General features: G+C 42.0%; 16 protein-coding genes and 1 non-coding gene across 36 annotated transcripts; 4 read left to right on the top strand and 13 right to left on the bottom strand.

The window, feature by feature from the left end:
* Positions 1-22,467: 22,467 nt before the first annotated feature.
* On the bottom strand, positions 22,468-25,129 carry LOC125968144 (uncharacterized). The gene is made up of 4 exons (XM_049719270.2): positions 24,656-25,129; positions 23,981-24,259; positions 23,351-23,626; positions 22,468-22,899 (listed from the first exon to the last, which is right to left on the bottom strand). Exons 1-4 carry the CDS (start codon positions 24,996-24,998, stop codon positions 22,694-22,696), a joined length of 1,104 nt encoding a protein of 367 aa, XP_049575227.1. The 5' UTR covers positions 24,999-25,129; the 3' UTR covers positions 22,468-22,693.
* A 7,851-nt stretch (positions 25,130-32,980) lies between these two features.
* LOC125968091 (serine/threonine-protein kinase NIM1) lies at positions 32,981-44,563 on the bottom strand. Of its 7 annotated transcripts, none has more exons than XM_049719250.2 (6): positions 44,530-44,563; positions 41,206-41,256; positions 35,799-35,941; positions 34,584-34,916; positions 34,145-34,416; positions 32,981-33,754 (listed from the first exon to the last, which is right to left on the bottom strand). In XM_049719250.2, the coding sequence occupies exons 3-6, from the start codon at positions 35,818-35,820 to the stop codon at positions 33,002-33,004; spliced, it is 1,380 nt and encodes a 459-aa protein (XP_049575207.1). In that variant the 5' UTR covers positions 35,821-35,941; positions 41,206-41,256; positions 44,530-44,563; the 3' UTR covers positions 32,981-33,001. The 7 variants fall into 7 exon arrangements, with proteins under 7 accessions (XP_049575207.1, XP_049575216.1, XP_049575217.1 ...); XM_049719259.1 differs by lacking the exon at positions 44,530-44,563 and adding an exon at positions 42,620-42,748; XM_049719260.2 differs by lacking the exon at positions 44,530-44,563 and adding an exon at positions 41,498-41,514.
* On the top strand, positions 36,329-38,082 carry pole4 (polymerase (DNA-directed), epsilon 4, accessory subunit). The gene is made up of 4 exons (XM_049719271.2): positions 36,329-36,721; positions 37,417-37,501; positions 37,689-37,730; positions 37,815-38,082. The coding sequence occupies exons 1-4, from the start codon at positions 36,470-36,472 to the stop codon at positions 37,826-37,828; spliced, it is 393 nt and encodes a 130-aa protein (XP_049575228.1). The 5' UTR covers positions 36,329-36,469; the 3' UTR covers positions 37,829-38,082.
* On the bottom strand, positions 40,009-40,080 carry trnap-cgg (transfer RNA proline (anticodon CGG)). The gene has a single exon. It is a non-coding gene; the product is annotated as a tRNA-Pro (tRNA).
* Positions 42,615-45,484, top strand: ccl44 (chemokine (C-C motif) ligand 44). Its single transcript, XM_049719274.2, has 5 exons — positions 42,615-42,752; positions 43,602-43,731; positions 44,164-44,311; positions 44,408-44,482; positions 44,560-45,484. The coding sequence occupies exons 1-4, from the start codon at positions 42,689-42,691 to the stop codon at positions 44,444-44,446; spliced, it is 381 nt and encodes a 126-aa protein (XP_049575231.1). The 5' UTR covers positions 42,615-42,688; the 3' UTR covers positions 44,447-44,482; positions 44,560-45,484.
* Positions 45,485-46,176: 692 nt separating this feature from the next.
* On the bottom strand, positions 46,177-52,938 carry slc1a6 (solute carrier family 1 member 6). Of its 7 annotated transcripts, none has more exons than XM_049719241.2 (13): positions 52,796-52,938; positions 52,396-52,555; positions 52,276-52,320; positions 49,789-50,058; positions 49,537-49,674; positions 49,260-49,467; positions 49,068-49,110; positions 48,755-48,880; positions 48,498-48,682; positions 48,087-48,320; positions 47,803-47,997; positions 47,524-47,658; positions 46,177-47,381 (listed from the first exon to the last, which is right to left on the bottom strand). In XM_049719241.2, the coding sequence occupies exons 4-13, from the start codon at positions 50,012-50,014 to the stop codon at positions 47,183-47,185; spliced, it is 1,689 nt and encodes a 562-aa protein (XP_049575198.1). In that variant the 5' UTR covers positions 50,015-50,058; positions 52,276-52,320; positions 52,396-52,555; positions 52,796-52,938; the 3' UTR covers positions 46,177-47,182. The 7 variants fall into 7 exon arrangements, with proteins under 7 accessions (XP_049575198.1, XP_049575199.1, XP_049575204.1 ...); XM_049719242.2 differs by lacking the exon at positions 52,796-52,938 and adding an exon at positions 52,628-52,764; XM_049719247.2 differs by lacking the exon at positions 52,276-52,320.
* A 2,484-nt stretch (positions 52,939-55,422) lies between these two features.
* tax1bp3 (Tax1 (human T-cell leukemia virus type I) binding protein 3) lies at positions 55,423-58,839 on the bottom strand. Its single transcript, XM_049728451.2, has 4 exons — positions 58,632-58,839; positions 57,329-57,448; positions 56,052-56,129; positions 55,423-55,947 (listed from the first exon to the last, which is right to left on the bottom strand). Exons 1-4 carry the CDS (start codon positions 58,668-58,670, stop codon positions 55,795-55,797), a joined length of 390 nt encoding a protein of 129 aa, XP_049584408.1. The 5' UTR covers positions 58,671-58,839; the 3' UTR covers positions 55,423-55,794.
* Positions 58,840-59,192: 353 nt separating this feature from the next.
* On the bottom strand, positions 59,193-61,701 carry hsh2d (hematopoietic SH2 domain containing). The gene is made up of 6 exons (XM_049728420.1): positions 61,551-61,701; positions 61,147-61,292; positions 60,432-60,521; positions 60,155-60,320; positions 59,919-60,047; positions 59,193-59,836 (listed from the first exon to the last, which is right to left on the bottom strand). The coding sequence occupies exons 2-6, from the start codon at positions 61,263-61,265 to the stop codon at positions 59,540-59,542; spliced, it is 801 nt and encodes a 266-aa protein (XP_049584377.1). The 5' UTR covers positions 61,266-61,292; positions 61,551-61,701; the 3' UTR covers positions 59,193-59,539.
* Positions 61,702-63,116: 1,415 nt separating this feature from the next.
* LOC125973858 (ras-related protein Rab-8A) lies at positions 63,117-66,821 on the bottom strand. Its single transcript, XM_049728436.1, has 8 exons — positions 66,641-66,821; positions 66,188-66,248; positions 65,872-65,932; positions 65,601-65,678; positions 65,361-65,450; positions 65,123-65,188; positions 64,996-65,046; positions 63,117-64,911 (listed from the first exon to the last, which is right to left on the bottom strand). Exons 1-8 carry the CDS (start codon positions 66,762-66,764, stop codon positions 64,822-64,824), a joined length of 621 nt encoding a protein of 206 aa, XP_049584393.1. The 5' UTR covers positions 66,765-66,821; the 3' UTR covers positions 63,117-64,821.
* A 726-nt stretch (positions 66,822-67,547) lies between these two features.
* Positions 67,548-68,983, top strand: LOC125973866 (small ribosomal subunit protein eS27-like). Its single transcript, XM_049728460.2, has 4 exons — positions 67,548-67,706; positions 68,256-68,370; positions 68,483-68,593; positions 68,680-68,983. Exons 1-4 carry the CDS (start codon positions 67,701-67,703, stop codon positions 68,706-68,708), a joined length of 261 nt encoding a protein of 86 aa, XP_049584417.1. The 5' UTR covers positions 67,548-67,700; the 3' UTR covers positions 68,709-68,983.
* tpm4a (tropomyosin 4a) lies at positions 68,842-82,170 on the bottom strand. Of its 5 annotated transcripts, XM_049728384.2 has the most exons (12): positions 82,049-82,170; positions 81,899-81,954; positions 80,850-80,945; positions 80,480-80,648; positions 79,360-79,485; positions 72,371-72,504; positions 71,843-71,960; positions 71,695-71,765; positions 71,481-71,556; positions 71,301-71,363; positions 71,045-71,114; positions 68,842-69,765 (listed from the first exon to the last, which is right to left on the bottom strand). In XM_049728384.2, the coding sequence occupies exons 4-12, from the start codon at positions 80,591-80,593 to the stop codon at positions 69,683-69,685; spliced, it is 855 nt and encodes a 284-aa protein (XP_049584341.1). In that variant the 5' UTR covers positions 80,594-80,648; positions 80,850-80,945; positions 81,899-81,954; positions 82,049-82,170; the 3' UTR covers positions 68,842-69,682. The 5 variants fall into 5 exon arrangements, with proteins under 5 accessions (XP_049584341.1, XP_049584351.1, XP_049584358.1 ...); XM_049728394.1 differs by lacking the exons at positions 81,899-81,954; positions 82,049-82,170 and having other exon boundaries at positions 80,727-80,864; XM_049728374.2 differs by lacking the exons at positions 68,842-69,765; positions 80,850-80,945; positions 81,899-81,954; positions 82,049-82,170 and adding an exon at positions 70,191-70,373 and having other exon boundaries at positions 80,480-80,828.
* Positions 82,171-86,932: 4,762 nt separating this feature from the next.
* Positions 86,933-99,893, top strand: si:ch1073-396h14.1 (disintegrin and metalloproteinase domain-containing protein 10). Of its 3 annotated transcripts, none has more exons than XM_049728305.2 (15): positions 86,933-87,190; positions 87,782-87,929; positions 87,996-88,114; positions 88,214-88,363; positions 90,824-90,915; positions 91,419-91,541; positions 92,230-92,322; positions 92,427-92,595; positions 96,464-96,627; positions 97,865-98,036; positions 98,130-98,274; positions 98,402-98,585; positions 98,674-98,728; positions 98,954-99,174; positions 99,359-99,556. In XM_049728305.2, the coding sequence occupies exons 1-15, from the start codon at positions 87,103-87,105 to the stop codon at positions 99,509-99,511; spliced, it is 2,076 nt and encodes a 691-aa protein (XP_049584262.1). In that variant the 5' UTR covers positions 86,933-87,102; the 3' UTR covers positions 99,512-99,556. The 3 variants fall into 3 exon arrangements, with proteins under 3 accessions (XP_049584262.1, XP_049584253.1, XP_049584270.1); XM_049728296.2 differs by having other exon boundaries at positions 86,934-87,190; positions 98,674-98,773; positions 99,359-99,554; XM_049728313.2 differs by lacking the exon at positions 99,359-99,556 and adding an exon at positions 99,621-99,893 and having other exon boundaries at positions 86,936-87,190; positions 98,674-98,773.
* Positions 99,894-100,786: 893 nt separating this feature from the next.
* Positions 100,787-105,020, bottom strand: LOC125973822 (lipoprotein lipase). Its single transcript, XM_049728352.2, has 10 exons — positions 104,735-105,020; positions 104,084-104,280; positions 103,736-103,915; positions 103,489-103,600; positions 103,179-103,412; positions 102,580-102,822; positions 102,192-102,312; positions 101,894-102,112; positions 101,714-101,821; positions 100,787-101,627 (listed from the first exon to the last, which is right to left on the bottom strand). The coding sequence occupies exons 1-10, from the start codon at positions 104,832-104,834 to the stop codon at positions 101,606-101,608; spliced, it is 1,536 nt and encodes a 511-aa protein (XP_049584309.1). The 5' UTR covers positions 104,835-105,020; the 3' UTR covers positions 100,787-101,605.
* Positions 105,021-106,917: 1,897 nt separating this feature from the next.
* Positions 106,918-112,473, bottom strand: lpla (lipoprotein lipase a). The gene is made up of 10 exons (XM_049728337.2): positions 112,237-112,473; positions 111,287-111,495; positions 110,842-111,021; positions 110,578-110,689; positions 109,845-110,087; positions 108,851-109,093; positions 108,614-108,734; positions 108,356-108,538; positions 108,149-108,256; positions 106,918-107,913 (listed from the first exon to the last, which is right to left on the bottom strand). The coding sequence occupies exons 1-10, from the start codon at positions 112,337-112,339 to the stop codon at positions 107,862-107,864; spliced, it is 1,554 nt and encodes a 517-aa protein (XP_049584294.1). The 5' UTR covers positions 112,340-112,473; the 3' UTR covers positions 106,918-107,861.
* A 4,682-nt stretch (positions 112,474-117,155) lies between these two features.
* safb (scaffold attachment factor B) lies at positions 117,156-123,421 on the bottom strand. The gene is made up of 21 exons (XM_049728259.1): positions 123,132-123,421; positions 122,773-122,863; positions 122,370-122,434; positions 122,087-122,269; positions 121,950-122,006; positions 121,791-121,824; positions 120,705-121,113; positions 120,376-120,419; positions 120,203-120,303; positions 119,957-120,106; positions 119,794-119,882; positions 119,677-119,714; positions 119,507-119,583; positions 119,297-119,439; positions 119,114-119,216; positions 118,789-118,985; positions 118,549-118,711; positions 118,370-118,434; positions 117,958-118,016; positions 117,774-117,822; positions 117,156-117,694 (listed from the first exon to the last, which is right to left on the bottom strand). Exons 1-21 carry the CDS (start codon positions 123,282-123,284, stop codon positions 117,583-117,585), a joined length of 2,382 nt encoding a protein of 793 aa, XP_049584216.1. The 5' UTR covers positions 123,285-123,421; the 3' UTR covers positions 117,156-117,582.
* A 66-nt stretch (positions 123,422-123,487) lies between these two features.
* malt2 (MALT paracaspase 2) lies at positions 123,488-129,185 on the bottom strand. 2 transcript variants are annotated; one of them, XM_049728280.2, is made up of 18 exons: positions 128,994-129,185; positions 128,619-128,761; positions 127,788-127,954; positions 127,550-127,680; positions 127,318-127,477; positions 127,040-127,227; positions 126,858-126,954; positions 126,724-126,774; positions 126,143-126,229; positions 125,758-125,961; positions 125,491-125,668; positions 125,355-125,429; positions 125,161-125,288; positions 124,806-124,958; positions 124,677-124,731; positions 124,509-124,611; positions 124,147-124,284; positions 123,488-124,075 (listed from the first exon to the last, which is right to left on the bottom strand). In XM_049728280.2, the coding sequence occupies exons 2-18, from the start codon at positions 128,750-128,752 to the stop codon at positions 123,788-123,790; spliced, it is 2,337 nt and encodes a 778-aa protein (XP_049584237.1). In that variant the 5' UTR covers positions 128,753-128,761; positions 128,994-129,185; the 3' UTR covers positions 123,488-123,787. The 2 variants fall into 2 exon arrangements, with proteins under 2 accessions (XP_049584237.1, XP_049584228.1); XM_049728271.2 differs by having other exon boundaries at positions 128,619-128,789; positions 128,994-129,184.
* Positions 129,186-129,312: 127 nt separating this feature from the next.
* On the bottom strand, positions 129,313-133,432 carry tmem161a (transmembrane protein 161A). Its single transcript, XM_049728365.2, has 11 exons — positions 133,299-133,432; positions 132,700-132,803; positions 132,548-132,631; positions 132,258-132,349; positions 132,022-132,178; positions 131,722-131,937; positions 131,514-131,657; positions 131,341-131,454; positions 131,104-131,278; positions 130,834-130,930; positions 129,313-130,711 (listed from the first exon to the last, which is right to left on the bottom strand). Exons 1-11 carry the CDS (start codon positions 133,299-133,301, stop codon positions 130,410-130,412), a joined length of 1,488 nt encoding a protein of 495 aa, XP_049584322.1. The 5' UTR covers positions 133,302-133,432; the 3' UTR covers positions 129,313-130,409.
* Positions 133,433-136,164: the final 2,732 nt, after the last annotated feature.

Below are 136,164 nucleotides of genomic sequence, written 5' to 3'. Positions count from 1 at the left end.
AGCTAGGGTTAGGGTTTGAGTTAGGGTTAGGGTTAGAGCTAGGGTTAGGGTTAGAGCTAGGGTTAGGGTTAGAGTTAGGGTTAGAGCTAGGGTTAGAGCTAGGGTTAGGGGTTAGGGTTAGAGCTAGGGTTAGGGTTAGAGCTAGGGTTAGGCTTAGAGCTAGGGTTAGAGCTAGGGTTAGAGATAGGGTTAGGGTTAGAGCCTGGGTTAGGGTTAGAGCTAGGGTTAGGGTTTGAGTTAGGGTTAGGGTTAGAGCTAGGGTTAGGGTTAGAGCTAGGGTTAGGGTTAGAGTTAGGGTTAGAGCTAGGGTTAGAGCTAGGGTTAGGGGTTAGGGTTAGAGCTAGGGTTAGGGTTAGAGCTAGGGTTAGGCTTAGAGCTAGGGTTGGGGTTAGGGTTAGAGTTAGGGTTAGGGTAGGGTAAGGGTTAGAGCTAGGGTTAGAGCTAGGGTTAGGTTTAGAGCTAGGGTTAGGGTTAGAGCTAGGGTTGGGGTTAGAGCTAGGGTTAGGGTTAGAGATAGGGATAGAGTTAGGGTTAGGGTTAGAGCTTGGGTTAGGGTTAGAGCTAGGGTTAGGGCTAGGGTTAGGGTAGGGTTAGGGTTAGAGCTAGGGTTAGGGTTAGGGTAAAAACTAGGGTTGGGGTTAGGGTTACAGCTAGGGTTAGGATTAGGGTTAGAGCAAGGGTTAGGGTTAGGGCTAGGGTTAGGGTTAGAGCTAGGGTTAGGGTTAGAGCTAGGGTTAGAGCTAGGGTTAGGGTTAGAGCTAGGGTTAGAGCTAGGGTTATGGTTAGAGCTAGGTTTAGGGCTAGGGTTACGGTTAGAGTTAGGGTTAGGGTTAGTGCTAGGGTTAGTGCTAGGGTTAGTGTTAGAGCTAGGGTTAGGGTTAGAGCTAGAGTTAGGGTTAGAGCTAGGGTTAGAGCTAGGGTTGGGGCTAGGGTTAGAGCTAGGGCTAGGGTTAGGGTTAGGGTTAGAGCTAGGGTTATGGTTAGAGCTAGACTTAGGGCTAGGGTTAGGGTTAGAGTTAGGGTTAGTGCTAGGGTTAGAGCTAGGGTTAGGGTTAGAGCTAGGGTTAGGGTTAGAGCTACAGTTAGGGTTAGAGCTAGGGTTGGGGCTAGGGTTAGGGTTAGAGCTAGGGTTAGGGTTAGTGCTAGGGTTAGGGTTAGAGCTAGGGTTAGGGTTAGAGCTGAGGATAGGGTTAGAGCTAGGGTCAGAGCTAGGGTTAGGGTTAGAGCTAGGGTTAGGGTTAGAGCTAGTGTTAGGGTTAGAGCTAGGGTTAGAGCTAGGGTTAGGGTTAGAGCTAGGGTTAGGGTTAGAGCTAGAGTTAGGGTTAGGGTTAGAGCTAGGGTTAGGGTTAGAGCTAGGGTTAGGGTTAGAGCTAGGGTTAGGGTTAGAGCTGGGGTTAGGGTTAGAGCTAGGGTCAGAGCTAGGGTTAGGGTTACAGCTAGGGTTAGGATTAGAGCTAGTGTTAGGGTTAGAGCTATGGTTAGAGCTAGGGTTAGGGTTAGAGCTAGGGTTATGGTTAGAGCTAGGCTTAGGGCTAGGGTTAGGGTTAGAGTTAGGGTTAGGGTTAGTGCTAGGGTTAGAGCTAGGGTTAGGGTTAGAGCTAGGGTTAGGGTTAGAGCTAGAGTTAGGGTTAGAGCTAGGGTTAGAGCTAGGGTTGGGGCTAGGGTTAGAGCTAGGGCTAGGGTTAGGGTTAGAGCTAGGGTTATGGTTAGAGCTAGGCTTAGGGCTAGGGTTAGGGTTAGAGTTAGGGTTAGGGTTAGTGCTAGGGTTAGAGCTAGGGTTAGGGTTAGAGCTAGAGTTAGGGTTAGAGCTAGGGTTGGGGCTAGGGTTAGAGCTAGGGTTAGGGTTAGTGCTAGGGTTAGGGTTAGAGCTAGGGTTAGGGTTAGAGCTGAGGATAGGGTTAGAGCTAGGGTCAGAGCTAGGGTTAGGGTTAGAGCTAGGGTTAGGGTTAGAGCTAGTGTTAGGGTTAGAGCTAGGGTTAGAGCTAGGGTTAGGGTTAGAGCTAGGGTTAGGGTTAGAGCTAGAGTTAGGGTTAGGGTTAGAGCTAGGGTTAGGGTTAGAGCCTGGGTTAGGGTTAGAGCTAGGGTTATGGTTAGAGCTGGGGTTAGGGTTAGAGCTAGGGTCAGAGCTAGGGTTAGGGTTAGAGCTAGGGTTAGGGTTAGAGCTAGTGTTAGGGTTAGAGCTATGGTTAGAGCTAGGGTTAGGGTTAGAGCTAGGGTTAGAGCTAGAGTTAGGGTTAGGGTTAGAGCTAGGGTTAGGGTTAGAGCTAGGGTTAGGGTTAGAGCTAGAGTTAGGGTTAGGGTTAGAGCTAGGGTTAGAGTTAGAGCTAGGGTTGGGGCTAGGGTTAGGGTTAGAGCTAGGGTTAGCGCTAGGGTTAGGGTTAGGGTTAGAGGTAGGATTAGGGTTAGAGCTAGGGTTAGAGCTAGGGTTAGGGTTCGTTTTTTTCAAAAAAAAAAACTAGCAAGTATGGTAGTTTTTTTTAAACTACCATGTATGGTAGTTTATTTTTATTATTTTTTTCCGTAGTTTTTTTTTTTAAACTACCATTTAACTACCATAATTGGTAGTTTAAAAAAAAAAAACTACGGGAAAAAAAATAATAAAAATAAACTACCATACATGGTAGTTTAAAAAAAACTACCATAAATGGTAGTTTAAAAAAAAACTACCATACATGGTAGTTTTTTTGGGGGAAAAAAATAATAAAAATAAACTACCATACATGGTAGTTTAAATAAAACTACCATACATGGTAGTTTAAAAAAAAAAACTACCATACTTGCTAGTGTTTTTTTTTTTAAAAAAAAAAACGAACCCTAACCCTAGCTCTAACCCTAATCCTACCTCTAACCCTAAGCCCAACCCTAGCTCTAACCCTAACCCTAACACTAGTTCTAACCCTAGCGCTAACCCTAGCTCTAACCCTAACCCTAGCCCTAACCCTAGCTCTAACTCTAACCCTAGCTCTAACCCTAACCCTAACTCTAGCTCTAACCCTAACCCTAGCTCTAACCCTAGCTCTAACCCTAACCCTAGCTCTAACCCTAGCTCTAACCCTAACCCTAGCTCTAACCCTAGCACTAACCCTAACCCTAACCCTAACCCTAACCCTAGCACTAACCCTAACCCTAGCTCTAACCCTAACCCTAGCTCTAACCCTAGCACTAACCCTAACCCTAACCCTAACCCTAGCACTAACCCTAACCCTAGCTCTAACCCTAACCCTAACACTAGCTCTAACCCTAACCCTAGCACTAACCCTAACCCTAGCACTAACCCTAACCCTAGCTCTAACCCTAAGCCCAACCCTAGCTCTAACCTTAACCCTAACACTAGTTCTAACCCTAGCGCTAACCCTAGCTCTAACCCTAACCCTAGCCCTAACCCTAGCTCTAACTCTAACCCTAGCTCTAACCCTAACCCTAACTCTAGCTCTAACCCTAACCCTAGCTCTAACCCTAGCTCTAACCCTAACCCTAGCTCTAACCCTAACCCTAGCTCTAACCCTAGCACTAACCCTAACCCTAACCCTAGCACTAACCCTAACCCTAGCTCTAACCCTAACCCTAACACTAGCTCTAACCCTAACCCTAGCACTAACCCTAACCCTAACCCTAGCACTAACCCTAACCCTAGCTCTAACCCTAACCCTAACACTAGCTCTAACCCTAACCCTAACCCTAACACTAGCTCTAACCCTACCCCTAACTCTAACCCTAACCCTAGCCCTAACCCTAGCTCTAACCCTAACCCCAGCTCTAACCCTAACCCTAGCACTAACCCTAGCACTAACCCTAACCCTAGCACTAACCCTAACCCTAGCTCTAACCCTAACCCTAGCACTAACCCTAGCACTAAGCCTAACCCTAGCTCTAAACCTAACCCCAACCCTAGCTCTAACCCTAACCCTAACCCCAACCCTAGCTCTAACCCTAACCCCAACCCTAACCCTAACCCTAGCCCTAACCCTAGCTCTAACCCTAGCACTAACCCTAACCCTAACCCTAGCACTAACCCTAACCCTAGCTCTAACCCTAACCCTAACACTAGCTCTAACCCTAACCCTAACCCTAGCCCTAACCCTAACCCTAACCCTAGCACTAACCCTAACCCTAGCTCTAACCCTAACCCTAACACTAGCTCTAACCCTAACCCTAACCCTAACACTAGCTCTAACCCTACCCCTAACTCTAACCCTAACCCTAGCCCTAACCCTAGCTCTAACCCTAACCCCAGCTCTAACCCTAACCCTAGCACTAACCCTAGCACTAACCCTAACCCTAGCACTAACCCTAACCCTAGCTCTAACCCTAACCCTAGCACTAACCCTAGCACTAAGCCTAACCCTAGCTCTAAACCTAACCCCAACCCTAGCTCTAACCCTAACCCTAACCCCAACCCTAGCTCTAACCCTAACCCCAACCCTAACCCTAACCCTAACCCTAGCCCTAACCCTAGCTCTAACCCTAACCCCAACCCTAGCTCTAACCCTAACCCCAACCCTAGCTCTAACCCTAACTCTAGCCCCAACCCTAGCTCTAACTCTAACCCTAGCTCTAACCCTAACCCTAGCTCTAACCCTAGCCCTAACCCTAACCCTAGCTCTAACCCTAGCACTAACCCTAACCCTAGCACTAACCCTAACCCTAGCTCTAACTCTAACCCTAGCACTAGTTCTAACCCTAACCCTAACTCTAGCTCTAACCCTAACCCTAGCTCTAACCCTAACCCCAGCCCTAACCCTAACTCTAACCCTAACCCCAACCCTAGCTCTAACCCTAACCCCAACCCTAGCTCTAACCCTAACCCCAACCCTAACCCTAGCTCTAACCCTAGCTCTAACCCTAACCCTAGCTCTAACCCTAGCACTAACCCTAACCCTAACCCTAGCACTAACCCTAACCCTAGCTCTAACCCTAACACTAACACTAGCTCTAACCCTAACCCTAACACTAGCTCTAACCCTAACCCTAGCTCTAACCCTAGCCCTAACCCTAGCTCTAACCCTAAACCCAGCTCTAACCCTAACCCTAAAACTAACCCTAGCACTAACCCTAACCCTAGCACTAACCCTAACCCTAGCTCTAACCCTAACCCTAGCACTAACCCTAGCTCTAACCCTAACCCTAGCCCTAACCCTAGCTCTAACCCTAACCCCAGCTCTAACCCTAACCCTAGCACTAACCCTAGCACTAACCCTAACCCTAGCACTAACCCTAACCCTAGCTCTAACCCTAACCCTAGCACTAACCCTAGCACTAAGCCTAACCCTAGCTCTAAACCTAACCCCAACCCTAGCTCTAACCCTAACCCTAACCCCAACCCTAGCTCTAACCCTAACCCCAACCCTAACCCTAACCCTAGCCCTAACCCTAGCTCTAACCCTAACCCCAACCCTAGCTCTAACCCTAACCCCAACCCTAGCTCTAACCCTAACCCTAGCCCCAACCCTAGCTCTAACTCTAACCCTAGCTCTAACCCTAACCCTAGCTCTAACCCTAGCTCTAACCCTAACCCTAGCTCTAACCCTAGCACTAACCCTAACCCTAGCACTAACCCTAACCCTAGCTCTAACTCTAACCCTAGCATTAGCTCTAACCCTAACCCTAACTCTAGCTCTAACCCTAACCCTAGCTCTAACCCTAACCCTAGCTCTAACCCTAACCCCAGCTCTAACCCTAACCCTAGCACTAACCCTAGCACTAACCCTAACCCTAGCACTAACCCTAACCCTAGCTCTAACCCTTACCCTAGCACTAAGCCTAACCCTAGCTCTAACCCTAACCCCAACCCTAGCTCTAACCCTAAACCTAACCCCAACCCTAGTTCTAACCCTAACCCCAACCCTAACCCTAGCTCTAACCCTAGCTCTAACCCTAACCCTAGCTCTAACCCTAGCACTAACCCTAACCCTAACCCTAGCACTAACCCTAACCCTAGCTCTAACCCAAACCCTAACACTAGCTCTAACCCTAACCCTAACACTAGCTCTAACCCTAACCCTAGCTCTAACCCTAACCCTAGCCCTAACCCTAGCTCTAACCCTAAACCCAGCTCTAACCCTAACCCTAGCACTAACCCTAGCACTAACCCTAGCACTAACCCTAACCCTAGCTCTAACCCTAACCCTAGCACTAACCCTAGCTCTAACCCTAACCCTAGCCCTAACCCTAGCTCTAACCCTAACCCCAGCTCTAACCCTAACCCTAGCACTAACCCTAGCACTAACCCTAACCCTAGCACTAACCCTAACCCTAGCTCTAACCCTAACCCTAGCACTAACCCTAGCACTAAGCCTAACCCTAGCTCTAACCCTAACCCCAACCCTAGCTCTAACCCTAACCCTAACCCCAACCCTAGCTCTAACCCCAACCCTAACCCTAGCTCTAACCCTAGCTCTAACCCTAGCTCTAACCCTAGCACTAACCCTAACCCTAGCACTAACCCTAACCCTAGCTCTAACCCTAACCCTAACACTAGCTCTAACCCTAACACTAGCTCTAACCCTAGCTCTAACCCTAGCCCTAGCTCTAACCCTAACCCCAGCTCTAACCCTAACCCTAGCACTAACCCTAACCCTAGCACTAACCCTAGCTCTAACCCTAACCCTAGCTCTAACCCTAGCACTGACCCTAACCCCAACCCTAGCTCTAACCCTAACCCCAACCCTAGCTCTAACCCTAACCCCAACCCTAACCCTAGCTCTAACCCTAACCCCAACCCCAACCCTAGCTCTAACCCTAACCCCAACTGTAACTCTAGGTATAATCCTAACCCTAGCTCTAACCGTAGCTCTAACCCTAACCCTAGCTCTAACCCTAGCCCTAACCCTAGCCCCAACCCTAGCCCCAACCCTAGCTCTAGCTCTTACCGTAACTCCAACCCTAGCTCTAACCCTAACCCTAACCCTACCTCTAAACCTAACCCTAGCTCTTATTTTTTTATATTTTTTTGGTCACACTGAGATTCAGACCTGGGTCGCTGGGGTGAAAGCCTAGAGCACTAACCACTACCCTATGGGAGCCTTGCTCTCAGTGCATGGAACATGTATGGTTTTATGGTTACACGAGCAACTGTGTTGCAAATTTTCTATGACAAAAGGTTTTGGTCTCACTGAGATTCGAACCTGGGTCGCTGGGGTGAAAGCCCAGAGCACTAACCACTACCCTATGGGAGCCTTGCTCTCAGCGCATAGAACATGTATGGTTTTATGGTTACACGAGCAACTGTGTTGCAAATTTTCTATGACAAAAGTTTTGGTCTCACTGAGGTTCGAACCTGGGTCGCTGGGGTGAAAGCCCAGAGCACTAACCACTACCCTATGGGAGCCTTGCTCTCAGCGCATAGAACATGTATGGTTTTATGGTTACACGAGCAACTGTGTTACAAAAGTTTTTGGTCCCACTGAGATTCGAACCTGGGTCGCTGGGGTGAAAGCCCAGAGCACTAACCACTACCCTATGGGAGCCTTGCTGTCAGTGCATAGAACATGTATAGTTTTATGGTTACACGAGCAACTGTGTTGCAACTTTTCTATGATAAAATTTTTTGGTCCCACTGAGATTCGAACCTGGGTCGCTGGGGTGAAAGCCTAGAGCACTAACCACTACCCTATGGGAGCCTTGCTCTCAGGGCATAGAACATGTATGGTTTTATGGTTACACGAGCAACTGTGTTGCAAATTTTCTATGACAAAAGTTTTTGGTCTCACTGAGATTCGAACCTGGGTCGCAAGCCCAGAGCACTAACCACTACCCTATGGGAGCCTTGCTCTCAGCGCATAGAACATGTATAGTTTTATGGTTACACGAGCAACTGTGTTGCAAATTTTCTATGATAAAATTTTTGGGTCCCACTGAGATTCGAAGGTGGGTCGCTGGGGTGAAAGCACAGAGCACTATCCACTACCCTATGGAAGCCTTGTTCTCAGGGCACGGAACCTGTATGGTTTTATGGAGCAGCTCACAAGCGACTAGTGGCTCCCCAGCAGATGTCATCACAACACGTTGTGTACACGAACACCTAGCAAAGTACAATTTAAAATGACACTTTCGAAGTACCCAAAGTTAAACTTACAAAAGAAAACCCATAACAAATAAAACTTACACAAGAAGAGCCCTAACGTGGCACTTGACAGCTGTCAGTGTCAAATGCAAAATGTAAACGAGGACCATGTGAAAATTAGGTCAATGCAATCTCCGGTTAGAATATGTTATTTTGTAGGTATTAACACGTAGAATAGTTTTAAATTAGTCACAATTATTTAGGCAGATAATTATGGGATATTTTGGTACACTACACGAGGTAAAAAAAATAATAAAATAAATAAATAAAGTGTAGCGAACGATTTGGTGAACGATTCTTTTGAACAAATATTTTGAGTGAACCGATTCTAAAGATTCAGTTCACTTGAGAACTGGAATGCACATCACTAGTACAAAACAGTGCAAGCAATTACAGACTGCCGGCCGACATAGCCGACTGGTTAGTGACTCGAGCTCTTGTTCGGTAAGAACTTGGTTCGATTTTTTTTTTAAACCTTGGTGTACCTACACATATTGTCATATAAAGCATGAGTAAGCTGATTTTTATGTTCTAATTGGCGAATAAAGAAACAAGGGAAGAAAACACCAGACAAGTTTTAACATAAATGTTTATTAAAAATAATAATATTAAAAGCAAATTTCAAACCAGCAATCTAATGTGAAATTGCAGTAGATATATTGGATAACAATATTTAGGCGTGTATATACACGTTTAAAAACGACTATAAGTGTTATACTACGATATAAGTGGTTACCAGCTCAGTGGCCTAAGAGGAGAGTGTCCGCCCTGAGATTGGGAGGTGGTGGGTTCAAACCCCTGCCGAGTCATACCAGTGACTATAACAATGGTACCCATTTCTTCCCTGCTTGGCACTCAGTGTAAGGGGTTGAAATGGGGCCCCCCCTGCTGCTCACAATCATTGGGACTTTTGGCACTCAGTGTAAGGCAGGGGTGTCCAAGTCCAGTCCTCGAGGGCCGCATTCCTCCATGTTTTCCAAGTTTCCCTCGTTAAACACCCCCGATTCAAATGATCAGTTCATCCTCACGTTCTGCAGGATCCTGATCATTGAATCAGGTGTGTTTAACGAGGGAAACTTGGAAAACATGGAGGAATGCGGCCCTCGAGGACTGGACTTGGACACCCCTGCTTTAGAGGCAATTTGCGAGAAAACGTCTGTTCCCAATGTCGTTGAGTAGTTACCAGCAGTACTTGAAAACAAAGTCTGACGAATCTATACTGAGAAAATCCAAGACAGGATTGAAGCAGGGTATGAATTCGGTGAACAGATGTTAGTGATGGTGCTTGAGGATTTTTTGGAGGAGTTCTGAATAGCTGGCGGCAAAGAAGATTAGAAAGCTCGGGTCCAATCAACAGTTTGGCCAAAGACTGGGCCGGCACCCACCGGGATCATCTTATCGTTATGCGCGTTTCAAACGCATCTTTTCAGCGTTCTCTCGAGTCGGTGAAGTCGCTCGACTCGCTTTGCCGTACAACCGTGTCTCGACAGATGTCCTGGAAAGTAGCACACAGCGAAACTTTTGGACAAAAACCGCCAAACCAGAAACAAAGCGGAACACAATGTGTATTTTAGGAACTGACAGCAGCAGAATGTCACCATTTAATCCCTCCCCAGCTTCCATTTCCCCCTTTTCTTTCTTTCTCTCCCACTTTTCAGTTTGATCAATCCTCCAATACAAGCTTTCCGTTCCCTTTCAAGAGATGAATCCGTCTGGCTTCCCAACAGACACTAAATCTGTGTTTGTTGCTTCAGCTTCTGCTTCTCCGCATCTCCCTCCAATTTGCCATCAAGAACTGGGCAAACACATCAAAGTGTAGCGGGGACCAAAAATATTAGTGACGAGGAAAGCATGAGTGGTGGCGGAAAAGGCCGTTTGTGGAAAAACGCATAACAAATTACCTCGACTGCTAAGTGGTTGTTTTGTACGCGGACACAAAGAGTCCCGCTGTGTCGCTGATCCCGCCACATCTCGAGTCGTGCCAGAGTGTCACCGTAGTGTGCGAGCGCCACACTCTGTCACCCTGGCTCCTTGGAAAGCCGCCTATCGAAAAGCAGCAGCCCACGCATCTTGGTGTGATGTAATCCTGCCTAGTTTCCCTTTTTGTTGCGCTTTATTTTCATATTACGTAGTCAAGATAATTTTCTGAAAGGACATGCTAACACTCCAGAACATATATTGGCTCAATTGGATTAAGAGTCATTAGAACATGTGGGCTATTGTGCGTTGAGCTAATTTCTGGCTCGCAAATTATCTATATTTTTTACCTGTGAAATATTGATTAGCACAAGACAAGTAAATAAAATTTACTATCATGGAATCTAGAATAGTCTTACATATGAGGACAAAGTCTTTAAATTGTATTGATGAACTTTATCTGAACCAATAATCTAATGCACCATTCGTAGTGTTAAAGCTTAAAAGTAAATTGACTTGAAGTCAGCCATTGCCCAAAGTCTCCTTGAACATGGCCTTTATTCGGCCACTCCAGATAATAGCATCAGCTGCGATGCCTAAAATATAAAAGACAATTTGTCTCTGATGATTCCATTAATTTCTAAGTGCATGGGATTAAATTGAATCACGTTCCTGGACTTCAAGACAGGTGCTGGTTTTACTGTAAATGGACCCTGAAGGCAATAATGCCATTACTGGCTGATTCTGCTGGGACAAAATAGTGTTTGGCTCTCTCTGGCTCAGCCCATAGGACCTCAAAAAAAGGACACGCTCACGTTGCTGTCCTTGACCCATCATATGTTTTATTCCTGGGTGCTCCATCAAAGACAATAAACAGGCACATTGAGGACACCCAGGGATCCATTTCCTGTCAGTGCACCAGTGACGCTTACTGGAAGACAATCTCTCTTTATAGTCGATCTATAACTTTATTTTTATCTCAGTGGTATTTTCAGTTTGTATGGATCTGTATACTGCTGAATGAAATTTTAAAATATGACTATACATGTAATAAAAATGAAGGGCTGTCCAACGAAGATTTAAAAAAGAAAATAATGATTAATGAGCACGTGATTGCCTTAGATCACAGGCGTCAAACTCAAGGCCCGGGGGCCAGATACGGCCCGCCACATCGTTTTATGTGGCCCGCGAAGACAAATTGTGCATCAAATTTGTGTGTCATTACTAGAATTGCAAATTGTCTTCACTTTTATTATTATTATTTTTTTAAATATTTGACCAGTTTTTACTCATCTGATTTGAAAACGAGTTATTTGTCAGTTTGTTTTGTAGCTTTTACTGTATTTAACATGAGGTGCTCATACATTTATTTGGGTTGACAGTCATAATGGCCATCCGAAAGAAGCTCTGACTACAATGCGGCCCGCGAAAAAAATGAATTTAACACCCCCGCCTTAGATGGTCATTATGCTTTGCATTTTCACAAGCTTTTGTTTATGCTGAAGTGTATTCCAGGAAAACTCCACCATCCTCTTCCATAGCAACGCTCACCTGAAGGGAGCCCCAGGCAATGCTTGCATAATTAGCTGTTGCCTCAAGGACAGAACCATCTTACAACTGGTAACATTTGGCTTGCTTCTGAAGTATTCTGTGCTACATGCTGTTTTCAGTTTATATTTGGGAGATAAATTCAAATAGTATATAAAACCAGGGGAGTCTTACTTTTTCTCTGTTTACACATGATGTTGATAGGCCGAATTTGATTATTTGCCCACCACTAAAATAAAAAAACACGATATTCATGTGTGTCTAAAATACTGACCAATGATGTGATGTGGTTCTTGATGTGATGATGATTTTTTCCAACCCAATCTGCACAGAAAAAACTCAGGGCTGACAATTGTATATGTTAAACCTGTTCAGTAGTTACGATCCAAAATCCTTAAAGAGGAAGTCAACCCCATTTTTTTTATCTCAGTCTTAATAATAATAATGTTGCATGTGCCCCCACTAGTCTAAAAACGTCATTCTGATTCATATCGGTGATGTGGAATATGAGTTAAGCAGCAAAATTCCCTTATCTTTATCCAATCTCAGGGGGCGGCCATTTTGCCTTTTGCTGTCGACCGAAAATGACATCACAGTTGCCAGGGCGGGTCACAACCAATCACGGCTCAGCTTTAGAAAACTTGTGAGTTGTGATTGGTTGTTCCACATGCATGCTGCGAGTGTTCACACTGAAGCCACTTTTGATTGAAGATCTTGAACCGATTTCTTCGTGAACACTCATGAGGTCCTATTTGACTTGTAAGGCCTGTTTTTGCCCTCAGTTAGTCTTTGTCCCATTCCGCCGGTGGCTTTGACACTTACTAATCTTCTGTCCTGATGCCCGCTATGTATGTATTGATTGCTGTTGATGAATGGTGTCTTCCTAGTTTGTCTTCCTCGACTATTCTCTGAAGGTATGCAGCTTTAACAGATCTCCTTATGGCTGCCTGAGGAATTGTTAAGCAGTTAAATGACCCGCCTGTTATCCTACCATCTGGCAAACCGACTATATAGTACATTCTGTAGGTACGAATTTATTTACACACTCACACTAGTAGACATTCCAACACCAACTGAGCCACCAAAATGCCCATAGTGCATCACACACATCCACATGCTCTCACATCTCACAGTCACGCATTTCTGTAGGAATCTCCTCCGGGTTCTGCGTCCAAGGTGAGCACGCTGGCTGGCAGCTCCTGAGTTGCTAGGAACAGATAGCTGAGCGAAGCTATTAAAATACGGGCAGGAATTTCCCTTATCTCGCCCACGGAGGCAGCTTGCGCCGCTTTGTGCTATTATGGAGATAAAATGCGCAGGGCTCGGAATAAGGGGGAGGCAGTGGGGCGGGAGAGGTTGGGTAGGCAAGGCGTTCCAACGTCAGATTTATGGAGCTAGAGAAGCTTAAGGTTATTAAAATTGGAAGATTACTGGACTGCGAAATTGTTGAAGTTTTTACGAGAAGTTGGAGGATTTAACCCGTATTAAACAGCATAGCATTAGGAAATCCCTTATATACATTATTCCTAATTCAGTTTTACCCCTTCGAGTCTCTTGGAAAGCTCTTGATTGCTTTTCTCTTTGACAAAATCAAGCATCTCATTTAGCGCCGTCACCTTCCATTCAACCCCTCTTAGCCGCGTCCCAAGCTAACAGGCATGTTAGCATTTTTTGTCGCACCTACTAATTTAATCCACCTCACTCAGGATTTATTTCGGCATGCTCTGAATCTAAACTGAAAATCTGAATCCAAAAGAAATAGTAATAAAAATAATCATATTTAATAATAATAATACCTACTTTTTCTGAGGTCTAACAGAATTATGAACGATACAAATTTACATAGTTCATAAGAAAACAAAGTTGCGACATAATCCTGTTTTGCTCTGACAAATGGATGCACACATAAGATGAAAATGATCTGAATTTGTATTCCTGAGAATTCCTTCCCATTTCCTACCATCGTGCACGTCAAAAAGTGAAAACTTGTGCCTGTACACACAAACACATTCCAACACAGCAGCCTTACAGCGTAGTATTTTCAAACGCCTGCAAAGGACTTAAAGGAGACGTATCAGCAACAGCCGTTGTATGTAAAATTTGATCTCCTGGAATACTTTCTATAGATATTTACCCCCCTCCACCCTATTTTCTGCAGCACCAGACAGCACTTGACACATGGTATCTCCCTTTTTTTTTTTTTTAAATGTGTTGCATAAGTCAAGGTTCTTTATAAGATGCTTGTAATATTCCCTGACACTGGAGGCTACAACAACCCTCCACTGCACTCCATTTTCCACATTACAAACTAACAGCACGTATACACAGCATGGTGCCTGTGGATTCTTCCAAAGTTTTCCATTGGGATTTCTTAATCCACCAATTTGAAAGTACGGCAGATCTTAAAAATAAAGATCTTTTTGTCATCTTAGTGACATAAATTGTTTGGTAATTAGAGTTTTGTGTTTTACCCTCAGGGAAAGTGAAATGAGCGGAAAGACATTTTTTGGGTTCAATTGAATAAATTAATATATTTATGCTAAGCTACCAAGTCAAAACTAGTTGGAAAAATAACCAAAAAATATATATATTTTTTTTTAAAGATAATGTTGATTTTGGTCAATAGAATAGAATAGAATAGAATAGAATAGAATAGAATAGAATAGAATAGAATAGAATAGAAGTTTGACTGAGTGTCCAGTCCAAAGCATAGTCTGCCTTTTTCCAAAAGTCGACCAGAAACAGGAATCAGCAGTAAAGAAAATGGATAGCTGGCTTGAGCCCACATCACCCACTCGTAACGGATGATAAATTTGATGGATGTGGCTTTAAAAAGATCTTTTAAAAAGTCTTCAATCTGGCTTCCTTGAAGGTGCAGATACCTCGCAGAATGTTGTGGAAATTTATGAATGCTAACTTCCTTTGCTAACGGAAGACACTGTTCGTGTGTCCTTTCACGGTGACCTATGATTAAAAACATCCGCAAACTGGTTTGTGCTCGGACTCGAAAATTCGAAAAAATGCTGACTGTGGCTCACACAGGCCTTTTCGAGCAAATAACCAAACAAAGTCAGAATGACTTGTCTCTGCGATAAAATGTCTTCACTGCAATTGTTTAGGGCTTGGCGTCCCATGATAATAGGATGACACACGAAAATTTCCAGTTGACTTATAAAATCTGCTAAATAATGGTAGCACAAAACATTGAACCTGCAATGGAGATGACTTTACTGTATTCCTGAATTACTTTGATTCAAATGAGCCCACCGTTTATTTAAAAAGAAAAAGTCTGCAGCAATTTTCAAAGTGTGCACGTGTGTGTAAGCTAAGTCAACGCCCAGCTGGCCGCCCTCTTTGAAAGATCAGGAGACCTTGAGCATGTTTCACGCTTACTTTGTACTTCTATTCTGCTCATCCTCTTCTTCTCTTGAGCTAATTTGCACAATTTCCCTCCATCCATCATGGAGTGCGGTGAGAAGCAACACACACCCCCAGCTGTGATCAGAGGCTTGTGGAACTTTTTCTCTGTCGGCCAGCAAACTTATTTGTCTGCATATATTTGTATGTTTATGCATCTTCATTGATGTGCCTGCTCTGGTGAAAATACTTCACAAATGTTAATGTGTGGTTGCATTTTTCTAGGTGGCAATGATAAATTGGTCATGTGTAGGATGTCATGCTGCTCATGGAAGCATGTCTTGTTAATTGTTTTAAGGGCTGGAATTGCAAGGAGTCAAAAGCTAGTTGAGCTGGTTGTATGGGGCATGTGCATTGAATAATTATAGTGGGGAAGAGCAAATTTTAATCACACATGGTTTCGTGTTCCTAAAAATATTTTTGACACGCATTTAAAAGAGGTCCCTATTTTTTTTCCTAGCACATCATTTTTTATATATTTTTTTTATAATTTTTTGAAAGTTTGACCAATAAAAGAAAACGCAATATGAATTTTAACATGCTAACATTCCTTGCACAAAAAAAAAGCAACAAAAAAAAAGGCGACCCTAGAAAATCATTTAAACATAAAATACCTCTGAATGACCTGATTTTTTTTTTCCACTTAAAATAATAATCACTAGTTTTGTATCGTTCAGTCTTTTTATCCGGCTTTAGGTTGGTACTAACTTGTGCAACAGCAAACTTTACAGATTTTCCGTCCTCCCACTCTTTGAGATCCACTGAGGATGCCCTCCCCCCCTCCCCTTTGGGACACTACCCCCCACTCTGCCTAGGGGGGTTGAGGTGTGTCAATTATACTGTATATCTGGCAACATACGGAAGCATCCCGAGAGGGGAGTCGAAATGAACTCACGGCGTCTTCATAACAAATTGTTGATGATAATTAACTGAAAAGCAGAATACAATCATTATGGCTAACTAATGACTTTGGTAGGACACACAGGCAGGGATGGCGCCCAGCGTACGCTCTGTGCTGGGAAGCCGCCTGCATGTCATTTATTTCCTGCAGTATCTGCTTCCAGCACACTCATGCATAGCAGCCAACGGGCTCCTTCTGTTCCTTTATCATGCGCGCTGATATTCACGCATTGGAGTGCAAAGGGAGTAAACACGCACACAAAGAAGATGAGCAGTAAAAGCAACAAACAAACTAGAGTGGGCTCTAAAATAAAATTTAAAAAAAAAGGGTGGAGATTGCAGTTTAACCTCTTGGCTGCAGAAAAGCAGTGATTCTCCAGGGCCTAGCTGATATTGCTGAACGGTAGATAGCCATCTTCCCTGGCATCTTTATTCAACACAAAACACAGCAAACGTCTACCTCACAAATACCTCACCGTTGATAAGCAGACAACGATAAAAGGACTTTTTAAACAGTGACACCTACTTCAACTGTTTACGGTCCGAATGAAATATTCATTGATCATATTTATTATATCAAATATTTGCGTAAAATGTGTTTTTACCTCAAGTCTGAAATGCCAAACGACTTAGCTCTAATTGTAGCGCTTAGGTCAATAGCTCCCTCTTGAGGTGACAGTTTAGCGGCGCCCACCTCCTGTCGCCACAGTGTCATCATTCAAGCCCACTTTTACAACATCAATTCCTTAAAATCCTCTCACTTCTGCTCCTCTGCCTCCACCCACAGCCCTCTTCAGCCCTCAATCCATCACTGTCCCGCTGATCAATAATCAATCTGCAGGGGCCGAGGCCAGTGGCCCCGTGCCATCCGTCTCCATCGGCGAACACGGGGGCGAGAGACGGCCGGTGCGGGAGAAAGAGATGGGAGAGGAGGAGACAGAGTTCAATCCATCCCCAATCCCCGGTCAAGCCTACTCTGCTGGTATGGATCATCATTTGGAGAGGTGTAATTGCTGGTCAAAAGGGTGAGGAGGGGGGGATTCTTCGGGGGTTGCATCAATAATATTTCTACAGACCATGGCATCCCTTCATCCTAACCCCCACTGAAGCTCCTGCCTGACCCACTTTACCTCCTTTTCTTCCTCACCAGCATATTGGCAAAATTGATCACTCCTACTGTTTAGATGGATTTGTGCTTCAATTATGCACCGGAAAAAATGATCATCACCAAGGTACAATGCCCCTGAAGTCCATCCAATCATCAATTTTCCATTACTACTTGCAAGACTCAAATTTTGTTTTCAGTAACCCTTTAGCATAATGAGACTCTATTTTTTGGGAATTGCAGCAAATCCAATTTTGCTACAATACACGCTTATCGAAGCTAAATGCTAATTGTCATCTGCCAAGACGGTCTCCAATTGGCTACCTTTAAACATTTAGTTCTGGAAACTTACTCCTTGCATTGCTACTACGCGTCACTACAGAAACTAATTACTAGCTAGTTTCAGCTAGCGCCTTCTGTCCGCTCAACCAGCTGCTAGCATCTCCTGATACATAGCATAGCACAACACCAACCGGCCAATCACTTCAAAACTTTTTTTCGGTCTTCTGGACTTCTTTGCACTGACGATGCTTAGTATGCTAGAAAATGATTTTTTTTTTCTTCAGTTTAATGGCAAAGCAACAAAGATGGTGAAACAAACATTCGAATCAAACCATAACGTTTGACTGCAACGATATTTGTAATTTTTATTTGATTTTTTTTTTACTTCAAGTTGAGAACACACACCGACCGGGTGGGTGTTGCAGTAATGCCGACTCTTAAATGTCGGTCTCCTCGGAGCTGAGCAACGTTCATCGTTTGACCTGCTGCCGAATGAATGTTCTCTCCCTCTTTGTGCTCCATCAAGCTGTGCTAACTATGCTGTTAACCTATCCCATGCAACATCTTCAATTAAATCAGTCCTTGGAAAGGAGATGCTAATTTTAGACTCTGACTCATTGTGCGTCATGTAAGAGTGTGTGGATGCAACCAAGACACACTAACTGTTTCTTTCCAGCACATTAATAGTAAGCCCGACAATAAATACAAACCAAAAGATAAGGAATCGTAATTTTTTTCATCATCCCTCACTTGCACGACATTCAACGTTGTGCAAGTATTTGAAGGAAACCAAGTGTCAGGAGTGGAGTTATTACATACATACATTTCTGGGCATAGTGGGAGCATCTATGAATCTCCTCGGGGCGAGACTTTCATCACACGCGAGACGTTTGCCGAGCCGCTTATTGGAGTTTTCGTGTTTTATGGCGAGTCATCAAACGTCGCCGCCATGATGAAAGCTCACATTTTTCGTATTTCATGTTGCCCATCAGGCTTGTATAAATGGTTGCTAACAATCAGACAAAATCTCTAGCAGGATGGCTGGAAATAGCCAAACAGAACCAGTCGTTTATCATGGAGGATACGTTCCAGATCCACACACAATCGGTGATATAGAGACCAGATTAAAAAAAAAAAAAAAAAACTCCCACTCATAATATTTAACATACTAGTTTATAGACTTTGGCTCACTACCAGGAGCCAAAATAAAAGTTGTGGGCCATATTTTAGGGCTTAAAACCAAAATTGTCAAATACTGCTAAATGACCACTTGAAACCAAATTAGCAACATTCTTTCCTGTTTTGGGGGGAATTTTTTTCTCCAGTTTTTTGTGGGTCTGTTTAGGATAGACATGCCAAAAAAAAAACATGTTGATGAGAGAACTAATATTGAGGGTGGAATTATTAATACAAATGTCCCAGGATTTTTTTTTTCATCACGCATAAAACCAACAAAATTTGCAGAGTTAAGGGGGAAAAAATAAAAATGGCAATAAGAATAATCAAATAGTGTATTTCAGAGATTCACTCAAAACGTAGATGCTAGTGTGCCAAGCATGACCTAAAACTGTATTTTTATTCATAGTGTCAAATGTACTGTATATTCCGTCGGGGCTTGTAATAAGCGCATAAATGCCAGGTGAAAACAACACATCTCGCTTTTGCATTTAACGCAAGTAAATAGTGTCGATTGTTAAAATGATAGATGAGGGTGTCAATCAAAAGTTAACTCTATTATGTTAGTACAACTATGCTGGATGTATATTCAGTGTGTAATGCCAAATTACCCAAGCTTGACATTGTATGATTTGACTAGCAAACTAGTGTTGCCGCTAACTGCATAAATTATGCGTGCGTGTGTCTATCATTATTTATTTTTTTACCGCAATGCCGAGAGCAAATAAAATAGTTAGGGAATATTCGACCTGTCGGTCACTGTGTGGTTCATATGCACCTCAACCCCACCACCCCCATCCCAACTCCAATTGCCAGTACACTGAAAATACATTCAATGTATATGTGAAATGCAAATGAAGTGGTAGCACGCCTGAGAATCATTCTGGCCTCCCCAGAAGCTCGCCGCTGCCAGTGTTCCTCATCAATGCTTTCTGCTGAAACATACAATTTGCAATATGCGCTTAATGAGTTGTTGAAGGCTGAGAATGAATCCCATTCTAGACATAATTGTGTGGAGCTTTCCTGAGGGAGCGTGTGTGTGTGTGTGCGTCTCAGTGTGTGTATATGTGGCTGAGAGAGTGAGTGAAGGCTCTTTAATCTTCATTTGATGGTTCTGGAAGAGGAGGAAGGAGACTCGAAGCGCTGAGAGATGAGGAAAAATGGCAGCTGGAAAAGATGAAGGAAGAGATGGTGCTGGTGTGAAGAGTGAGAAAACAGCGTGGGTGGACATACCAAGGATAGAGAAGAGAGTGCGAGAAGGAATCGTGAGCAAGAATAGTCGTGTTGACATCGTGTCACCGTTTAAGAGCACTTTTTGTTTGCAGTAAACAGTTTCTCTACAAATGAACCAAAACAAAAATTATTATGGGCAACACACTGCAAGAGTGGTTAGCATGTCCTCAGGGCTCCAATAGTTTTAAGACGACATGTAGAACTGCGACAGCAAGGAATAAACCAGAACGCTCTTGGTATTCCCCATATGAAAATTAATTTGGAAAGCATTGTAACGTAGTGTTGGATCGTGAGTGAACGATTCATTCAAAAGAACGACTCTTTTCAGTGAACGAGAGTGAACGAATCACTTCCTAAAGTGATTCGGGTTTTTTTTCCGTTCATTGTGCATACAGTAGAGAGCCAGAATATAGCGCAAAAAGTACAGGACGCTACGCAGAAGGGGGAAGAGAGTTCAGGATCCTAACAGCCTGGAGAACGAAGCTGTTGGTGAGTCTGGTGGTGCGGGAGCGCAGGCTCCTGTACCTCTTCCCGGAGGGCAGAAGATCAAACAAAGAGTGAGCGGGGTGACTCACATCACAAGGCAGTTGAGCCATTGACTCGTTCGCGAACTGGAAAGTCAGGATTCGTTCCCTCACTGGTCCGTTGTCGCGATGAACTGGAAATGCAAATCACTCGGTCACTTGTAGATCCGTTCAGTTTGGGAACAGGAAATGCAATTCACGACTCGTTTGTGAACGGGAAGTTATGTCATTTTCTTCTTCGTTTTGTTTAACGGCGAGGTGGCACCAGCTTCAATGGGCATTACCGGCACCTACTGGTTGAAGTCATATGAACTGCCTTATATGACAATATGTGTATGTATATCTACTGCAATTTCACATTAGACCGCTGGTTTGAAATTTACTCTTATTATTATTATTATTTTAATAAACATTAAAAACCTGTTAAAACTTGTCTGGTGTTTTATTCCTTGTTTTTATTTTTTTGGGCATGAAAACAAAAAAATGACATATGGTCAACTGCTTTATATGACAATGTGTTTTACGTTATGTAATATGTGTTGGTGTCCCCCAAAATAAAGAGCAAGTAGTCAAATACATATTCTTGACACGTACAAAAAAAATGCATAAAGTCATTAGGTACCCCAGAAAATGTCAGAGAGAAGGGAAAAAAATGTTGTTTAATATAGATGCGTGTTCAATGCAAATGCCTTTTTGTTGACCTTGGCCAATTTTGCCGGAACCAAACCGAACTTGACAATCACTGTGGCGAGGATTCACACGGATCGCATATGATGGTGGAGGGGCTGACAGCGAGGTGGGAGTGATAGGTGGCGCTTAAAGAGGGAGCCATTGGGGGGCAGCGGGAGGAAGCGCTTGGGTGAAGGGCGCTCCTGGACCAGAATGATGAAGGGAGCCTTCGAAGGACAGATGGGAATGAGATTGGCCAATCAATACCTTCCAAGGGTGTTTTGTTATTAACGCATACAGCGAGGAGGCCCCATTTAACACACCTCACCTGACACACACATACACACACGCACGCACACACGGAGTATTAATCAAAGGCACACTAAAGTAACTCGCCCCCCCCCCCCCCAGCCAGATGTCTGTTGTAGTACCAAGAGTGACCTGTGAGAGGCAGTAGTGTACCAATAAGGATTCACAGCCCTACATTCTGTTAAAACGACTCCGAACAATGGTTTGAAATTGTACGAATGCAACTGAGTGAGTAAATAAACATCCTCCATAACTCTATGAGTTTACCATTTATTTCTCAATGATTGATGAAATTTAAGCGGTGGAGAGTGGAATTTATGGAAGTAAATGAATTTATCTCCAGTCAATTAGTCGGTGCGATCTGTCACGTGACAACGACGCCCTGCTCATTCCGATTCATGGCCTGCCTGCCTGCTGCTTCACTGTGGTTTTAAGTTAGACGCCCGAGCCAAGACTCTCAATTCAGTCATTGTTTTCTTTTGACCTGCTATCTATTTGTTATTCCAACTGCGGCTGTGAAAAATGAAAATGGGTTTTATGTATGGAGTCATAATCCAAATGGATTTTTTTGTCGCTCTGCCGGCGCTGCTCTGACAGCCTGTGGCTATTTATCTGTCCCCGCTCTAATTCTTCATCAGTGGACGTGTGCTTGTGCATTCACTGCCGCTAAGTGTACCAGCTTTCTGTCTTTTCACGCTCTTACTTTCTACTAAAATTGCACAGCAGAGGTCAGGGAGTCTCATGATGGTTGATTCCGAATACTTTACCTATGGAGCTAAATTGGCCAGCAGTGGGCGCTTGTGAGCATGTTATTTTTCATTTAAACGAACCAAATTAAACCGGCAGGTAAACAAGCTTGATTACTTTGGTTGAGGAGAACCACTTCTGCCTAAAGCCAAACTGTGGCAGGGATTTTTATAAATTTGTGGGTCTGAGTTTATATGCTGCCTACACAATCTATAGTGTAGATAAACCTCATCTTCTGATGTCATTTGCCATTTAAACCACCCAGATATAAATCCCCCTAGAGTTAATTGCAGCCATATTTTTTGCAGGCAAATGTAATAAAAACACGAGTTGATATTTCCCGCAGCTATTTACACAAGCCGTTTATTTGTTAGACAAGACTTCCCTCTACTGGCTCTCACAAGTAACTTCCTCAATATGTTTCATGTACTTGTAGAATGCAATTCAAGATGCAAAAACTGACTTGAGTGGAGAAAAAAAATGATATGGTAGGCTTTATTAGCCCCAGCTCGCCTGCAGTGCCGCGCGTGAGGGAAAAGCGCTCCGGAAGGGAAGAAAAAGGACAAAGACTATGCGCGTGCGTGGTGGGTTTTATTATTTTATTAGACTTAAGAGCAAAAAGAAGCACACACAATGACAGCCAGCCAATCAAATTCAATCAAAAAAAAATCCATATGCTTACTGCGGACTTTAACTTCACTTTAACTTATTAACTTAGTGGTGGTACATGTGTACTTGCATGTGGCACGAGGTCGGCGATGCTTTTTGCGGGCTCATCCGCTCGCCGCGCCTACTCGCTGTCTTCTAATTGGCCAGCTGAAGCAGCAGTTGGACCAAAGTGACAATCACCAGCAGAGCAGGGGAGTAGGACAGGCCGTTGCCGCCGTTGCCGCCGCTGCCGCCGCTGCCGCCGCTGCCGCCGCTGCCGCCGCTGCCGCCGACAACGTTACTGTCATTGGTGGCCGACACGTCGCTTTTGCCTTTGCCGGCATTGGCACTATTGGCCGGCACTTGACAGATGAAACAAAATTGGAAAACGTCAGCTGTCAAAATTTGAACTTGCCGCACACTTTTGCGCCTGGCGAAGTGCTCTGATTTTCGCCAAATTTCTGGAGAATCAGAGACGGTCAAAGAAGTTCCTAACACACTTAAAGCGCTTATAAAAGCTGTGCTAAATGGGTTAATTCCCACAATGAAAAGACCAAATTTGGTCGCATGTGTCGCTCGATGACTAACTTTTGTGTGTCAAATGTGTCACATGAGTGGAGAGGTTTCAAATGTTTTGGAAGCCAACTGGAATTTTGGAGCTCTTATCTTGCAACCAACTTTTCTCTTGAAAATTGCATGCATTTGTTGACATTTGTTTGGCGTGCCACCTTCTGTCTGCATGTGTGCCCTGTGGGAAAGAAATGGTGCAGAAAAGGTTTCATGTGGCCGGCGGCTTTTCGCGCAACATCAAACCTTGGACCTTGAACTTTTGTGATGTTGGAGTGATGCCGCCCTCCGTGGCCTCGTACGTTCCCTTGGTGTCCTCGTCCAGTTTTAAGATCTTCAGGGTGGAGTCGTGTGCTCCGGTTTTCTGGTACTTGTCAGCGATGTTTTCAATAACTGTAGGTGGGGTTCCTTCCTTCTTCCAGGTGACAGTCCCGGTGTTAGCGCCAATGGCTTTCAACCAGAGCTCACCATTCGGCTTGCCGTCGCACGTCACGTCTGTCGCCGCGCCAAAGCAGTCTGCCACTGCCAGCACAAGAAAAGGAGAATTGGCCAAAGTATCACACACACACACTCTCCGTGCAAAGTACAAGGACACAAGACTCTGGTCAAAGTAGCAAGTCAAAGATGCTGAGGTCAAAGATGCTGAGATGTTACTATTTTGGACCAAACCGAGTTAATGTTTGCTTAATTGTTTTGGAAGCCAAGTGAATTGGAGTTTGGGAGCGCTTTTGGGGCATATTTTGCCAACTTTTCACCGGAAAATGGAATGCATTTCTTGACGTGCATGATTGTGCCTTTGTCTGCATGTGCCCTGTGGGAAAGAAATGGTGCAGAAAAGGCTTCATGTGGCCGGCGGCTTTTCGCGCAACATCAAACCTTCGACGATGAAGTTTTGCGCTGGTGAGATGCCGCCCTCGCTGGCCATGTACTTTCCCTTGGAGGTGCCTTTCAGGTTTAGGATCTTCAGGGTGGAGTCGTGTGCTCCGGTTTTCTCGTACTCGCCATCTTTGTTTTCAATATCTGTAGATGGGGTTCCTTCCTTCTTCCATTTGACAGTCCCGGTGGAAGTGCCATGGGCTTTCAAGGCGACCGTTCCTCCCCGCTTGCCTTGGCACTTCTTGTCAGTAGTTGTTCCATCGTGGTCGCATGGCGTCACTGGCAGCACAAAAAAAAAAGCAATAGTGGCCAAAGTATCACTCACTCACTCACTCACTCACTCACTCACTCACTCACAGAAAGACAATCATTCATCTCCACTTGTTCCGATTTGATTTTTTTCTCGTTTTGTTTGTTTGAGCTGATAACATCCATCCATGTCTTGTCGCTTGTTTCGAACCAGAAAAGTGCACGTACATTGCCATGCTTAGCAAAGATCTCTGACGTGACGCTCGATCAAATGGATTAAGTTCTGTGTTACTTTTCCAAAGTCGTGCTTTGTAGTATAGATCGGTTCGTTCTGAAAATGGGAAACTTGAATATTTGTGTGCTGTGCGATTGTTCAATCAAATGTACAATAAAACGGAAGAAGAAGAATCGAGAAAGCGGCCGTACCTTGCGCGTTTTCCCCAAGGCAGAGGACGAGGCCCAAGGCCATGCACAGTAGCTTGAGGTCCAGCTTCATTGTGGCTCTCGAAGACGAGTCGGAAGTCTGCCTGACTGCTGTCTGTCGGAGCTGGAAGTGTGAAGAGATGCGAGCCGAGCCGAGCCGAGCCGGAGCTGGAAGTGTGAAGAGGTGCGAGCGAGCGAGCCAACCAACGCAAATGAAGACACTCCGCCAGTCGGCCCGAGAAAAGCTCAAACGTCTTGAGCAAAGCAAACAAAGGACCGTCATCGGCCTCGTCACAGCCATCAAAGTCAGGCTTTGAAAGTCTGCACATATTCGTTGCTTGTTCATTGGCTGGATTCGCAGGCTTTGTTTCGATCGCGTAAGAAGCTTCGAAAGCGGCCTTCAAACTTCTCATGAGCGGACGCCATAAAGCTGCGTGCGTGCGTGCGTACGCTTGTACGTGCGCGCGTGCTCGTCTTTCTGAGTCCAAGTAGCAATGGAAAAACAAGACCATCAAAGTACATTCATCCGGTTACGGAAATAAATGCCTGCTGGTCCAACAAAAACGACACACACACAAAAGTGGTGAAAAATAGCAAAATGGAAATTCGAATCGATAGCAACAAATATTGGAAAGCTAAACAATACCATCGTGCTCACACACCAACCAACCAACCAACCAACCAGGCGCAAGCTTTTTTTCTTTTTGACTGTTTTTGCATCGTGGATTGGATTTTTTATTTCCCTCTCAATCATTTTAGTGGCGCGCAATTGGTGGCAGTGCTTGTTTCCGTTTCCACGCGTTCTGGACGTCTTAATCTCAGAATCACTTTGACATGATTGGGTCAGCAATGCAGAGCAGGCCACCATGTGAAAGGAAGCAAGTGCTGCCAAAACAATTGTATTGTAAAAAACAACAACAAAGATTGTACTGAAACAATCACAGGACGGGGGAGCCAATCAGATGTTCTGCTTCTTACTGCTTGCCACTCGAGTGAGTAGTGAGTGCCTGCCTGGCTATTGATGAAAAACGTTAGAAAGCAGTGCACCGAGTGACCAGCAGATGTCCCCCGTCTACGCGCAATGATGCATTTTCTAAATGATACGGTATCGTTGTCACTCTCTTTTATCCATCCATCCATCCATCCATCCATCCATCCATCCATCCATCCATCCGTTGCACCAAAGAAACTTTCAAGCCACGGATAGCGTTTCAAAGTAGGGTTGGAAGATAAAGTCGGGGAGTACGTAAATGGGGTTTTCAGGGCTCGTATTATCGATGAAACTCAAAACTTGCTTTCGGGTTTATTTGAGTCAAGTTAACTGACGGTTGTTGTTGTTTTCATTCCATAGAGTTGAAATTCAACATGTGCAGATGGACTCAATCCAACCAAAGAACTTCTTTGCACACAATGAGTTAGTTAAGCCTCCTGACATCCAAGAAGACAACCAGTCAGGAAACCCGGGGCTCACTCGAGGGCCTGCTCAGGACGGGCGCTATTTTTTGGGAGACACCAAAAAATTGGGATGGATGTTGAGCAATCAAAGCCAGGAGGGCTTTTTTTTTTTTTTCTTTTTTTTTTTTTTTTGCTAAACACTATCTTAAAACCAATTTAAATTCTTAGACTTGTATTAGTTTATTCTCAACAGTCTCTTTGTCATGGCTGCACAGTGTTTACGGGTGTCTATGATGTTTGGAAACGATCCAATTTGAGCTTCTCTGTGCGAGCACCGTGTGACTGACCGTATCTACCTCCAGGCATTCAGGATCACAAGTGTTTGCTCATGACTTCATCTACATTCGCAATGAGAACGTTTCATTCACCAATCAGGTTGCAAATTGGCGCTCGCAGCCTCAGGTAACTAACTAGCCCACAATGAATTTGGCATTTTTTCCCTTCCTTTGATTGGTTGCATAACAATGGCGAGATATCAACCAAAATGTCATTGTTTCGAACAAACTTTCCCAACGGACAATTGAATACATAAGTCCAACCACGTCAGCAGTTCTTGTGAACATCTGGATTCCATCAGTTCTTTCCAGGGAATGAAGTGACCACCAAGTCAGGATTCTTTACCTTTTCCACATAATGCATGTCAAAACGCATTACATACTAATATACAACAACTAAAGCTCTACTGGAAGCCAATGAGAGTAGTTATACTTTGACACTGTTGGCTGACCTTGTATTACAAACCAATTACTATTGCACAACATGTTCAACTACGCATTTGCAAAAGTGGGTGCGTGCTGCGTCGAGGAGGAGTGGCAAAGGCATGTTTGTGTGTCCGAGGGGGGGGGGGGGGGGGGGGGCGGTTACAATACATGTGCACAATAAGAGTGCAAAGCCCCACCTCGGCACTGCAGAGAGTTGTGAGGCAGGCCACCTTGAGTGAAGCGGCGAAAAAAAATTCACCAGGTACGTTCCTCCGTTTGGGACTCAGTGCGCTGCATCCATCCAAAATTCAAAAACAAATGCATTGCATGCAGCAGCAGCTGGGAAAAAAAAAAAAATCATAAGGACTTTCATGATTCTGGTTTGTAGTGGAGATACAGCATTTTGTCTATTCTCCTTAATCCAACGTTGTCTTTTATTCCTGCACAGCCAAGCAGAACAGCGAGAGTCGACATGAAATTCCAAGCACTTTTGTTCCTGGTGCTGCTCTTCTGCACCACAGTGTGTCTGGCACAAGGTTAGTAAGAGCGACGCTGAAACACATGCTTGGCCTTCAAAGACCAAAGGCTTTATCGGCTGGGAGATGATGATTAGGACAGTGAAATGCTTGGTTTTGGACCACTTGTTGATTGCAGAATTTACTAACTCGTAGTTTTGGTGCAATTGAGGCTCTCTTGACACGCGCATCTGTTTTTGATTATTCACATTCTTCTGTTAAACTTGGTTGGGAAATGGCTCTGGTGTGGAATTACTGTGCTCGTTAGGCGTTAAATGTGTTGAAATATTGAAGTCGAGGAGACGGAAAAAATAGATGGATAAAGAAAGATGGAAATTGATAGATAAATAGATAGACTGGGGCTTGACATTTACGATGGGTCACAGCCGTCCGTTTCAAACTTTGTCATTTGGTCGCACGAGGAGGCGTGTCCAAATGTTTGATTGGCACCGTGTGCGTGTAATTTTACCTCAAATTAAGGTCATGTCAGTTTAAATATGAGCACTTGATATTTATTTATTTTAAATTTTATTAAAAAAATTATTTGTAATTTATTGGTTTTTTCTGACATGATTCACACCGTTTTTGAATTTTATTATATTTTTTTATTTGTAATTTATTGTATTTCCTTTTACATGATTCACACCACTTGAACAAAGCATGCATATATTTTTGGGAGTCATATTACGTGGTATATCATTTTCTTTGTTGTATTTTAAGGCTACTTTTCAGTCAATCAGGCTCGTGTTTAGCATGTTTGCGTCTTAACTAAGAGGTTCTGTTTCTCACCTGAGGCCTTCCTGTGTGAAGTTTTCATGTCTTCCTCGCACGCATGTTAGGTTCATCGAAGGTTCTCAATTGTCCCGGGGGGGGGGGGGGGGGGGGGTTAATTGCCACATTGTCTGATATAAATTGTTCTCACAACATCAACAAATATGCTTAATGGGTTTTCTTTTGTTGCTGATTATCTTACCGTGTGACCTTGACCTTCCTTGTGCAGGTTCTTACGGTGACTGCTGCTTGGGCCATGTGCTTCGGATGAGGACGAAGACAAAGGAAAAGGTTCAGAGCTACAGGATTCAGGAAACAGATGGCGATTGCAACATCAGAGCTGTTGTGTGAGTTCGTAAGCTCATTGTTTTCATTTCAGCCGCACAATTGCGACCCATAATCATCTGGCATCAAGAAATGGAAAACTAAATGACCTTCTGGATTTGGAATGAGTCAAATGTTGGATGATGTCGGTGTGTGCGTGTGTGCAGGTTTACCATGAAGAAGAGGTCCGGACGTAAGCGCACTGTCTGTGCCAATCCTGAGGATATTTGGGTCCAGGAGTTGATGGAGGTTGTGAGATTGAGAATGATGCTTCAGAATTAGGTACAAGGAATTAAGCAGCGATGCACATGATGTCTCATGCAAAGGCAACTCATTGCGCAACTTTTTGTCTAGAAGCAAAAGGAGACTCAAGAGGCTTTGGAAGATCTTCATCATGAAGCACACGGAGCACATTAGGCGCATGTAAATTTGCCAGTTTCTGTCACTGACAAAGAATGTATTTCATGCTTATAACATTTCAGACACCTATAGCACAATTTTAAATGTTTTCTTTTTATGTTAGTGATGTTTGAATGCCTGCAAGCAATGAGCCACTATTGGGCAGCTTTGGATTGTCAATGCACACTTGGAGCCAAAATGATTCATAGACTGGACACACTTGGAGCGCAAGTGAATTTCTATCTGCTGAATGAGAGTTTTGCTGGAAATGACGAAAAAAATTGGCAAAAGACGAACAGACATTGTGGGAAGAAATGCAATTTTTATTATTTGTGGCCAAATTGATTTGTAGTTTCCTTTTCAAATATACTTATGTACATCCAGTGGTTTGAATATAGATTTTTTTAAATTAAAATAAAAAAGACTATTTTCAGCGTGGCGCTAATTATCATTGGCAGAAATGAACCTGTCATTAAAATAAATATATATTATTTTTTTTAATCACTAACTCACAATTTCGTCAGGTTATGAATCATTTTGAGCTTAACTTTGTGAACAAGATGCATTTCGTATTGTATGTGAGACATATGGGAAGGAACCACTTTGTAAATAGGTGCACATTTGTTTTTGAAAATCCATCAAATGTTTGTATTTTTGTAATCATGCTCCAATTATACTTGGTAATAAAATGAGAATAGATTATTGTTTTCCATTTAAGCACACAAGCATCTGTTCTCCATTTTCTTTGAGTTAATTTGGGTGAAACTCGGCACCATCTCCTTTTATGGTCATTTCCCCCCGCTCCACCAAAAAGAAACCAAATTTGTCAACAATACTTAAATTCGCTATCAAGTAGACCACTGAGACGCCCGCCGAGTCACGCTGAGCTTAGATTATTGGCAGGACTTGCGTAAACAGCACAAATTCCCCAAAAGACACAACCTAGAACATTCATCCAAACGACCTCCGGTGTGGTCTCGCCAAGCTGTTTTTTATTACAAGCGAAGGCGGCACCGGATTGACCTGAAGGTTAAAGACGCCACCGTGGAGGTGTAATATTTCATAACCACGTCGCAAATGGGATGTGACAGCATGTCCTTACAAGAAACCCACTTTGCCGTCAGCTCTTTTCTCATTATTTGGCCGTGGATGAATTGCGAAACAAAAAAACAAAGTAGCATGCCAGTGATGTCAAGACCTATGAGGGCTAAGTAAAGCACAGGGACTATTAACCCCTTCTCGCTCCTCTGCGTGCCAAAAAAGACAAAACATGTTTTTAAAAAGTGTCACGTGACTGGACTGGAGCAGAAATGGGCTTTCCGAGCAGGATGCAAAGAAGTCCACTATAATGGATAAACAAGACTAGACATTTACTGGCCACCCCATTAGGCACACCTAAACGGTCTAATCCGGATCTCGATCAGTAACACAAGAGCAGATAATGTTGCTCAACTTACTGGAGTGCCAAGTTAAAAAGTCGTTCTAAAAAAAAACATCTTTGCTAAAACCATGGCGGAATATCCATCGGTGGAAAAGAAAAACAGCGCTCTTCCATTTGCAAACAAATGGACATTAAAATGATCAAATTTCTTCGACACCTACGTTAAAAAAAAAAAAAAGTTTCTAATATTTTGGTTCCCAAATGATGCACTACCAAACCACATTTATCAACAATAAACACAAATGAACACATCTCTGCTTCATTTCACCCGACAAAGCAGCAGTAAAGATATAATCAAAAAGACAGCCTCTTATGATTCACATCAGCGATTATGTAAGAATGAGAAACCGAAAGCGGCCTCAGATGCCCTCCAGCTGCGGTTTGACAAGTGAAAGTTTCCACAACAAGACTCCGTTGAAATGTGTGCACTCGGATGGGCACAAGTGGAGCTCTGACAATTGTGCAGTATTCATAGATGATTATCACAGTCGGTCAAACCTGTTAAATCTTGCCGTAATCGTGTTTTATTCATTGACACTCATCTCCCCAGAAAGATACTTGGCTCATGTCGCACACACAAAAGTAGCTTCGAGCATCTTGAGGACATGCCAAACCAAACACGCAACATCTAATATGCACACATGGGATGGAGGAAGAAGTGGTTGTGTGTTCTCGCTTAGCTTGAGAGAGGATCTTGTCCATAAATGGCAGCGGTACTAACTGATGCTAACAGATCGTTTTTTGGGAAGTGAAAGGATTTCTTGGTCGCCCACAGATGACATGAAGACTTAGTGCCAGTGAAAATGTTGGACTCATTTTCTCATTCAACAGCTGGGAAAGTGATGGCATGTGAGAAAATTGGCTATTTTGGATTTCCAGGAAATAATAATTCACCAAAGTCCTCATTGAACCTTTGAACATCTCAGTGTAAATAATTAACCATAGAAAAGCGGATCATTGCTTATATTTGTGTCTCGTGAACATGACTTTGTCGCCGACAAATTGTAAAAGCGCAAGAGGAAACGATAACAAGGACTTTCACTAATTGAGTATTGAGCAAGATTCATATGTAAACAACAAGCCGGGACAGGCTCACACACACATTCCTCTGGGAGCAGGGCAGACTCGGGGGATTTACCCAAAAAAAAAAAAAAAAGAAGAGTGCAAAAAGCTTATCGTGATTATTGCTGATCAGATATTGCGAGGTAACGGGAAAAGGCTGCCAAGGAGAGCAGGCGTTGAAAGATTAACATGAAATAAATTGGACACACTAAGAGGCTGAAGAATTTAAATCTGCAGGTTTTGTAATTTGAATTTGAGAGTTTGAACTTCCCACAGGAAAGGGTGCTTGAAGTGGGGTCTTGAAAGCTTCATTGTACGCTGCAATGAAGAGAATGATAGTTGCCTTAAAAAAAGATGAGCATGCTGCATTAAGAAACAATGGACACTTCAGAGTAAAACACCAAATTGTCATTTCGCAGTTCGTATCGTCAAGGACACACACAGCGAAAAGCAGGATACGTTGACATTTCCGCATCTACAAAAACGGAGCCCTAAGTGTTAATTATGCTCAAGCATGTTTCAAATGGCCTATATGTGAGTACAGCCTAAAACAATATATGCACATCAAAATGTTTTGCAGTCAGGTGAAGGCATGCCAGGGTTCATATTTGACCAATCACGAAACACTGTATACAAAATTAGGTAGTAAAAAAAAAAAAAATAATAGTAATAAGAAGAAGAAGAAGAGGGGAAAAAAAAATACAATATATTTTATTTCCTTAAATAGTGGCTCCTCTTTCATAAATTTCTGAACGCCATTAATTGCAAGGTATGCCCTTTGTTTTCCTCAAGAAAAAAGAGGCATACATATTTCGAGTAATCAATATATAATATCAACAAAAGCTATCAGTACGATATACTACAAATGCTGCAATAAATATAAAAAATATATAATACACTGGGTGTATAAATAGAAGTTAAAAACCTTTCTCAAAACTGATTATCATTATTTTTAAGTGCCAAGTGGTCTTTTTTACTCACTGTCAGTTTTTATTCTTGTTGGAGCGAGCATGTTCCCAGTAGCCTAAACCCAGACCCCCTAGCTGGGATTAACTATGGCCTTGGATTAACCACGGATTCATCACGAGCCTAAGAAGGATTGCGAGATACGGATAGCAGCGCTGTGATTGATGAATGCTTCGCATCAGAACGCTAAATAGCGAGTAATGCTGGCGCAGCGAGTCACAGCTCATTACTTAGGAGAAATGTCTGAGATAAAGAATTCCCTGAACCTCCTACACATCTGCCGTCACCAGTTCAGTGTTGCACAACTTGAAGTTGTGAACAAGTAGATGGTACCTTGACTCAAATCAAAATTCTACATTGAAATGAATAGAATGAATAGAGTTTGACACCACTGGTATAGTACACACTACATTTTGTGCTTTGCCAAGTCAGCTACAAACCTTGCTTGTATTTTTCAATAATTTTAAGACTTTATTCAACGGACATCATCCGTTTAGCTCTTAACATGTGTCATGGTTAGAAAAAATAAATATGGCAAATGATGGCCGCATTACGAGAACTGATGATGGCCTGAGGTTGTGACGCTCACTGTTTGTTATCTAGTGGTGGAGTGTCTAACTGGTAATTCGGATTTTGGCTCCAAGTTAAAAAAATTATCAAAGTTTCTTTGTTCCTTAAAAAAATGTGGCTCCTGTATAGTCAAGGTACCACTTTATTAGAGTATAATACAGACTTCTGATGGGTTACGTTTGTCCATTGACGCGACGCACCACCGTGCCTGACTATTATACTCGTCGGGGCGAAGTGCTTCATAGCCGACGGCCTCCACGGACCTTCTCTTCTGGACCCGGTGTAGGAGGATGCGGTAGGTTCCGGTAAGCGGGCTCTTTGAGTCCAAGCAGGGATTGTTTTGCAAGTGAACAGCTACGATGCCAAAGTCTGACAGCAGAGTCTTCACTTCCTTTTCTTCCACGCACAGAGCATCGGTGGCCTGAGCCAAATGCGCCGGGACTAAGGGCAGGGGCACATACGGGTCTGGGTAATGGATTCCCTTCAACCAAGCGCCGTCCGAAACTTGGGCGAGTGATGAGCGGTCCACAGGTACGGGCCGTAATAAGCCCTTGATGACGAGCTGGCAATCGTCGGGCACATACGTGGGGATGCTGTAGGCCCCTTGGAGAATGCAACGCTTCAGCCTGCTCAAATTGTCCCCGTAGAAAGGCAACGTGGCGGTCACCATGAAGTACAGAACAACACCTAAAGCCCAGATGTCCGAATAGCAGCCCATGTATCCTTTTTCGCGAAAGAGTTCAGGTGCGGCGTACGGCGGCGAGCCGCAGAAATTGGTGAGCAGCTCGTTGGGTGCGCTCTCTTTGCTGAAACCAAAGTCACCCACCTTGATGCAGTAGCTGGTGGTGTAGAAGATGTTCTCAGCTTTCAGGTCCCTGTGGATGATGTTCTTCTCATGCTGGAACGTCACACAGGAACACGTCAGTGTTTTCGCTCGATCGCACTCACTTTCACTTTCGCACTTTTCTTGGCTGTGTTTTGTACATTGACACTCAGGCTTTGTTCTATTTTGCTATCCTTGCAAAGTATCTTCTACTCAATCATCATGTACAGTGAAGCTTCTAAATGAGCTGCTTTTGTCTCTTATGAACACATTTCTGACTACTGATTAAGTATATGTGTATGACAAATAAATATCCCACAGATCCTTATTGTCTGGTTTTAGACTTTAGTTTTAAGACTTGACTTTTAAGCCAGTTCACAGAGCACACAAATGGTTTGTGGTTTGCTTTGCTGATTGCGTGCGAGTGTACGGTGCCTCAAGTGTGAGATTGGGACTAATGCTCACCATGTGTTTCACAGCAGAAACCACTTGGGCAAAAATCAGCTTAGCCTCCAGGTCGCTAAGCTTCCCCCTGGTGGTGACGCGAGAGAACAGGTCGCCGCCATTGCCGTACTCCATCACCAGATACATCTTTCTGCTCGTTTCCATCACCTCGTACAGACGCACCACGTTGGGGTGGCACAGCTTTTCCATGCAGTGGATCTCCGAGGAGATGAAAGGATGGGGACCTTTATCCACCTTGTTTTGCTTTTCCATGATCTTGACGGCCACCCTCTCTGAAAAAAGCACGGGAGAGTATAAATGTAGGTCTTTTCCGTCACAATTTAAAATAGTTTCCTCTGTACAAGCAATTCAAAAATACATTTTCAATCTGACGGTTTAACGCAACATAGAGGCACAAAACTGTTTGGGAGAATAAACAAAGCAGATAAAAGTAACAGACCTTTGGTCAAAGCATGGATGCCAAGTCTGACTGATGAAAAGTTGCCCTGGCCAATCTCCCCCCGCAGCTCGTAGAATCCAACCCTGCGGCCGAGGATGAGGTCGTTGACCATCCTTTCATTGTGGACCATGTCGTAGACCACCCTCTCGAAGGGCGTCAGGCGTATCCTCTCGGCCTCGCTCAGCTGCGGGGGGGAACCTTTTGCGGCGGCGGTAGAAGCAACAGCGGAGGCTGTCGAGGTTGACGCCGTGCCCGTCTTCTCCATCTTCGAGGGGGACTCATCTTTGGGTTTTTTAGTTGCTTTCGGCTTGGGCCACAGTTTAGTTTTGATGGCTTTTGGAAGAGAGGACACAGCAGGGACACGTTTGAAAACATATACTGCAATTTTTGTACAAAATTCAACCAAAGGTTTGTTAGAACACGCTCTATAATGACGTCAAGCTTATGCAGCAATCAGTGCGTCCAGTATGACTGTGGGTTAAAATTAGTCTGTAGTACAGTCAGTCCTCAAAATGGCAAGGATTTACTATTTTAGATGCCGCATTAGTGTGTCTCGTCTACTTACGGAAGCCTGTAGGGAGTGGAAATCAGGTCACAATAGAAGAGAGTTAGTCTTTTTTTTTTTCCATTTGTTGCATTTTGTAAAGTATGTAATTGTATGTTACTCAAGGTTGTGTTGTTTAAAAAGAGCAATGACCTCTGGTCGACCAATACAAGCCAATGTCGGAAAATCCAAAGTGAACGCTAATTACATTTCCTACAGACAGTAGTCCTGACATTGTTAATGCAATTTCATTTTTGCACATCTTTTTCGACAATATAGAACTAAAATGTGTTACAACTGCCAACAAATTGTCTTTTCTCACGATATTGTCATATTTTGCCAAACATAATGACGATAGCAGATTTGTGGCAACTGATACATTGCAAGAAATCTATTTATAATACATAAATAACAAAAATAGATGATTGCAACGAATTTAAGTCAAGTATTTTTTTCATATTTCTATATTTTCTAACAGAACGTCAGTAAGGACATACTAAATGTGCATTTATTTTTAACAGTTTTTTTCCCCCTGCACAATTTTATTTCAAAGGCGCCCCTTTGTGGATCTTTTAGGTATTGAACCAAAAGCAAAATCAACCAAGGAAATACTTCAAGAGTAAATATTGGCATGAAACTACAAACTATAAATTAGCCAGAAATGAATGTACCTGCATGCTGCGAATTCTTCATGCTGTCCCTCAGGCTGCTAACACCTGACTGTGACTGGACATGGTGAATGCAGCTTCATTAGATGAGCCTCAATCCTATTAACGCAGTGTATTAAGGAACTGCTCATTGGCTCTGGCAGCAGCTGCAAGTATGAAAATGCTGCATAATCAATTTTGGAGCATTATTTATTAAATTTGAACTAGAAAGCTGATGGTTCATAACAGAAATTTTCATGATTCAACAGTTATAAATCAAAGAAAGGTATAATATCATTAAGTTCTGTGACAATATTAAACAAATGCCTGAAAATATGTACACTTTGCGACATTATGTAAATTAAATACATTACTATTCAGCATGTATGAACTTAGCTTTCAAACTTTCTTGTAGTACGCCAAACAAACAAATCCATATTTGATGTCCGATTCTAACCAATCGTAAAATTTTGGTTTCCAATTTAGCCAATCGTTGAAAACTATTGTGTTGGCGGGAGAGGAAAAGGCGGGACATACGCGAAGCATCCTGACCAATCAGCGCGCTTGGAGCTCAGCGAAAGCGGAAGCACATGCTGGTGCGCTTCTTCTGTTGTCATCAGTGACATGTCGCGGCAAAAGCACAGTTTTGCCTTTGTTTACAGTCAAATTTAACAACAATCGAAGAAAAAGAGAAAATGGCAGCCACGGTGGCGGTACCCGTCATCCATGCAGACCACGAGGCTGACCACTGCGCCAGCGAGGAAGAGAGCCGTGCGGCCGAGGCGCCAGACGAGGGCGTTCAGCAGCAGGCGACGGGCCCCGCGGCCACCGTGGGCCACAACCGGCTGTCTAAGCTACCCCTGACCCGCATCAAGGCCTTGATGAAGACCGACCCAGACGTGTCCCTCGCCAGCCAGGAGTCTGTCTTTATCATCGCTAAAGCCACGGTATTAAACCCCAAACAAACAAAAAAAGATCAATTAAGCATTGCTATTCCTTGTGGTTGTCGTGGAGATTCAGTCTCGCGATATTAAGATGTTGCGGCGTGAATTAACGTGATTTCCCACGACGATCTCGTTTTACACAATTCGTCCATTAGTTGGTACAAGGGAGCAAATGCATGTTATATATGTGCTACCCGAAAGAGGAGTACTTAATTCCAATGGAGCAAACAACGGGAAAAAAAAATGCAAATTCGTAGACATCATTTCTGTTGTCCATGTTGGATACTATTTCATTAAGCGAAAGCGCCCTCTGCTGGCAGATGAATGTCTGTACTATTAGCAATACAACAACATAGGCGCTGACAGAATTTATAAAGACAAAATAATTTAAGTTATTTTACAACTTCTGAAGTATGCAAACAAACTTGAGTTTGATTTGTTATAAAAACTGAAATGAATGGACAATGATACCTTTTGGTGTTTCATTTCACTACTCTAATCCTGTTATGTATTTACTCATTTACCAAAAGAATTTCATATTTTCCTATCACACATGAATATGTATGATCTCTCACAGCAAATCATCTGAGTAGTTCTAATTAAGGAATAGACTAACTACAAATTTTATATACAGCCACTGTACTGAAAATGCAAGTGTTTTTTTTCACTAGCTTTTGACCCAATTGTTTCTCCCACAGGAATTGTTTGTTGAAATGATCGCAAAGGATGCAATGGTATATGCACAGCAGGGCAAGAGAAAGACATTGCAAAGAAAAGACCTGGGTAAGTGCACAAAAAGAATAACCGATCAGTCAAAAATATTAGGTACACTTGCAAGATCAAACAAGATACAATTTAAGAATTCTCCCTGTTGTTCAATGAAAACTGAGTTTTATTAGTTCTTAAAAGCCCAAACATTTGATAAAACTTGCATATTTTGTGTTAAATTGTGCATATGTCTCTTCTGCAGACAACGCAATTGAGGCCATTGACGAATTTGCATTTCTGGAAGGTGAGCTTTTTACCCCCATAACAATTCAAGACAATGTTATTTAATTCTGTTCTATAATTAATGACTTTTCTGTTTTTTTTACAGGCGCACTAGATTGAATGGTACTTCAGGAGATGAAAACACCATATCAAAACCATCCAATAAACTTTTTTCATTTTTATGGACGTGATAAAATGTAAAAATCTCTGCTATGTTTTTTCAGAATTTCGATATTTATGTCTGGTTTTCTACAAAGTGTTTGTGATGCAGAGATGTCATTCTTTACATTTGTGTGGCCATTACAGGTGTACATTAGTTTGTATATATTGATGAAATGTTGCTATCCTGTGAAATAAATGAAAGTTCCTGACTACTTTTTTTTTCTATTAGAGTGAGTTAATGCATTCTTAGTATGATAATTGCACCGCAAGTTTTCCTTCTGATGTAAGTTTGGATAGCTCGTAATTTTTTAACAATACTAATTAGAACATACTATCACCGATGTGGCACTATATTCGTAACGTACTTAAAAAATGTGAATTGGTGATTATTTGAAATGGATTTACCTAAGGTAAACACTACTGGTGCTCACATTATGAATTCAATAGTTGAGATGTTTACCATCAAACCAGGTGAACATTCTTTCTTCACTAAACCGTTCGCTGTCCAAGGTGCTGATCGTACGTTTTTGCATCACTTTGAGATTCATGCTTGTATTTAAAATGGAAACACAAAAGAGCATAATTTGTTTCAGTTTTCAATCATATTTAGATTTTAGGATCGGGTCAAAAATACAAAGAGTGACACCACTGGACTGTATCTACAAGTGCCCCTTTTTATGAACAATTTGGGTCACTGTCATTTTTGGATTTTTTGGTTGCCAATGGAAAAATAAATGATACAGATTAAAAATTGGTATAATTTGGCTTTAGAACCACACAGCAACTGTTGTGTGACACTGAGGAAAAACCTCACAAGTTTCAAGTTTGTGTTCGGAATGTTCTAGGATCTCCCTGTGTGTTGTTCTTGCTGACCGCATTCGTTAAACACATCCAAAGTGCTCTCGTTCACACTCGAGGCACAGTCAAGTTGTTCCACTACGAATTTTCCAAATAAATGTCTGAGTGTATTTAAGCTGATTTTCTGGGTTTAGTGTTTCGGCCGTCGATGAAACAGAACCGTGAGGATCACAGATGTTTGGTTCCAAGGGTGCACCAGTCAACTCCCTACAGAGGAATGTCTTACTGACACACAAAAAAACAATCTCATGTTGAAGGACTGGACATTGTTTTAGTTCCACAATCAATATAGAAATTCCATTAAGGGTGAAATGAAAAGCCTCTCACGAAAGGAAGATTTGAGGACTAATTGGGTTATCACTTTTGTTTTCATGAACCAGAACTTCCCAAAGTATTCCAGTCCATGATAGAAAATCATCAAATGCCTTTTTGGAACCATTTTAAACGCTTTGCAACAATGACAACAACCTTCTTCTGGGCGCCCTACCAAACACTTTTTTTTAACAAAATTTCCCCTTGTTGTGGCTCCATCAGAAAGGTCTCCTGTTAGCCTAGCATAAAATGAATGGAGTTTGGTGAACACGGCCAAAGCTGGCCTGTTCGACTGTTTCTCACGAAGACTGCCGGCAGCAGCAGACGGCACACAGCTAGCATTGTCGTTACATCAACAATGGATGTTAGCTGCAAAGCTAAAGACTCAAATAAGGCTACAATATATCACACACTGAAGGAAATAAATCTAAAAATAGACTTACTAGAGAGAGTTGGTATCAATCTCAGAGAAAGTGAAAGACGGCCTGCTCATCCACAATTGTCTTGTCCTAAATTCTGGGAGTCGTTTGGGCAAACTATTATATACATGAAGGAAGTCAAACCTCAAGCCCTTCTGTGACTCAGATCTTGGGAGGAGAAAGATCTCCTGCCACACCTGCGGGATGTTTTAAGAATAATGAGGAGTTGGGCGGCGTCACAAACCGAAAAAGGCGGGGCTAGTGACATCACAAATCAATCTGCTAAAATACGCCAAAACCAATGAGCCACATAAGATGTCAACAAAAGGAAACTCAATTAACTTAAAGTGCATTTAAACACTATTCAAAATAGGTTAGCTATTTTAACTGTGCAGATCAATTGATTGATCCATTGATGCCTCATCCAGAATTTGAAAGACAACGTGGGATTCTAATAAACCACTACAAACATTACGGTAACTTCATACCTCCTGCCCACAGGTTCAAATTGCAAGTATGGATGAGTAAACACAAAGTTAAGTTAAGCTAGGGCTTGTCCGGGATTTGAACCCGGGACCTCTCACACCCGAAGCGAGAATCATACCACTAGACCAACAAGCCACTTGCAACGAAAAGATGCTAATACCAGTACTAGTATGAACCTACTAACAATTAAACGTACATTTAGGCTCATTTGGAGGCTCATTTTAAATCCTGACCATCGGTCTCAAACCATCATGTTGCATTGTTTCAACAGCACAAGTCATTTGAGGTTAAACACTAATGTGCAACTATGGCACCTCTCGCTGAACATGAACCGCAGAGACCAATCCGAGGCACGAAAACACACCCATTAGGAACAAGAATGCTGCTTCTTGTCTGATCCAAATAATTCCCAGAATGTGGAATTTATTTGTGTTCAATTTCACATAACTTGTTCTCTGAATCACGCACCTCTTTGTTTGCTTCATAGCAAAGATTAGATCAGCTATTTGCCCTTGTGCATTTTATCCCTCGGAAATCCCTTCCAGGTACAGCGAGATCTCTTTAGGCACCACGAGAGCTGTGATTTGAGCCCTACAACCACTCCAGGAGGCAGTCCCCCCTTTCTCCCTCACCGCAACCCCCCTCTAAGAGGAACACATTAGCGTCTCGCTGTAACTTTTATTTTTGATTGCCCGCATTTTTGCGAGTCTGCACACCTTGACAGGAGATATTTTAATCGCCGCAGAGCTATGTAGAAAATGTCTCTGGCTCACAAGCAGACCTGTGTTCATGTGGAAGGTATGTTTTCGCAGCTGAGATTCCAACCTGATTTCTTGGGTCAAATTCTTGAACCCCCGTCCCCAACGCGTGCCCACATACACACGCATGCATGGACACACATGCACGGACATACTTGTACTCCATCCTCGCCTCTTCGGTGCTCCGACTGCATAGTTTCACTTCCACGGCTCAAATAAGAATGCCCCCCCCCCCCCCTGAGGGGGACGTACGTTGCCTTGTTCTCTGAATAGGTCCTCGGTTTGCCCGGGGAGCAAACATGTTTAATTTGTGAATGGTGATTCCTTGCGTCCGCCAATAACCATCTGCACTTCCACAATGCTCTCATTAAACATGCCATATGGGTGCTTACAAATAATGCAATGGAATATTCGAAGTTGAAGCCCACTCTTAACGGTCTTACCAGTGCAAAAGAGAAAACTATGAAACACTTTACCTTAACTCCGATGGCACTTGACATACCTTGATATATTTCGTTTTCTTTGTTGATGCTACTTCATTTGGAATAAGTGCCTGCAAAAAAAACAAAGAAAAAAATGAATTAATATCATGTCTCACACGACCGACCTCTGCCGTTTAGTGACACTATAGAAACATATTTCCTCAAAAAAAAATCGGAATTTTACGGCCTTGCAGGGTGACTTTAAGTTTCATTGCATTTATCGTGCCAATTTGGATCAACAAACACCATTAAAACAAAAGAAATTAGTTTGGTTTGTTTCCAAATATGCTGATATTGTTTTGAAGCACAGACCGGTTGTTGATTCCAGCGTATTCTTGCGGTGCGTCGCTAGACCGAGGGTGAGGTCGAAAAGACATTTTCCAAACATGTGAATCATTCAACTGGCTAAATGTAAGATAATTACACGGTGACACTAGCGTATGAGTCAAACCTTTCAAAAGAGACATAAAACAAAAGCTGGGAATACCCGTACGCTTGCTGCCAAGACTCTTTTGTTTGTTTTCATTTCCTCTTGCCAGAAAAATCTCAGTGCAGAATTGAATCCTGGATGCTCTTAAATAACATCCACAGTGGGTGATAAAATGCATCTTTTCCTTACATTGATAGGTTCACAATAAGATGAGACAAACTTAAAAAAAAAAAAGGCAAGGATATCCAAAAGATGACCTTTTACGTCAAAAACACTCATATTTTGAATTTAAACACAAATTCATAAATAAAGGAATTATTTGTCGATCGGCTCATGACAAAACGAACAAGATTGAGAAACAACTGGCCGAAACGAGTTTCTTCTACAGGGTGTACCGATTCTGTCCAGATTTAGCTGTGCCCATAAAAGGAAAAAGCATTTTTCTAAACACTGCAAAAAAGCTTAAAGGGCAGAAGCTGCAAGTGTCCCTGAAATTCAAGCCAAACTAGCACTCAGCTGTGATACGGTTCCACATTTCTGGTTTGAATGGCATGTTGTGCACATTTCTCATCCAACACATCAGAAATTCTTGGAGCGAGCGTGGTTCTAAGTATAGTTTGAGCGATGCCACAGTAAACACAGCTTTCCAGAAATCCTGTTCCTGACAGAATTGAGTTGGATACACCTGCTGTAGTGATATTTTACAGCCAAGATAAATAGTCTTATCTTCTAAATGTTTTTAAAATCCAAAGAACTGTCACATAAAAAAAAAAAGCCCATGAGGCACTTTAGGCAAGAATGTGGAGTGATTTTTAATCTTCTGATAAGACACACACGAGGAGGCGGGTGAGGAGTGTTGAGTGGAGTGTGACAATATGGCAAGATGAAACTGGACAATCAGATGGAGGGAGGGAAAGATAGTGAGATAAAAAAAAAAAAGAGGTGGTGGAAGTGAGTGAGTGAGAGATGGGCAGGGAGGTATAAAAAGAGGGAGGGAGTCATACAAGAGAGGCAGCAGCCATAGAGGGAGAGAGGTGAGCGACGAGATCATCCTCCTTTCTGCCGGCCTCATCATGTTCATGCTGCAGATGTTGACTGTTATCTCCCTGACTGTTCTCCTCCTGGCATCTGTGCAAGGTAAGACACGGCGAGTGTGAGGATACCGCATGAATCGCACGCACCCCTCAGGTGGACAGTGTGGACGAAAGAGCGATGGCGAATCTGGAAAAAGGGAGGGGGGGGGGGGGCGGGGGAGTGAGAGCAGCGATGGATGTAAACAAGAGGGGCTCGCGCGAAGGGCTCGCAAGAGGGAAAAACGGCCCGACGATCAGCACGAGCGATGGTGTCGTCTCGTAACCCCGTCGCTTGAGAGCTGGAAGCGAAGTGACGAGCGGTTGAGCTCTGGATTCCAAGTGTGGCGTAACCAGGCGGCGCTGTCCTATTTTGCGCCCAAAGCTTCCATCATAACACATGCACGCAGAAACAGTCACACAGAGGACAGCACAGCGGGATACCATTGTGCTTCAAGCGTGTGCATATGTGTAGGCGACAAACGTGCGGTTCACACTCTGCTTGCACAAAATACATCATTCGTCACCTAGCAGAAGTAGCCGCAAATACTTCACAGTTCTTCCACCTGGATTAGAGTCAATCCCACAATCAGGTTTGAGACTTGACAATTTCACAAGCAAAAAGTTCATGGAACTTCATATGAATTGTATTAAGTAGATGTTGGAATGTTAGAAAAGTGTATCGGTCAAGCTCCCATGCTAACTGCAAGCTGGAAAATGTACAGGAAAAAAAAAAAAAAAGCATGCTGACAGGATGAACGCTTCTAGCTAAAGTCAGTATTTAATAAGTAGATAGCGGACCTTCACTTAGCAACACAATTTTGAGCACCAAATTGACATGATATCCATTGAAATGTCATTATGACACACAAAATATGACCAATTAATTCTGCATCTATTTATTTTTTTTTGCCAGGTAAAGGTGTGCAAATGCAACGGGATGTCCAATGCTGCATGTTGTATTCTCACGGCAAGGTACGCACCAAGGACGTGTTGCGGTTTGAGGTGCAGACCGAGGGACCGGACTGCAGTATACAAGCCATCATGCAAGTATTCCAACTATCCACTCCTGGAGCTATTGAGCACAGGCGTGGAAAATATGCTACCGAGAGTCCGGGCTGAGAGCCGCGGTCATCGTTCCAGGTCGTGATGTTGTGGCGAGCCCCGTGATTGCCAGAAAAGTCAGAGAGGAAATATGTGGCAATGACAAGACGTCTGTAAATAGAACAGAGTCTGGCCACAGTCAAACTTTTGGTCAGGGTCAGCAACGCTGAGAAAAATATTGTGTGAAATCAGGGAGGGGGATGTAACCTTACATGGAATTCTTCAAGTTCTACAAATTCCTTTTGGTTTCATTAACTGTATCGGATTCAGGCTTTCATGAAATGAACCTTGAAACAGAGCTTGTATGTAATTTCTACGATGCTGTCGACAAACAGTTATAATAAGTATGATTTTTTTTTTTTTTTTTTGGGCAGCCTTTACACCAAAAAAGCGGTGAAATGTGCCGATCCCAGGGATCGTAAAGTGAAAAGGTTGCTGCGGAAGCTCCTGCAGAGACAGCGGACCAAAGCCCATCGAACAATGTGGCTTCTTCCTCACGACAACCTGCCTGTCATGACGGAGGTCAGACATGACACAGACGGCTGGAGCAGCAACATGTCTATAAAGCTTGCTCAAAGTAAATTCTCAATTACAATTTTTTTTTTTTTTAACCATCAGGAGAAGAAAGAAAACTGGGCCATCTTCAATACAGAGTGAGAAGCATCAAATATGACGGGAAATGAATAGTCGTAGGTATGTTTCTTTTAAATTTTTAGATGGTGAAAGTGTTTGTGTCTTACCTTCAAGATTTTTTTTTCTCCTCCCTGCAGGCCAAGTAAACTGTCAGCAACTCGTCATCCTACAGTAAAACAGCAGTTAGCTGACTCTCCAGTCGTCTTGTGTCTCTTGCTCTATATCACAACTATCTGTCTGCAGTGGACCAGACCTGGGCAGCAATATCTATTTAAATGGCTTTACATATTTAAAATATGAACTGTGTTTGACAGATTGCAAAAGTGAAGAGAAAGAGGAGGTGGAGGAGGATTGACTTGTAAGATATGCGTGATGGATTTAACTAAAATGGCTCTTACTGTTATTTGCCAGAGTCTGCCTCAAAAGAGTCTCCCCCTCTCCATCCATAACGTCTTTTGTGGCTGATCTGTAGAAAAAAAAAAAACATTGTGATTTGAAAAAAATGTATATGAGCAGTGGTTTTAATATCGTCCTGATGCAAGATACTTATATGCTTGTTTGTGCTTTGTAAATGTTCACATTCACGTGTAACTGCTCTGAGTAAGTAGTTCAGGTTTGATGGATGCAGAACTTATAGGGGAGTATTTTTTTTTTCTTTTACTAAATTGACTTGCACCTTGTTTTTGTACAATCCAGGTTTCACGGTCCCTTTCAGACTTTGACCTCCCGTTTGTGACTGTTATACAACTGAAGTCGAGATGTGAAACTTACATACAGTGAAAAGCAATCTGCTCTTTATACTGATTGTTAATACTAGCGTAATATTACGTACGGTCTGTGTTTCAATCTTGTATTCGCGTCACACACACACTACTACATAGTCCGTCATTAAACTATGCCAAAGTACTTTCTTCATGATTCCATTCACCACATGACAAGGCTGTTCCAACTTTGAGGGCTCGATAGTGTGTGAAGCACACAATCATCGTATTGTAGAAGAATACACTGTATGTTGAAACACTATGTAAAGTGAATTATTTTATAAAAGAATCTGAAACAATCTGTCTTTTAGTGTTGTCTTATTGCAAACAAATTAGGGAAATAATTATTTTAACACACTTAAATTATGTTTAATTTAAACCTAAACCAGAAAGTAGTCTGTTTATTTATTGTATATTTATGTAAGAGTGTTCTTTTCAGAGTTAGCATAGCATTGTTAGCAAGCAATGAGCGTTAGAAACATTTAGCACTGAGGCAGTATCATAAATATCTTCATAAAATATTGTTTGTATTAAGCAATGTTCAAATGAATCTTTAAGGGAAATCTTTTATACATAGCTTAATGTATCATAGCATTTTAGCACGCGATTAGCCTTAGCACATAGCAATTAGTGGAACTGTTTAAATAAAGTGCACAAATACCTGTTAGGTGTGTCATCTTCAAGATGATGTTACCCGCCATTTTCAGAAAACTGTATAGTCTGCCTTCTTTTTAAAAGGTGTGCAACTAGTTTGAAATTAAATGGTATGTTTAACAGTGATGTTCTGTTCGACATAGCAAAGTTAGCAATTAAGATACTAGCACTTAGCCATAAGACGAAAGAAGAAATGTCCCTAATCCTCTTCCGTACCTCCAAGAGTTCGAATAATTTATTGATTTTTATGAATCCATTTTATATATTTTTTAAAAATGACCCAAGATAGGAGAATTTCCTCCACCAGGGGTAGCCACAAACACAATTATGAGCGTCAAGTTTGAATTCCTGAGCCATTTATTTAATCACATTGTGCCATCAATTTGGGGGAAAAACCCCTTTTCACTAAAACTACATGAATCATTTTAAAACTAAAGCCAGCATTGACACTTTTCTGAATTATTACATTGACGTGAAGCGTTCAGCACAAAAAGGATTAAATTACTGCACATACAGTTCTCTACACTCTTCACAATAACAAAATATTTTCCCATCAAACTAATCCACGAACAGAATATGATGAACATTAAAATAGTGTGCTTCTTCAAAAACTTTACAGACAATCTTACCTGTGTATTTAAATTAGTTCACAGCAGTACAGTCTTAAAAAGTAATAGTAGAGCAAAAAATATTAAGACTCACAAGAAGCCACATCCTGGCAAGTCACTAGAATTCAAAACAATGAGTACCAAAGTCCAGTGTTTAACAGTCAAGTGCTTTCACATTTCACGGCATGTAAGCAAACTTAACAGAATAAAATCATATTTATTCAATACGCACGATTACTGTTACATTCCGCATCCAGTTTCTATTAGAGGTAGTCTTGATGATTAATGACAAACAATTGACCCTCCAACGTGGAAGGTACAATTTGGAGCCAAACCTCCATTTTATGGAAAATTTTACATAATTTATCGCAACATCACAATTGTTTGCCTCATAGTGATACCATTTTTTCTGTATTTTTTTTTTCATAATATGGTGACGTCATTTTAATGACCTAATTTGACTATCTCTCTTTTCAGTGCGTGTGACTTTGACCCAGCCGCCTTTCCCCGTCCTGCTTTGTTGGGCAGCGCGGCATTCTGCCCCCAAGATGCCAAAACAAAAAAGTGTATTTTTGTCTAGCAAAGAGCGGATTCACTAATATGAAGAATCCTTGGGTTCGAGTTTGGCGTCACATAATGTAGTTTTTGTTTCGCACTGCTAATTGGAAAGCTATGCAGCCTAAAAATATTTCATGGAAAATTACATCTGCCCGGTATTACTGGGCGAACCGCAACTTTCACATTGTGGTCTCGCTGTTGTGATTACGCACAATGTCGTTGTCCTGGCAAATAAGCTGGTAAGTCTTCTCGTTTTCTTCGATGACGGAGTTGCGCACCTCTTCGTCCTGATTCTGCAATTCGCCGCGAGAGAGGTGCTCTAAGATGCCCGCCCCGAGAGAGTCGCCCAGCACGTTGGTGGTGGTACGCAAACGGTCTCTGAGGGGTGACCACACACAGCACACAAATGTGTTACTTCAAATAAATATTTGATGGGGGCACCTCGTGGGTTGCCCTCGACATTTCAAGCAGAAAAACCCGACCAATCACCCATCACGCTGACATTTAGCGGGCAACTCACAGGAACCAATCCACGGCGATGATGAGGGTTATATCCTCTGTGGGCAGTCCCACCGATGTCAATACAATCACCATGGTAACCAGGCCAGCCTGAGGGATGCCTGCTGCTCCGATGCTGGCAGCGGTTGCCGTGATACTGAGTAGGCGACGGGAGGGGATGCGGGAGGAGAGACATATTTGCTAAACGGTTAGTGCCATCTTGTTGGGGTTAGTAAGAGAAAATGACCTTTGAGCTTTGGCACCTGCACTGATTAAAAAAAAAAATAATCTTTTGTGTTACCTGATTGTTAGAATCTGTCCAAAGTTTAGATCCATGTCATTGACTTGAGCGATAAAAATGGCCGCCACGGCTTCGTACAGAGCGGTGCCGTCCATGTTGATGGTGGCGCCCACGGGGAGAACAAAGCGGGTCACCCGTTTATCCACATGGTTATTCTCCTCCAGGCAGCGAAAAGTGATGGGTAGAGTTGCAGAACTGTCAAATGGAAGGGATAAAGATGGCACCAAATTTTTAAACTTTATTTTATTTAATATATGATTTATTATGAAATCTGGATAAATCACCTGGAGGAGGTTCCCAGAGCTGTGATGAGCGCCTGCAGCAGGCCGCCGATGAAGCTGTAGGGGTTCTTCCTGGTCACCAGGAAGTAGAGCAGCGGCAATACGAAGAGACCGTGGATGAGGAGGCCCACGATGACCGACACGGTGTACATCGCTAGCTGGCCGCCCATCTCTGCCAGATCCTTCATCTCCACAATCTTGCCCGCTATCAGGAAGAGGATACCCACCGGGGCGTACCTGCTCGATACACACACAGTTCAATCTTTGAGGAAAATGGAACCGCAACTTGCCTATCAACGCTGCTTTAATTCTATTTCTTCTCCATTGAGTTGCTTTAAAGAGGCAAATAAAGTTGACTTTTGTGAATACCAAACAGTTAGACATCTTTAGCATATTTGTTTGTCATCTGCTGACCAGATAATGATGGCCACCAGTTTCATAATGGCTTCATTGAGGCAGTCAAAGAAGTCCCTGAGAGCTTGACCCTTCAGCTTCATGTTGCCGATGACCAGACCGAAGCACATAGAGAAGAAGACCAGACCAAGAGCGTTGACGCCATCAGAGGAGTCCGGCATGGGCACCGTCTCCTCCAACGTCTCCTGAGAAGGGAGTCACTGCTATGATTACCCACTAGGCACGTGAGACGAGAGGGTAGGGTCACAAGGACTCACCTTTATGGTGTGAAGCACACTGCTGAGGTTCACGTTGGCGTCCGTCACGTTGAGCGCAGTGTCAGTGAGGTTCAGTTTCACCGTCATGTTCCTTGTGTGTACAATCCTCTTGTATGTGGTTTTGTACTGCAACATGACAACCGAGCAATTTATTATTTAACAATTTTTATTTTTATTAAGTAGTTTTATTTTTTTTATATTCAGTAGTTGTTTTTTTATATAGATATATATTTAGTAGTTTTTTTTTTGTTTTTTTTTAAAGTTCATAAAGAGAACTCATCATTTCAAATGAATTTAAAAGTACTTTTTTTACCTGCTTGAAACAAGCTTCCACGAGATTAGGTGGAAACATGTTCCTGTGAGGAAATGATAAGAAAACAATGTTGGGTGGGGTGATGCGTTTTGTCTGTAATGTAACACCACAAACAAATTCTTCAGAAAAACACAAAAGTTCTTAAAATATATTTTGATTGACCATCTTGCTTCATCAAAGATACTAGATTACCTGATGAGGTCCAGGAAAGCATCAGTAGCCTGGACCAGTTCCACATTACTGCTCTTGGCTACGAGGCTGTCCCTGCTGCCTTTCCCGGGTTTGATGATGATCACGATGACGATGCCGATGAAGACGGCGATCAGGGTGGTCACCATGTAGTAGACCACGGCGCGGGCGCCCATTTTACCAGACGCTTTGCTGTCCAAGGAGGACATTCCTACAACAGAGTATGTTATTGCTGTCCGTCAAAACAAACTGTTTAAACTTGAGTGTGTTCAAAATGCACCTGTGACCAGGCTGGACACGATGAGAGGCAGCACCAGCATCTTCAGCATCCTCATAAGCAGCTCCCCAGGAAAGGAGAAGTACTTGATCTCTCTCAGGGACAAGTCATGGGAGCGCAGAGAGAAGCCCAGGACGATGCCTGAAGAGAGCGGCGCGGCATATAAAAGAATAATCATCTTGAAGGTTGTAAAAAGTTTCCAAACGTAGGAAATAAAAATTCGTCAGGGAGAAGAAAACTAAATAAGTCACTCACCCACAGCCACGGCAGCAATGGTGAATAAAACGAAAAGGTTCCTTTTGAGGAAAGCTTTGACGCCCTCCTTGCTGATGGAGCTTATTTTCTCCTTCATGATACTCGCTTTCCTCTCCATGGCCACGCAAACTCGTCTCTTCAAGTCCGTCGGCTCGGGCACGGTGGCTTTTTCCACGTCCTCGTTTAGGAAAAGACTAGCGCTGGTGGCTGGCGGCTTCTCGCTCATAATCAGTTCCAGAACTTGGTCCAGGAGGGAGGTCTCGTGTGAAACTGGACAAAGACGACATGATCAAGAAAATGTAAACTAAATGACTTCATGATTTCAAAAGTCGACACACCCTCCTGCTAGGTTTTCGTAATATACAAAAAAAAAACCTTATGTTTACTCTGAACTGTGATAACGTCATTGCACAACTGTGCACACCCTTTTATTACCAGGACATGGCTGTGTTTAAAATTAACCAGTCACCTTCAAACTATCAAAAAAATGTCAGCAAAAGCCTTCAAGAACAATTGAAAATTACTAGGAGTTAATCCAAAGCACTTCAAATGGCGGCGGGTGTGAGCTAACTGTCATTTAACATTCTGAACATATTGGCATCCCGGTGAGCAGAGGGTGTGTACACTTATGCAACTACATTTTTTTCAATTAGTTGTATTTACTTCCTCTCCCATAAAGATTTTTTTAATTCAATTGAGTTAGGGGATTTTTAGATTTTTTTTTAAGACACAACTTTGAATTATTAAATGCCAGCCGTCCCAAAATATGCATTTTGACCAGTACGTGAAAATGCTTTGAAACAAAAAGTTATCATAGGTATAAAATGCAAACCTTAATAAAAATTTGTACCGTAACTAATACTGTATCATCCTAAGAAAATATGATGCAATTAAAGCTTATTTCTCTGACTTCATCACAGCAAACACTTCAATCAATGAAAAGTACTTTCAATAACATAAAAAAGGCTGTCAAATATAATATGAAAGATTTCCAAAGCCTTACCGTTTTGAGGTGCGTGGAGTAACACAACAGTGTGGTAAAGAGGCGCACATGGCGGTTGCTCTTATCTAAGTAGGTTACAACGTTTCCTGTCAATCGGCCTCAACAAACAAACATATGCGCACAAGAAAAGGCGGAGTCCTTATCGTTTTTCCATGTACTTTTTGTTCCAGCCTCCTTTTATTTATTTATTATCTTTATTACCCACAAAAATATTTGATGAGATATTATTATCTCAGTATTAGGTTTGGACCCTTCCGTATTTCCTGTTCCATATTAATTAATGGCTTCTAATTTGTTTTTATAATAAGAGGGTAAATATTTCTAGCTAAATGACAGCACAATCACCAAAACATGATACTAATCTTTGAAATTCTGTACGGCTGGAGGAAGCGCGTGCAGCATTTCACACGTCGAGAGTAAATAATTTTGGACCACCTTGTGAAAATGTACTCGGACAACAAGCCCCCGTTGAACAATTTGGCCTACAACAAATCGCCCATCTTCCAATTAGCTGTCTTACGTTCAAGGCATTTTACCAATAAATAAAAAATAGTATAAAAACTCACTGCTCATGATTCAGCGTGTTGAAGCAGTCCCATCAAGACACCGATTAAGTGTGTGTGCGTGTGTGTGTACCATCCAGAGGTGAAGCATCCAATGACGGTGTGTGCTCTGCTGTTCTGCCCTCACGAGCAGACAGACATAAAACATGCCTCTCACCTGTTCTGACCTTTTTATACCTCCACACACACAGACAGACACACACACACACACACACACGCACACTGACCACACACACACTAATTAGAGTCCAAGTTCAAGTCTACAAAAGGCCAATCACCCCTTGTACCTCTTATGTTCTGCTCTCTATTGGTCCTTGACATGGCCGCAAGTTCAATTAAGAGTAGAATTACAAAATTAATCTCCAACTTTGACATCCAAAATTGAAAAGATAAAAAAATGAAAGCAGACATCAAGTGGACTAGCATAAAGACTCTTTAAAGGAATAGCATGGAAAGATGGATGGACGGATATGCTCGGTTATTGTCAATGTGTCAGAAGGGTGAAGATGGATGGATGGATGGATGGATGGATGGATGGATGGATGGATGGATGGATGGATGGATGGATGGATGGATGGATGGATGGATGGATGGATGGATGGATGGATGGATGGATGGATGGATGGATGGATGGATGGATGGATGGATGGATGGATGGATGGATGGATGGATGGATGGATGGATGGATGGATGGATGGATGGATGGATGGATGGATGGATGGATGGATGGATGGATGGATAAGACAAAGATACACTTGACTATACTCAAGCAGTCATGAAGGACAAAGGGACAAAAAAGATACATCTGACGAAAAACATACGACAGAAAAGGACGTGAGGTATGGATGGAAGAACAGACAGAGATAGATGGATGGATGATGGAAAGATTTAGACAGTAAAGATAGATGGATCGATAGATACCCTCTTGGTTGAAATCAAGCACTCATGCGTCCTTCCTTGAACAAGCTGCAAAGCAAAATTGCAAAACTTTCATTCCCGAAAGAAGCCATCGTGTCACTTCTTGAGAAAAGTTGCACACACCTGCAAAGAAAGAAGCTCCTCTCTCTCGTCGGTGTGGGGATGCCTTCTCTCTTCATGGAGGAGCTGATAATGAACTGCCGTCGCCCACGCATTCTACGTTAGCCCATCGCGTTCTGCGCCGGTCGGTGAAGCCTCCGGCAGGGAGCGGCGCCCGGGAGCTCTGCGTGGGAGGTGGAGAGGTTAAGGATCCTTCAGCGGGGAAGAAGAAAAATAAATAATGAAGATAAACCACCTGCTGCCCACCCACGACACTCACATGGGGTGAAAGGCACGACACCTAGATGTGATCGTGACTTAAAACGTGCATGATGGCCACTTTTTGTCACGTATGAGATGGAATTCGCCCCCCGAGTAGAAATGCCAGCAGCTTTTTTTATGTTTGTTAATTGGAAACACTCACATAGTTGTGGTGGTGCAGGAAAAGACTGCCTGTAGTCATCGCTATGACAACATGCATCTGCTCATGGATGTGTAACCCTTTGGCACCCGGCCCGACGCCCTCGCGCCCACTCGGCAATCCATGTGCAACGTCGGCTTCTAAATCAACTGGAGGAAACGACTTGGTTTTACTAGAATTGTCCCGATCTGGTCACATGAATGGAAATTGGGGGCCGATCACATTTTCAGATGATCGTATTGGATGAAATGATGCAGTTTTTGAATTTTCATAATTAAATTGATTTGAACCAATGCTGAATCATAAAAAGTGATGATGGTATACCTCAATATTTTTTTTTAAATTTAGATTTAATGTAATATTTTTATGTAATTTAATTTAAATTCAATTTAAATTAAATTTAATTTAATTTCAATTTAATTTAATTTAATTATTTTTTTTATTTAATTTTAATTAATTTTATTTCAATTTAGATCTTTCTGAACAAGACACTCTATTTTGGCAGATAATTACAATTAAAGTATTTGAACTCATACAGTTGCACAAAAATACGATCGAGACATCACTAGTACATTGCAAACTAAGCCTAAAAAAATTTAAAATGTAAGAGAAGCAAATATGACGTATGTGGCACATACTGTATATACACACAAAAATGTAGGTTCACCAAAATAACCTTAAAACATTCTCAATAACAAATAATAATAAATGCACTAAAAATGTAGGAACCCACATTATAAAAAGGCATGAACGTGCTATTTTGCTGCACAACATTTATTGAGGCGATTTTTGAGGCAATCTCTAGTGTGAAACCAAAGTGATAAGAACAGATTGCATCGCCATGGTAACACAATTATCTCACCACATAACGTGGGAGGAACGCATCATGTATGATCCCCATTTAGATACATGTAATTATTCACACTCCTGCAGGAGGCGACACTTCTCTTTTTGTACTTTGCCCAAACACTTTTGGGTGCAACAATCCCATCAAGCTGTTTCCAAAAGCTTTCCACAAATAACAGAATCATCCAATGTCACCTTTGAGGCCATGGTAACAAAATAACGCCAAATTCCAATTGACTTTGAGCACACATCATGTCATGAAGTCACTGTGGCCACTTAAGGCGAGTCCATTAGTTACCTAGCAACAGCAAGAGCGCTCATGTTGTGTTATTAGTGACAACAAAGTCGGACATCGGGAGTCCGAGCCATGTTTGTGCAGCCTCTTTATTGCTTCATCACATTGTGTAAGAGTATTAGGATGCCCGGGCGAGTGGAATGGAGCGTGATTCCTTTCGACCCAAGACACACACACATGCACACACATTTTGCTCATTAATTATTTCTCAAAAGGAATGATTAATGCCCTAGCTCGACCCAGTGCCATGAAATGACAGCGAGTGAATGGTAAATACAGAACATGAGGCAGCATATTCGGGCTCAAGAAAAAGAAAAAAGTTCTGAATTTATTCTTGCAAATTTGGATATATTCTAGGTATTTTTAAGTTACACAGCCTCACATCATTATGTAAAAAAAACACACAAAGCTAGTTTAAGTCCACTCAAGAAAAAAGCCGACCAACTAAAATAAAGCATTGAGCCATGTTCCATTCCTTGTGTCTTTTTTTTTTTTTTTTTTTTAAATCCAAAACATCTGGATTAGTACAATGAATTGCCAAACATTTGTGCTGTGAGATTTATATAAAACTGAAAGCAGACAATGAAAATGGACATTCCAAAGCAATCCGTCCCAAGTGGAGAGAAGTCAGTCGTCATTCCAGACCAAAAAAGGGATTTCATTATTCTGGGTATCAACAGGATTGACACCAAAATTATGGCAAGCACGTCAATTATGTGAAAAAGTACACAGACTAGAGCTCAAAACGTGGAAAAAATGAGATAAATGGTTTTAAAACAAAATATTGTGGAATATTGAATAGAAGAGGGTTACAAAATATTCCAGAATAATCCATCCATCCATCCATCCATATTTGTGCTTGAGCATTTTGGTCGTGTATATATAAATCCCTGCCAGTGTTTACCATTTCAAATGATCACTCATAGAACATTCCTAGAAAATCACAATGCCCCATCACTGTTGAGCTATTTTTAGAAAACTCCCTGGTGCGTGCAAGCACAACATCGGTGACTCCTGGTCTTCAAAGAAAGCGAACATACAAGTTTTCAAAAACTCCACACAGGGTTTGAACCCAGAACCTCAGAAGTGTGAGCCAAAAATGCTCTCCGCTACTCCAAGGTTATTCAAAGTTGTGAAATATTCTTGGGAATGCAGGGTACTTGGCAGGAAACAAATTACAATTTAATAACTCCAAAGGGTCATATATGTATTACTAACAGTCCAAACTCTAATAGTTCTAAATTCCTTGCCTCAACTTCCCATGAGAAGTTTCTGGAAATTTACCAGGGCATCGACTTAATGAAAAGAATCAAACTATTACATGGGACTGTTTGTACCATGAAAAGTGTGTTTCATCGCCATGGTAACAAAAGCATTGCGCTCAAACGCACTTTTCAAAGCAGTTTTTTTTTTTTTTTTTTTTGTTATTTTAGGTGTTGCTTTCTAACCACACCCAGATTTTCAGCGGCCATAATTATCAATTACTAAGCGCAGTCTAAATTGAGTTTATTATGATGGTTGTCATCTGCAGTGAAAAATGAGTGAGCACCCACATTACAAATGCCCACAACCAAAATAATAAAATGTATTAATTACAGTAAATGTCAGGTAAAAAATATTGATAATAACCTACTGGTTTCATTCAGAATCAAAATGGTGTCTTGTTTGTACCGAAAACACATCTCTCCTCTTCAATGCTACAAAGACACGCATTTTTTTTTATGAGTGTGTGTGGAATAAAAAATGTCTTCCTCTTGTCCAGTGACTTAATGGAATGAAGGGACTCAAAACAGTTAGCATGGAGAACAAGTCATTCGTGTGGTCATTTTTGGTCTTGGGTGGTCGCGGGAAAACCTCAGTGCTACTTTCGGACGTGTGGGCCAGTCATTGAATTTTTCACAGCGTCTTCCAGGGACTTCCTGGTGACCAGGAGCCGCACTACATCCTCTTTTTTCTTCGTTAGTCTTTTGCGGGCCTGGTCGTGAGTTACCATGGTCATGTCCCAGCCGTTTACCTGCAAACACAAAGAAAGTTGAGTTGCTTCAAGTCATGTTTGTGTCTGTACAACGGTGGAGGGGGAGCGTTCACATAGCGCCCTCTAGCGGAAGTTTCAAGCACCTGCATAATTTTGTCTCCCATCATTAGGCCGGCGGTGTCTGCTGGTCCGTTTGGTGTTATTCTGGTCACATAAATGCCCTGATAGAAAGAAAAAAAAAACCTGATTGATTAATAAAGTGAGATTCTAAAGTAGAGCAAAAATCTTTTATCCATTTATTCAGCCACTATAAAAGCTTTTCAAGAGTACAGGACATTTTTAAAGTAATATTCTACCATATTACAGGTTAAACACTTAATATGGAACCATACAATAAATAATAATGTAATAAGAACAATACAGCTCATGCTTCTCACTTTTTACGGTCACACAAGTGTACAAAGAAGTTAACCACACTAACTGTGACTTTGAAAGCATGTGACTTACTGCTTGGAATGAAAATCTCTTTACTTCACACAACTTCTGGTGTGTGATGTTCTTCCCATGTTCTGAGACTGCTCACTTCTTATGGACAAGCCAAATAAAATGGCAAAATGCTCAGCCGACGTTTGCACGGAGGCCTTCGTTGTGCGCCGAAAAAGATCTTGCGTGGTGCGATGTCTCAGATCGTGGAAACTTTTCGCATATTGACTAACATGAGGCTAATAGGAAAGTAGTAGCGGTTGTCTCGACTGAGAGGTGAAGTCTTATGTCAGGCTTGAGCTACGTTTAGCCCGGGTTGTTAGCGGAAGTTATGGAGAGGTTTTGCACATATAGTAAAGACAAAAAAAAAAAACATTTGATATTCACGCTCACATGGACAATTTAATTTAAAGTCTTGTAGCGATTAAGCTAACATGTATACCTGTAGTCAAACCACAAGGAAGCGAACTACACTCAGATCCAAACCCAGAACTTCACTGAGACGTAGACATGATAACCACTAGTCCAACAAGATGCCTCGACAAATATTTCAAGGTAATAATAAAAGTTGTGTGCAATATGAAGCAACAAAACCTCGACTGCGTTGTGACCGTTTTATATGCAAACTATGCAAGATAACAAACCTTGTGTCAACTTGGCGGCCATCTTATGACATAATCTTTGTAAGTCACCTGAGGCCTTCGGTATGTGCTCAGGCATGTTGGTGATCACGTCTCACCACGTATGTTTGTTTCAACGGGTGGGACAACTTAATGATAACAACTTTAAGGAGAACTTTTTCTTCCATCTGATGAGATGATAATCCTCCATCATGGTTCTTTGGCACCAAGGTGCCACTGCACATGATTGTGAATTGCAGTTCCAGGCAGTTAATAATTAAATTTCCTTCACTTTCGGAACACTAAAGCGCACTTACTTTGTCGCTTTTGTCCTCTGAGAAGGGGTTCTGGCCCGGATCCTGGTCGATCCCCCCTCCAATGCTGAAACCCAGGATGAGATTTTCTCCCTGTCGCAACTTCTGGATCTCAATCCTTTGCTGTTTTGCAGAAGAACAGAACCGAAATTATGAGGTGGTTTCAAACGACAGGTGCTCAAGTATGCCACAGCACAAATGATTGATCGGGGAGGCGGGATCCCTTTTTTTGGAATAGAACCAGCGTGTGTGTGTGTCAGTGGTAGTGATGGTGAAAAACAGCTGCCAGATAGATGACTGGCGTCTCTCATCAACACAAAGACTTCTTGTGTGTGGGCGCAGGGTAAGCCGACATTCCGTCAGCAGCGCAGCTGATACAATGAAAGAAGCCTGGAGTGCTGCCTGGAAGTCATTGAGTCAGTCAATGAGGTGTCGCGAGTCACTTTCAAGACCCTCAAATAAAAAGTCAGCCAAAAAGAGAAACCATTGACCATTTTAGATCAGTTGTTTTTATTAAATATATACTTCATAGCTTTTAGTTTGCTTATTTAATAAAGCATATTTTGTGTATCATTATTTTGCTCTGCATATGTTGTAAAATTTTTATGTTTGTTAACTTGGTTCACACTTAGCCATAAAATAACTTTGCATCACCATTGAGCATAATGACGTCACTGACGGGTCAATTTAAAAAAATGTAATTTAGAGGATCAATAAATTCGGAGAATGGAAGGAATAGATAAAGCAATGGAATTGGGAGTGCATAAAAGGCTATTTATCTAGCCAGACATAAATTTGTCAGTTGTACAACGATTTCATTGGCATGGACAAGGTTCAAACGGTGTACTTGGCAAGGTAAGTGATTTTACGATAAGACGTAAACGAGATAATTCCAACAGCAAGTGAAGGCATCGCACTTCAACGGAAGCTTTAAAACACGTCATCGACGGTGACGCCCATCGGTCTATCAACAACCATTTGACAAATATAAAGCTACATTTCCACATTTTAAATGCTTCATTGAATAATTCAATTGTTATTGCATTAAATTAAATCACTATACCAACGTTTTGCGTGAGCTGCTGCGTTGATGCTTTCAAGTGCCCAACAGACATGTCACCTTCCGCTAGCTAGAGGATAACTCTGCTAAAAATGTGTGACGAAATACGAAGTTGTTGATTCTTATATGCGTCAACTACCAGCAATGGACAATTAAATATTTACTCGTATTGAGCTTCAAGAAAGAATGTGAACAATGGAGTTACGTTGAGCGTCCCACTAGTCCCACTCCCAAACTTCAACTCACCACAACAGCAGTCAGCGGCTGTCCGGGGATAAAAGACATTTTGTCGCTAGTAGGACCTTGAAAAATAGTAACTTGAACAACAACTCAAACGTAAAGTTGTATAGGGAGAAAAATAAATCCAAAGTGGGTCAACTTCCTTGATTGCTACTACATGAGTTACAGCAGGGATGATCCCTTGCTGGAAAAAAAAATGGGCGCGGCCTTAAAAAAAAAATCTAACTAGCCCGGTGCATTATGGGTAATGTAGTTGTGATAGCCTATCCAATATGATCTTGAACATTACTTCAACCATTTCCATCCTTGAATGGTCTGTTTTACTTAAATTTTATTGAAGGTACGATTTATTTATCTAAATAAATTTATTCATTAGGACTCTAGCTTCCACTTATATGGCAACCAATCCAGGATGTCATCTACCTTTTGTCCAAAGTCATCTTGGAGCTCCAGAAAAGTAGTTCTCAAATTTTGTACACCAAATAACACTTAAAAATATACTCAAGTCATCAAGTATCCTAATTGTGATCAATATTAATCTTCAGTTAATCATCAAAAACAACACAATTTTAATGAAAAACGTACATTTAATATCATTGTGGGTCAGTGTAACGTGCACAATTTACACTTATATTGAAGGTGGGAAAAAATCAAAATCATGTTTATTCACATCATGTACACTTTAAATAAAAGTGTTCAAATGCTTAACAATGGAAAGTTCTTAAAGATTACATGCAAATACGTATAACTGTACAAAAGCAGTGATTCTTTGCCACACCACTAGAGGGAGCACACATATGATATTCATAATACACTGAGAATTGCTGGTATGGAAAATGGATGCATAGATGGATTGTGCATTCACATTAGTAGGGTTCTTGCTGAGAAACAATCCCATTGGTGCGTTTTTTCCTTCACGCTTCTTTTGCTTGGTAACCAGGAGCAAAAGGAGGAGGTGGCGAATACTCCTGGGGTAGGCTTTCGCCTTCATCGTTGTAAGCGGAGAGTGCGGCGTCAAACAACTGCTCCCAGGTCATGTCTTGCAGCTCCTCAGTCTTGAAAGATGCATTCCTCTTTGGGGTCGTCTCATCCTGGTGTTCAACTGTGGGAGCGGGGGCCTTCTCTGTGTTGGGAGGTGTGGGCAAATTCTCTGAAGGAGTCTTGAGAGGTTTGTTGTCAGTGATATATCGCTTCCTGGTCTTTGGGATGGGCTTTAGATTAGGGAGTGAAAAAGGATAAATTTAATTATTTGAAGAATAACAGAAAGGCAATTTATCGTCAAATGATTCTTACCACGATCGGTTGTGTTTGGCTGAGATTATCATCGTTCTTTTGATCATCTTGATGTCCTTTTGATACTTTGAAACACTTGCTGGACTGCACAGGATTGTTCCCGCTGTGTTTGTTTTCTGAATTTGGGATCTGGGTTAAAGCAGAGGTATAAATGAACATGCAGAATTGGCAAAAGAAAAAATTTAGCTCGGAAAGGACAAATATCAGCAACAGCCAAATAGAATATTGGAAGTCACCTGTGCACAAGAGAAAGTCAGCAATTCGTTGTGGGCCGCGATGGGGACCTTTCGGTGAAAGTCCACGAGGTGTTGCAAACTGGGGTGATCCCGTTTCTCACCCACAATGGCGCAAGTGCCGTCCTGCTTGGCTTCAATCATGAAATGTTTGAACCGGCCCTCAGCACTGAGGTGGGGGGAAAAAACACAAAAGAGTGAGACTGAACTAGAAAAACAAACTCATGCAATTAGCAATATATATATATTTTTTGGAACATTTTTTCTTGGGATAACTCACCGATATGAGAGCGTGTAGCCAACTCGGCTCTCGCTGATTCTGATGAGGAAGGAGCCTGGAGGCTTGGGTGTCAGAAGTTCTTCCGCAGCCCTGCACACAAAAACGAGATTTTTTAGGATTAAATTTGATCTTTGTCAGAGGCTTTAAAAACTAAACAAAGGTCCTGACCTGCCTTGTCATTGTAACATTACAAGTTTTTCTCAGAAAATGTCAAGTTCTTAATTCCCACGGCATGTAGCAGTGCACATAATAGTTTGCTACGTTCAATTGATAAATTCAAAACAGGCCAAGTAGTTTTCTTTATCAGGAATTTAGAATAACAAAATATGACAAATTCTCATTGTGTTTGGAATTTCAAAATAAAAAGTATGATACTAAGCATTTTAACACTTTTTATACATGTTTTTGTCAAAAAATAAAGTTTTGTTATTCAACATTTTAAATTTTTTTCTCAATTTTTCTTAATGTATTTGTTCTGTGAGTTAATATTTTATATAATGGATATTACTTGATCTTATGGATATTATAAGAGATCTAATATATGCCTTAATTTCTTAATTGTGTTATATGCTAAACATTCTTCATATTTTTGACTTTTAAAATATTTTACAGTGGTAAAAGATTTTTTCCCTCATATCTATTCTAAGAGTGACCTAGCCTTAGATGTAAGCAATCTGGCCATTCCAGTTTCTGTTACTGTGACTCGGTGACTTACTTCCTGCTAATTCTCCAGTAGAACCATTCTGGGACAACTCCATTTTGGATCCAAGTGGATTGGGAAGCCACAAACCAGGTATTACTCTGAGGTTGGGGCGATGGACTCAATGTGGTCATTATAGAAAAAGTTCAAACTTGATGTGTCTGTGGAGAGATCGGAGAGAAATTAACAATCTTTACTTTTGGACATGACGACTGACAAAAGTTATTTTCACAACTTAAATCCACAATTGTACTGTCCAGTAACACAAAATATAGCAACATACCACACGAGAGGTATTAAAACCATAGAGACCACATTATAATTCAATTTATTTTCATTTCACAAATTACACACAAAATTTAATTTGAGATAAATTTGAGATATTTAGACACCTGTCCTGTCATAAGAAAGCAACTTACCTTCACAGGTAAACCCTTTGTGTGGGAAATGTCAGATGAGCTGTGGACACCGGAACAAACCTGAACAAACCTGTCCTGGGGTGGGCGGGGCACAAATGCATCATGCGGAAAAACACGGTCATATCAAGATCGTCGCGGTTGTTTGACGAGGAGAAAAACAATCTGTCAGTTTTGTCAACAATAGGGATAGTGTGAAAATATATGACAGGTGTCATTTAACTGTTTATGACCTACCAAAGATATCAAATAAAGTTTGGATTTTATGTTTTTTCTTGTTTTACAACCTAAATTAAATTACTCAATTACTGTTAAATTGTATGAATTTACTTTAGCTGTCACTTCTCTTATTTTTGTCGCATTATCTTGGTTGCACAGCTTTTAATGTGGATATAAATTTTTTGTTGTTGTTCTATATAATCAGCAGTGATGATCCATATTAGTAATCGGTATTTCAAAATATATATTTTTTTCCAGTTTAAACTAGTCAACATTTGCATACTGTTACACTTTTTTTTTGTCCTTTTGGTGGCTTCTATAATTATGACTTTTGTTTGTGTCCAAAAAACACGATGAAAGGTCAAAGTTTTCTGGGTGTTGTAATTTAGTCTTGTATGAGTGTGAATGAATTGTATACTTAAAAAGTGGGTGTATTTGCAGGTGCTGCTGTTGACGTGACTGATTGCATGTAGTTTTGGCATGCCAGGAGAACTTGTTTCGATGCTTTATGCTGTTGCTCATGCTGACTAACACTGTTATGAAATTTCCCTATTATTATTGTCTCCATTGAAAGCCCAAATGCACGTGCAGGAAATGTTTTTCCCCCCAGAATGGTTTTTGTTGGGAGTATTTTTAACATAGTGGCACCAGCCAAATTTGGATCAAAAAAAATTAAAATACCTGGTGTGAGAGATGTAACCGCACTGAAAACTAAATTGTTTTTCAAAGGACCGAAGGAACCTGTTCATCTCAAAAGACCTGTTAGGAGAGGATGGGAGGAAATGCTTCAAATGATAACCGCAGTCAAATTTGAAAGTATTAAGTGACTTATAAAACACAAAATATTTGAATATTATACTGTCACAAAGTGTAGAATAAACAGTAGCTTAATTGGTTTTCCATAAATTTAACATGTAAAGATTATCAAGATGTGATATCACTGATGATAAATGTATTAACTTGCACTAAGTACAAATATTGTACTGTGGCCTAATTAAATTAAATGTATTACTTGGCATATACAAACACAAGTATGTTTATCCAAGTTTCATTTTCTTTCAATCCATCCTCGGTGCTGCTTTGCTGTTATTTGTACTCATTTGCTAATATGCAAAAATTACTGCCATGACAATTCATGTTCTTGTTGAGAGACAAAGTGAGGTTCGGATCAAAGGCCTTGTCATTATTTTCCTATAAGAACACACCTCGGAAATGATTACAGTAGCAAACTACTCAATTTGGGCGGAGGCATTCATTTCCAGTGACCGTCAACGCGAACATGTGAAACAAAGGCGAGCATGATGCGACGGGCGCACCAAGAGTTCCAAACTGCAATGGAAACACACTGAATGTTTTCAATCCCATCTTTTAATAAATCATCCAAAGTACACTTTATCTACAGAAGATGTGTAGACCAATCAGATTTATGAAACTACAGTACAATCGTAGATCTTATTTACAATTTCTGAATTATGTCAGGACTTCCTCACACAATGAAATGTAAATTCAGGTTGGGGGAATTTTTTTTTTTTTTTTATAACAGCCCAAATTGAATCTTTTTTTTTTTTTTTTTAATAATCACGCAAACTTGAGATTTAAATCCACAGGTAGAGAATCAGAGAGGTCGTTTTGAATCAACTATTTTCTATATTTTCACATACGATATGAATTTGGAGTGACAGCAAGACAATAAAATAGCAAATATACTCTGCACATTTCTCAAATAAAGCTCTTTTGAGGTTCGTATGCACCCGGAATGCATAGTTCAGATGGCTGTGCTAAGACATAACGAGCGTAGGACTAAATCAAATGTCCACATAGCTGGAAACATTTGAAATTCACTAACAGGGAAAAGCGCACGCGTGTCTTCACACATTGGCCATCTTCATTTTTTTCCTAAAACGCATTTCAGTGCTCGGGTGTGCTTGTGCATGAATAGTTTCGCTTTCAGCTAAGACTTGCAACAAATACAGTCAACAAACGTGAAGAAACAACAGATCCAATAATGATATTTTTGTCTTTTGTACATAAGAACAGAGAAGGAGGGGAAAAGTGCATGATGAATAAGAACATAAAAGGGCACTTTGTCATTTTGGTGCTCTGTTCTGTTTTTTTTTTGTTTGTTTTTTTGTTTTTTTCCGCTCCATAAATACTGCTACAGCTCAGCCCTCATCCAAGGCCCTCAAAACAGTCGTGTACGTGATTCCCCACTGGAAACTAGACACTGGAAGAAGTAGAAATGCATTTAAAAAAAAGATTTTAAATTGTTGCGTCTTTGTGCTGCTATAACACGGTTTCCTTTGGGGGGGGGGGGGGGGTGTTACTGCATACATCAGAGCGTCAGCCATCTTTGTGCCTTGAATATAAACATTGTCAGTGAGTCAAGCCCGACTAGCCTCAAATGACAACACACTGCGCACCCAAGTGTTCACAAAAAGAAAGGTCTCAGCTTGGTGGGGGTAAATATAAGGCCCAGTGTTTACGTGACGAGTAATATGTTTCATAAGGTGGTGGTGTGGGTGGGAGCTAATCGTGGAACCTTGACTTTAACGGCTAATTGAATCTAAATGTGAAGTTGTGAACAGAGACGCAGCATTTACATGGTGCCGTCTCTGAATGTGGGGAATGATGAATGCCCAGTCGGCTTCCAAAAGAGCAAAAATCATTTAAAAAAAAAAAAAAAAAAAAAAAAAAAAAAAGGGGTCAACTAGTACTTTGGCCTGGGTCGGGATATTCAAAAAAAGCTTAAAAAATGGTGGCGGTGGTGGTGATGGTGGGGTGTTATTTAAAAGTCAATAAAATCTATGGAGGTAGCACTGGTACAAGACATATTGGCGTCAGCACGCATGTAACAGGCCACCGTTGTTCAATTCACAGGAGTCACGGGAAGACTGGTTGCTATAAAGCCACGCTGGGTGGTGAAGACAGCCGAGCGAAAAAAAAGGAAGACAGGTTACGAGTACGTTTGAAAGGAGAGATCCGGCTCTGTCCAGTTCTGTCCAGCGGAGGGGAAGGACAAAAGTTAAGGCGATCGATGGTGGATGCCGACGGAGGTTCACAGCAGCGAGCAGCGGAAGAAGCTGCTCTTCTTGGGCTGCTCTGTGATCTTCATTGCTTGGTTGCTGCCTTGGGGGTTGTTGCCCTCCTGAAAAACATCACCAACAAGGAAGGCTCAGCAAATTTTCGGATTCTAATTATTAATCCTACGATGAGGCTGATGTCTGCTCACCAGCTTCTTATCCATTTTTGCTTTGATATCTCGGGCGAGGGATAAGAAGGCCTGCACATGAACGTTGAGATGTTATTCAAAGCACCGGGCTGGGGTTAACGTTAGCAATTGTGAAGCGTGAACGTACGTTCTCCACGTTGATGTTGGCCTTTGCGCTGGTCTCCATGAATTTGATGCCGTACTCCAAAGCCAGCTACAAAGAAATACAGGAAGACAAAATCTGATCTCATGAGACTTTTTGACACGTATTGTCAAATTTGCTGGAAATTCACCGATTCAGAGTTTCTGTGCTCAGGTCAAGCAATAAAAGTATATTATTATGATACTAATTTATTGAGCATCTTTGTCATCAACATAACACAAACCTTCTCTCCCTTTTCTTTCGACACCTGTCGCTTGTCATTGACGTCACATTTGTTGCCGAGGACCATCCTCTCGACGTCTGCAGAGGCATGCTGGTGACACAAGAGTCACATTGTGAATTGTGTATTAAAAAAATAAATAAATAATACACAGACACGCATATGGGAGTCTTCAGTTTATGAAAGAGTTCATGTTGCATGTAAATAATGTGGGATATAAAAATTTATGTTTCTAACATTTACCTCCTCGATGTTTCGTATCCAGTTCTTAATGTTGTCAAAGGACTTCTCGTTGGTGATGTCGTATACTAGCATGATGCCCTGCAGAATTCATACAAGATCAAATGTAAGCGAATAACATTCAGTGCAAAAGTAGGAAAATTAAGAGTAGTTTTCAGCAGCACCTAAAAAAAAGGTTAAAAAAAATCTCATCAATACGTGTTACGATGAGGTTATCGACGACTTTCTCCACATTAGTGTCGACTTTAATTAAACTGAATGATGAGCATCCTACCATGGCTCCTCTGTAATAAGCTGTTGTGATGGTCCTGAATCTCTCCTGGCCTGCTGTATCCCTGCATGGAAACAATTATAAGAAATTCATTCTTTCACTGTGGACATTATCAAAAATTAAATTATTACAGATTATACGTTTTGACAACTGAGAAAGGCGCACCTGTACGTGCATCATCAGTGGCTATGTTAATACATGAGCAATGAAAAGTTAAAGCGTAACACACCACCAAGAGTGAAAAGAAATGACACTCCGGATGCTGAATGGCTGAGCTTGCACTCTCAGCATGTGATTGACAGTGTGTGACAGATCTTACCATATCTGTAGCTTGATCTTCTTCCCGTCTAGTTCTATTGTTCTGATCTTGAAGTCAATACCTAAAAAATGTACAGTTTGATCACAAAGAGGTCAGATAAGTGTAAATATAGCGAATTCTATGGATGGTTTACGTAGAACTTCCGCTCTGTATGGTTTCGCACTCGGATGGTAGTGAGAAAAATGATACAGCTATCTGAGCTAGCTGTTAGCTTTAGCCATTCGGCAGGAAATTGTTTTGTGGAAAATACTTAATGTCACGTTGGTTGGAGAGAGCAATACGCAAACATTACGTTAAAGGAGCTTTTTAAGTTCGAGTTCACGTTGAGGGGGAGAAAAAGTCCCTTGAGCGAGCTGCTTCCTGGCTTCAAAAAGTTAGCAAATTAGCATTGACGGGATGGGCAGCTCCTCGGACCACTTTGTCGGCCACATTCACAGTTGGACACGTACTCACCTATGGTGGAGATGAACGTCGAGTTGAAGGCGTCCTCTGAGAACCTAAACAGCACGCACGTCTTCCCCACCCCGGAGTCGCCGATTAAAAGTAGTTTGAACAAGTAGTCGTAAGTCTTCGCCATGTTATTAACTAGAGCTTTACCGCTACGGATATCCCGCCTGTTTTGACGTCATCAGGTGTTTGCAGCCTGCCTATTGGTCCGATCAACTGTCTGTTATTGGTGCCCTCGTGGCTCCGGAAATCCGGGTTGGGTGTGTGCTTGCCCCAAATTGCAGAGGTGCAAAGTAAAAATATGATTTTAGGCATTTCACGACATTTAAAAATGGATTCACATACTTTTTACTCATGTTGTCAAAATAACCTCGTTTCTTTAATTCAAGTGCTGCAGAGTCAAATATAAATACTTATTTACTTTAATTTTAACTTAATTTTTTTCCTGACAATTTTTTTAAACCACGCACTTTTTACTCTTTGTCAAAATAGACTCGTTTATTATTATTTACAGTGTTGAGGAGTAACCAAGTATTTTTTTTAGTGACTGTACTTTAGAATTTTCAAGTATCAGTACTTTACTTGAATATTAGGTTTTGGGTGTTTTTTTTATTTTTCCATCATATCTGCTCCTCTTGCTTGCTCATTTTTTCAACTTCTGCAAATTTTGACACGACTGAATAAATAAATAAACAAATGATCAAGCGAGAGATTTTGAGAAGCAAGATATTCCCCATACATGGGCTTATTTAAGAGAACTGGTTATTGACTAGAAGAATGATTTTTGGTGTAAATGTTGCCTACAAACCACTTTGGCTCATGTAATAAATGACAAAAGCACTGTAAAGTAAAGATGAAGTTTCATGGACCAGTTCAACCGGCTGTGTCCTCTGTGAGATGCCAAGTCCGCCTGCTCCACCAGCTCTGGTAGTATTAAAATCTGAACGTTGACACAAAGCAACGGCAAAATCTATCCAGGGACACACACTTCGTTAGACATATTTTTTAATAATTAAATTTGTATTTTTTGGGGGAAGTAGAGAAGAAATTGCGTGATTTAAGCAAAATGGGCGTAAGTAAGATTTTCTCATTTTTAATGTATTACTGTATAGCTATTTTAATATTTACTTAGTAGAAACAATAAAATTAAATAAATATTCGATTTGCTCGGCCATGCCCGAGAACCTGCATTCAATAATAGTCAAACTTCAGTGATGGGAAATTTGCGTTAGTATCGAATAAGGGCTAAATCATGAGCCTAAATCTTCTGTTTTGCATGTTACTTATAAACCAAGGGTGTGTTCAGACATTTTGTGGGCACATTCTTGTCTTGATTCCATTTGGCTAATTGACACAATGGCACGGAACTGTTTGTGTACTTTAATGTGTGCTGTTTTGTGTTGTCTCGCTTTCTTCCTTTTTTTTTTCTTTTTTAAATGCTTTTACTCTATACTCTAAATTGGTTAGGGATGCAAACTATATAAAAATCAGTCAACTAAGTATAATACATTATAACGCAGCAAAAACAGATTAGATTGACCCCCCCCAAAAAAATGCAATGCAGTGCAAGAGAAGATGAAGAATTTCTGGAAGTGTATTCAACGTGTGTTATGCATTTCAGAGACATAGAATTGAGGACATGATGTACCCTAGCTTTGCTGACCAGAAGGCCAGACACAAGAAGAAACGTCTGGTGCAGTCCCCTAATAGCTATTTCTTGGATGTGAAATGCATGGGTAAGGCACACGTATGAAGATTGTATGATTTCACAATCGATGGGTGGGCAGGCACCCCAGAAACCAATCTAAAAAAAAAAATATCCCCTATGATATCCATTTGAAATACCAGGTTGCTACAGGATCACTACCATCTATAGTCATGCCCAGACAGTGGTGCCTTGCGCTGGCTGCACGATAATCCTCTGCAGGCCCAGCGGAGGCAAATGCAGGCTAACTACGGGTGAGAACTGTTAGATTTTCATTTTCTGCTTCGAAGCGATTCACGCGAGGTGTAACAAACACAGAGAATGTCTCTTGCTCATCCAGGATGTGCCTTCAGAAGGAAATATTACTGAGCGGAAATATGGCAGCACACACCCTGACTGGCAAGATCACCGACAAATAGGAGTGTGTCAACTACGGATGGATTGGTCGGACAAATTAAATCGCAAATCGATGAAATCTACAAAAAAAAAAGTCAAAAAACAGTTAACGTTTCTGTAAAACATTTATTAGGTGTCATGGAGGGAATTTGGTCAATTAAGTACTTCAAAATGTATTTAATAATAATTGGCTGCATTTTAAATGACCCTAGCATGAGATGACATTAAAAAAAAAGGTGTTGACCATTTATTGTGCGTGTTGTGAGTTTTCTTTGGTCTTGAAAGTTCCCCTGGCATCAACAAGTGATAAAAAAATGACAAAAATGAGGCAGAACTAAACCTAACATTATTCTTTTATATACAATAAAGAACCGTGAGTGATCTGATTTGATAATGTTTCCAGTAGTTTGGGGTTACACTTGCATTTGTAATCAAAATATTGGCAACATTATTGCAATTTTAACTCATAGGTAATATAGGTAATACTTTTGAATTAATTTTATTGTACCAGACCTAAAGAAAAAAAAAAACAGCCCATTATGACACGCGTTTGATTGACAATAGCTGGATTTCACCACAGGGTGGCGCTTAAGAGTCATGCCGCCATTGAGAGGTGTTTAAAAAAAAAAAAAAAAAAAAGACTCATCTGCTTCTTCCACAACTGTGAAGTGTGGCTGGATGGAAAAAAAAAAAAAAAAAAAAACAATTTCAAAGTGAACAATTTTTGTTTAAAGTGGTCAAAATAAATTGCTGCAATTTGTGCAGTTTAAGTGGAACTGTGTGTTTAACTTCTCATCTTAAGAACAAAATGGCATCTTATAAAAATATAAAAAGAACATCAAGGGACATTAAGTGAATCCCTCTTACTCAAGGAATGCTGCGGGATGGAGTTGAACATTTGTGAAATGTTACATCTCATCCATGTGTGTGTGTGTTTGTGTGTGTGCTTATAAGCTGTTTAGTTCCTGCAGGGTCTGGTCCAGGACTTGATGCATGTCCAGATTCTCCTCTTTGGCATGTGACAGTTTTTCTGCAAAGAGAAGTCGACACAATTAACCCTCGACTATTATGAAATAAAACTAAGCATTCGTGCGTGATTATTATTAATTTTGCTTCGCTCACAACAAACTTGTGTCCCCACAGACATTATTTTGGTTAAGTTGTGCAACATGCAGACAATCCCAACCACAATGATGTGCTTATCATGCAACCAGCAGATGCCTTTTTAGGGGGATGAAAAATACGGTTAATCGGTACTTGGTATCGGTAAATGCTCAATTGTAAGTACTCGCACTCTTTCTGGGAAAAAAAAGGTAAAACAAAAAAAATCAGGTCAGAGGGGAACACAAAGTCTCACCTTAGGCATGTAGTCTTTGTCAAAAAATAAATTATGTCACCAGTGCTGTTTTACGTGACTACTTGAGCATGAATGATGGCAAAAACACGAGCGGCGGCTATGTAGGAAAGAGAAGGCTTTTAATTGGCATTTGATAAGAAGGACAGAAGGCACGTTGGAAAGATGAATTTGGGCAAAGGAAAAAAGCCAAAAGCGCATCTACAGAGACGTCATGTCATTGAGGGCATGGTCCAGCTCCTCACTAATGGCCTTGTACTTCAGCTTCTGAGCGTAGAGCTCGTCTGGAGGTCGGCAAGTACAGGCGGGTGTTGAGGAGAGCGGAGCCGAAAAGCGGAGCGAGAGGCAGGCAGGCAGGCAGAGGGAGGAAGGACAAGAGGGGGAAAAGAAACAAAAGAGGTCAGCAAGAAAATGAATGAATGAATGCTTGTCCTTCTCGCCGCAAAAAAAAAAAAGCACTAGCAACATTTTGACAACACAGCTGCTCAATTCCAACAGAGCCAGCAAAATGTAGAAAAGCCGCCACAAGACACCCACATATTGGGAACGAACCAATCAGATCGAGAGCATACATTTTATATTTAACACAGTAGTGGTCAACTAACCAATCAGAACGAGGGCAAATATACAGAGTAGTGGTCATTTTGTTTTATTTTGTTAATGATGTATCTGTTCTCGGTTGTCAAAGTCGGTGTCACTTTTTTATTTTTATTGGCAAAATTGTTGTTGCACCATTAATTCTGCCTAGCAACATGGCTTGAAACAAGTAACATGACCCGATAATGGTCAAAAGAGTGTTTTAGGTGTAGCGTAATGTATTTTTTTTCCTTGTCATTGAGGCCATTAATTTGCAATGTTCATTTGATTTGATTTTAGTTTTAGGATGTTCTTTTTATGTATTTATTTTTATTTTCAGAGCATGTTTGTATTGTATTGTCTATTTTTGCACACATACCTTCCAGGTCATCGATGGACTTTTCCAGTTTGGCCACTGTCCTCTCTGCAAACTCTGCACGAGTTTCAGCCTGATGGGAACACAGACAAGCTACGATTACTTTCTTATGGCTCCCTGAGTTTGAAAATTTATTTTCAAGGTTGTTAAAATAAAAATGAAACTGGAAACAAATGATCATGGACGACCACTGGATGCTATAAGTATGTATGAAAATTAATGTGAAAGAATATGTGGACGAATAGAACAAGAAACGCACCTCCTTCAGTTTGTCAGTAAGAATTTTGATCTCCTCCTCGTACTTGTCCTCCTTTTCTGAGTACTATTGACAAACACAACACACAGTATTAGCCAACACGGTAGCTAGTTTTCTTTCCGCTGTTGATGATCGCACATAAATCCAAAAGGAAACATTTGAATTCTTATCTGACTTGTTCACCTTCTCTGACTGGGCTTCTAAAGACTTCAGGTTATTGGTCACATTTTTCAGCTCCTCCTCCAGGTCGGCAGCTTTACTGTGGAAACATGAGATATTCTTTTCAATTAAAATACTGATTATTACATTTCAGCCTCATCGGGGTCGTGGATTAAGGTAAACATTTAAATAAAAAATTTTGCCCTGAGTGCACATCATGAAAATTTGAGGGCGTTACCATTCTGAGAGCTCGGCCCTCTCCTCGGCCCGCTCCAGATCTAACTCCAGGATGACCAGCTTGCGAGCCACCTGAAGAAAGAATTACGGGATTTTAAAATATTTGGAGTCAGTCTCGTTTTGTAAAAGTCTCCGACTCGTTATCTCACCTCTTCGTATTTGCGGTCGGCCTCCTCAGCGATGTGCTTTGCCTCCTTCAGCTGCATCTCCTGAATCTCCATCTTCTCCTCGTCCTTCATCGCTCGGGTTTCGATCACCTTCATTCCTCTAAAGCAGGACCAAAGATCAAATTAAGTCAAATATTTTAAAAAAAAAACTTCTGAAATGCTTAAATTATTGGCAATAATTTGAATGTTGACATTGTAAACCTGATTCATAATGAGCTAGCTGCTAGCATTAACTGGTTAGCTTACTGACCTGCTTAGAGGTTTAGCATTCTATTCATGGTTTAATATCTAAAAAATTATGTATTTACTTGCTTGTACATATATACTAACAAACTAGCAATGATAATAACTGTATTGCAAGAGGAAGTATGACATCATGGTATCAATGCCGAGATATCATGCAATGCTCTCTGGGGAGTTAGTTCAGTGGTTTGCAATTGCACATGGGTAATAGGAAACGCAAAAGGGACCGCCACAACTGCATGTGTCACTCGAGAAAAAGCGGCTAACCTCTCGCTCTCATCTGCAGCCTTCTCGGCCTCCTCCAGTTTCTGCAGCGCAGTGGCCAGCCTCTCTTGGGCCCGGTCCAACTCCTCCTCCACCAGCTGGATGCGACGGTTCAGAGCTGCGACATCGCCCTCTGCCTGAAAGACCGCAGGATAGGGGGGAAGACACATTTAGTCATTCATTCATTCGACTTTAACTCATCCAAGATGGTGCACCCTTCCCCCCTACTGAATTGAACAGGAAGCGAAAGAGATGGCACCAAGGTTGAGAATCTTGACGGCTTGATATAGACCAGGAAAAAAAAGGACCTACATGTCATATCTAATTGATGTCCCCTCATTTGGGCTTCAGGAGGGAAAAGACAATAAACAGACAACGATATCGGAATGTCTTCTGAGTGGGTTGCATACTTGAGACACGTGATCGACTCAATTCTACTCAAAAAGATCAAAGTACGGTAGTCAGTGTTTCTATTTGCGCATAGAAATTGCCACTTAGTGAAACCTCAAGCACTAAAAATGTACTCCTGACTCTGGAAAGAGAGCAGCTGGCAGTTTCTTAGACAAACACCATTCTGTGTTCAGGGCAGAAGTTAGTAGGTCAGTAACTCATTAAGCTCGTCATGCTGTCCAGAAGTCAGATTTCCAGTGAGCCCAAGTGCTCAGCGGTGGGCCAGCTCATGAAAAACACTTTGAGGCCATAAATATATAAAGAAAAGGAATTCAGACGAAGCCTTAAAAAAAAAAAGCAGTGTATATTTTTAAAGTTGAAAAATGTTGTTTGATTAGCGGACAATGTGGTCTCGCTAAAAATCGTTGACCTCACAGCCCAATAAATGCTGACCTGTGTTCAGCACACACAAAAACAGCTGGAACATAAACTCCGTCTCCAAGAAAAAGTATTCAAATTGGTACGTCCACATAAGGAAGTACATGACGAAAACCACCAGGTCCTACTTTGATAGAATTGAAACCCAAAGTCTGGGCTACTTCGGTAGCTAATATGCACTGCTACATTTAGGAGTGGCCGTCACTGGGTCGCTTGGCTATTTCAGGAAATGAAGCCATGGTTTCCTTTTGAAAGCAACGTAATTTATTCATGTTGTTTAAATCATCTAGAAACTTTTTCCACCTCGCAATTTCTCTCGCTTACTTTCACTATTTTCCAGAGTCCGACTCGGCTGCTACTGACATCAGGCAGGAAATGTTTGACGAATCAAAGCCGACGTGTGTTAAAACAGTTAGCAGCTGATAAGAGGAGAAAACCTAAACCCGCCGCCACGAGATGAATGAAAATCTCAACGCCGTCAAATCTACTTTGAGCAGGCCGACTTTTGTCGACAGCACATCTGGCTCGAGAGAACAGAAATTGGGTGGAACCTGAAATAACAGAAATGACCTACTACTTCCTGAATTGTATGCAACGACGAACAGTTGGCGTTACAAACAAACAGGCTTTTCATGAGCTTTCGGTCAACTAGACTAGACGACGTAGCGCACTTCCAGACATACACACTCCAAACAAACACTCATTCAAACAAGCGCTACCTTCCCTCAAACACCGACATAATTGCTAGCTAGCAACTAGCTAGAACGGTGTCAGTTGTTACGCGGCGCGCTAACACAAACCCAAACTCCACAAATTGGTACAAAACGAGTTAGGTCTTCTAAACCACATCTTTTCATCACTTTTATTATTTGACCTTAAAAGATACACGGAAATTATGTATTGAAGGGACTTTTACGGAGAAAATGAAGGACAAGTCAGGCATGAATCTAATTACGAGCTAATTCCAGGGCAGTGGGCTAATGAGCGACACAACGCCGCTGTGCTTTAGTGGAAGTTATTCCTGACGAGAATACTCCCTACCCAATACGAGAATATAGATGAGTGCAGTGGAACCTTGAAAGCCAAAACTAGCAAGGAGTTGCTTTCATACTAGTCAGCTCCTATTAGAAGATTTATTCCATTTCACACCGCAACATTTGTTGTTTGTTTGGTCTTCTTTTTTCCTACATCTGTATTATTTGTCTTAGTCACTCAAGTAATTGGGACAGCTAAACATCTTAAATCTTGAGAATAAATCTGGCTTTTGCTGGCAAGGATTGTACAGATCATTTCAACTAAATCACACAGTCTTGGTGGACATAATCACATCATTATCTCGCCGCCGCAAAGCCACCGACGTGGGAGTGTTCTCCCCGCTGACGACACACAACCGATATGCGTTATATTTGGAAAGTTGAGCTAGTTCCTAGGATGAATTCCAAAGAAAACACAGAAACCAGGAAGTCATTCTTTCCACAGAATTTCGAGTATGAGAGAAGCAGAAGCCCGCGACGGCAGACTTGATGACAACTTGAATTTTTAGATGCCAAGTCGTGAGGAAAGTTAAGCTGATGATGGAAAAGAGCGGCATTCTTCAACCCACTTCTGCATATTCTTGGGCGTAAATGATTGATAGTGACAAGAATAACTGGAATTGTTTCAATATTGAGCAAGAGTCCCATGGGATTGTTGTACTCGCCATTTTGTAATTCTATCTACTCTACATTCTTCAAAATGTGAACCCCTATATTTTTGGTTTTTGATCATGAATGGTTGGCAGAAGTGTTGCTTCTGTTAAGTCTGTGGTTTTATTTTGGCTACACTTCTACTTCCTGTTTTCTTTGTTCCTTATCCTGTCGAATCTTCAGTCACCGGTGTCGTGAATTTGGATTCATCTGTACTAAATTAGCCGTCGACTGGCAGCTACTACTTGCCTGTTCGTCAGCTCAAACACATTCATTCAATTAAACTAGAAGGAAAATATTGCAAATCAAAATTTGAACAAACTGGGAGTCTACCATGGGTAGAGTAGCTGCCAAGAGTTGAAAAGGGAAGATGAATGTGTGGAAATAAAACTTGATGTTTCCAGTTGCGCCATTTTTTTTTCTTAAACGAACCAGACAGAAAGAGTTGAGCTTTGAATGAATAGCTGTTTTTTTTTGGTCCACTGAACCCGCAATGAATTGCACACACTTCATCTTCCTGTGAGACTGAGCCCACAGTGACAGGAAGTGCAGGCCAGATTTGGCAGGCGACATCCTGGGCAGGGTAGACAAGTTTTTTTCCAAGCATGCATGCTTTATGGTAAACAAAATGCGGCTTAGGGGGAAAAAAAAAAAGGAAGTCTGGTTTGGATCTATAAATAAACAACGTACAGCGTATAGAAGTTGAAACACAACCAGATCAAATGGAAGACGTCACTGCAGTCCTGCACGTTAACACTTTCAAAGCGCCTGAAACAACAGAAAGTAAAAATAACAAAGAGCCAGTACATTTTGTGGCCTCTGTGTCTTGTGTCCACGCTGCGAAACAATGATTCACTACAAGAACACTCAGCAACGTTTCTCTTTTTGATCTCTCTATGCGCCAATGAAAGCACTTTTGCGCCAAGGAATAACTCCAGGTCGTCCTAATTATTCACATATGGGAGCGCGGCACTCAACCACACAGCAGGATCCTCCATTCAACTTTAGAAGTATGCCGGAGGACAATATTTTGACCACAAATTCTATTTCATTGTTTAATTTTATTGCGATGAGAACTGAATGATAGCCATTGATGAATATCTTTTCATCAAATCATCTATCATATCTTTATCACTACACTACAACGTGCCATAAATGCGACCAAACTGCATTACCCACGAGTGCTTGTTAAGCGTTTCCATTCTCCTGACTTTTCGACTGTGAACTTATAAAAGCCCTGATGTGAATCATGTCTAGAGGCAGAAGGTGACACATAAAATAAAAGGAGGATGGGTTACTTGATTGAGGAAGCGTTGGTGGCACTAGTCATGACAAAGTAAGATCATACCAAGAGATGATTTTTCAAGTATCCATAAGTCCATGTCTCTCCAATAAGTAAGCAGAGACATAGCTTGAATTAGGGGGACATTAAGGGTCATCCATTCCTTTTCTATAACACATATGCTAATCAGAGTTAGTGTTAGCCTATCCCAGCTGACTTTGGGAGAGAGAGATATCCTATAGGTTTAAATACTGGATCAATGGACTCCAATGCAAATAACAGTAAACTTTGGTCTAAAACCTTGTGATGTTTGTCTGATAGATTAAGAGTAGCTGACGGGGGGGAAAAAAAAAATCCAGTCCTGCAAATTTTAGTGTGAAACGCCTAGCTTTGTCAACTGCAAGACATAATGGCATGATCAAATATTGCTACTTGGTATGGGCAAGTATTCAAATGTCAGAATAAAACACATGTATTTTGAATATGCAAAATGTAATATAAACTGTATTTTAAATGCAGATGTTTGTTAGTAATATATTAAGTTTTGTTTTCTTTACAAAATGTTGATTATAAGTATAGATGTAAAACTTTTGGAGATTTCGTCCTGAGCATCAAGCTGCATCGCGCATGCGTATAGCCTAGCAGGAATCTACACCCCCCCCCCCCCCCCCCCTCCCAAAAGGGACCAACGCCTTGCATTGTGGCACAACCACAGCCGGCAACCAATCAATGGCACGGCTTTATTATTCGCCGTTATTCTACTGCTACCGCCGAATAACGAAACTACACCAATAGCTGAACCATCACGTATTTTCTTTAACTTCCACCGCTAAAATTAACCACCCTTAATGCGACATAAGCTTGCGGGAAAAAGACAAGAACTTGATTGTCTCACTTTCTCCCGGAGCTCTCGTTCGCTGTCCAGTTCCCTCTGCAGGACCTGAGCTCGGTCTTCGGCGTCGTCCGCCTGCTGCTGCAAACTCTGGATCTTCCTTTTAACAGCATCCAAAGAGTTCAAACCTGCCATTGTCGACTGATTTATGACTTAAACTTTACGCTACACGTGGACGGAAGGGGAAAACGATGCCCCCAAAAAGGAGCTAAAAAGCGCCCGTACGGGTCTTGTTAGAAAACAAATGGAAAAAAAAAAACTAAACGAGGATAAACGTAACTCCAATTTTTGAATGAACAAAAAGCAAAACAAAACCCAAAAATAAGGTCCGTCCAAATCGCGACAACGGAGATGTTCAACAAAAAATGAGAGCTAAAACCAGAAAGGAGGAATGCTCAAGGGGTCCGCAGAATGTTTTCTTTGGGTGCCGGGGAATGAATGAAAGCTGGAAGTAGTGGGGGAAAGGTAAGCGGTCCAGGGGAATGTGGCAGTTTTTTGGTCCGGACACTTGGAGGGATAAAGGAAGGCTGAGTGGAGGAGAGAGTCGCACTGTGGAGGCCAGAGGAGGAGAGACGTGATTGGATGGTGAGGTCACAGGGGGCGGGGCTTACGGTTTGAGTATGAGTAGAAAAAGTTGATCCATGTGACTGATCACTTCGATATGGCTTGCAAAGAAATACCCGGATGTAGAGTATGGATCATAATAGTACTACAAGCCAGCAAGCTTAAATTCGGTGGCTTAATAAAAAAAAAAAAAAAAAGTCTCTCACTGACTATAGTATTTAGTGACTTTTCAATACTTGGCAAAAGATGCTCAAGTTTGCACTGTACATTAAAAGGATGCTTAGAAGCAAACACATAGGCCATCAGCTTGTCGAGCATGAGAACCCTTGGACTCATCCGCTACTTTGTCTGATTTGTAACGGAAATGCTGGAAGGGTCGATTTCATTGGAGACAGGAGCGCTGGCTTTTTTGTTTGCCTTAGCTGCATTCCTGACATTCCAGAGAAGCCCCCCCCCCTCCAACCACAGTGCCCCGAAGAAGTAATTGTTTTCACCGCTGCTATCATTAGCTGATCTGTGTCTACGTGGTGCCACTGCGTCTTCCCTTTCTCTCTCTCGAGCTTTAGTGCTACAGATCTTGGGATCAGAAGCTTCTGTGGAATGCATGGCTGCTTGACTTAGCAGTCAACTGCAATGACCCACTTGTGATCAAAACAATATCAATCACTTATGCACTTGAGTGGCACTCAAATCTCAACACAAAATTCAACACCTCATGCGTTGACGCCCTCGTTTATTATTATGGTTGTAGTTTGCAGAAGTGTGCAAATGCAAATTAAATACTGAGAACTGCTTTCTTCTGCTAGTATGCAAAATGAAACCACAACAATAAAAATAAATTCCAATCAAAATTGAGCTTTCTGATCTTTGTAAAGGCAAATTTATGAGATATAATGCATTAAGACGGCCCTCTTTGTAGGGTAAGCCATACGTGCCCGTGGGATTTAGTGACAGGACATTTGAAAGACTGCAAATGGCTTTTGATCACTCTCGAAAACACAACTGGAGCTGATAGCTCTTAGAAGTATTCTCTGAGTTTATTTAACCAGAGTAGGAGCTTAATCCGGCGTGACTCACTGACACACTTCCCTTTCCTTTGTGTGTCCTGGTACATTGCATTTCCCCGGGATATCCTCAAACAGCGACTACTTTACTCGGTAGTCTTACAAAAATGGCCGCCTGCTGGTGATGGGCCGTTTTATATTATAACGAAATTCGCTTGGATTAGTCACCTTTGTCATTTACTTTGTACTGCTGCCACTAATCTGAATTTGTGGTGTGATTTAGCCAAAGGAGAAGAAAAAATAAATAGATGGATCGTATGAATGTACCCGTTTCAACTTTCACTGACTTTTGGGCGGAAGAACATAAAGGAGAATGTTGAAAAGTGAACTATGACCCGTTGATGTGGTTTGTGTGTGCATGCGTGTCTTGGTAGAAGCGAGCGCTCATCTTTCAGGAGCGGCTGCACAGGAATGCGCAGAGTGCCTGAAGAGGTCCAAAGCGTTCCCGTTGGATCAAAGTGAAGCCACAGCTGGCTCTCACTTCTCCATAGCCCAGCTGTGGGATCGCAGGCTCCGTAGTGCTCAATACGGCTTTGCCGTGAGCCCAGTTTGGGATTCAGCAAGTTATTAAGATGAAGGGAAAGTGAGTCGAGTTGAGTGATGTGAAAGTTATTTGACTCCTGCTTTGAAAGTGACTCAGTGTGTGTGTGTGTGTGTGTGTGTGTGTGCTTGCTCACGTCGGCAGCTTTCTTCTCAGACAGTTCCAGTTTTTCCTGAGCATCCTTCAGGCCCTCAGAGAACTTGTCCAGTTCATCCTCTGTCTGCTTCATCTTCTTCTGGAGGTCGAGCAGCTCTTCTTCCAGCTGTAGATGGAAAAAAAAACAGAAAATTTGAGACATTAGGGTCTCGGTTCATACACAGTATTTGTCATGTCGATTTTTTTATTTTTCACTAAGTTTAATTACAATTTATGCTCACTCACTAATTGGGTGTTTCATTCTTTCATGGGGAGTTAAGTAGCATCCCTTTCACATTGACCTTTGACCTTATCTATTGAACAAAATTGGCATCATTTGAAATTTGAGAATGAAGTAATCAGTGCACTTATACCAACTAAATATTTGCTGTACATTTAAATAGCTTGCTGTTGACTCTCTAGCGCCCCCCCCCCCCCCACACACACACTGATAAGAGTTACACTTATAGTTCCCAATCGATGTCCCCACTTAAGTGTCCAAAATTAGTGTCGTTATCGGTGAGCAGGCACATTTTACAGTCATCTGAGTGTGTGGTAAATATCTCACGGCTTATGAAGTGTGTTGGATTGTCCACCTGTCAAATGAGCTCTCTTACGGTCCTCATCTGTTTTGTGTTCCTATTGGTTATTTTCTATCGAGTACAACTACAACAGAAAAAAAAAAAAAACTTTGTTTTTCTTGACTTCAGCAAGTGTTGCTCTTTGCAGTTCGAGCAATGCCAAGATATGCAATCGAGTAGAGTAAATGAACACCGGGGAATGTAAATTTGTGAGCAAAAGTGCTTCCAGAAGGTCTCCGCTGAGTTTTGTGTGTTTTTGCATCAACAATGAGATTATAGGAATATTTCCATTGCAGAATATTTGCGTTTCTTCCAAAGTATTTTAGAGCACATCAAAGCGTCATTCTAACAGTGTTAACATTATTTATTCTGTTTTTCCTGCTTGAAACAGAAAATTTGGTGTGGCTTACCCTCTCTTTTTTAAAACTTTTTCTTCGTGACTTTTCAGCAATATGTACAAAATGTTTGGACACAAAAAATAAGCCATATTGGATTCCTTACTTCTTGGCCGTCCCATTACAAGTGTTGAATGTGTCCCACCTGTTTACATTTGTCCTCAGCCGCCTTCTTGTCCGTCTCTGCTTGTTCCGCCCTGTCGATGGCATTCTCCTTGTCCAGTTTAAGCATCTGCATCTTCTTCTTGATGGCCTCCATGACTGCTGCTTGCTCGGATCGGGCCCGGTGAGACGATGATGTTTCTTCTTAGGTCCTGTTTCGAGAGAGGTCGGAGCTCGAGCGGAGGAGATGTTTCGCTCTATAAGGGGAGTGATGTAAATTGCACCAGAACCTGCCCACAGGTCCTCCAATCCTCTTCCTCTCATCCATCTCCATCCCCTCCTCTCCACTCGACACTCCATCGCATCTCCCCCGACTATCGCTCTCCCACACTTCACCCTATCAAAGCACTCACCCGACAGCGTTCCATTAAGGAGTGGTCTCCTCGGCCATCTTGGTCTTCACCCGTGCATGATGACCTTATTTGGGGTGGTGTGCTTACATGAAGAAACTGTGCGGGAGAGAGAGCAATCTGTTTGTGATCCTCATTGAACAAGGAAGTAGCATGCTAGCAATATTTGCTAAGGAGTTTGGTGGTCCAATAAAAACTCTTGCCATATTAAAATTGCAAATGCCCGCGTAGATAACGTTGCGTCTGATGAGTGTCAAACTCTAAGTGTGTGTCACATTCCTTCAAGGTCCACCCTGGAAACACCACTTGGATGTTATTTGCCGGAACGGAATCCTAACTTTGACAAAGCGTCACCTTGGTCAGAATTACGCTGTAAAACATCAGCGTGCAGTTTTATGAGGAGAAAAGTAGTTAAATGTCGAGAGCCCTGGAGAGTCGGTCGACAGCCTGTTGATGCGTGGAGCAGCTGTCGGCCATGCTGATGTGGAGGAACAACCACAGCGGCGGGTGTCACTCGGCATGTGGAGCGCAAGAGACGAAGCAGACTTGAGGAGAAGGAAAATTGCTGCAGCTGCAAAGCCTTTAAAGAGTGAGTAGGGGCTTTGCGGTTGGCAAGAGTCAGCCATTGATTTAATTCGATATTTTCTTGTCGAACTCGGGTTACATACGTATTAATGAAACGGAAAATAGTGAATATATTTTGAAGAGATGGGCTTGTCATTAAGCAAATATTGAAGGATCCTATCGATTTGGATGAAACATCTCTTGGATATTGATCCAAACTGGTTTAAACATTCATTTTAAAAGATACTTTAAATGAACTTTAAATAAAACCCCCAAAAATTTCAATTAAAAAAAAAAAAAGACAATAGGCCAAATATTAAATGGTAAATAAATTATGCAAATTTAATTATGCTATAGTACCAGCTCCCTCTAGCGGTACACAAAAGAATCACTGAATTAAAATTTCAAATCTAGGGACAATCAATGGTAAGGGCATTTGTTCAACGGGTGAAAATTTGTGATTGTGGTGCTGTACCTAATGTACTGACCGGTCAGAGAAGCTTGCTTCCACTGCCTGGAGGTGGAAGCATACCTCATGATTCACCTGGACAAGATAACACATGACACACACGCTCAGTAACCTTTAATCTTCCTTGCGATGACGTAATAATGATAACATTTACTACCAGCACACTCACCGACTCGCTCTCTCGAACACACCTTCGCAGTGTCCGGAAAGTCGTCGATGTTGAGGTCATCACTAACCAATCAGAAGCCAGCACCAACATGAGGCCAAATGCTGGTTGTTAGTGAGCTGGAAACACACAAACACACACTTTCCTAACACACATGCATATGATTCAAGGCTAGAAGGTTCAGATTTAACTGTTTGCACCCTCTTATCAACAAGAGGACACATTGCCCACATAGTCAAAAGAACAGTTTGTCCACCAGGTTGGTACTTGACTCTCTGATGTTCTGCAAACATTTTTTATCTTCTCATAATTTATCACCATTTGATATGGGAAAATCATTTCGAGAGAAATACTTCTCCAAATATGAGACATATGTAAATATCCGCCTCTCGTACAACTGACCAGTGTCTCGATGAATTGCACTTCAGTAGAATGAAAAAAAAATCACATTCACTATCACAACACCAAACTTCCTTTTCCTGTTCTAATTCCCAGACTTTAATTCCTCACATCCCTTTCCTCTCTTCCTCATGTCCTAGCTACTCTGGACTCCATTCCAGAGCGTCTCTTGTTACCTTGTGCATGACCGCACGTTCACCTCCTGTTATGTGAGGGAGGGGTGAGGAGTGTGTGTTTGTGTGGGGTAGTCACACACACACAGACAAACACTCATACTATGTACATCTGGCCTGAGCTGGATTTCACAACTGTTGTGGGAACGTAAAAGGGAAGTTTGTGTGTGTGCGTGCGTGTGTTGGGAGGAACTGAGGCGGTCAGGGTAAGGCGAGAGGATGATGATGGGCTTGGCCCGCAGCTCCAACGTGAAGAGCGAGAGAGAGAGAAAGAGAGAGAGAGAGAGGAAAGCCCTCCCACAGGAAACTAGCACTCCACTCCACATGGCCTTTTAAGGTAAAAATGAAAAGTCCCCAAAACTACATTGTCCAGGGAATGCTCCAAAGGTATTGCCGCATTTCAAACTGTGGGGGATAAAATAAGTACAGTAAATAATATGAATGGAGAAAGCAAATATCAATTAAACATGACGAGGGCAGTCGATTTTACACGTGTGGTTAGTGATATTTTTGTACGTTTCCAGTTGAGAAAGTTTATAGCTCTTTAGAGGTCGTTGTGGTTTTATAACTACGTGACCTACTGTGTCTTGCTGACTCATTAACAAGGTTGTGGGAAATAGACCCTTGTGTGTTTCCTCCATGGGGGGGGGGGGCAAGATAAAGTGTGCACACCCTCTTACTGTATAACTATGGATGTTGCTCTATTCGGAATTTAAATTAATGTTGAATGGTGACACATGATTTAAAAAGTGATTTACCCAAAATAAAGTTCAGTTGTTCTTGTAGGCTTTTTTTTTTCACTTTGTGCTATTGTTTGGCCCCAATGGAGGTCTGAGCTTTAGTAGTAGTAAACAGTTAACAGTACTGTCATTGTATCTCATGTCATTTCTATTTTTACAGCGCTCAAACTGGACAAACTGCCACTTGAAGAAAGCCATGCTGCAGAGGTTATCTCACCGCTGCACTTAAAGAGCTCATAGAAGAAGAATGTGTGACGTTGTCCGCTTTGCTGATTGGCCGCTGGCAATGTCAACCGTTAATAGGTACTGCCGTCACCATCATCTTGAAGTCACGCAACCAAACAAAAAGCTTCAGCTGCATTGACTTGAGCCTAAATTTGCTTCCTGGACTTGAAGTCAGTGGAGGACCTGGTCAGTGGTCCTCTTGATAAAAGCTTTGGTCGTACAGCCGAACTCTCTTCTTGCCCTGCGGCACTCCGGATGTCATTTATCATCAGCGGTATAAACAAAACGCAAACTATGTGTCATTACTTTCAATGATGCAGTCCATTTTTTTAATACATATCATCTCATTTACTCGAATGCTTCGCTCAGTTTTGCCTTTTCTATTCCTCTTTTGTGGTCACACCCATTTCCTCCTGATTTCTTTTTGAAGCGGCTTAGCGAGCTGTCAGCCAGTCGTCAATAAAACATGCCAATGGCGCTCTCTTATGGATACAAGAGACATGTCATGGTTTTGCAATCCACGCAGACGAGAACATGATGTTGCTGAATATATTAGCAATGATCAAGCATTTTTTTTTCTGTACTTCAAGTGGACCTTATATGCGATATTATTTATAGTTGCTGTCAAAGAGAGCGAAATATTTCATGATTTTTTTGAATACTTTTAAAAACTATATGAAATATATTATTACATTATTTCGCTTCTTTTTAAAGTGTACTAGTGAAATGCAGTGAATAAACTAAATATATAAGTTATTGAGATGCACTTATTTAGAGCTTTAGGAGAGCCACTTCTCCATGTTACTAATAAATAGTATGTGTTAAAAATTAAGCGCAATAATGGAAAGATTATTTTATGATTCACCTTTTAAGACTTATAAAGATGGCAAAATTCCAACACGAGATTGAACGCTGAGTCATGGTTCCTTTCGTGTCAAGGCCGCTTTCGTTCATATCAAATGAAGATTACGCTAATCGTTGTTTCGCAGGAAGAGGATGTTCCTCAACAGACTGATAGCATTTGATTATGGAACATGTGACCCTGTCCGAACAGATGTTTTGGGGAGCTGCCTCGGGCACAGCCTTGAATTTAAAAGATGCTGACATGTCTTTTAAAATTTACAGAAATAATTACAATTAAGCACTGGAGTTGCAATTAAACGCATCATGTCGCTAAATAAGCCTCATTCACAATTATAAGATTGTCGATCCAATTTTGCAGCAGTTTCATATTGAATCCAGTAGGGGGAGCTATTGCACTAGGTTGAAAATCGCTCATAGGAATTCTAATCTTGCATGGTTGATGAATCCATGTTTGCAATCACGTTCATTAAAAACAAATTAGGGTCATGCTAGCTAACATGTTCTTCTGAAGGTGTTAAAATGTGTTTTAGTGTCTCATCAACAATCACATCAGCTTGTATTTACGTCAACACTTTAAATAATACAATGCGCTCATTGTGTGGGTTGTATAGTGTGCAGAAAAGGAAGGCCTCTGCCATTTGGTGAAGTGGGTCAACTTTGGGAAGGGGTTAACCTAACCGAGAGCCCAGTCGGCAAAAAAAATGGTGGGATCGGATCATTCCCATTAGTTTATGAACTCTCTGAGAGCCAATGAAAGCTGCGGGCGTACTAATTATCCTTGTGATCTTTTGTCCGGAATGCAATAGCACCATTTTGTAGAGTTCGTGAGACTCCAGCAGCTCTTGAATGGTTTCATCTGGCTGAGTTGTATCAGTTTTAAAGATTCGCTATTGAAACCCATTGTAAAAGAAAGTTATGGTCACGTGACCATTTAAGGTCAATGTCCTGAAGTGACTTTTTGAAGGGACACCATAAAAAGGTTACTAAGTGCAGGTTTTGATCACAAGTCTTGCATAAAGCATTTGAGGTCTTCAAGGATGTATTTCGTTCAACATATGTTTGTTATAACGTGACTCATTGCGCCTTAAAGTTATGGGCTAAAAGGATACAGTTGCAAGAATCCATATGGGGAATGTCTGCCTGTTATTCAGTGGCGGGGGGGTGCGCTGTTGTGGGCGTGTCCTAGCTGGTGACGCCATTGACTCAGGTTCGGGTGATCCTCAACTGGCCAATAAGTGAGCAACAGAGTTTTCCGGGGGAGGGGTTGTTCAGTGAATGATTGATTGGGGGGGATTGGGGGTAGGGTTTTTTTTTTTTTGGGTGGGTGGGAAAGGAGTTTGTGTAAAACATTGACATGTTGAGGGAAGTAGGCCTTGTAGTATGTTGCGTGTAGGACGTATCTTATGGCCAAGAAGTTCTCCGGAACAAATTTTGGTTGCAGTCATCCGAGCTGTATGTTATGTTATGTAATTTGGCTTCATCCTTCGCCTCGTGCTAAATTTGGAAATTAGGTTTATGATCCATTTGACTTTGCACATTCCTTGACTTAGCTCATTAATCAACAATGACAGGCAGGGCTGTCCAAACTACAGTGGGCTATTAGTTGACAATTTTGGGGTTTAAAATATGACCAATTAAGGTTTAACAAATTAGTTGCTTGGGTTCACGAACTTCCTGACATCACATGTAATGCTAATTTTTATATAGGTCAGGTATCTTTTGCTGAATAGAAAGTGAAAAGCACATGAGTGTGCTTTAGTTTTTGGAACGTATAGCATCTGTTAAAGCAAGCCAAAGATCCCGCCTGGAGAAGCAGCTGCTTCACACGCCTTTATTTTTTCTGTATACGAGCCTTTAACCAAAATGTTTGGATAACTCTGATTTAAAGCCTTTGTGCCGAAATAACACGATGGCAAAGTTGATGACTTCAAAAAGGAGCACATTTGCCCTAGTGTACCTTACTTCGAGTTCAAATCGTTCCTTATTTTGGAGTGAGCTCATAACCACCTACACACTGATCATTTTAAGACTTCCTGTGATTTATAGATACTTTTAGACTAAATTTAGCAAAACCAGGGAAGAGTTCAACATTTTGAAATATATATCAATCCTGTAATAGATGAACTTTAAAATTCAAAAATCTAATTTGCATTTTCGTTCTAACCAGCATAGAGTTCGATATGTCATTTTGGATCCTGAATGATGATGATTAAAGATTTGTAGTGTATTCTTGTAAACCATTTTGGTTGACCGCCAACTTGTACCCACTTTGGATGCATTCAAGCTCTGAATAAAAACCACACAAAAGCAATTGAGGTAAGCTTTTAAATGTTCCATTGTGTTAAACTGCTCATTGACAACACTCGCTTAAATCCCACTTGCTCAATAAGCCGCACTGAGTTTAGCTTCAGGTCACAACTTGATTGCGAATACTTTTCCCCCCATCACATTTTCTGTTTGGTAATCGTTCTCAAAATACACCTGCATGTCTGAATACGCCTCTCCATTACACGACTTCAACTCTCCGACGAGCCGCATTCCACAAAACGGGACAACCGTGCGTTCGAGTCCGCTCGGGATGAAAAAGAAGAAAAAGGAGACGTGAGGTCGAAGAGACTCAAGAGGAGAACGAAGCTGAATTAAAAAGAGAGACAAAATGACCTGTCTGTCTCATGAGGCCATCATGAGGGCTCAACTTTGCTGCCTGTTGTTTTTGTTAGTCGACAGTCAAGAGCGGATTACAGGTAGTGTGTCGCAGGAATGTACAGATTAGTGTTTGTGTGTGAAGGAGCGGTCTTGTTTATAGCTTGACGTGAGCACGTGTGTGTTGCCTACTCTCGGTCCGGTTGGCTTGAACTTTAAGGAATGTCACAGTCCGCAATACAAAAGCAGCTGGTGACATTTGTGTTTTCTTGCGGCGGATTAAGAGGCCTTTCACTTTCAAAAATGTCAGTGCTTCCATACATCATTAAAGCAGAAGTAAAAGTACTAAAATTATATTATGACCCTTTGTGACATTCATTCAGAATTTTGGTCATCATTTTTGTGTAAAGCAGAAGTGGATGTGTGCGGGAAATTGCCTCTTGCCTTTCTTTGGCTGTTATTCTATTTTTGTACTGGGTGTATTTTTGTACTGTTTGCGTTTTTTTTTTTTTGAGTCATCAGTACAAAAAAAAACTTGCAACAGTAGGTGATTTGGATCAAGTGATTTCATAATTGCTGAGGAAAAATACAAATACATACTCATATTTAAACACCAGTTGCGGGTTGTATGTGTAAATAGCATGTAAATACACGTACAACGCACAATTGCGCAATATTTATATTTCTGCCAGGCGACGCGAGCTCCATCAGCCCGTACATAAAACATTTTGAGGGGCTATCATACGACAGGGAGGACCTCCACAAAAAACATCTGCGAGCCCGCAGGGATGCACAATCTCAGCAACACATGCTGGATTTGGACTTCACTGCTTTTCACAGGTTTGGAATAAAAAAAAAATATATATACTGCAGTGAGAATGCAATTTGCGATTATTTTTCTTTTAGAACTTTCCGATTGCGTCTGAGACGAAACGCCGGGTCCTTCTCGAGTGACTTCAAGGTGGTCAGCGAGCGTGGCGCCACAGGTGCCGACCTCTCCCACTTATATTCCGGAACACTGGAGGGTAAATTGTGTGTGTTGTGTATATGTGTGTGAAGGTGCTCCTGTGGGACGGAAGAGAATCGAGCTGACCTTGCTGTATCTTTCAACTACCTCTTTTCAGGGGAACACGACTCAGCCTGTCATGGATCCGTGTTACGGGGTCAGTTTGAAGGAAGTATCCACGCCGACAACGTCATTTATCACGTGGAAGCGGCTCACAGGTACAACATCAGCGACCACCACTCCATCATCTATCGTGAGGATGACATGGGTAAGAAAAATTATACACATGTATCGGATAACGGCAATGTGTTTTGAATAAGATACACCACTTTAGTACTTTCTAAAATTTCATTACATAATTGAATAGAATTTAAATAATGAAATTTTATGTTTCATTGTGCTGCTCCCTGTGAAAAAAAAAATTCTACGCTACACTAGCTCTCGTTCAGAATTAGATTTGCATCTTGGCAGCAAGCTCAAACTCCAGAATGCATTGTAGGCTGGTTAACTTGAGGTCATGGAATCAGATTAATCTCATGGCAGGAGGGAGTGAGGAGCCCCTTAAAATGAAAATGGTGTGATACTGAAGAGGAGGAGGGGTGTGAGAAGGAAACCCCCCAAAAAAGTGGAAGTAGCTTTTACATGTGTTTTATTTTGTCTTTTGTCTGGGATGTTGCTTTTTCCAAGAAAGCATGGCCAAATTCCCCGCATGTTTGAATGGAAGCACGCGTGGTCTTGCTTCATATCCTCTCAGACAAAACCTTTAACAAAATGACAACATCCGGCACTTTCATCCACAGGCCATGTTATCTCTCAGGAAAGGCAAAAACAATTCGGCTCGAGATGTTTCGATCCTGAGTTTATATTTGGACACGAGGGAATTATTCCTCAGGTGTGACGTGTATTCCCAAATTCTGTGGATGCCGTCTGGGAATAACAAAGGCCTTTTAGGAGGTGGTCTCCCCCGAGATGGGTGATGTCATGAGATCACCTGCAGATAGTCGCAAATAGAGATTTAATTGATTAAGCACAAGCAGCACGGTGGTTGGGCGGTTAGCTCTTCTGCCTCACAGTTCTGAGGTTTGTGGTTTGAATCTCGGCTTTGGCCTTCCTGTGTGGAGTTTGCATACTACATATATAAAGTATATTAATATCTTGGACCTCTATGAATGCTTGACTATTTATTAATGCCTTTAGAGATTAATATGAACATTTTAATAACAGTGCAGCCATATTTCTGTCATGGGGCAGCCTGATTACTCTGGCCTCACTTTCTGCTGAGTCTGTCATTCTCTCGAGCCTAAATTTGGACGTGGTTGAGCCAAAGCTGTTAATTATTGGCTGCAACTGCCTATGAATCATTTCCACCTCTTTGATTCTTCATAACTGTAGTCCTTTTTGACAAGCCAATGATTTGAGATATATGACCGTCAACCATGGCTGAACTCTTGTTGGTGTTGCAAAATGCGAACGCCATCAGTGTAGCTTAAAATACCGATATGTTGCATTTGTGGGATTCTTGGAAAGCACAGTTCTTCAGGGACTAAGTATGTGCATTTGGGTTTTAATCACACCGCATACAGTCCCTCTACTGTAAATCTCGAGTGCAAACAAATCCAAAAATGTATCACTGAGGTTTTGGAAGCCAAGTGCAAGTGAGAAAACATGAGTATAGCAGATTTGTCAGAAAATACCTTCCAGTATTAAACTAATTGTTGCCTCTCCGAGTGTGTGTGGCGGCTCACATCTTGAAGTTCTCATGGGTCACCGGTGAATTGACAAAACATGGCCTCTCTTGTCCTACTGCAGTCAACATGTGAAAGTGATTTGAGGTCATGTGACTCAATAGCATCGAGAGGAATTTGGAGCTATTTGTCTTGACTGAATGCTGCAAGAGATGGAGCAGACCTTGTACACTATTGTGGAGCCTTTAGCCTGACTTGGCCTGTGCAACATGATTTAGAAAGGCGTACGAATGCAATGACTCTCATGTGAACAAAGCAGACGTGCATTAGGAAATGTGTTGCTAATCTGTTCCAATGAAATCAAATCCATCACCCAACTTGACCAGACAGCCCTCTGGGAAGGCATATTTTTTAAACTGTCGATTTTTTTTTTTAGTGTTTGACGCAGAGGTGGAGAAAATACTTGATTTGCTTCAATGGATTAAAACATGAGATTTTTTTTCTAATGTAAAATATCCAATTTGGCTCAATAAAGATTGGAAAACACTTCCAGTATTTAATGTAACCATTAACCCGACACTTCCTGTATGTTTAATGGCTTGGGTACAATGTGTACAAGGAAGAAGCTTGTCTCTATGTTCTCTTCCGACAATTCTTGGTTGTACTTGGCCAAAGCATTGACAACTTTTATGACTTCAGGATGCTGGAGTATTTGGATTAGTTGATTGGTACACTATCGAAGTGACCTTAGTCAAAACGAAACATTTTGTGCTTATTTCATTTCCAGTTTTATTGAGTCGATTCCTAGTTTTGTGGAGTGAACAACTTCCCCTTTCAAAATACTTGCTTTTTGTTTTCATTTGAGTTTTACAGGTTATGAGTCAGTTTTTATTATATACCACAAGAGCCTGGAATTTGATCCTGGGGTGTGTAAACTTTTTATAGCCTCTAATTCTGATGACTCTTAACAAACAATGAAACGTGCACTGGTGAAAGTGAAATTATCTTTGCATCCTGATGACATCCATGCTTGTTTTATGTAGTTTTACCAACTAGAGGAAATGGACTGGATTCTGGATTTTGTGGTGCCGGATATCTAAAGACGCTGGCCCAAAGCCTCAAACCTGTTGATCAGGTAGAAAAATCATCACCTATGACCTTTGAACACACGTACACCATAATGTCAACCAAAATCCACCACAGAAAGTTACCGGTAACTAGTTTGACCTTTAGTAAAAGTGAAAATGGACCTCGTTCCATAGGAAAGTTTCTGACTACTTTGTATGTACAAAAATAAGAGCAATGCAGCTGGCTTTGACCAATGGATGCCAGAACCTTGATTGTTTGGGAAAATGTCAGTAGACTTATGTCAACATAGTCAACTAATTAAAATTCCCAAAGGGTAACCAGCGTATTGTTCATCAACTAGTGGGGTATCCCGCATGTCCCTTTTTCAACAATGGCTTCCGGAACATTTACACGTTTCCATTTTTAACAACATGCCTGGCTGCATAGATCATTTCCAGTCACTGGACATTGTGGAATGGTCTTAGCAGATGTTTTTCCAAAAGAAGAGTTCAACTTGTGTTCCTGTCGCCACAAGTTCTCGATGTGACCCTTGCTCTCGGCGTTCCACAGGAGGCAGCAGCAAACCGTGCGAGGAGAACGCTGGACGAAGCTAAAACTTGCTGCCTGATCCATCTCACCGCTGACCACCGCTACTTCAACAAGTTTGGGTCGGTGGAGGCTGTTGTGGCTCAGGTGACAGTCGTACGCTTTGTTCTTAGCGAAGTTAAAAGTTAAAAATGTGCTTGTAAGCAAGCTCTTCATATGTTGGCAAATACTGCGCCGTTGTGGGTGTGAACACAGCCATGTTAGTTCCCGAGAAATGGAAGTGGCTCATCTCATTTCAACCAAAGTCATCCTTCAATCATATAGACTGATGACATTTTGTCAAAATCGGTTTCGTACAAACTTCTGAATCTAAATTCAGTCGTCAAATTTCACTAAAGTTTTCGTTATGCTATGTAGCTAACAAACAAGTTGGTCTTTAGTCACCAAAACCTCCCTCTGTTGTCTATTCTTGCATCTCCTCCATTGACCTCCTTAACATTCTTTCCACACCAAGCAATCAAACACACAGACAGACGTGTGTTGTCCTTGGATCCTTGCCAGAATCTTGCAAGGTGGACTATCAAAATACACTGTAAGTGATCCCGTGATTTGATCTAGAGGTGTAAATAGACAAAAAGGTTGTCAATCGCTGCTGGCCTGCTTTCATCTCCTGTTTCCAGGGTGTCAATATTTACAGTCAAGGAAATTCTCCCCGCCGGTTCAACGTTCTTTTTTTTTTTTGGGAGTGTATCTCCCACCCGTATATACATTCGGACGGTCACACGTGAGCGTGTTTCACGTTTTGACCTTACATAACTGTGTGGTTTGTTCCCAGGTTGCCTCGTACATGCGAGCGGTTAATGACATATATGACAAAGTGGCGTTCGATGGACTCAAGCTGATCAACTTTAAAGTCAAATCCCTTACTGTAAGAAGATATAACAGAATCATGCAAACCCAAGATGCTGTTTTAATTACACTATGTGATTTACGAGGAAGAAAATATTCCGTCATATTTGCTATCCTGCTTAGGTCATGACGAAGGAGAACATATCAGATCCTCTGACTCCTCTCTACATCGGCCCGGAGAAACTATTGAGTCTTTACTCCGAAAACAACTGGGGCAACTTTTGCCTGTCGTATCTGCTAACCAACCGAGACTACAGCGGAGTACTAGGACTCGCCTGGGAGGGCAAGGCCGGTGAGTTGCAACACAGATCATCCTAATTTAAATTTATAATCACATAATTGTCTTTTCAGATTGAAATCAATGACACATGATTTTCCCCAATACCGGGGTATTAAAATTCCAGTCGGAATAAAAGCAGCAAACAGAAATTGGATATTTGTGTGTCCAGTCCACTCTCTCACCAAGATATTTGACTTGAAAGGTGAAATAATATTTGCCTGCTCTGCGTCAGTGTTTGAATCTCTGCATGGTGCTCTGCTGATTTATTGCCTATATGACTTCTTAGGTCATGTGCACAAAGCAGAAAGTAGGAGTGTCTGATGGATCCTATATGTATCTGTTAAGTAGCATAGCTTGGGACTTTACGAGGTGTAGATTTACACTTGTGTTTTGTTGTACTGACAAAAGGAGCTGTAAGAAATTCACAGAGGTGCCAGAATTCTTAATTCATTCGTGTTTTGGTTGTAGGGACCAACAACAAAACGTGAGTGAACTCCTCAATCAGGAAGCCTTTTCTTATTTACATATGGAAATGCCTCAACACTGTTGCCGGGTGAATTCTAGTGGGCCAATAAATAACAACACTAAAACTACTATTTACAAAGACAAGATAAAATATTAAGTCTACTTTTAAAATTTTATAACATTCAATGCAAGATTGAAATTAGGATTTGAGAGATTACATTTAATATTTTTTAGATAATATTAATTAAATAAAAAAATTGGGGTATTCTTGATTGAAAATATACAATAAAATAATAAATACAAAATAATTCAATCCATTCATGGAAATCTAATTAAGCAATACTGTTTTACATATTTTATATACACATTTGAACTCACCTACTAATAACATGGCCCTTGTGGCCATTAAAAAATTCAAATGTGAAGGCAAAAAAATGATAAAAATTGCTTCGGCTTTCACTAAAAAATCCCCAAATTATAATTAGAAAATTTGGGGTGAAAAGACCATTTTTAAATGAAAGTTTACATTCTGCAGGCTTCTCGTGTGGTTTAATTGTTATGCAGCAAGAAGTTGGAGAATTGCGGCAATTGTGTCGATAAGCGGATTCTTCCTGCCTGTTCGTCATCCTCAGCTCTCGATTGGCTAACCAAGGGGGGCGTGAGAGCACTCTGACATGTGATTAGGCGCCAATGAACCTTTGACGCCCGAACACACCACCCCCAGACGTCTCAGAGGCTACATTCCATTCGATGTGATCGCCATGGTGACGTCTCACGTGAGGAGCACAAATTTGTGGCCGATGAGGTTGTTGTGACTTCTCAACACCATGTGACTACTCAATGAGTTTTCTATCGTATTTGATCTCAGACGACCCAATCGGTATCTCTCTTAACCCAGTTCCACCAGTTTATTGCCTCGGAGACGCCATTACAGCAACAGCAGGGTGCGATCGACGCACACACACGCACAACCCCCCATCGATCACACACACTCCTCGAGTTTCATATATCAGTTTATATAAACACAGTAAAATTCCATCTTTGCTTAAAACCAACAGCAATATTAGGAATAGTTTTATTTTTTTATTTGCTAGTGAGAATTTAACTTTCATAGAAGGCTCAAGCCGTAATCTTTGTTTCAAGAAAGTAGTGACGGCGCATTCCCAGTTAGAGGGAAGGCCGTCCTGTTCTTAGTAGGTCGGCTCGACCTTAGAAAGAGGGCCAATTATCTCCCAAAAAGTTAGCTAGACATCGGTTAAGCGAGAATAATCTGTTGAACCTTTAATCATTGCCTCACGCAGGCAAATCCCAGAGAACATTTTTGGATGCAGACTCAAAAGGAAAATATCCTTGTGTTCCTTTTGTCCCATAAATCAACTGGAAGAATAAACATGTCTTAATTTTTTATTTTTTTTATTTGTCTCCTTCCCAAAGCCCAAATAATGTCTTACTTGGAAAGACTAATCTGCACAACCTTGACATTGAAACTTGTGTGCTTTGTGGTAACTATCCATCTTATCATCACACGGTCAAGCGAGTCCAAATGAACAAAAAAAAAGTGAATTAAAATCCATTGCACAAAAAAATCCTGTCTCCATTAGAAATGTATACGCACTTTACAATGAAGAATACTTTATTTAAATGCAGAGGTCGTTGAACTTTAGAGGTGGGGAAAGCCCCTACACCATTGTTAGCTTGTTTGTACCGAACAATGTGAAACATATTTATGTGCCTCAAGAGAAGAGTCATGTTTTACTAACACTGACATGTTTCCTGACGTTGGCTCACATACATGCACTTGTTGTTGTTGTCGTCGTTGGGCTCTGGAGGAGAGTGTGTGTTTATCCACCAGACTAATAATAGTAGCCTGACTCTTTTCTGTGACCAGAACGAGTAGGAGAAGGGAACAAAAAAGGCGTATGTCCTCATGTGGTCAACCTGCCAAAATCCACAACGGAAGCCTTTCAGGACTCCTTCTAGGAATCGCAGCTCCTTGAATGAGGCTTTTAGTGGGCGTGCGAGATAGAACGTGGGGGGGGGGGGACTTTTGATGAAAGCATAGTAGAATTCCAGATTAGTCATTTTTGCCTTCTAACTGTGAGCACGAGCCTATTATTGTATACTGATTAAACCTTCGAGAAGGATCATTGGCTGCTTCCTTTTTGGCGCCTCTGCGGTCATTGTTTTTCGAATAGGGTAGGGGGGAGCCATCACAATGGCACCCACATAAACATGCTAATGGGAGATCCAGATGCCCACAGCTGGTTCCCACAGTTCCCAATGACACCTGGTAAACTCCTATTTCTCTGAAATGGCAATATCTTTAACAGGCAAACACACTTTCCGTCCCCCCCAAAATTAGGGATTCCACAGGTCAGGTTGCGTAAGATATGTTACATAAAAGCAAAAAAAAAAAAAAAAAAAAATGCAACCTAAACCGCACATGGCAGGCCGTGATGGACGAACTGAAGGAGGCAATTGCAGGAGCTGACCTTTAGGGGTGCTCAGTGCCCACTTAAAATGTCCAGCATGAAGGACCTTGAAGGTCAAAGTCAAAAACAGTTTCGGAATTGTTTACGACTATCTGCAATCAAAATAGCCAAAGCTAGCTAACTATTATACCAATTCCAGACCCACTCACTATTATGTTAAGATCCACCATATTTTTTCTCGTCTTAGCTTTAGCTATCCCACCTGCTTCAAACACATTTTTATGCTTTAACCCAGATGTTGGGAAAGTCGTATAATCAGGGACGCTCTGATCCAGGAAGTCAGACGACTTCACAGATCAGTGTTTCATTGTTTCCAGACACGTGCTGCCTCTGCAAAAACCTTGGAAGCGTCATGCTGTCACATAATGTCGCCCACAATCAGTCGGCGCTCTCATAGGTGCCCCCTTTGACCAATCCGTTTCTGGACAGCGAGTCCTGAATGACGTCACAGATCCACGTTGCATTCATGTGATGATGACCAGCTGTTGGTAAACACACCGCTGTTCTTTTAGGAGTGTTACGTAAACCCGAAGGTGGGGGGGGGGGGCTGAGGTGTACATGTTGACTGTCGTTTCGGGCCGCTTAGACTGATAAACAGAGCAAGCAAAGGCGCCTTGATGGTTGAATGTATTTCCAGTAGCACAAGGTTCGTTATGCAACCTTGTCAATGACGTGTGTACATTACGGTGGTCCTGTTGGGCCTTGTCAATTTCAAGTCCATGAAGTGTCCACTTGATGGACAAAAGCTTTTTGGAGACACTTTGGTTGGCAGCGTGACTGTGTCCCATGCGGTGCAAAGCATAATGTGGAAGAACTTGAGGGACTGACCTTGACCTCAAAGCCTTCAAACAATTTGAAACGAAGTCCAATTGTATTCGTTGTACTCAAATGAAAGCAGTTCGTTCCTTTCTTCTTGTGCGTAGGTAACTGGGGAGGAATCTGTTCGCAGTACACCACCCTTTCTAACGGCCGCCATTCCACCCTGAACACGGGTCTGGTCACGATTCAGAACTACGGACAGTTCCTTCCTCCTCGCCACGTCCAGTTGACCCTCGCTCACGAACTCGGACACAGTCTCGGAGCTCCGGTCAGTCGCTTTTCTGTCTTACGATACAAAATTATTCTTGTCCACTACATGGCGCCAAACGCCCAAGTAACAAAATGTCAGAAAAGCCTCAGTGCCGCTTCCTGTCTCACAAAAAAACTTTTCTCCATACGTGTCTTTGTGTTGGACTACTATAAGCATGTTTACCAGCTTTAGGGAATTCCTTTTCGGAGCTGCCATCACCAGCAAAATCACCATGACAAAAAACAGCCTCTGTGCACCCACCGGTTGCATGTGTATACACTTCTATGTGTTGTAACTGCAAACAGCCACAAGCCTTTTCACTCTGCTAAATGCGTCTTTTCACCCAGGGCCTCCCTTTAGGGCATTTCCATGGAGAAAAAAAAAAGAATCTCGCAGAGGTACTCCTGAGCTGATTAGTTCTACCACGTCAACCTTGAATCGTTACTTCCTGACCGTGGATGCGCATGAGTCACCGTGTCATAGGAATTAAATCCAAACAGCTATTAGCCTTGTTTATGTCCTTTCTCCTTTCAACTTTCATTTTATTTACACGGAACCATCAATCCATCCACAGATTGCCGTGCATCGTTTTCATCCTTGCAAATATACACAATAGAAGACCTAAAAAGAGACTTTAGGAAGGGTCTGTTTTGTAGCCAATTCCCAAATGGGGCAAATCGTTGAACTCAAAGGAAGTGCGGTTACAAGTTAATTACAGCGCAGTTTCCGTCTTTAATTGGCCTCTTCCGTGAGCATGATTACAATAGACCTGGAATGAGTAAACACCCAACTGAGAAGATCTCATTTTAAATGTAAAGACTTTGATTAACACGTTTCATACTGATATGGAAGACTAATATATTATTCAATTTATTTCCTTTTCAATTAAAACTGGACAATTGATTTGACTTTTTAAATGTTGGTCTAATTTATACATTTTTACAAAAACTACCATTTTTTTGTGTATCTATTGCATTAGCAGTTCATTTCTTATACAAAGCAAGAGAACATGACATTCCCCTGCTCCTCCAAGGTCATCATCATCGCATTCTAAAGCTATCTCGACTCCTTACGTGATAACAGCTCCATGGCGGTCAATGTCACGATTGCAATGTGCCTTTAGCTAGCTAGCTATGCCTGCACCTCAAATATGCATCTTTACATAGTCTGCTGGCGTGGCAGCTTTAGAGCGCCTCGTCGTTGGCCCTGAGTGCAGAGGTGGGATTTATTTTTTCTACTGTATGTATTTGAATAGCACGATGAAGGCTCTAATTGTGGCAGCCTGGGCTCTTCCGGCGGAAATGGCCGCTACCTGATGTTTCCCGAAGCCACGGACAAAGTGCGTGAAAACAACGACAAACTATCCACCTGCAGCGTTGAACACATTAACGAGCTGCTGCGCCTCAAGAAGGACGATTGCTTTGTGGGTGAGCACGTGTTCACATATCCAAGCGTGAGTCACTATAAATATTATCTCGGGATTGTCACGGTATTTACACGTGCGCTTCCCCTGTGGCCAGTCAGTGATACGCCCATATGCGGTAACCAGATAGTGGAGGAAGGCGAGGAGTGTGACGTGGGACACAATTACACGGACCTCTGCTGCTATAGCACAAAAGAACGAGTAGGGGTGCAGTGTCGCCTAAAGCCTGGCAAAGTATGCAGGTACATTTATGAAAATACAAGCAATCAAGAAAATATTTTAATTGTAGTGAGCTTTCACTGGACATAAAAAAAATGGATACCTGCTTTGTAGCATCTGTGCAACTGACACGTGCCTCCTGTTTTCTAGTCCCAGTCAAGGCCTTTGCTGCAGTCAGGAGTGCAGCTTCAAGTCAGAACTTCAAACCTGTGACGAAGAAACGGACTGTCAGAAGGAGAGCAATTGTTCAGGTCACTCAGCACTGTGCCCCGATCCAAGCCCTAAAGAAAACCTCACCCTCTGCAGTCAAGGGACCCGTGTCTGCTTCAATGGGGTGGGACTGAAAAAAAAAATCTGTACTCAACTCCAACAAAAGTTATGCGTTTGTTTACTGTTGTATTTTTTTTGGGGGGGGCCTGCAGGTCTGTGCCGAGTCTGTATGTGTGAAACACAACCTGGAGCAGTGTGATTGTCCAGGTGATTCCAAGAAGCAGAAATGCCTCTTGTGCTGCCAGCAGCCCGGTAACCTCAATGCCCCTCTGCCCGAAAAAAATGTTTACACTCCTATACTTACCGCTTGTGTCAATTTGTATAGAAGCCCCCTTTGGGCTGTTTTCCGTTAAGCTAACATAAATAACAGAATTATTTCGGGGTTAAATCTGCTTTACCTGTCTGTTTATCCTATTGCATTTCCAATGGCAGGTGAGCCGGACACATGTGCAAGCACCACCTCCTCCGTGTTGTCCCGTCACTTCCAGAAAAAGGTTTTGCCCCTGGTGGGTGGGGCGCCATGCATGGGCAACCAAGGCTACTGCGACAAATTCCACGTTTGTCGCCTATTGGACGCAGACGGCCCCATCGCCAGGTTGAAGAACTCCTTCCTCAACCTTGATGAATATGAAGACCTGGGAGAGTGGATGAAGGTAGTGTGAAAGTTGACCTTCAAAAGTGGCACAATATTGCTGAATAAGATTTTATTTTATATTTAGGGGGGAAAATCGGCCAAAGATTTGGGTCTGACGAGAAACAGCAGCAAATGTTTGCTAGAAGTTTGTGTTTCTCAGCTCAACACATCAGCTAAATGTCCTTTCATTAATCTCTCCTTAGATTTTTGGGTGCGAGGTAGCGATTTTAGATCTTCTTGACAGCGTGACAAATCTGGAATGCTCATCCGGATTTAAGAGCACCTCAATGAGCCGTTTCACTGTAGATGGGGAAACAATCTTCTCTTATGGAAACCCGCCTATACTTTCACCATAATTGTTTGCTGACTCATTTTCAGAATTTTGTGGTAGTTACTTTCGTTTTTTTTGTGGTGGGGGTTCCTGATCTCTCACAAACAGCAATATTTGGATTTTTGTGTCCACAGGCTCACTGGTGGGCCATCTTGTTGGCTATCCTGGCCCTGTCTACAGTCATGAGCTGCACTGTCTGCCTTTGTGGTCAAACTCTGGACACCAGAAACTTGGACTAACTCACCCTGAAGATATATCAAACAAATTTCATTAATTTATCTGGCATTTCACATCACGAAATGTCTAGAATTCCATTTCAAGAAACTTCCTTGGAGACGCTGCTTTTGTTACACCCTAAAATACTGAATAGTTGAAATAATGAAATATTAAAATGGCATTTAAATGAATTAACTGACATCTGCAATTTATTTACATATAAACACAACCCGCTAGCCAGTCAGAAGCTAACGTTAGCTTAGCGATATTTTTTGCTAGCATCTCCAAACACGTGATTATATTCGGCTCAAAGCACTCAAAAATTATACGTATATATATTAATTTGTCATGTTCTTCATTATTCAACACTTAAAATATACCTGAAATGGAAGAAATCATCACACAGGCGAGGACGCGCCATGAGAGTCGCGGGTCAGTGGGTGGAGCCCAAAGCAATCAATTGTAGATAAGCTTTTCAGAGCTAACTAGCCTATCACAGATAATAAAAAAATAAATTCAAAATGCTGTCATAGGTCATAAATTATTCCATCTTCACACTAACTTTAGGTCATCAGTGATATTTTTCTTGGCTATATTATGGCAATACATGACGATGTGAATTGCCTTCTCACGTTACAGCATGTGTTATGGAAAAAAAAGCTGCCAACTGCAAGGGCCTTTGCATACCCAACATATGCGGGTGGCCATTTTAGAGAGCCCTGAAAAGTCCCAGCGAACTTTCCCTCCATTCCATCACCGTGTTGTTGTTGTCTTTGAACCAGAGTGCTAATGCGCGAGGCATCTGATGGGAGTCCAGGTTTCCATCACATTGCTTATACTGGTACAACACTGGCACTGTCATGTCCTTTGGCCCAAATACTTCACCTCATATGACCCCAAAATGTTTATAAAAATGAATATACTGTCCTTGAAGAGTAGATCTACAAAAGTACCTAGAAAATGAGTTGATTTATTTTTCAAATAAGCTTAAAGATAATTGCTGAAAACCTGTGCAAGGACAACATTATTTTAAAGTAAATTAACAACAATTTCCACTTCTTTATCAAAAAACATGAGGACAAGATGACCTCTCATGTGTTGTTTATTAAATATACACATTATAACGCCACGTATTTACATTATGTACAAGGACAACAGATAAAACCCAAGCCAGTGCTTTTTACAAGTCAAGACAAGTCAATTATCGCTTATTCACATCAAATCCCGCCTGTACATGGTTTAAAAATGACCCACCCATGCAGTCAGTGCAAAAACAGAATATGTGCACGTGTTTTTGAGATGGAAAATAAAGTCACAATGATTACCGTACCGATCTCTTGTGGTCACACACAAATAATGTAATATTACCAAGCATTATTATACTGCATTTAAAAAAAAAAACATCAGGTGTTTGTTGAGGTACCAGCTGAGTAATATTTCATTGTAACCGAGTGGAAAGACAGTATAGTAACATCTTTTTGCAGTCATAACACAAATAAAGCACCCATAAAATGCATACACGGCAACAAAGCGCTTGGTTGGGCTTAAGGCACACTGATCCAGTCCCGCAGTCACATGCAGGGCCACAGTGGTGAATGCTTTGTTGGTTTCGTACAGTACATCGAGACGCTAAAAAAAATAATAATAAAAAAACATCCCTGTCTCTTTGGGAAGGTAACATCAGTCTATCTCTTTCGGCACTAATGATACATTGATTAATTACTCATAAAACCAAACTAACAGTTTACAGTATTAACATATGTGATGTTTAAAAAAAAAAAAAAAGGATATAATGCTATATACAAGTCAGTCAGTGTGAGGCTTTTTTTATGTTACATCAAATAAATTATTGACTAAGTGCAAAAGGACGCACGGGGTAGTGAAGGTTGTTTTCTCTGCAGGGTCAGTGAGCCTCCAAGGTGATTCTACAGATAAAGATGTTTTTATTGTCCAATCCTTGACATTGTGATTATTTTGTGGAGGTAAAAGCAGGTGAGAAAAGTTGATTTACCTTTTGGATGAGCGTTTTGGATTCCCTCGCCACGAGTCCTTACATTTGACAAAGGTAAGCTCTTGCGTTAAGTTGGTAGAATCGGGATCTTTGACGCAAAATACAACCCTGGAGAACATATTGTAGTTAGTCATAATGCACTCCGGAAAAGCAGAATATCCCAAAGTTCTAGAAACTTACTTTTGCTGCGTCTCTCCAGCCCGAATGCGAATTTTGTGCACCTCCATGTTGGCGCTGTCGGAGTCGCCGGACCACCAGGAGGAAACCATCTTCAACATATTGGAGGCCGACCAGCCGTTTGACTCCTCCCACTTGAACGTCAACATCAACAGTTCACCGATGTCCTTCTCGGTCACCAGTAGAAAGGAATGCGTCCTATTTGCTGATATTTTCTCCTTCCTGTCAGACGGAACCGTTGAGTGAGCTGTTTACCCACGTAGGTCATAAACGTTCAACCATGAATTTACATCACACTCACAATTTAAGCTGCATGTTATCCACCTCTCCTTTGGTTCCGAACAGCGAGACGGTCAATGAGGGCTCCATCTCTGAGCGGTTCACCTTACTGGAAAAGTGGATCTTCAGCTGGTAATGATAAACTGGACAAGAAGAACTAAATAAGACACCGTTCCATTTTGACCACACTCCTGCACTTTCGTCCAATATTTAGATTATTTGGGCTAATTAAGTCATAGCTTGTTTAGTGCGATGGACAAAATATTCTTGAGTAGTCACTGATACCGATACCAAGCACCGATACTAGTACTTTTGATACATACATTTAACCCTCCAAAAACAATGACATCATTTACAAAGTAAGTGTTGTTTGGTTTGGATTGTTGTAATATTTTTTTCAAAGCGCTCACCTCTGAAGGGCATGGTGGCTCTGGTCTTGGTGTACAACTGTACGTTGCGCACCTTGCGGACCTTGCTGATGTCGTAGCCAACCATGTTGCAGCGGTTTTTGCGGCAGTTGAGGCACATTCCCCGGTCGAACCTGTCGTTGCTGCTGCAACGGTAAGCCTTGGCCGCCTCTTCCTCGTTCAGCAGCGAGTCAATGAAGAGGTGGATGGAGCGCTCGTGCTCGCACTTGACCGCATCGGTGATGGCTGCGGAAGAAATAGCACGTTGAAATATTCATTGAGCAAACTAAATCTCGAGCCAAGAAGATCAAGAGCGGCAATTTGGACAAAGACTCATTTTAGCCACGTTCGGGCCCCTCTGGTCCTGTTCAGCCTTCTGTGAATGGGGTCATTGTAACAATGTTGACGGCTAAGACCGATTAGTAACTAGCAAGCTGCTGGATTGTTTTCGTTTGGACTAATAGCGCACATGTGATGCCTTGTTGGACACCAACAATATGTATTATGTAATCAATATCAACATCGAAATATGTAAGGGACTACTGTATTCAAAAAATGTTTGCTAATTGAGTTTGTTCATACTTGGAAATAATATTTCATACCAAATATCCCAAATTTGGCAATCTTCTCCAGAGCGCCTCTTAAGTTGCAGCCCGGCTGGAAGCTGCCTCCATTTGGGTAGATGTCAACATGGCCCACAGGCTGCTGGATGCCGATACTGAGACCCAAAGAGCCTCGGGTGAAGGTGTGGAGGACGTCCACGAAACCGGCGTCATCCGGGGAGAGGCGCCTGTGGGCGTGCTCGCCCTCAAAGTCAGGCCCGGCCGGGTCCAAACCTGCAGATGAAGATGGGGGTGTGTCATAAGCGACTTTGATGCATTGGCGGTACACAATGTTCTTTTTGCTGTTTACCTGTTATTCTTCCAACTTTATTGGTCGCATGGCTCCCCGCAAAGCCTGCCACATGAGCACCGAGGCTGTAGCCAATCAGATGCAGGTTGTCAAGCGGAATATTGGTGGTTTCCTGTAAAATGCCCGGAATGAAAACAAATATTTGTTTTATTCAGTTATTCAATAATAGCTCAACGTTACGCCCCAGTTCCCTCGCGCCCCTAATGAGCACGCGTGTTATAGAAAATGAATAGATGCTCTTGCTGACCTCAATCCAGTCAATGAAGCGTGCCACCTCCTGCCCCACCGCCTTGGTGTTCTGGGCCGCGACCACATAGTGGTTCTGGGCCGTACTGAGCCAGTCCACCACGATGACGTTGGCTAGCTGCTCCCGCTCGTACAGCGCCGACACCAACGTAGCCACCCAGCTTTCAAACATGCCGCTCAACTAGGGAAGGTAATGATGGAAAAAAATGAAAAATTATGATTAATAAACACAATTATTCATTGAGTTTAAAACTATTTGTTTTGCTTCGGCACCAGCAGATTTGCATATTGGGTAGACGCGTACTTTTTGGACAAGTCCCGACTCGTGGAAGCGTGTGAAGTTTCTTACCGTCCATCCGTGGATGATGAGGAAGGTTTTGGCGGTGCTGTTGAAGGCACAGGCCGCCAGCGAGTCAGCTCGGCCGGGGAGGATGTAGCACAGGTCATCTTCTGGGTGGGAGGGTCTGCGTAGGGAGAATCTGGCCACCGTTTCATTGGCATCATACTTCTGCTCAGACAAGTCTTTGACGGGATCCAGGAATTTACCTGAGTGGAGAGGAAAGTTTTGCATTAAGTGTTTGTTTTTTGGGTGGATGAGCTAATGTTCTGGCTGGAGAGGCTCGCCCCTTGTGGCCCCTTAAGACTTGACTTCATGCTGTCAGACTGCTCGCCATGGAAACCAGAAGCGGCTTCTAAAAGTTTCTGAGGAGTTGGCTGACTCAACTGTGTGTGTGTGTGTTGAGGACCCTCATATTTATGAGGTTGCAAATACAGAAAACTGTAATTATTTAAATTCCTACACAATTCACGGTACACTGAACGCATCGCCATTCATTGTCGCTTTAACTTTTCCCCACTTTTTTGCTCTCGAATGACCCCAAACGTATCACATACATGTCTATTAAGTTAGCATATCAATTGTTAGAGCTCAAACTACGTCACTATAACTTTTCATACGTAAATGTAGACTACAGAGGGGGGTTCTTTTTTGGCAACTCACCCAAAATAGAATCGGCCAGTTCTTGCTCCAAAGAAGTCACATAACGAACTGCTGCGTTCAAGACCACGAAGCAGAGAAAGCCAACTCTCCAGACTTGCATTGCTTTGACAGCTTTGTTCAGAAAGTGTCTTCAACCGCGTCAAAAGATGCAGGAGCTTTAATAAATCCTAGGATTTTGTTTTGTTATTTTTCTTTTGTTTGCAAATGGAATAATCCCGTTTTGTGCGTCGTGTTGCGCGCAGTGCGCAGGCATGTGAACCACCTTGAACCGAGTCTGAGTCTTAAATAGAACCTGAGCCGCCTCATTGGCTGTCAAACTCAGGGCGGAGAATGGAAACATACCGTTGTTGTAAAGTCAATCATTACACTGGAGTGGGAGTGCATTAAAGCCTATTTGGCAACATGATGACAAACAAAGACTTTGTTTAACACCTGAGAAAACACAGTAACAAGAGTTTGCAACGCAGACAATCCTTCTCGGCCACCGTAGTCCTGTATTTCCCTTATTTTTTTTTTTTTATGGCATCTATCTAACTATCTCTTAACTTTAATGTTATGTTATCTTATTTTACTTTGAGGGATTGAAAATAATTCTCATTTGCTTGTTACATACGTGACTAAAAAGGATTAACAGGATTTCATAGTATTCTTAATTCATAAAAATGCTGTAGTATTATCTCAGGAAATCACTATGCTCACTTGACTAATTGGAACGCATTTAATCTAAAGGCTTGGTTTCAAAGTAATAAAGACACATTTTATCGGAAGCAATAGATCTAGAAGAGATAAGCAAACTCAATCACCTTCCATTTTCTTCTGAGTTTTTTTCCAAACTACATTGATTGCCTCATTTTTGGAAAACAAACATGCTATGCAGTGGTCGGAATTAGTTTCTCTCTTACGATGTGAGGTTAATTAAAGTTGTGGCATGCTAAGGAGATACCATTGTGTCAGCAGTCACCTATGGCCAATTGACATTCCAGGACACCGACTGTGAGGCTAAATACAAGGGGCCCCTTTGTCCTTATATCTCCTGCTGTTGCCATGCAACATAACGCAAAAAAAGCGGGTTGACTCTGACATTAAATAATCCTAAAAAATCATATATGAGTTCAATATCAAATGTTTTTGCAGACACTCCAGGCATGTTGTTGCTAATTGTCAAAATCCAGCAACTGGGATTGCTTTTTATGGTGTGGTGACATACTGCCCGAGTTTTATCTGTCTCAAAAGTACCAAAAGTACAGAACACATTGCCCACTAGAAAAACCAGCGTGCCAGCTGCACAACCGAGTGCGCACTCATAACAGGCATTGGATGCCAACACAAGAGGATGAGGTCATGGTTGAAAAGATTGAACTGTGTTTGCTCGCAGCAGAGGAGCCCGAATAAATGAAAGGAAAGCTGGACTTGTGTTTTGACACCAAAATGTTTTCAGTATGTAACAAATATAAAAAAATTGACCTTGCTGTTCCAATACTTTTGGAGGGAACTGTTGGCTATCTCTTCACTGAGTGCCTTCAAAACCTTTTCTGATGGATTAAACATTATATTGCTGCAGCTGTCTTGCATGAATGCTTCTGTGAACTTATAAAAAAAAAATTCCTCGAAATCTGTGCTCACCCACTCGCTTTTCCCCAACCCTGGGAATGGATTTAAAAAAAAAAAGGGATCTCAAAAACAAAATGCTCCCACAATGTTGAAATAACAACAGCAATCAATTCAAAGTTGGAGACAACAAAATGTCCTGGGTTTGATATTGCGTATTTCCTTGAACTGCTTTGGTTATTTCTAGGAATGTTACACCCATGACTATAATGACTACTCTCACTGGACACTACATTAGGTACTCAGAATCCACCACAAGAGCAGTGCAAACACAAAAACAAATTTTTATAGGTATATGTCATTAATATGTTCTCCACTGAGTATTTTGTTTAAAAAAAAAAAAAAACATCTAGCAACTACTATACCTAAATCAATTAAATAAATGCCAAAAAAATGCTAATATGTAGCAAAATATGAAATGCAAGTCTTTCTGTGAAATATTTAACTGGCTCTATTTTTCCTTAAAACAATCCATATCCCTCTTAGAATAAATGAAAAAAATAATAATTTTTGAATCATTGTTTAAAAAAAAAACAATTTAGCATGTACCCTAAAAGCAGCATCAGCAATCAGAATGTCATTTTTCATCTTTATTAAACCACCTCGGGCTCTTTCTTAATACAGTGCACTGCAAATCAGTTGATAAATGGGCTCAACAGCAGAAATGGAGAACCGTCGGACCCCTCCTTCAAAGAGCTGGCACATTAGAGAATAATCACAGAACGGCTTCTTATAAAAATACAAACAACGAAAGCATGGCAAAATATATTACAGCTTAATATACAAATATATAAATGTACATTCAATAAATACAATATGGTGTATTCTTGAGATGTATTATGGCTAGGTGCTGGAAGGTCCATCACAAACTCCAGCGGCTTGCGTGTTTATTTTTATTTGCAGCAATCATGTAACATGTGTTGCCTTTGAAAGTAAGGCTGCAATCTCAGACTAAGCATAATAATAAAAAAAAAAATCTGCATTGAAGAAGACAAGGATGTTTTAAAGTGACCTGTGATACAATAACCAAAACGAATCAAATGAATACAATTCAGAATTCCAAATATAAAACTTTTTTAAATGTCATTTATATGTGATTCAGTAGATAGTCAATAACTCTTTGGTCCCTGTCGATTGTTGGCGGTTAGTAGTTAGGCAAAGGGACAAAAGAAAATGATGGTTTTTGCATTTTTTAGGATAAACATTACAAACGTGCCTAAATTATGCCTGGTCACCCTGAAAATCACTCAAATCAACAAAGCTCATACAGGCACAGTAAGTGTATAAACGACAAACGGTAAAAGCATAGACAAATGATTGAGAACGTGTACAAATTTAAAATGTGAGCACATCATCACTCATGTAACATTTTTTTTTTCAAGGTCCAGAGTCATTTTGCATACGGTAAGATTGCCAATTCCCATGGAAGTTTTGTCCTTCTTTGGCTGTGCACGTTCAGCTTGATGCAGGTGCAGGATGACGTGTGTGTGTATGTGTGTGTGTGTGTTCAACTGCATCTTCAAGCATCAACCTGACCAAACAGACTGCCCTGCATCTTCAACTTGTGCATCCTGCAGAAGAGAGAAAACAAAATTTTCTTACTTCAGATTTAGAAATGGCATTCTAATCAATTGTTGCGAATTTTGGCAATGAATTTTGTGCACAATATTGATTCTTGAGTTGGTCACAACAAGTTTGCGGCTGAAAGAACATGTTGTGTGGAACATTAGTTTGTGCAATACCTTGTGAGTGTGTAAACAGGACTTTAGAACATTTCATTCAGAGAACACGATGATCAAAACTTACAGCTTCTCTTTACGACTCCTGTTGTCTTCTTTGGACTTGACAAAGACGGCATCTTCTCCTCCTCTGACCAGATCGGTGAACTCCGCTTCCTTTGCGCTGAAGATCACCCTGCAATAAAAATATTCATAATAATTAAAGACAATGAATAAACCCTCAGATCTCAAAGATCTTAAGACTCAATAATATTTGGACTTAAACGGGACTTACTTAGACTGTGTCTCCCCCGACTTGATTCGTAACTTTCGGATGTTAAACTTGCTGTTGCCCCACCAGTCCGACCAGCTGATGATGGCGTCCTTCTCCCAGCGCAGCTTGACGATCATCAAGTCCCCGATGTCCACGTCGGTGGTGATCAGGAAGGACAGCGTGCTGTTGCCGTTCATGACAGGCCTGCGAGATAGGGGAGGCGGGGTTAGGTAAGGTCAAAGGTGATGTCGTCGACATAACCGAGTGTAACATACGTACAGGACAAAGGGGATGTCTTCTTTTTCTCCGTGGGTTCCATACAGGGAAATTTTTATGGGCTGTTCAGTGAAAGTCAGGCTTTCCTGGCTGAACAGGTGCATCTTCACTTGGTAGTGGAAAACTAAAAAGACATACGCATAGTTTGCACTGATTTGACTTTTACAAAATGAGAAATGCTTTGCTGAAGTAATTTAGCTAACTCTGAGTGGTGACTTTGCATAAAAAAACTTCCTTTACCTTTGTATGGCATCATTTCCCGAGTCTTGAGATACATCTTGGTACTACGTGTCATGCGGATCTTGTTGATGTTATAGCCGATCTTGTTGCAGCGGTTCTTGCGGCAGCTGAGGCACAGGCCCTTGTTGAAAGCCTCGCGTGAGTTGCAACGGAAGGCCATGCTCTGCTGCTGCGTGTTGAGCAGCGAGTCGATGAACAGGTGGATGGAGCGCTCGTGGGAGCACTTGACCAGTTGGTCCATGTCTGCACATATCACAAACACATACGATGGCACCAAAGTACAGATGACCTAGATGTGTGATTCACTGTCCCTATTTTAAAGGTTGCTAAGAGTTTAAAATGATAATACAATATTTTAGGATCAGACAAAAATCTCTTCTAGGTTCGCAAGCAAAGTGTCTCACTCCAGTCCTCTAGGTGGCAGTAGTGTGTAATAGGAAGTGGTGAACAGCTTAGAAAAAATTGTTGAAAAAAACTTTCAGACAAAAGCATAACTTCTAGTCGGGTTCTTGAAGTTTGGTGGAGTTAACAAAAAAAAATCCCAAAAGCTTTATCGCGTGACTCCCAAAATCCAATCCGATTTCGTCTGGGCGTACATTTTGTATACAATCCGACTAGACGCCCGTGAGAACCTCCAGATATAAATTTCTACTGTTTGCCTAATACTTTACAGTTAAGAGAGCAAAGCAGCAAATCAGCGAATAAGGCTTTCAACTCGACATGAGCCAAAACACGCCTGTGTGATCTACTGTAATTCTTTATGTTGAGACCAGAAGCCAAACATGTCTCGATTGTGCAAGCGATCGCTTGTGAGAAGCCATAAAGCCAATGTTTAGCTACATTGTTTTTATTGGACGACTATCTAAGCGACGTTTCACTGATTCAACAGCTGGAACTATATTCCATGAATCGAGCTTCAAAATGTCAATATTGCACTTTGCAAGTTAAAATATAAAGAAGCTTATGGTTTTAATCCAAAGCCGAGAGTACATACTTTGCAGGCCCTTGATGCCTTCCAGCGCAATCCCCCTCAGGGTGTTCTGGATGTCGCAGCCCGGTTGGAAGGTGCCTCCGTTGGGGTAGATGTCAATGTGGCCGACGGCTTTCTGGATGCCGATACTGCGGCCCGGCGAGCCTCGAGTGTTAGTATGGAGGACGTCCACAAACTGGGCGTCGTCTCTAGACAGCGTGTTCTGGTCGTCGGCGTGCTCGAATGTGGGACCGGCGGGATCCAGTCCTGAAATGTGCACATTGTCGTGTTACAAAGACAACATTGTCAATTGCGCTGACCTGTTTTTGAGTCCGGAGAAGCACTTAAGTGCAGAGAAATGGACAATTATGGTAAGCGGGTCAGAGATTTTAAAGCTGGATCAACTGGAAAATGAAGGATTGGGCCCACTGGCTGGCACTAATAGGGCATGTGCATACATTTACAGATTTGGAATGTAACAGATTATGTTTTACTGGTATGCAAGAAAAATGATTGCTTTCTTCTAGCCTGTGAGTGTGAGCTGTGGTTGACAGCAGAAACTGCGTGAGTGGGATTTTAACATTTAGTTGTTCAGCTGTTTAATAAATGAAAACTCAAAAGTGCATCAGCCGGTTCCCTCTAGTGGTAAACTGAGAATCACTGAATTAAATATACGACAAATGTTACACTAGTTAAAAATGGAGTATATTGAACTGATGAAGCAATGCATTAGTTGTGATGGACATTTTGAGTTTACCTGTGATCCTGCTGATTTTATGGCCGGTTAGGTCCCCGGCAACCCCGGCCACGTGCGCCCCGAGACTGTAACCCAGCAGGTGGATCTTGTCCCATGGCAGCTGCAGTTCTTTCTGAAGGGGTCCCACAACAACAACAACCATGTTGAGTGTCTTACCTAACATGTTGTTGCGTGAGGAATTCAAACTAATAACTGGCCTGTGGCTAATTGTGTTTATAAGCTTTAGCGTTGTTTGGAATGTCATCGGGGATTAAAGGAACTCACTTGTATCCAGGTGACAAACTTGGCCACGTCTCGTCCCACCAGTTTGGTGTAGGCGGCAGAGGTCGGGTAGTGCTGGTTGGCACGGGTCAGCCAGTCCACCACAATCACGTTAGCGTTGGGCACACGCTCGTACAGGGCCGACACCAACTTGGGCACCCAGCTCTCAAACATGCCTGTTACCTGTAAGGCATCAACACACACGTGAGGTAGAATTAATTTATTTGCAAACAACAGTCCAGGATGAACTCCGCCTTCTTCCCAAAATCAGCAGGAATAGCCTCCAGCTCACCCCGTAATGAGGATAAGCATGATAGAAAATTGATGGGTATCCTGACAGACCTTACCAAACAGCAATCCATCTAGTCAGGCGGCATTCCAAATACGACCTCATTCCACATGTTGGGGTCAAGAGGTGTTTTCTGTTTGTGTGTGAATGCGCACGTACCGTCCAGCCGTGGATGATGACAAACGTCTGCGTCTGCGCATCGAACTCGCACTCATGGATGGTGTCGGGCTTCCCGGCCACGATGTAGCACATGTCGTCATCTGGAATGTCGGCTGTACGCAGGGAGAACTTGGAAACGATGTCTGTGTAGTCGGAGAGCCATTCGGCGGTGGTGGCGGGCGGGGAGGTGGGGGTGATGCTGCTGTTCACTGTTGCAACACACACACATGCACACACACATTAACATGAGAAGTCACAGGGACGCACATTTTCTGCACAGTGCATTAATAATCAAGTCATTTCATATTTTCTACTTTTTTTGCATTTGCAAAACACAACTAAAATGTATTTCCATGAAATAATTCCCACTTCAAAACATCCCATTTGGGAATCACTTTTTTTTTTTTTTGCAATTGGCTTTACAAGTTGGTGTATAAAACCAAGACTATGTCGCCCCCTTTTGTATTTAAAGCACAGCTACCGCGCAGAAATGTTAAATTAATCTGACGGATTGAATTTTTTTTATTCCTGGACACAAATTTAAACAAAAATCAGAAAGATCCAGTCGGTTTTCCAAAGATGTTAAATAAACGCAATTTGAATAGATTTTAAGTGAAAACATCTTATTTATTACTTTAAAAACATATTGCAACTTTTTTTTATACTTAACAGGTCCCACATAATCCTAATTTGTAAAAGATATAGAAGTGCGAGTATGTGTTCTCCCTTATGATTATCTCCCCCCCACTTAATGCACACATGGAGTTGACTCTGCAAAATGCTTTGCAGACCTGCAAGGGGTCTACTTTAGATTTTGATGAGGTTACTCTCACGCACATTAAATCAATCAATCAATTAAGCAACACATTGGAGATGTAATTAATTATATGGATATAATATTTAGGTATTGAGAAAAGCGCAATTAAAATTCCTCGTTTTGTCGCTCTTACCAAAGACTGCGTTGGTGGTGAGTTCAGGGTCCGAACAAAAAGTGGCAAAGATTTTTCCCAAAAGTATCCAAGCAGTGAAAAAAACTATATTTTCTTTTCCCATATTATTAAAACGTTGGTCCTGTGATGTGTCTTTTGTAGTATAGGAGGATCTATATCCAAGTTCTAAAATAGAAATGTCGTGGCGTCGTATACACGCGGAGTGAAATTTCTTTACGGTCTGTCACGGTTGGCGCTCTTAAGTCATCTTTAAGAGTAACTCATTTGCATATTAGAAGGTGATTGGATGTCGGTTTAGGGGCGGGGTTTCCCCAAGGGTCCCTACTCAAAAAATGTTGACCATTCACACAGTTGAGAACACATGAGCATATAATATAGTTCCCTGAAATAGTTTTGGTTCTGTCCTTGATCAGCTTTTCCAATATGAGTTATGTGTATGAATCTTAAGCAGGTGCATTTTAATTTATTTCAATAGTTCACTTGAAAATATTAACCAGCTTTTCATGTGACAACAGATTTTTTTTTTAGTATATGCGTGATTGTGAACAGATTTTTTTTTTTTAAGGAAAGGTACTATATTCTGTATATACAGCAGGGAAATACACAAAAGCATAAAACCAAATGATATACTGCAAACATTAAGATGCAAAAATAATATACAAAAAATGAACAGTAAACATGAATATATACAGTATATGCATACAAAACCCAGTGTAGCAATTCCCTGCATGAGATGGTCAAAATATTACGAAAACTATTTTTTTTTTTTCTACATTTTCAGTTCATTTTTTGAGGTTTAAAACATAATGATGTTTTAAATCATTAGTTTTGGAACACCCTTGTTAACAACAATCACAGTAAACACATTTGGTTAATATTGCACATTAATATCAAAACATTTTATTTATAAATTTATTTGTAAAACTAACATAGTTGCCTAAGGTAGATAGATATATGAACACATAGTGTTAAAAAAGGTCATTACAGTAATTTTTGCTTTTAAGTTTGGTAAATTTCTATTAAATAAAACCATAAAGCCAAAGTATAAAAGTGTAACGAGAGCTGCAACATTGAAATGATAATTCTTTTTACTTACATTTGCCAGATTATATCTGACCGTTTTGAATAATGTGGATTAATAAAGGCAGGAGGGACATCTGGTGTTAAAACCACAAAGTGCAGCGATGAGGAACAACAACACGCAGATGCTGCTACATCATGTCAGATGTAACGTTTGCACACATAGCACCGACGTGGTAAAAAGTCATAAACACCAAAGTGTGGAATAGGATGAGGTGCTTGAACGAGAACATCTGTCGGACTTTTATGATGAATTCCGTTCCCAAATGCCTTTGTGGGACCTCAATTAATCTTAGTCTATACTTTCCGCATAATATTAGTTTATGTTCTCAGCTTTCACTCCTTGCTGAGCTGCAGAGGATGAAATAACCGTGTTTTTGCTACAATAGAGCAAATGTTTATTATTTTAAATTATAGCTAAATGTTTTATAGCTGCAGCACAGCGGTATAGTGGTCTACACGTCTACTGCATAGATCGAATCGCAGTTCGAATCAGCTAACCAGCCGCTGGATCCAAACGAGGTCGGGCTAATGTTGGGTTGAGGATTTGACCCAGGATGTTGGATCAGAATTTGGAGCCAATAAGGAGCTGTACTCATGCCTTAAAGCTACCTTTGAGGTTTTATTTGTTTTTATAATTGCATGGTGGTTAGGATTACATCCTTCCAGGGCCCACGAGCCTCAGGTTAGCCACCCTACAAATAGTATATAAATATAGTCCCTGAGCTTTTTCATCATACACGCTATATTTACATACGAGTATGTGATGTCTAGCTGTGTGTTGGGAATTTGCGGACATCCAGAGCAGTAAGCCCAACCCAATGATTAGAGAGAAGAACTACACCCAATCCCTCAGTCTTCACCTCGACATCCACCGCCTGACCGCAGAAATCAAGTTGACGACGAGCGGCGACACCACAGAAGAAGAAATGTTAAAAACAGAAAGCAATGACAATAGTCTACAAATAACGTTGTGTTCCTTATTATCATACAATATTAATGTTCTGTTCCAAGTGAGGAGTGAATCTTTGTCAACCCTCCTCCCAATTTTTATCGAGCCAACGCGCATATTTCACATTACAAAATTGTCTGTCAGACACCAGACATAAAAAAAATGTTACAAATGGAGTGTGTTGGTCAATATGTACCCAAGATGACCCACGAAAGTCATCTGGAATCATCTTCAACTCAAATAAATGATGTAGAACGGAGTGTCGAACAAAAAAAAAAAAAGGGCTATAAAGAAGTCGATCAGAATACAAAAATGAAATCCTGCGGCGGGTGCTGCTGTTTTGTTTTAGCGATGGCATTTGACATAATATAATGTAAGCCAACTTAAATGTATATATAATTGGGAAGTCGCGATGACTTGTCAGGGCAGCGTATAGGAAGAATGAGAACACTGTACGGGGATTCGCTTTCCCAGCAGTAAATATTCCGTGGGAGTGACATAGTTAGGGGGCCCCTTGTGTAATTCAGCACATATGTATACAGTATGGACTCAAATCTATTTTTAAGCATTTCCTGCAGACTCTCAAAATTGTCACATCAGCATTTTTTAAACACAAAAACTGTCTATTTTTGCATGACATATTAGCGTGAACATACATGTAGCATGCGACACGTACAAGGTCGCGTTCTTGACATCTTTGGTGAACTTGCACAATCCTGTTTTGATTTTTTTTTTTTGGGTGTTCTGGATTTCATTGCCACCAGATTTCAGACACAACAAGAGAGAGAAGACCTTGCAGGAATAATTTCCTGCACTGCCAGGCCTTGAAGCCAGCTGGAGACGGCATGGTCAAATAAAAAAGGCCACTGTAAGAGGCTTTTTTGTCTTTTACATCTTCGTTCTATCATGTTCTAATTAGGGATGACACGGTGTTTACTGTAGCCATAATGGGCCAGTTGGATGCGAAGAACGAACATCTATTTTATTCTTCTTTTTAAGGTTGACACAAGTATCTCGGAGCGCTCTTAACTTGGCACTTTAATGTTTTTTATTGCAGTGGAAATTTACAGCTATGCTTCCACACAATGTACACAGGAAACTGGTGCAACTAAAATAGAGTAGTACCATCCGCTGATGTGTTGTGATAGGCGTCCATCCATCCATCCATCCATCCATCCATCCATCCATCCATCCATCCATCCATCCATCCATCCATCCATCCATCCATCCATCCATCCATCCATCTAGATTTAACCCTCGCAGACAAAATCCCCACAGGGGTTTCCGTTTAAGATGTACATGCAAGTGCTTCATGCTTAGTTGTAGTGTGTGTGCACGTATGCGTTCTGACCTTTGCTCTTTTTTGCATCACGCCGGCTGCTGACACTTAGAAGACACTTTGCATCAATTCTGTCATCGGTGGAATTGTGAAGCTGGCAGTTGCGACATCACATCATCGTCCCTTGGTGACCGACAAGTTTTCTTTGCTACAAGCCAACGCACATTGATTTGAGTTTTATTCCACTCACTTTGGTACACCCCTCAAATCAGAATTGAAATTTGCTAAACAGTCAGTATATTTCTGCAAAACATGGTTCCCCTGCAAAATCAATTTTCTCTCTCAAAATCCTTAGTTTAACTCTCAAAAGTAAATATTTGAACACGTCAGCGCCATCAGAACAAGACTCACATCTGCTGTTTGCACTGTGGCGGCACGGTGGTGCGCTGGTTAGAACATCTGCCTCACAGTTCAGAGCTGGTTTGATTCCACCTCTGGCCCTCCCTGTGTGGAGTTTGCATGTTCTCCCCGTGCCTGCGTGGGTTTTCTCAGAGCACTCGGTGACCCCTGTGGGGACAAGCAGTGGATAATTTCACAAACCATCTCATTGTCATGCAGAAAGTAAAAAAAAACCACTGCATTTAATTTAATTTCTTTTTCATATCAAACATGACACTTGAGTGAAACAACCAGCCAACTCCAATTTAGAGTCTGTAACATGCATGTTTTTTGTATTCACGACAATGACGTCATGCGATGGCATCACTTCACACACATTGACATTGAGCTTTGCTATGATCACAGGGGAAGTAAAGTAAATAAACACGTACCAAAGGCTAAGAGTTGAAGTCAAACATCTCACACTGGATGGAGAACCAGCATGAATTTTGCGTCCACTTTCCTCCAGCTTTCACCCCATATGTCCTCTTCCTCGCCCTGGTTGACATATTGAATGACTTCAACTTCCGGTTTGTGTGTTCCATTAAATAAATGCAGGTGGACAATTTGTCATGGTGTATTCACGGACACCAATGCAATATTAAAGTTATAATTATTTTAAATATTTGTATGAAAAGTCTTTTAGGCCCAGAATATTAACTATTACTTATGCCGTTCGTAACCTCGAAACGTCGTGCGTCTGTAAACAGAGGAATGATCCACTGTACGCCGCTTGAAAGAGGCGTGTTTGCGTTTATTTGTGAGTGAAGGGCGCCGCTTAGCGGACAAGTAGGAAATTGCTATCAAATATGGGCAAAAAAAAAATGAAATTAGCCTTTAGTTTTGAACGGCAAATATGTTTAAACAATAGTGTTTAATAAACTTGATGTTTCATCTAACTTGAGAAAAACCTCTTCCACTTTCAAATTTACTTATTGTGTGTACAGTGACTCAGTTGTAAAGTCATTTCAACGGCAAAGGTAAGGCGGTTACTAAAGTGTGCCCCTCCTTATATTTACAGTTCATAATCACTGTTGATCATTGATTATCTTATCAAAATTGAGGCCATTTCCTAGAGAACTTAAATCTGGTTTACCTGACAACTTGACTCAGTGGCACTAATGTAATGAGCCAAAAACGAAAATAAGCACAAAAAAATCTATCAGCAGGTTTCAATTACAAACACTCTTCATTTATTACCAGTCACAAACAATCAAGAACGACTGTAAACATTTTTAGCTGGGATGCAAATGATAAAAAAAACTTAGAAGAGTTCTTACGATTAGTATGCAACTTCAGTGAGAAAATGTTCTCCGACAGGCCATTTAAAAAACAAAAATTGCTTTGCAGCAACACAAAAGTGTGAGCTGATCATGAAATGCGGGTGAGGGTTAGGTCCATCAACCATGGGTCTATAAAACATTTCAATTTACAACAACAAGACACTCAAGTGAGCACTATGACACGGAACCGAGAGCGTTGCGGAAAGGAAAGAAATCCAGATAAAAAGAAAAAGTACAAAATAGTCAATTCCTTCCCTTGTGGACTTTTTTGTTTTAACTAAATAAATCGCAGTATTGTTATGACGTTTGAAAATTCAGAAGCGTCGATTGAAGGCTCCGCCCTGCACGCCGCCGCCTTGCATGGTTTGGTTTTGTCGGTTGAGCGCCCCCGAGAGAGACTGGGACGAACTCATGTAGCCTCCGCGACTGATGGCACACAAAAAAACCAAAAACATTAATAACTTGCGAGTTAACTCAAGTAAGACGACAAGTCAAAGTAACTTACCCTCCCATGCCTCCACGCATATGGCTCGGGCCAGGGATCCCATCCCGACCTGAATATGCGTCATGACATAAATGCACATTATTGAGTGAAAACACATACAAGGTGCATGATTTAGGTTGGTTTGGGGGAGGACTCACGAATATTAATTTTGAACACACACAATTTGGCATCAAAGCATTTGTACCTTGCCAAGGGCGGTCGCCATCCATCTTCCGACCCGAGTCCCAGTCTCGGCCTCCATCCCTGTAACAAACCAGAATTTTAGAAAACTACGCTGACACTTTGTTACCTCTGCCAAGGGCGGTTGAACTGGATGGACAAAACAAACAGACCTCGTTCTTTTCACTGGAAGAATCAATGCTTTTGTTGATTTTAATGCACGCTTTAAAATCAATGCCATGCTATGTCAATTGCTCGCAATGTTAAACTTTCCAATAGACCTACTGAAGATTTTGTGCTCAGATTTGAGTCCAGTTATTAATTGTTTGATTGCACCATTAAACATTATTTTTTAGCATGCTTCTGTCAAATTTGACCAGGCTTTAATGTCTAGTCAGGAGTTACTTGAAAAGATGGCAGCTGGTGTGTACCCTCACCTGTTCATGCGTTTGTCGTAGTTTCCGCCGCCCCAGTTGTCGCGGCCGTGTCTGTCGTTGAAATGCTGCAAACGCAATGAGTTGACAATTAGGTGCCACGCAGACAAATTATAAAAGGAAAAAAATATTTTTTATGTGTGTGCATATAAATAGTTTAACTTTCTGGTTTCTTTTCTTACCGGACCATCTCTGTCACCGCCCATGCCACGGCTGCCCCCCCTCATGTCTTCCTGGTACCGCCCACGATCCCTGTGATCAAAGTCTTGATAACGATCCTGCCGTCCAAAGTCCGAGCGGTATCGGTCGTCCATGTGCATGCGCTTGTCGGGCCAGTCGTCTTTCCTGAGAGCGACGATTTGGTCAGGTGTGGCGGACGTGTGAGCGGGAAAAGGCAGTCCCCGTAATCAAACGGCCTTAACCTGCCGTCCATGTCGTAAGGCCTCTTGACGGGGCGGCGATCCTGCTCGAAGCGTAGCTGTTCCTGCTGCCTGCGGATCTCCTCGCGCTCCCTCATGATGCGCTCCTGCTCCCGACGCCTCTCGAACTCGATTCGCATCCTTTCCCGCTCCAGGAACTGCCGTTCCATACGATCTGCATCCAGACGTTCCCTCTCCAACTGGGTGATGAGCAAATGTGAAAAGGGTTTTTATTTCATGATAACACTAAAAAAAAAAAATCCCACCAGAAACTTGACATTTGAATTAACCCCTTTTCCACGAAGTAGCCTAACTATTGTGACCTGACCTCGAGCCAGTGTCTCTTCTTCATCAGATGTTGCCGCTCCTCTTTCTCACGGAAGATGCGGATCCGCTCACGCTCCGAGCGGCCGTCCGGAGGGCCGCGATCGCTGCAGAGAGATCGCAGATACATTGCTGTCGGCCGCCGAGTCGACTTGTCTTCTACGTTCCTCCCCGGGTAGCCCCTTACTTGTATTTGCGTCTTTCCACCTCTCGCATATCCCGCTCACGCTGCCTCTGCCTCTCTCGCTCGCGCTGCTCTTTGATCTGGTCGAACGACAGGATGTCCTTCCTCTCTTTACTGGACGACTTGCGGTCCTGACTTTTGGAGCTCTGACGGGGGTGAAGAGGGCATTTAGGAGTAGAGTCCATTTTTCCTCCTTTCATCACTGACACTTACTCGCTCTTTGCTTTTGGCTTTAACGCTGATGACCGGCTCCCCCTTGGACTTGTCCATGACTACGGTCCTCTCGTCCCCTGTTTAAACAAAGACCAAGGACACATTACTTAAAATAATGTAGCACGATAAAACTGAGGGGCTGGTGGGGAGATTTGGTGGCCTTCACTCACCTTTGCCATCCTTTCCTTCTCCCTCATCTTTTCCAGATCTGTAGGATATGAAACTTTAGTTAGCCATCATTATATCAATGTGTATCATTGGGTGTCCAAAAAAGCAGTCAAGTTTACTTGGACTCGGTGGATTGTCTCCGCTCATCGCCGGCCTTCTTGGCGTCATTTTTGTCGACTGGCTTCTTGCCCGCCGGCTCATTTTTAGCCTGCAATATTTTAAGACAGGATTAAAGGGATTGAAAGGTGATCAGATTTCTCAAGCTGAAAATCTCACACTCACCCGCTCGACAGAGATCATCTTGCCGTGGAGTTCGGTTCGATGGAGGTGGCTGACGCAATTGGCAGCCTCTTCCGTGGAGGACATGGTGACGAAGCCGTAGCAGCGGGCTCCGGGACTCTTGGCGTTGGTCACCACTTTGGCACCGACAACCTGAATGTCAAAGAAGCTGGATAAGAAGCGACACCCTAGCAGAGCATGACACATCCCGACATTATCGCACCAAATATTGATACTTCATCTACTGACCTTGCCATGTTTGCTGAAAAGCGTCTTCAGGTCTGTCGCCCTGGTAGTGGAAGCAAGCCCGCTGACCCACAGGTTTCTGCTGCCTGTAGGACTCGCAGTAGCTAAACTCAACCCAAAACAAATTATATCAGCATACGATCACCAGTGTGAGGAACCTATCATGATCAACTCACTCTTATCATCCTTGGCCTCATCCCCGCCATCTTTGTCTTCAGAGCTAGAGACAAATCCAAACGACGACAAGTGAGGACACTACTTGGACAAGCTTGTGCGTCTTGAGACAAAAAGTGCAGACGCTCAAGCCGTTGTGGGCGTTTTAAAAGTGAGTAAACGGGGGAGGCCCACCCGACAACCCCGGTGTGTTACTCATTGGAAAATGATGTGTAAAAGTGCATTGAATTGTGTTACCGCCTTGAAAAGAGCATCCAATTCTTACTAGCACAAAAGAGCCAATGCAAGAGAGCTAGCCATTTTGGTTTCGAGTAGACAGAAAGCAACAAACCTCTTGTTCTGATCTTCGCCCTCAACAGAGGACGACTCTTTCACTGCCGAGGCGGAATCCGCAGTCGCATTCTCTTCTGTCTTCTCATCCTCACCTCCCTTCTTAGAACCCAATTCTGAACCAACAGTTTCACCCCCATCGTTCTCTTTGCTGACACTAACGGCTTCCGAGGCATTTTCACTGTCCAATGTCTCTTCGGGGGGCTTCCCTGCTTCCCCGGCCTCGGTGGCGTCTGCCTCAAGAGCATCCCGGTCGTTTTCCTCGTCGGCTTTGGCTCCCGTGTCGGTCGACACATTGTCTTCCCCGCCGGCGGTGGCAGCCTGTTCTTCATCGGTGCTCGTCTCACGGCTCGGGTGGCGGTCTTCGATAAGCGGCTCAGATAAACAAGACCCGGCTACTTTGTCATGTTCTACAGGTTTAACAGGAATAGAATGGCACACAGTTTAATCACTTCTGAAACACAGCAATGGTTACGGAGGAGTGGCAAGGCCTGGATTAGGAACGCCATGACCTGAGGTCGACCCTACCGAGAGACTGGAAGGGGGCCCAAAAGGTAGTAAGATAACCAAGCATGTAGAGGGGCGGGGGGAGGAGGAGGGGCGGACTAACTCTTTTGCCTCGCAGGTCGAGAATCGGCCAAGCTGAGTCCATGGTGGAAGAGAGGTGCAATCGTGGCTGTGCTTGTAACAGTCCTTTGGCTTGGCTTCAAAGTGTCCTCGGAGCAAAACTTCAAGTCCAACAGATTCATATCCTTGATTCTACCAAAGATGCCCCGTGGCTTTGATGGATCTTCGAGCGGCCGGCTGGAGCACCGCAGGCAGCCTGCAACGGCTCACCCTGACTCGCGTTCAGTGCGATTGCTGTCAACGTGCGTCAACGTGGTAACACTCAAAATGGACCCAAAATGGTAACCAGGTAGGTTAACAACTGTTGTTTACCAAATTTCAACACAAAGACAGCAATCCCTTTTGGGCTTCCAGTCTCCCTTTCTTTCTCTCGCTGTTTCACGTTGCAATTCAAGGTTGTGTTGGCGTTTCAAACTAAGCGCAATGAAAGACCCATTTCCTGACCATTTCTATACATTACCTGTTTCGGCTAATAGCTCCTCAGCATCGGCAGTCTGAAACACAAACCGTGTGCTCTATTTTAAATTGTGTTTGTGAAATATGGGATTCATTCAAAACGGATAGGTGGAAAATCAACAATAGTATGTGCAGTCACTGCAATAAAGCGGCAAAAACTTACCACGTAAAGTGAAGAGCACAACATATCTTCATCATCCAACCCTCCAGAGTCTTCCAACTGACAAAAACATTATCATAAATCAATGGGCCCAAATCCAGATGATTAGAACACCTAATTTTCATAGCTGCGTTTCCCACCTGTCTTGCTTCATCTTCAGAGTCGATGGTGACATCGTCGTCATCATCCAGGGCCGCATCTTCCCGGCCGCCAATTAAATTCCCCAGATCGTCCACGGATTCTGGCAATCCGTTGTCATTGTCAGCCTCATCCAGCACATTCATGTCAAGGATATCCATGTCATGGAAGCTCTCGTGTTCATACTGAGGAAAAGGGCACCATAAATAATACACCTGCACAATTTCAAAATGTCAAACAGCACTTTCTGATATTGACTAATAGAACAGGAAAAAACAAACATACATGACCATCACGGGATTCATCTTCAAAATTGTCATCTTGGTATTCATCAGTCTCCTGTATTACATCTGAGGACAAAAATGAGATTAAGAATCAAATAAGAGAGAATTCTGAAATAGGTATTCTGATAAATAATGCTTTTGAACAAGAATTAAGCAGATTTATCCACACATTTTCATCCAAGTCAAAGTGCAGCCATTTTGACATTTTATCGCCCCCTGCCGTCAATTTAAATTTATGTCAAAGTGCTCTCAGGCTGGCACTTAGAACATCATAGTTCAACTGTTTTCTAGGTTTGGAGGCCACTTCCATCTCGTAAAACGTTTATGGGTGAGGTTGTAGTAACTTTTAGTGCTCACGTCTGCTCCACACGCACACATATATAAAGTCATTCAGTATGCGGCACCTCTTGCAGCACGTTTCGGTGTGGCTTTCTTCGGCGCCGACTCCACAAAAAGAATAATTGCGTCCGGGTTTCCGCCCTCCTCCTCGATAGCCTGCGTGAGTGCATGTGGATTTTAAAAAATGAAACAAAAACATTAACATCGCAAAGACTAAACTCGAGGGCCCTACTAAAACAAACTAATAGCTTTAGCCTCGTTAGCACGATGGCGACCATTAGCTTGTTGGCTAGCATAACTTCGTCACGTGACGTTATTCAGAGCACTCGCGCACGTTGCAATGATATCACGTTGTGTAGTATTAACATATTTGTAGGCTTCTCGCCAACATGGCTCTTGTATTGATTAAAAATCAAAGTTAGACCTTTTTTAGGCGCTCCGACAGCGCGCTCTTGTTGCCGGTGACGTCAAGGTTTCGTTTCTTCAGCTCGGCCTTCAAATCAATAACTCGCAGATCCGACAATTTGCGAACTTCAGCACCTTCCGGAACGTCATTCTCGGTCGATGGGTCAGCCATCGCTTTGAGCCGTAGAATAACCCACTTTTTGCAGTTGTTAATGTAGCAAAACGCGCTGTTTCTGCACGGTGGCAGCGTGCAATTCGACCTCAAAATGGAGTCCCCCCCGACAGGTTTTCCCTGTATGCGTGTCGTGACGGCGCATGCGCGTTGAAAATCCAGTGCGGAAAACAAGAGAATACTATCGTCAAATTACTTATACATACGATAATTAACACTTTTATTTACATCATGTATTTGTATGACAATACCTTTTATTAATATATATTTAAAAATGTAAACCGTTATAATAAGATAAAAAATATGGCACTTACATGTATGTGATTGTTTGTCATGCCAAAGGTCAAAGGTCATGACGTAACTTGAAGGTTGCCTAGTTCCAGTATATTGAAACAAAATCAGTGGTGACCTAGGACTTGTACATATAAAGCACAGATAACATGTTTATTTTTACAAATGTCACATTTTCTTCCTCTAATTTATAAGCGAGGATTTGCTAAGGCTTAGTTAGAATAATAATTCGGGTTGTCCCTACATTTATCAGGGTGAGCATTTGCGAATAGTGACCATGCGTTGGACGCTAATGGAGCAAAGTCCTCAGAGAAGGAGGAGACCTCAGAGATAGTGCACGAGTCCAGGCTGAGGGATGACGAGGCCGAGCTCGCTCGTGGTTGGTGGAGATTCAGTTTGGAAACCAGCGGCTTGCCGACTGTAACCGCTTTCCTTTCCTCCACTTCTTCCTCCAGGTTGACGTAAATGTAACGGAGGCAGACGGTGAACGTGAGCTCCTTCTGTAAAACATAACAGGCCTTAATCGAATAAAAGCATCCCTAAGGCAAGTGGAGTTAATCATAAAGTTGACCTTGAGTCTCTGCAGGCTGCAAATGCGAGTGTACAGTTCGGGCAGCTCGGATGAAGCGAGTTGTTCCTTGATGAATAAGAAACTGTCGGCTTTGACCGGAGTTTCCTGATTGCTCCTCTTTAAATCAATATCCACATCCTGCAATTAGAGGACAAATTTACCAATATCCAAATTGTCATAAAAATGACTATATCAACTGTGTTAAATCAAATAATAGACAAAATCACAAAGCAGTGATCTAGTGTTAAGCATGTCTGCCTCATAGTCGGAGGTTCAGGGTTTGAATCGTGCTCAGAATTTCTGAAAAAAATTCTTCCATCACATTAAAAATAAAATCAGCACCTTTGTGTGCGTGATCATACCTCAGGGAAGTCAATAAGTTGAGCCGAGCACGAAGCAATCTCTTTGGGCTTCTCCAGTATACGTGTGTAGACGACCATGATGTTGGAGAATTCAGCGGCAAATCTACACAGCATATTGTCATAATTATTTTAAGAAGAGGAACTGACATCATTTGTTTTCATACAAACCCAAGTTGGACCTTCACACCACAATCAAAATGGATAAAAAGGCTCTTTGGTAGAACTGTAAAGACAAAATGAAACATCAAATCAAGTTTTCTGTGGTAAGATCATATTGAGTGGTTGGACCTTAAGTACCATGAGCAACAGCCCACTGTAAGTTGCGAGCCGAGTTGGCCGTAGAGCAGTTCGACAACATCTGAATAGGGTCCGTGAGGGAACGCCGTTCGGACAGATTACTGCGGAGCTCCAGAGCCTGCCTCCCTCGTGTGATTTCAAAACGACCCATGTCTGGTTAGACAGAGAGGTTGGGTTATTATGGAAGCCAGAAGCGCTATAATTTATACTAATTAAGGAACCACAAAGGTATGGTCTGGAATAAGTTACATATCAGTAATGTCAAGAAATCGCCACTAGATGTCAGTACAGTTCCATTCTATCTGTCAGGCGTCTTCAAATGATTTGTAGTTTTTACTTTAAAATAATAAAGAACCTTCTGCCACCCTGTCCAGCATGACCGTGACCTTCTCATCCTGGCAAATCCGCCGCTTGAGGAAACTTATGAAGATGCCATTGGATACATCTTCTTTCCTCACTTCGTAAGCCTCCGCATCGACACACCTGAATTCAACAATGTAGACATGAATTGGACTTCACATGAATACACACTATTGTGCTTTAACTTACGTGGCATATCCAAACACTACATTTGCCGTCACCTTCAACAGTCCAGGTTGGACTATGATTTCATCGTTGGGATTTCTAAAAGAATGAAAAGAATTCAAGCACAGAGGGGGACGTGACATAAGATGTCATGTGGAACCTTTTTCGGCACATGTCCAGCAGGAACACGTTGAGTCCTGTCTCCTTCTCCTGCATCCTGGTTAGTATGTTCTGCACGCAAATGCAGTGCTCAGATGTGAATGATGGTGGTGCGTCGATGGGCACCATGAAACTGTTGCCGTAGTTTTCATAACCGTGACCAGCAAAGTAGAGCAAGCCTGTGCAAGGAGGACAAATATGCAGCATTTGTTTTTTTCCAGGAAACTTTGTTTTGGCTTTTTGACCTAGAATAAATTATGAAGCTCACCGTAAACTCCTTTTCCGAGGAGTAGCAAGAACTCGGTGACGGCGCTGTGCATCTCCTGCCAATTGAGGTCGAGCAGAGAGACCACTTTGAAGTCCATTTGCCTGAGGAGGTTGCTCAACTCGTGGACGTCCGCCATGGGGGCGCACAGCTGAGAGCGGTGGCGGTAGTTCAGATTGCCGATGAGGAGAGCCACCTTGTCTGTGGCTGGGGAGGGAAAGTGTCAAGTCATAAATGTATAAAGATAAACTTCCTTTCAATTGACTGAATGTCAAGTGGTTTCAACTGAAGCTGCTAAAAAAAAAAATCCTCATTCACTGCCATTGACGGATGATCCATTTGAACTGGTTTGGTGGTGAATGTGTTAAAAAGAGAAAATTCTCATTACCAAAAAACTGGTTGGATGATGGCGGCGGATTTGTCATCTGCGAACGTACTTCTTCACAGACGATTGGACCGTCGACTTCCTCGGATTCTATAAGCATAAAAAAGAGGGGGGAAATAAAATAAATAAGCATGTTGTCTGGGTTAGGGTTGGTGCATTTTATGACTTTGTTCTTGTTTATCTAAAAGCATCATTTATTCAAACATCCTTTTTTCTACAGCACACATCCTCATTAAGTTAGAGCCTTTTCCAGTTGAGGTGCGCTCCACACTGGTTGCCAACCAATCACAGGACGCGTAGCATTCACACTCATGTTCTCACCTATGGATCATTCAGAGACTTTAACTAATGAACTTCCATGTTTATGGAATGTGGATGGACATGAATGCCGAACTTCAAAACCAAGCCTCAGAACTGTGAGGCAAGGCACATTTTCTAACCACTTAATCTTGCTTGTACAGTGCTTTGTCTTTTTCTAGTGTTCACACTGAAAAACAAGAACTAATACGTAACGAAGTAGTGAACACATCTCTATTGTGTAGTTCCACTTTACATGAATTTTTTTTTTTTTTTTTAAAGAATACCTAAGCCACGGTCAACTGCTACACAGGAGGGATCGGTGATGGAAGTTGGCCCTGGATAGGAAAGGAAAACGTGACATTATATACAGATAAAAGTCATGCAGTATGTATTAAAAAAAAAAAACATTACGTCTCACCTATGGTGACAGTTGCAGGGTCACTCCATATTTCGTGAAACAAATTGAACACTTTGCATCTGTACTGCCCTCGATGTGCTGTGGTCACGCACGGGATCTGTAAAGTCCGAAACGGAACTTGTAGCTGATCACCTTTGGAAATGTTAACCTGTTTTGCAAAATATGAGATGAGGGGGACTTACTTTGAGTAAACGTATCTTGTTTTGTGGCATCGGAGTTGAGTTGTGGTACCACTGGTACTGGGCAGGGGGGTTGGCCACGGCACTGCACTTCAGGAGCAGCGTGTCACCTTCAGATGCCATTTGGGACTGAGGCTGGGAGATGATACGCACGGCAGTGGATGAGCCTGAAAACATGCCGGTGCTGCAGCCTGGATTGACGACATTTGAAAAGGTTCATGGAGTTTTGTAAAGTGGCGGGGCTAGTGTGAAAATCATAATGTTCACTTAGAGGGTCATACCTGGACTCAAGCCAGGTACGGAACGGAGCAAGCGCACCCGAGCCCACTGGGAGAAGACCCATGTGTCTCCATGGTTGATCCTACAGATGTAGCTACCCTTGTGCTCGGGGCCCAAAGGACACACAACGAGCTCGGGTGTGCGTCCGCTGGCTTCCGAAATCTAATACAGAGATAATTATAGAATGATTTAATCTGACCTCAACATCCAGTCATTGCTAATAACGATGCTCACCTCTTCTTTGCCTTTAAACCATTGGTAAGCTAATCCAGGAGGCCCACAGGCTCGGCAGGTCAACACAACTCTGCTGCCCAATGTGGCCTGCTGGGAGTTGGGATGGACCGTGATCTGGATCTGCTCTGTTGCTGTTTTACATAAAGAGCAAAAACTCATTTGAGTTAATGCTCTTTAATAATAATAACTATGATCAAGTCCTGTCTTTGGGTGGACATTTAGCCCAGTAGAAGCCTACCTGCAGTGGTGAGCAGCTGCACGGCCTCCTGGTGGTCAATCTTCTTCAGACACTGGAGCAGAAAGAGCAGAGAGCAGGATCGGTCGACTAGTAGAGCTAAGAAGCTGCGCCCTGGGCTTCCTGTTGCACTTAGAACCTGGAGCGAGCAGTTGGTCACATCCCGTTCACTGCACAGGGGGAATTCAGTGTTAGATATACTGTAAACTCCCAAAAGGTTCATGATGAATTCAACTACACACATTTGCGTCTTTTGATTCGCTGTCCTACAATTTCCCAATAAAAATAAATTTGAATGTGAACTAGGCAACAGAAGAAGTGGTTAGTATGGTGTCTCAGTTCTGAAATTCTGAGTTCAAATCTTAGTTCCTGTCTTTCTGAAAAATATAACCTGTATTTGTACTGTATATGTTTACCAGAAAAAAAAAACAAGATGGAGTGTGTAAATCACAAGGGAAAAAAACAAGTAAAAAAAAATAAAAACATCACAAAAATATTACAAAAAGGTGAATAAGCAAATCTTGAATATGCAAGACTTCGATTAGGTTTCGAAAAAAAATATTCTACCTATCTTATTCATTGAAATACACCAGTTTCAACTTTCACTTTCTGTAGTACTAATAATGGCCAGTAGGTATCATATTACTTTTGTTCAAAACGTTAAATTTTACCCTCAGCAGCTATACCAAACCATCTAGTCAGAATACGACCAACAATACAATTCCTCAACAATATATATTTTATGTTTCATGTAAGACTTTTGCTCATTTACCAGAAAATCTTTCGTAATTTAGTACGTTCAACACGACTGTCGATGGTGCGTTCATGGCCCACCTGTAACGGAGTTTTGGGTCTTCAGACACAACTTGGCTTAGTTGCCTCCATCCGCATGTGGAGTTGTCCAACATCTTGGCCAGTTTGTCGAGCACATCTTTGGATAATTTTGCGAGACTGTTACACTCCTCCATTATTCTCGTCTTTTGTGAAAAAGGTTAAAAAAAATCACTGAAAACAGAAACGCGTAGTGAATAGTCAAAGTAGGCAGTACACTAGTAGTGAAAGTAGTGGTACACTAGCAGTGGGATTTCCCCTTTAAAAAAATAAAAGGAACCAAAAACAAACTACAACTTAATTACGACTTGAAACGAAGTTCAACACACTCCAACTTCCGCCATCACGTCGACGTGACAAATCTGGTTTAAATCTTACCGACTCGACGTTGGATTTCAGCGAGTGTCTTTGTTCGTTATATAAGAATTTATGTCACTCATTTGAACACCCCGAGGCTCATAAATTGTAGTTTCTTCTCGCTTCCTCATTTTGCTCCATTCACCGTACACGGGGGCTCGTTCGTACGTGTTGCCATGGCGACCGCAGTGAGACTACATGGACGGAAATTAAGGGCTTATTACACGTAAGTTTTGTTATTTAATGAATAAATATTTGAGATCAATCGGTTAAAGATCTCCCGTATTCTACTCAAAAATAAAATATCGGTCTCTTCAATTCAGTGGTAGCTTCAAGGAAATGGCAGCAAGAAATACTGATTTTAATAACACAGAAATACAGTAATATATGACCCAAAAAATTAAAACAAATACAAAAAAAATACACACCATGCATTTAAATATTTTCCAAATATTATTCAGTGGCACTTCACAGTATTCAAGTTGAATTCAGACCAAAACAACTCCACTGATCCTATGCAAAGTATGCAAACTAACAAGTCGTAAATTCCCCTTTGGGAATGGATATCATAACATGTTACTAAATAAATAAACAAATGCCACTTTGGCAAAACAATTAAAACGATGCAACTAAAAGTGTAGCAAATTTAATCTCCTTGCAAGCTACTTCAAAATAGTCCCACAAAGGGATAAAAAGGTTATATTAAAAATCCCTGAGCTTTTAGGCACTTGGGAAATGTGTAGGGAAAATATACATAATCAAAAAAAGTTTCAACCACACTCATAATGAAAATAAAAGAAAAATAGCACTCTTGAATCGGTTCCTTGATGATACAATATCATCAATAAAAAGTACATACTTATCCTATCACTATCACCAATGATGAGCAGAAAGCAAACCTGCTTATTACTGGCAGCTTTTGCCCCCTAAAAAGTACAAAATGCATTGAAGCATTTCAAACCTCAGGTCATGCAAATGAATCATAGAAGAAAAAAAAAAGTACAATACAGCCAGACTACATTGGGGTGTCGATAGACGATAAAAGTATTTTTATCTGATAATAAAAATGTCGTATTACAAGAATAAAGAAACAAGCAAGTTCATTTAACTAACAGCATGTTTGTATGAACAGGTAATACTTTTAGTAAAAGTGAAAATATTATTTTAACTTTACACCATTTAAAGTTCGCTTATTACATTCCGTCCTTCCCATCATAAAACGACTTTATTCTTGTAATATTAACATTTTTGTTTTCATAAGATTGCTCACAAATGCAGCATTTAAAGCAGCGGGCTTGAGTCTGAAATGTTGCATAAAATTGCAGAACACATCTTTTTTGTGTGTGTTGTTTTCATACCAGAAGCCGGCTCCGGTCTCACACGGACAATAGCACGCTTTCTAGAGCGCCCAAAAGCTCAGTGCATCTGTGTGTGGCCCTAGTTGTTCATGAGGTACTGGTGAAAGTAGATGCCGAAAAGCGAGCTGATCACCTGGCAGGCCGCCACCCACCAAGCGAAGAAAGCGAAGAAGCCCCTGAAGAAAAGCGGCGTGAGGACGGAGCGCAGAGCGCACAACATCTCCGACAGGCGGGCCACCGTTTCCTGGATATCCTCCTCCATGTCCTCGAATGACTCCTCGTCTTCGTCCAAAGCGCCTGAGATGACTGGCGCCGCCGTAGGCATCGGTGAGGCGGGTGTCACGTCTGGGGTCACGTCTGCACCATCCCAAGAGAATCCTCCTGGCAGAGGAAAAACAGTCAAACCATTGGGGAAAAAAGAGCTTAAATAATGTTTTAATAAAAATATATTGAACATAATCCATTTTAGAATGTCAAATTAAAGGGGTGAAGGAATTACTAACCAAGTGCCTTGAGGGCCAGCGTGGAGAAGAGGATAAGAAGCACGGGAACCACATACTGCAGAGTCACTACACTCAGGTAGCAAAACACACGTGTAACCTGGAGAGGGAGGCACACAAATACACATTTTATTCAATTAAATTGATTATCTCTAACTCATACCTTTATTAAAAATAGTTTCAGTTGGGGCATAGAAAATGCGCACAGAAACCTAAAATGGAGGGAACAAATCCAAGTATCGTCCAAACATGAACATGAAATGGCTGCCTGACCTTCCTCTGAATGTCAATGGTGGCGATCCGTCCGGCTTCCTTCTTCATTTGCTCCACCCACTTCTGGGCCAGGTTGAGGTAAGCCTGCAGGTGGTAGCGAGTTAACGCTAGCCGCAGGACACACAGAGCCACCACGGTCCACAGCCGCACGCTGTCAAAGGCATCGCGGGACACCCTGCGAGGCCACGAAAAATTATTTGAAGTTTGTTTTCAAGTGGAATGTGTTTGTACACTCACAGCGTGACGGAGCTTTTCCCCATGGGTGCGTTGGCGAGGAAGTCCCTGGCCATGGGTTTGACCCACAGAATCAACATCAACACTGGAGACAGGAAGCTCACGTGTAGGAGAAACCTGAAGGAGACAACAGGGAAGTGAGCATCGTGTTGGAGTGCCGTCATATTTATACGCACCGGATGAGTGGACGCTCCGAGTTCATCTCCACGGCATCCAGGTGAGTCTGAGCCAGACGCAGGCCGGGGAACGCCATCAGGGAGCCCACGTACGCGCAGAAGGCGGCCAGTCCGAGCTTCACCGTCAGTTTGGTGACAGGGACCCTTGACACAAGCATGCGATTGATTACTCCTGACAGCAGTGATGCAACACTCGCGGTTAACTTACGACCAGTCGGCGTAGCCCTGCTGCTTAGCGAACACCTCCAGGCTGTCGAAAAGGCTGGAGAAGCCCGACTCCAAGCCAAACTCCAGGTAGTCTTCTCGGACAACCAGCACCAGCATGGCCACCAACAGGCACAGGAAGCCGAACGCGAGGCACACGGAACGCTCGCCGCCCTCCTCCGAGCGGAAGTAGTGGCTCATCAGCATGTGGAGTGCTTTGCTGAATGATGCACGTTAAGAAAAAAAACTCCGGCTTCTTCAACAAGAGTGCAGCTCACAAAGAGAACGTTGCCAAAAAGGATACAGGCTGAAAAGAACGGTGAGGACACACCAGATGGCGCCAAGGTTCACCTCTTTGCTGGCGTCCACCACACAGTAGTAACACTCCGTGAAAAGAAAGACGGCCGTCGCATAGACGGAAAAGTCAATCAGCCACTGGTACTCCAGGAAGAAACGTAGCACTGAGAGCAAATAAAACAAGGAAAAAAAATAATTGAGTTTTGTTTTAGTTGATGTTGCGTTGAGAAGCCGTCGCCCAACCGAGAGCATCCATGGCGTTGACTGGAGCTTTCTCCAGGTGAAGGTCGATGTCTTTGGGCACAGTGAGAGGCTTGTTTTCTCCATTTTGTCTCCTGAGAATAAAACACCAACATATTTCTGATGTTGCATAGGAATACTTGAAAAAAATAATTTTGAGAAATCCTATCTGTAGCTTATTTCTTTTTAGACTAGGTGGTGGATGAAAGAAGCAAAGTTTAGCGAAGTATGGGCTGGAATACATGAGTTTCCTTGCAGGCATTGTTATGACAACATTCTCTCCTGCAGCATACCTGTCTCTTCTATTTGTTTTGGGCATCTGTTTACCAGCCAGAGCGCAAAGCTCCCCCTCGGACGGATGTTTGAACCGAAACAGACTAGAAGGAAACAAAGAAGTGTTAAAAATATAAGTCTGCTTGTCCCACAAACAGGAAAGTGGCCTCACCTGCCATTGCAAAGGAGCCAGCGTGCAAAAGAACAATGTGGCGCCATCCTCTGCATGATGCTGGCTGCCAGCAAACTGACAACCAACTGGATTCCCATCAGCGCCTAGTGTTAGGACAGATAAACACGTCACGGATAAGATTGGATGAAATTCAAATCCTCAAACTGTGATTCAAGACTGCTCACCATAACTCACCGAATTTGTCAAAATTAGCTTAAGTAAATACGAGAGCGCCCCCTGGGGGTGAGCCTTAACATTTATAAATAGACAGGAAACCCATAGAAAGGTGTGCGTGTTTCCAGGGAGGACTATTTGTGTTACACTCCAGGTAAATTCATTCCAGGATCACATAATGCAACAGAGCTCACTCACGACGTTCGAAAAAAACAAAACACAGTTTCTTTGAAGAGTGTGTAGCAAGCCAAGAGTAAATGAATGAAGTAGGCAAGTGGCGGTTGTGCTAAATATAGCCAATCTTATGCACCTGTCAGTGCTGCTTGAGGGGTTAGCTCGTTAGCATTAGCACGGTGGCTCTCGTAACGAAACAACGTCAGTGCCAAATCTAACAGCAATTTTCAAAATGACTGCAATGTACTTACCATCTTTTCCCCCCAGAATTATGTTTTTGCACCGACGAAGATCAGCCGAGTCTTCACGAGCGGTGGCAACAGCTGATGGGGAACATGTGTAGTTTCTTCTTCGTCTTCTGTGACGTAAGTGTCGGGCTCCTTGGCCGCTTGAGAAATGTGACTGCCCCCAAATGTACGGCGGGGGAAATCGCTATAGAATCCCGGATGTAACTCTAAATCAGGCGTTGCCTTCAAGTATTCTGTGAAAGCTGTGTAATTTCTACAACTCTAAAATCTGCGAAATGAGTCCTTAAAACATTCCCAAAACTAATGTACAAAATAAGTTGCTGTACCAAAATTGTTTCTGACTTTAAGATTAACATCAAAGTATTAACAAATTCAAATATAAAATCTAGTTAGCTTTGTGACACTATTACCCAACTGTATGTAAATCAAAGGTTAGAGTGGGAAAAATGTACTCAAGATTAAGTGTGACCTTAGAAAAATTATTTCTTATTTTCTTTGTTATATGAGTCGCAACACCTTACTTGTGAATGATAATCACATCATTTCATGCTTCCTCTAGCATGTACTTTTACGTTTCACTGGGTGAAAATGAGAATGAGCCAGATGATTAGTTTTAAAGTCTGATACACTCGTGTACTTTGTCATGAAAGCACATGCAATCTGTGTTTTCTCTTCTGTTGTAGCAATACATAGTAATTATTTCCAACGTATCTTCTCTTAAAATGAGATTATTCTAAGTAGTTTGGCCACCAGTGGCCATTATTGCCCGTGCAGACATAAAACATCCTTGCGCCTAGCCTGTGCATGCATCATAATGTCAGCTCATCCTTTTTAAAACGTGAGGCCTCATACGGTACACCGCCATGGCCTCCAAGAACCTTCTATCCAAATCCATTCACCCTATTCAAATCTGTTGGTTTTATCTGGGTGGTCTGCCAATTTAATGTCGAATCCCCTCATGCTGCTAATTGGTGGTGCTCCTCCTGCCCGTAAGATGTGGCTGATCCTTTGCCTTTCACGTTTGGGCGCAAAAGCGTGACATAGTGATGAGAGAAGCAGCAGAAGTAACATCTCTGGTGGCTTACTCTGCATCACCAAGCAGGCATTGGTAAACATACATTGCATAAAATGAACACGTTCTCATAAAGTGTCTCGGTGTTGCTGCGGGCGAAGCCTCGAGGCAAATTAGTCGGAGCGAGGAAGGGGAAATGGATACGATTAGGTTTTAATTAAAATGTGGACTTTCAAATACACAAGACCTTCTAAAGTTGATCGCTGATATTCACTGAGTAGGAACTTAACCCGCAAAGCCTTCACAGAAGTGAGGGGTTTTATTAATTCAATATCCATTACGGAATTAAGTAGTTTCACTTATTTTAGTGTTATTATGAATTTACTCCTTCTTACTGGTATGATTTTATAAATTTTATAAATGTTTATTTGAAGGACCCATGCCATCAAAATCCAAACACACACACACCTTCCTTTATTATTCCCTTAACTAATCCCGTCCCCATGTTAGCCATCTGTGGCTAGTGAGCGGCCAGCCACAAATTAGCGAGGAAAAAACAGACACAAATAAAATGCAAATTCACACCAGCTAATAAGTGTTTCCCCTACTCCCTCCTTCCTTGCTCAGGGGGGGCCTCACGGTTCCCACACTCCTTCCCAGCGTCTCTCCCAGTGTGCTACTGGGTTTCTGGCCCCGCTATTGGCTCGCTTTTGTCTGGCCTCGTGCGCGGCCGGCCTTTCAACGGCAGATTTGAATATATGCAAATGTTGCTATGGTGCCCCATCCCCCCTGCCTTCATTTTGCAGCCTCTTTTTTTTTTTTCTCTGCTCTTTCTTGAAATCTTGCAAGAGGAGCTGTGGGAACCAGTCGTGAAGACCCTTCACTGTCACACTAAATTGATTTAAATAACGTTGAATTAATGCACACATACATGATGAGATTAAAGTCTGTGAAAGTCGCAGAGAGCATAAAAGGGAAGGAGGTCACCACCTTAATGTCTCAAAGATGGATATGATATTTTTGAACAAATTATCTTCTTTAGCTGACTGATCGGCCACAAATAAGCCAAAGAAAAACACCCACTTTGAATTCTGCACCTTTCACTGCTGTGTTAAAAATAACCAACAGGTTGAAATGTTTTTCAATATTTAAAACAACAGGCCTCAAAGCACACCTAAAAAAATATGAAGGAAATTGAATGAAAGGGGTCTGTAATTGTCAACTTTGCATGAAATTTAGACCCCCACAGCCCCCTCTCTTCTTCTCATAGCCCACCCACCTTCCCCCAATCAATCTGCCGTGTCCATTCAAGGCTGTCTGAATGCGCTTGAACTTGACCGAGGGAACTGCCTGGGAAAGGAGGCGAGACTTTGGCCCTTTTGCTTCCCTCTTTTTTTACCCAGCCAGCCAGACTGATGCCGGCGCTCATTTGCATAAAATTCAGCCCCCTTGTCTCCAATTAAACAAGGAAAGCGTCTAGGAAAAAAAACTAGTCCGGTTTGCACGTGGCCGGGGATGAGCAGACATCTCGTCTCTTCCCCACTGTCGGCATCTCTTCACAAAATGTAAGTTGGCTATTTATTATCACTAAATGATAACTTCACAGGTGTTTGTGTCTGTTTTTATTTTGGGTTTTCTATGCATTCTGCATGAGCAGTTTTGTGTGTGCACCTATTTTTCTTATCAAGAGCCTTTTAATATTTTTAAGCCCCAGAAGCAAGCATTGAACAATATTATCATGATGTATATGAGAGTGTGTGTGTGTGTTTAAGTGGAGTTCTTTTTTTTGAAGCATTTGCAATTGCATAGCAGGCCAGATCAAAAGTGTGAGAATTTTTTTCCTAGAAGTATGATATA

Source organism: Syngnathus scovelli, chromosome 10, assembly GCF_024217435.2.
Source record: "Syngnathus scovelli strain Florida chromosome 10, RoL_Ssco_1.2, whole genome shotgun sequence".
In the NCBI taxonomy this organism is placed as follows: domain Eukaryota; kingdom Metazoa; phylum Chordata; class Actinopteri; order Syngnathiformes; family Syngnathidae; genus Syngnathus; species Syngnathus scovelli.
Note: the sequence above shows the minus strand (reverse complement) of the source record. Positions and strands in the feature narration are given on the sequence as shown.

Bases quoted from the DNA above. Each gene is read 5' to 3' on its own strand.
- LOC125968144 (XM_049719270.2), bottom strand. From the start codon at position 24,998: ATGAACAAGCAACGAATATGTGCAGACTTTCAAAGCCTGACTTTGATG. The intron at 24,260-24,655 runs GTACGGCCGCTT...TTGTGCTGCCAG, and splicing joins CCTTGGGGAAAACGCGCAAG to TGACGCCATGCGACCACGAT. The intron at 22,900-23,350 runs GTTTGATGTTGC...TCATCTGTCAAG, and splicing joins ACAAAAGTTCAAGGTCCAAG to TGCCGGCCAATAGTGCCAAT.
- LOC125968091 (XM_049719250.2), bottom strand. From the start codon at position 35,820: ATGAAGAATTCGCAGCATGCAG. The intron at 34,917-35,798 runs GTACATTCATTT...CTCTTCCAAAAG, and splicing joins GAAGAATTCGCAGCATGCAG to CCATCAAAACTAAACTGTGG. The intron at 34,417-34,583 runs GTCTGTTACTTT...TGCTTTTTTCAG, and splicing joins CATCCATGCTTTGACCAAAG to AGAGGGTGGCCGTCAAGATC.
- pole4 (XM_049719271.2), top strand. From the start codon at position 36,470: ATGGCAGCCACGGTGGCGGTACCCGTCATCCATGCAGACCACGAGGCT. The intron at 36,722-37,416 runs GTATTAAACCCC...TTTCTCCCACAG, and splicing joins TTATCATCGCTAAAGCCACG to GAATTGTTTGTTGAAATGAT. The intron at 37,502-37,688 runs GTAAGTGCACAA...TCTCTTCTGCAG, and splicing joins ATTGCAAAGAAAAGACCTGG to ACAACGCAATTGAGGCCATT.
- ccl44 (XM_049719274.2), top strand. From the start codon at position 42,689: ATGTTCATGCTGCAGATGTTGACTGTTATCTCCCTGACTGTTCTCCTC. The intron at 43,732-44,163 runs GCAAGTATTCCA...TTTTTTGGGCAG, and splicing joins TGCAGTATACAAGCCATCAT to CCTTTACACCAAAAAAGCGG. The intron at 44,312-44,407 runs GTCAGACATGAC...TTTAACCATCAG, and splicing joins ACCTGCCTGTCATGACGGAG to GAGAAGAAAGAAAACTGGGC.
- slc1a6 (XM_049719237.2), bottom strand. The intron at 48,683-48,754 runs GTGAGTCCTTGT...CTCCCTTCTCAG, and splicing joins GTGTGCTTCACACCATAAAG to GAGACGTTGGAGGAGACGGT. The intron at 47,382-47,523 runs GTGAGTTGCCCG...GTCACCCCTCAG, and splicing joins ATCGCCGTGGATTGGTTCCT to AGACCGTTTGCGTACCACCA.
- tax1bp3 (XM_049728451.2), bottom strand. From the start codon at position 58,670: ATGTCTTTTATCCCCGGACAGCCGCTGACTGCTGTTGTG. The intron at 56,130-57,328 runs GTAAGTGCGCTT...TCTTTCTATCAG, and splicing joins CAGAGGACAAAAGCGACAAA to GGCATTTATGTGACCAGAAT. The intron at 55,948-56,051 runs GTGCTTGAAACT...TTGTGTTTGCAG, and splicing joins TGGGAGACAAAATTATGCAG to GTAAACGGCTGGGACATGAC.
- hsh2d (XM_049728420.1), bottom strand. From the start codon at position 61,265: ATGACCACATTGAGTCCATCGCCCCAACCTCAGAGTAATACCTGGTTT. The intron at 60,522-61,146 runs GTAAGTCACCGA...TTTTGTGTGCAG, and splicing joins TACTGGAGAATTAGCAGGAA to GGCTGCGGAAGAACTTCTGA. The intron at 60,048-60,154 runs GTGACTTCCAAT...GCTTTAACCCAG, and splicing joins TGACTTTCTCTTGTGCACAG to ATCCCAAATTCAGAAAACAA.
- LOC125973858 (XM_049728436.1), bottom strand. From the start codon at position 66,764: ATGGCGAAGACTTACGACTACTTGTTCAAACTACTTTTAATCGGCGAC. The intron at 65,451-65,600 runs GTAAATGTTAGA...TTGTGTCACCAG, and splicing joins GGATACGAAACATCGAGGAG to CATGCCTCTGCAGACGTCGA. The intron at 65,047-65,122 runs GTACGTTCACGC...GTTCATGTGCAG, and splicing joins CCAACATCAACGTGGAGAAC to GCCTTCTTATCCCTCGCCCG.
- LOC125973866 (XM_049728460.2), top strand. The intron at 68,371-68,482 runs GTAAGGCACACG...TTGAAATACCAG, and splicing joins CTTGGATGTGAAATGCATGG to GTTGCTACAGGATCACTACC. The intron at 68,594-68,679 runs GTGAGAACTGTT...TTGCTCATCCAG, and splicing joins CAAATGCAGGCTAACTACGG to GATGTGCCTTCAGAAGGAAA.
- tpm4a (XM_049728384.2), bottom strand. From the start codon at position 80,593: ATGGAGGCCATCAAGAAGAAGATGCAGATGCTTAAACTGGACAAGGAG. The intron at 71,961-72,370 runs GTTAGCCGCTTT...GTCCTGCTTTAG, and splicing joins GCTGCAGATGAGAGCGAGAG to AGGAATGAAGGTGATCGAAA. The intron at 69,766-71,044 runs GTATGTGTGCAA...TTCTCTTTGCAG, and splicing joins GTCCATCGATGACCTGGAAG to AAAAACTGTCACATGCCAAA.
- si:ch1073-396h14.1 (XM_049728296.2), top strand. From the start codon at position 87,103: ATGACCTGTCTGTCTCATGAGGCCATCATGAGGGCTCAACTTTGCTGC. The intron at 98,037-98,129 runs GTGAGCACGTGT...CCCTGTGGCCAG, and splicing joins GAAGGACGATTGCTTTGTGG to TCAGTGATACGCCCATATGC. The intron at 98,586-98,673 runs GTGGGACTGAAA...GGGGGCCTGCAG, and splicing joins CCCGTGTCTGCTTCAATGGG to GTCTGTGCCGAGTCTGTATG.
- LOC125973822 (XM_049728352.2), bottom strand. From the start codon at position 104,834: ATGCAAGTCTGGAGAGTTGGCTTTCTCTGCTTCGTGGTCTTGAACGCA. The intron at 104,281-104,734 runs GTGAGTTGCCAA...CTCTCCACTCAG, and splicing joins ACTGGCCGATTCTATTTTGG to GTAAATTCCTGGATCCCGTC. The intron at 103,601-103,735 runs GTCAGCAAGAGC...GGCATTTTACAG, and splicing joins GCTTCATTGACTGGATTGAG to GAAACCACCAATATTCCGCT.
- lpla (XM_049728337.2), bottom strand. From the start codon at position 112,339: ATGGGAAAAGAAAATATAGTTTTTTTCACTGCTTGGATACTTTTGGGA. The intron at 111,496-112,236 runs GTAAGAGCGACA...GTGTTGCAACAG, and splicing joins CACCACCAACGCAGTCTTTG to TGAACAGCAGCATCACCCCC. The intron at 108,539-108,613 runs GTACGTATGTTA...CCTATCTCGCAG, and splicing joins GAAGACATCCCCTTTGTCCT to GCCTGTCATGAACGGCAACA.
- safb (XM_049728259.1), bottom strand. From the start codon at position 123,284: ATGGCTGACCCATCGACCGAGAATGACGTTCCGGAAGGTGCTGAAGTT. The intron at 122,864-123,131 runs GTCTAACTTTGA...GCACTCACGCAG, and splicing joins TGTCGGAGCGCCTAAAAAAG to GCTATCGAGGAGGAGGGCGG. The intron at 118,712-118,788 runs GTTAAGGCCGTT...CGTCGCTCTCAG, and splicing joins CCTTACGACATGGACGGCAG to GAAAGACGACTGGCCCGACA.
- malt2 (XM_049728280.2), bottom strand. From the start codon at position 128,752: ATGGAGGAGTGTAACAGTCTCGCAAAATTATCCAAAGATGTGCTCGAC. The intron at 126,775-126,857 runs GTGAGACGTAAT...TTTCCTATCCAG, and splicing joins CCCTGCAACTGTCACCATAG to GGCCAACTTCCATCACCGAT. The intron at 124,959-125,160 runs GTTCTTTATTAT...CTGTCTAACCAG, and splicing joins GCTGGACAGGGTGGCAGAAG to ACATGGGTCGTTTTGAAATC.
- tmem161a (XM_049728365.2), bottom strand. The intron at 131,658-131,721 runs GTAAGTTAACCG...GCTTGTGTCAAG, and splicing joins CAGGGCTACGCCGACTGGTC to GGTCCCTGTCACCAAACTGA. The intron at 130,931-131,103 runs GTCAGGCAGCCA...CTCCCTCTCCAG, and splicing joins CCATTGACATTCAGAGGAAG to GTTACACGTGTGTTTTGCTA.